Source organism: Trematomus bernacchii, unplaced genomic scaffold (assembly GCF_902827165.1).
Source record: "Trematomus bernacchii unplaced genomic scaffold, fTreBer1.1, whole genome shotgun sequence".
NCBI lineage: Eukaryota > Metazoa > Chordata > Actinopteri > Perciformes > Nototheniidae > Trematomus > Trematomus bernacchii.
The window spans coordinates 46,110-190,288 of NW_022987447.1; the positions used below are offsets into that span (position 1 = coordinate 46,110).

The following is a 144,179-nucleotide window of genomic DNA, read 5'->3' on the forward strand; positions in this document are numbered from 1 at the left end:
CACTTCACACCTTTGAGTCTTGCTCGCCAAAAACCCTTCTCCATTTTGTTAAACAGCCAAACGTTCATGTCTTGTTCTGTTGTTTTCTTTGTTGCAGTATATAAAGTTGTCACATTTACAGGTGCTACACCGCAGGACTCTCAGTCTTTTCCTACTGAGGGCTTTTCAAAGACCAATTTCCATTCCTGTGCCTTTTTCTACGCGTTTGTTCAGGATATGGAAGTGTTGTTTGTGTTGTTCAGCGGATCAGTGTACGAGCGGTGTGCTGCTGCCACACATTACAATCAGGATTTGGAGCACTCCATTAGATGGTTACATTCCTTTAGTTATGGTCAGTGTTTGCATCAAGAATGCACCTGTCAGTCCTTCCAAGACCTCTGTCTGCCAGATCTGTCTTTGCTCAGTTAACTATTCCAGCGCTTAGCTGGTTCCAGAAGCAGGACAGAATCTTTCTCATGCACATGTTCATGTCTTGAGGTGTTCTGGAAACTAAGGCATGTCTTTGTTTTAAAAACAGCAGAGGTGTTTTCCTCATACCTGTAATAAATACTTTTTTTTTTTATGGTGAAATGGGTTACTTTTTTTCATTTAAATGGTAAATAAAGATTCATGTGAATTGATTTGTCTACCCCTTGTCAACATATCTGTACTATCTGTCCTTGGTCTTAAACATCCTATGCCACCAGTCATTAGTTATGACGGGTTGCAAAATTCCGGGAATTTTCAAAGATGGAAACTTTCCATGGGAATTTAAGGGAATAAACTGGGAATGTTCTAAATTGAAGGTTGGCTCTTCATAGGGAACTTAAATATAGTTGGGGAAAGTATATTTTAGCATAATCTTGACTAAAACAAATAGATGCCTTTCAAGTACACTTGAATATCCATGCCATTCCTCAATCACATGCACATAGCACACTGCTTACTGCATGTCTATTGAGACCACACCCTCTACAGCAGGGATGGGCAACTTGGATGGTGCTGGGGGCCACATAATTTATGTACTGGCCACCAGGGGGCCGCAGATTCACTTGGAACACACAAACACACAAATTAGTAGTGGCGGCTCAAGTTGCTTACTTTCATTACAGCAACGGTCTGCAAACATACTCAACATTGTGGTTTAGCTCTGAATTCAGTGAAAAGATATTCTTTCTCCCACTTTTCTTGGAAAACACGATTTTCCTCATACCTTTCTCTTGCTCATGCTGACCTCCACAGAGGGCTGTGCTCATGTTACCCGCTCTATCGAAATCAGTCGGAAGTCGCAACGGCTCATTTCAAAATAAAATGATACAATTCGATTACCTTTGCAACCCTAGTTATGACAGTCGTCTGACAGTCCCACTGGAGAATTATATATTTAATTGATCAGTTTCTAGTATAGCACAGAAGTTGAATTTGGTGTCCCCAAATGGTCACTTTTTATCACTGCTTTACAGTAGAGCGCCAAAACAATTCTAGCTGTACTGCTTTTTATTTGACCTAACTCACTTGGTACTCTTAATGTCTAAGCAGTTTATGAAACAAGACAGCAGAAGAGACTAGTAAAAGTGAATTCAGTTAAATCTAAAGTTGTTTCTCTACAATTTAAGATTACTAACATGCAAGCCAGGTTTTCTTTTAACTTTCCTGTGAGGAAAGACATTTCAAGACAATGGGACACGCCTTCTGTACTGTAAACCACATTTATTTAAATGTACAAAAACTGATTTATTGTATATTTAATCTTCATCTTCCTCCTCCTCTTCATCCTGGTTGATCTGGAAGTAGCGCAGCTCGTAGCTCTCCTTGGTGTTAGCCACAACACGCAGCCAGTCGCGAAGATTGTTCTTCTTCAGGTACTTCTTGGTCAAATACTTTAGGTATCTGCAGAACAGTCAGACAGTGTGTTACATTCACTTTGATAACCCGTGGGACAAATTACTTGTATTAATCTTTCAAAAATAAGTACACAGACAAGTGTAGCATCATTTTTCCTCCTGTTATTCAATTTCATATATACACTTTCATTTCTGAGGATTGATAATGTTTTTCACTAAATATTTGTATTTTTGGTTATTGCTAATAGACAGTGTTCAACGTGATCTTAAAGCAGTAGCTTAACCTCTGACCATTCAGTCCTTTTTTCAAAAGGAAGGGGCTGTTTGGGATGTATGAGATAAAGTGAATAAGATCTTAAAGGTCCCATGTCATGCTTTTCCGGTTATTACCCGTCCCCTTGTGTGTTATGAAGGTTTTTATGCATGTAAACGGTCTGCAGAGTCACAAACCCTCAAAGTACACCCTGTAGGGAGTAAAACTCTAACACAGAAAAGACCTGTCTATGCTGCCCCAGAACGCCTCGTTGGACATTTTCTTTTTCCATTCATGTGTAATAAGCCCACTTTCAAATCAATTGTCAATTCAAGTTGAAAACATTTTCTAACAAATCTTATGGCGCAGTTCCACTACAGCGCGGAGCTCGCTTTAAGCGTGCCGTGTCGTGCCGAGCCCGTTTTTGGTTGCGCTTCCACTAGGCCTAGTTCCGGCCCGGGGCCACTTTTTCACGTCTTTTCTGACCCGAGAAAATTGTGGTTCTATCGAGGCCAACAAACAGGGCTGAGTCGGGCTGAGTATGCTAAACTAGAGAGAGGAGCGCTGGCAAGGGGCTACAACTACAACAAGATGGACATATTTGACCGTGATTTAATTGTAATACACGTTTCAAAATGATGCCGAAGTAACAACATACTGATACCGGTTAGTAAAAACCATGAATTAATGCTTTGACAAGTCTGCAGACAGACGGCAGGCGAAAAACCTTTTAAAATGCGTGTTTTTCTTGATGGAGATTGGCTAAGCTAACGCAGTATATGCCCCGACCGTCCACACTCACAACAACGGCCTATACAGACATAAATAAAGCAGCGACTGTATTCACCATGACACAGGCAGTCTGTGGTTTGTACTTGTTTAACTTTTGTCGAGTTTCTGAACAGATATGAGGAGCTGTGAGCTCTGAGTGCTAACAGCTAACGGCTGTGTTGTGTTTCTGGAGTTCTCTGAAGATGACGTCACGGCTCCGCCTACACTGCGTTACTATAGTAACTACCCCAGTTCCTAAACTGTAATGGAAGCGCAGCATGAAGTGAGTCGGCCCTGTTAAGGCCAAGCCGTACCGAGCCGTACCCGAGGCCGACCGTGTAGTGGAACTGCGGCATTAGTTGATAAAAAAAGGCCCAATAACTTATTTGCATAACAAGCTTGAAACACAAAGTACTTTTTGAGTTAATTTAGGCCTTGCAACTAATTCACAGAAACTTACTATGGTATGATCTTGCTTGAAGTGAGTATATCTGCACTTTCCTTGTTGTTCGGAGTTTGATTATTTATGGTTTTTGCACTTATTGTAAGTCGCTTTGGATAAAAGCGTCAGCTAAATGATATGCAATGTAAAAATATAAGCAATCTATGGCTTCCGTTTTAAGGAATGAGCTGCCAACACTTTTTGTAACAAAATAAATGAAATCCTATGGAGAGCTGTGAAGGAGGCAGTTTTTTTTTTTCTTCAAGTATCAAGCATAATTGACCTACATTTCATTGAAAAAGGCATCTCATCAAAAGGTAGCAGAACCAACAGAGTAATGTCAACTTTGGTAACTCTCTGAAGTTTGAGGCAATGAAAGTGAAAAACAGGAAATTCTTTATTTGACCTACATCAAGTATTAAAAATGACTCCCTTCTTACCATTAGAGAATTGGAGAATGAAACCCTCTTTATTTGTCACACACATGTACATGCACACAGCACAGCCAGTGAAATTGGACCTCTGCATTTAACCCATCGTAGTACTAGGAGCAGTGACATCTCTTAATGTCTTCCTGCTACTTGTTGGAGAATCTATGGGCGTGTATAATATAGAATGATTCAGTGCTGACGTGTTTCTGTAGGCTGTTCATGTTTCCATTGGATCGGAATATTGTCAGGCTAAGCTAAGGTTGTGGTCATATTATCAGTTCATCTTAGGAACCTTCCTTACCGAGTGAAATTACCCAGAAGTACCTCAGTGGCAGCCATGATAAGAGCTGTTCAGATTCTCTAGATCAGTGGATCGCGAGTGTGGTGCAGGTAGATTGCGCACCGTAAAAGAAAAATCCTCTGGAGCAGAGGAGCTGTGGATTATTGTTATTGATTAATTCATCAGTGTTTCTTAGGGTCAAAAACACTAAACTCACAACTTAAAAGTCAAGTCAGATAATGAAACATGCACATAAATTGGATAAATAACATAAGCGTTTAGTTTATTTAATAAAAGAGCACATGTTCAATGTGAAAAGTGACCGCAGATAGATTACTCCAGTTGCAATTTGGTGCTATATATATATAAATATATTATTAAAAAAACACCTTGAATTTCAGGGGGGGGGGGGGGGGGGCTCCGTTGGCGGGGCGCAGCGCCAAGACAATGGTAGGGGAAACACTGAAATATGTATATTTATCCTTTTTGACATGTTAGTTATGTTGTGTTCTTGGTTTAATCAAATTGTAAGTTGCACCAAATGATTTGATGTAATTCAGATGCAATTAGCCGACATAAAAGGCCTCAAATTGGAAGTACTGTCTAGGCTGTCTTTTTCACTCAATTCTGCGATAGGTAGATCTCACCTTTCACCAAGGCCGAGGATCTTGGGCTTAAAAAGGTTGGTGACCACTGGTCTAGATGAAAGGAAAGGAGGTTTGAAACGTCCTTTATAACCTCCCTTAGCTTAGGAAACACTGGACTAGGGATGGGTACCGAGCCCCGGTATTAAACGGGCCCCGGGGCTGAATTATTGAAGACCGTGGTACCGTTAAGCTCCGACGTTATTGGTCTTTTTATCGGTACTGGAGACATCTAAAAAATATATGTCTTATGTATTATTGCTACACAAACATTATATTGCAGTTTTAGTGTCGCCAACTCCGTTTCTAATACGCAAAAAGACTGCAAAACGCGTCTATGATTATTTTTAGTATTTTCGATCTTTCCAATCCAGGCGAGAGATCTCTCCCCCGTCTGTGTGCGAGGGGGCGGGGCAGTACACACACACACACACACACACACACACACACACACACACACACACACACACACACACACACACACACACACACACACACACACACACACACACACCACACACACACACACACACACACACACACACACACACACACACACACACACACACACACACACACACACACACACACACACACACACACACACACACACACACACACACACACACACACACACACACACACACACACACACACACACACACACACACACACACACACCACACACACACACACACACACACACACACACACACACACACACACCACACACACACACACACCACAGTCTTTACTGAGCTGTGTGGGTTTTCTGAAAATGTTTGAATGGTGATATACATAGTGATAGGTTAAGGCCTAACAAGTTTATAATAAATACAATTGTATTTATTAAAAAATATTTTCATACAATCATACTTATAGGGATTCATGTGGATTCATACGTATTTACCAGAGGGGGAGAGTGACAATAATAAGTTTCACTTTACTTTTTTATTTAAATTCAGATCAACAATTTCCCAATTTGGGATCAATAAAGTACTATCTATCTATAAAGAGTATATTTGTCACTGTTGTCCACGTTCATGAAGTGTGTTTTGTTCCGCTCACCGCTGCAGGTGATCATGCAGAGCTGCGTGTCGACTAGTCAGCAGCAGCTGATCTCTTGCTCCCGTCAGATTAGACTTCACTCGCGTTTATGTCCATATCGATCAGATCTAGCTAGTTCTAGCTAATGATATGACTACCTGCTTATTAAAAGACACCTAAACAATAAGCGTCGCTATGCAACCGGGTGAGGCCGCAAAGTATAGCGCAGCATTATGCATTTGTTTACATGCCCACCGGAACCCCGAGGCATTACCAACAGATCAACGCACAATCAACCCATACAGGACATCTCTTTCTCCACATTAAGTGTTAGACATTAGAATTGACTATTCTTGTCTGTCACATACTATTCTTGTCTGTCACATAAATGGCGCAACTGATGCGGTATTGCGCTAAGGGGAAATGATTTTGACCGGAGAGATTTAGATTTGCCGGTCTTCAGCATATTTTACCGGTCATAGTCCGGTAATTACCGGCTAACGGGAATTCTGAAGTCCGATAGTGTCAGTGCAGTCGGATTCTCTTGAAGCCTGGTCATATTTTCCTAAGACCTTTAGAATTCTCCTATCCACTATTCCTTAACCCTGTGACCCAGAAGTCAAGGAATAGTGGATAGGAAAAGACGAGAGGAGCTGATTTTTGTGGGTTGTATATACTGACATGCTTATGTTGTAGGACAAAATGTGTTCTCTCCAGCTTGATTTAACCACAGGTCTTATTTCCATATTATTATTTCATTTCCTTTTTTTTCAGTTTATAAAATGTCCACAAAGCAGTACACCATATAACTAGGTAATAGAGTGCCTGATTACCTTTTGGAGAAGGGCACCTCAGAGGACACTGTGATCTTGCTCTTGCTCCTCTCGATGGAGACCACACCGTTACCCAGGTTACCGGCTTTCCCATTCACTTTGATACGCTCCTGAAGAAACTGCTCCTGTGAACAACACATTAGAGAAAACCTCACATCACTGAGCGGCTGTACACTATTCTGAGATTTCAATGCTTCGGCTATACATCAGCAATGTTTTGGCAAATATCACATGTTCACAGGGACGATTAATAATCACATTTTAAGACGTTCATATTGAAGTTTAATTTCTTCCTGTCTGGGGCGAGTCAGCAGACATCTTATTAGTGGTATAAAGACTGCTACACATCACAGCTGCACATTGAGAACATCTAAAGAGGGTGTCTTACAAAGTTGGCTGCGTCCATGATACCATCTTCCACAGGGTGGGTGCAGTCCAGGGTGAACTTCAGGACCTGCTTTTTCTTCTTACCACCTTTGCCGGTGATCTGCTTTTTCTGCTTAATAAACACAAAACACTCAACTTGACGTGGCAGAATGTTTAGTCTAAACAACGCAACTCAACTTTTCACAATGTATTTTTCTCTTCCTCATCACACAACCCTACTTATGTTTTGTAAGAGAACCATACACAAGGGCACACATTCAAGTAAAACAAGTAGTTTGACGTTTCAAGGTATGGTGCATATCATATGATGCATGACTAGAGATTTTATATTTTACCAACCTTTCAAGCCCTTCATTTAAAAATACTTTAAAAAACATAGAAAACACCACACAAGTGTTTTAATATTTTCAGCACCCGTAGGCACCCTGCAAATAAAGATGATGTTTATGACTTCTATGGCTGTGCCATGTAGGCCTGCTGTTGACTTCAACATATTTAACATAATTACTTCTGATTATTACATTTCAAGACTTCCGCACGGCCACACCACCAGCTTTAGCGTTCAGGTGACCAAGCAACAACACAACTATTAACTCGCTAGCGTGAAATACAAGTCTCTTCTACAACTACACCATTTGTTCAAGTTGTTAAACTAAATATGTGTCACAGTGCTCCGGACGGCCACACTGACAAAACAACGTGGTGAGCTAGTCCTTCCGAAGCTATGAAGCTAACGTTAGCTAACCCGCATATATAGGCCACCTATGTGCTAATAAAACACTTTAGAGGAACGCACAAAGCCTTTCTTCGGACCATGGGTGTTATACAAAAGATCCCATCTCGTCCCGACTGTTTAATCTGGCTTTCACAACCGAAATTACACAATTTGGGTGGATTAATTAACACGCGACTTTACTTACAATAGGCGCCATGGCGGAGAAGCTAGCGGAAAGGAAGGGCAGGTTGTGCGCATGCGTTAACTCTAGAAATCGAACGTCAAACTACCGATTGATCCGTGACTCTGAGATTGATTAAAAAAACTCAATGTGCTATAAATATGACAGTCATCCATCACTGAACCTGGGAACCAAACTGTTAAATGTGTATCCCAGACATTCCCCCTACGTACTTACGTGAGACAACGATTTTTTAATGTTTTTGCAAATCAATCAATACCTTATGTCAAACAAGCCTGTTCCACTGAAGAAAAAGGAGAATCAGAAGAAGAGTTTTTTGACTTTGCTAAAAACACTTTATTTACATATTCAACAATTGTACATATACTTCAAATAAAGTGCTTAATTGTGCAAAGACTCGATTTACTTAAAATAATTAATAAAAAACGATCTAATTAAAACTTGTGCAAAGTGCCGTTCATCATTTAAAACAGAACATACAATGTATTTGTAGCACCAACGCTGTTTAGAAGGGTCTAGATCCCCAATGTGTTTATAAAACCTCTGCTCCAGCCAGAGTCTGGCTCTGATGTTATGTTACACAGCCAGAGTCTGGCTCTGATGTTACACAGCCAGAGTCTGGCTCTGATGTTACACAGCCTGATGTTACACAGCCAGATTGCTTTTGCCTCTTGCCCTTCTCCGTTTTCCACTCTGGTTAAACTCTGTTTTTTCTGCCTAAATAAATTGCCATTTTTGCTAAACCTGAGAGGAAGTTTAGGAGCTGCCACTTTTCCTTGCTTGTTTTTTTGTAGGGAGCCCCAATGATAAACACACTCTAGGTAAAAACTACACTAAAAGACTAAAAACCAATGTTAAAAGAGAGAAGAAACCCGTGAGTCTCTTGCACTCTGTAAAAACATGGGAAACAGTCTCTCTAAAATCACAAAGACATTTGTTGAGAACAGCAGGATTCATAACAGAAATAAAAGAATTGGAGGCTATCGCACCTTGTCAAATTCTCCACTGGACGTTGGCAGTACATTTTTTGAGGGAAGGTTTATATAGAATCCTCCACTGGGCCTGGTCTGTTTCCTGCATCAGTCTGGTGCTCCACACAGTGGAGGCCCTGTCCTTCAGTCCATTTTTATTTATGCTTTTCAAAATGTTCATGTTAAGTATTTTTTTGTCAGCTCTGTGTATTGTCATTTGAACGAGGTTTGTGACCTTGAGCAGGGGGCCGGTCAGCTCTCCGAGCCCTGGGCTCAGGTAGATCTCTGGGTCTGCTGGGTCTGGATTGCCTTTTCTGTGGCCATAACATGTTAAAATTATTTTCTCTCATGTGCAAAGGCTCTGGCTCCAGAGTTGAAGGATCCTCTGGGCCACCTGCAAGGCCGCATTAACTATATGGGGCACACTGGGCATGTGCCCAGGGGCCCTTGAGCAAGAGAGGGCCCTCAGTGACAAGAAAACATTTTTTTTTTGGCACAACCTCACTCATACATTGTATTAGCGAACAAGAAAGAAAAGGAAGAGAGAGTAGCGGCTGCATTAAAACATTTCCCAACAATAAATAGCTTCTTTTTTTTTTTAAAGCTAAAAGTGATGAATTAGGCCAGCAGTGACGGTCACGGAGCCTGAGGATGTTGTTGAGCTAGCGAGCAATGTTAGGATTTTGACGACAACTTATCACAGACTTTGCAACGAAAAGGGCAAGGAAGAAACACTTCTAAAAAGGGGGTCTCGGTGCCCAGGGGCCCCAGGTACTAATCCGGCCTTGGCCACCCGGACAGTTTAGACCCAGCAGAGCCCAGGGCCCGGGCATCGCTCAGCTGCGGCCCCACTGCATCCACCAGCTGCACAGCGTCCTGGATCGGCACAGCGCCACCATCAGGCCGGGTGTTTCGCTGCTGCTGACGTCCAGCCTGGCTTTGTGGATTAAAGGCTCCTTTAACAACCAGTGCAGAGAGTCAGTCTTTGGACACCTTTTATGGTTAAAAAGGGCCCAAGACTTAAAAACACTCTGATAAAAGCCCACTTAACTTTAAAATGTTGAAATCAGTTAAAAAAAGAGCAGCATCCAGCCCCAGGTTACTCACGCGTCTGAGAATGCAGCTGATCTCTCCACACTAAACCAGCCGGGCAGATATTTTTGTAAAAACTGTATTCTAAAAGTGGCTGTTCGGCTGGCCAGGTGGACAAGGCCCTGTCCCCCCTCCTCTCTGGATAAAAAAGCGCACCCCCTGTGGCATTAAAACCAGGTAAAAACAGACCTTGAAAATGTTGCTCAGGAGGGGTTCCAGGGAGAGTGCATAGAGCATCCCTGACAGAGCACAGCCCTGCCGGACCCCTCTACACACTCTAAAAGGAGCACACAGACTGCCTGTTTGTGCAGAGGACCCGGTGCTCTCTGATTTGATCAGAGGTCTCTGACTCGTTCAGGGAGAGTGCTGTTTGTACAAACAAGAGGTGCTCCTGAGCAAAGCATCGACCCCTACACTGCCTCCCGGGCAGAGGGCCGGGTCAAATGCAGAGTCTTGGGGAAGCACCATCTCTGACTTTTTCAGCACTATTTGTACATTTTCTAGTAATCAGACTACAAATGTCCACTTGGACTGTTTAACTCATTTTACATTACTAAACATTAAAGAACAGCAAGTTAGTGAATCCTGTCTTAATGACATAAAGACACAGCCTTAAAAAAATTAAGTGATTTTTTTAATGCTGTTTGAGAACCACAGAGTAAAGTAACGAAGTACACTTACTCAAGTACTGTTCTTAATTTTGAGGAACTTGTAAAGTACAAGTTCCTCAAACAGAACAGTACTATTTTGCTAATTGATAACACTTTAATGATCAATCATTATAAAACATATATATATATATATATATTATTCTGCGATGGACCAATCTGCACAATGACTACTTTTACTACTTTAAGTATATACTGATGCTAATACTTTTCTACTTTTACCTGAGTAACATTTTGATTGCAGGACTTTTACTTGTAACAGAGTATTGCTACAGAGGGTACTTCTACTTTTACTCAAGGACAAGATGTGAGTACTTCCTCTTCTCTGTTGAGAAGCAATGCACAGTAATCAGTCAACAGGTTTCAGTCGGGTACAATGTCTTTAATACAGGCCCATGATAAAGTGTTGTGCAGCCCTATCATTACGTCAGCCTCCACAGTGGCTTCACAGATGTGCTACAGATGTGCTACAGGTGTGTCACTTTCAACTCAGGGTGCACACACACACACACACATCACTTGCTTACACACATGTATCTTTAACTGAATGTGTGTGTATAGACAGCATTATGTGTGTGTATGTCCAATGGGACCACTGCGGTGGGTACCCAATATTCCTCCGGTGGTGGGCATTATGGGGGAGCCTGAGAGGACCCCTAAGCCCCAACCCCCCCTGCCCCTTCCAAACAAACCATATGTAGGTCCCAAAAACCAGAGAGAAACATATACTGTTCCACATTTTCTTAATTTAATCATTGTTAAATAATACTTTTGAAGATAAATTCTTAAATACAAAATCAAATGTCACCTATTGTCCCTTTACTTCTATTTGGATGCACTGGTGATAAAGAGCTACTGACTCTGAAGAACTCTAACATCTCAGGTTTCAGTGGAAAATCTATTCTGTTGGAGAGGCTTATCCACCCTTAAAAAGTACATATTATTAGGGACACTACTGGAAATATGTAGCTTAAATCTGCTGTGGAGTCAGAGAGCCCTAGTAGACCTGACACCTCTAAACGTCACTGTGACCCCCCCTCAGGGATGGCTCCAGATACTAGACGTGGAGTGGATCTGTGAAGAGCTCTTCTGAAGGGCGTCACTGACTGACGATATCTATTCTTTAAGCTTTATACGTTAACAATGCAAACAGTGAATAGAGACAGTGAAATGTTGACTAAAGGACAGTGGTGGTGACTTCTTGAAAATATTTGGTGGATTACCTGTGAAACATTTGGTCATTTCTCCCTGTGTGATGATATGTGATGGCACAGAGGCCAGTGCAGAATCAGTCTTCATCAGTGAGAGCACTAAGCATGGTGGAAGCATGCAAACAGAAACAGAGTCAAACAAGTGGAGTCAAACATATAGTACAGTGGAGGTTGTCTGGTCTTTAACTGGATTTTAAAAGTTGGTAGAAAACAGCAGCCCAGCTGCCTGCCCCCCCCTGCTGTCACTCAGTCTGTGAGCTGCAGGGCCGTCTGGAGGGCGAAGCCATGGTAGAGCTGCACCCCCCAGGTCTGACTTGCCCTGATGCTTAAGTCTACATCCAGCATCCAGCTGCTGGGACTAGTTGACGCGGATGCCTGAGATGAAGGGCAGCCCGGTGGGAACCCTCTTCTTGTACTCCACGTAATCCTCGGTGAAGAAGTGGATGAGGGAGAGCTCCTCCTCCTCGATGCGCTCCCGGAAGAACCGCCAGCTGGCTATCGTGTAGCCCAGTATACACACCGGGTTACACAGCATGACCTGCAACAGTCACCAGTACACACAACATGTCAACCCCCAACTATCACTACATCATTTCACTTAAGTGTGAGACTCCGAGCATCAAGTGTTGGAACTATGCTGAAATCTAAATCCCAGATTGGCATTCTGCAATCATCAAATGGCCGGAGTCGCACTATTTGTTAAAATAATACGAAGATTTTAATATCGTAGAAATAAAAAGTACACCATTTGATGAAAAAAACCAAAAAGGTTAACAGTTTGTACTTTAGTATTTGGACACATTTGTGACATTCATGAATATCATGGTGATGAAAGGGTGTCTGAATAACCCAAACGAGGTATGAGTCTGAGGTGCAGCATTATTTCAGAGAAACAGAGGGCATTCAAAGTTGCTACAGTAACATTGTTGTTGGACAACGCGCCACTCACCTGCGTGCCTGTGCTCCAGTAGAACCAGCCCACATAGGAGGGGTGTCTGAAGTATGCATAGACCCCGCTGGTAACCAGCACGTGGCTCTGGGCCTTCTCATTCTGCACAATGTGGTTGAAGTTGGAGCCGGCCGTCAACATGGCTGCCTTACGCAGAGCCTCCCCACACAGCACCAGCAGCAGACCCACAACGCTCAGCCAGTTCAGCTGCTTCAGCTCTGAGAGAGGGGACAGCCTCATTAAACTCTGGGACACATGTGATGCTCATGTCCTAGTTCTATTCCACTCGACAAGTGTGAAAATGCAGTCCATAAAAAGAACTGAGTAATAGAGAACAAAACAACACAAAACGTTCTCATGGTTTCAAACACAATGGCTCCTTATGCACCAAGCTAATCTTCAACATGATCTCTCTGCACCAAGCTCAGGTAAAAGAGGTTTGATTAAGACCGAAGATAAAAATACATCTGGACATTAGATTATTTAACTTTTTTTATTGATGTTTGTTAACATTTTTTCTTCAAATGTTTTAACATGTTTTGTAATTATAGAGGTTACTCAGTGTTATCAAGTGAAAATAAAGTATGACTTCATTGTTTTTCTACAGCAAAGCACCTGATGCTCCTTATGCTTGACTTGCTGACCTGAGGTCAGTTTGAGGACATCAGTTGGACTCGTCTCTATTTGCTGCTGTCCATGGTGCTGAACTCAGACCTAGCATTTAATAATGCAACAAAGAAGTGTTGACAATGCTACAGTGTACAATTCTACAATGCTGTCTACTGAGTGAAGTACTGCTGTGTGAGTCACATAGGGAGTAAGGAGTAACAAGCACATCCAAACTGCTATTCTTACATTTCACAGCACTGTTTATCTAGAACACTGAATATTCAGAGAAAGATAGAAAGATGTGCTGGGTTCAGATCTGATATGTACCATCAAACCCAAAGCCTACTGACAACAAACAACCACAGCATCATCCTCACATTTTAATTCTCAAACTTCTTAAATCTTAAATGTGATATCGGAGAGCAGAGATCACTGATAGAGTGGATATGACTGGATTGATAGTCAAACCTCTTCTGTGGTATCAACAAAAGTACACACACCAGTTCTGAGAGACTGTGAGCAGTGAGCAGGACACTGAAGACACACCAACCTGGAAAGGTGAGCTTCTCCACTGTGAACTCCACCCATGATGAGACGGCAGCCAGGCTGTACTCCACACTGTGGTTGAGCAGGAAGGAGTCCAGGGTCAGGCTGTGGGGGTTGATGATGGCTGTCACCAGGTACTCAGAGTAATGGAAGAAGGACAAGCAGCACAGGTACCTGCAGAGCAGTATTATTACTAACATGTTGACCTGCAGCAGGCCTGGACCACAAACACACGTTAGACATGAGACAGGTTCACTGCATCTCTGTAGAAAACTAAGCAAGGAATTATCATATGGTTTCAGTGTGTTAAAGGGCAGGCAGTAGCTCAGCCCATACATGAGAGCCCCGGCCCTTTTTGGGTGAAAACACTCGCAGTCATTTGAATGGCGGTAAATACAGGTTCTGAAGTTTTTCGGCAATCACATCAAAAAATGAAAAACTATTTTTGTATCTACAATGAGCCCAATTATGATGGTCAGACAGGCAAACAATTAAATATTGTTATTGGAGATTGATGGTCACCATCGATTTATGGTTTGATTTAAATCAATAGGGGATAGATGTCCTTTTACCTAGGTAGAGGTATGGAACATCTGATCTTTTGTTTGACATGCAATAAACGACTCCGCAGCTTCTAGGGATGATAGAACTATTTTTTCCACTTGGTGCTGATGCTTGGGTTGCAGTCGAATAGTCAAAAAATCAGCTCCTATCCTCTATCCCTATCGTCTATTCTTTGACCTCTGAGTGAAACGTCACAGGGTTAAGGGATAGTGGATAGGAGAATTCAAAAGGACTTAGGAGAAGAGACTGCGGTACTTTAGAGAATCGACTGCACTTTCACTATCCGACGTGTTTATGATGCGCCAGCGGAGGTCATAAATGTGCGCCTGCTGCTGTGGGGAAACTATGGAAACTACAGTTTTCTATACAGCGGACTACAACATGGATGTTTAATAAGAACGAGGGACTACTGTAAACTCATCTAGAGACTCTGCACCGTGCTCTGATGCTGTTGCTTTATGCTTTATGAACGGGGACAACAGAGAAACATATTCTTCATGACCAAAGTTGGAATTGAAATAAAAAAGGAAAGTGAAACTTATGCTCGTCACCCTCTCCCTCCGGTCCACATTAATACAAATGATCCCAATACGTATGATTGTATGAAAAGATCTTAAAATCAATACAAATGTATTTATTATAAACGTTAGTCCTTAACATCTATCACTGTGTATATCACCATTCAAACATCTTTTAAAAGTTGAACAAACCCCACACAGCTCAGTAAAGACTGTGAAATGTTGACTTGATTTGATCATTTCAGTAAAAACTAACGTTCATATTTCTCTTTTTGATTATAATACTGATGAACGTTCAAAACAAAGCACTTTGGCAACTTACCACATAAGTTTTAAAATGCTTAATAGGCACCGTAACTTTCATGATATCATTTCTCGTTCATAATCGGTTGTTTCCGTGAACGGCCGACTGTTGTGTGACGGCAAATGCCGCGGCCGCAAGGCATTGTGGGGCAGCATTTTCTCCTCTCCTTTAGGTTAGGGAGGTCCAGTGGTTCTTAAGCTAAAGGAGGTTATAAAGGAAGTTTCAAACCTCCTTTCCTTTCATCTAGAGCAGGGCTTTTCAAAGTGTGGGAAGGTGAGCCTCCCCTCAGAGAACATAAGAACAGCTGCGCCCCCCCTCCCAATTATTATTGCTATTATTATTATTATTGTTGTTGTTGTTGCTATAATGCAGGGTATTATTATCCAGTGGAATACCCTTACCTACTGGCCTAGTTAAATCAAAGTACTTTTTTTTGGCTGGGCAGTGTAGTTTTACACACCGTCTTATTTGACTTTCTCAGGACTTAAAACAGTTTTTTGGGGGCACAAAGAAAAAAATATATTTACACACGTAAGGTCATCATCTTAACAGTTTTATATGCTCATCGAGTCATCCGTGAGCAGAGCATCAAGTTGGCATGCCTATAACAGCTGAATGCGGCGATTACCATGTTGTTCAGCAAAACGCCTCACAAACTTATTAAGATCAACAGCTTTAGTGCGTTTTGATTCAATGCTGAGCACAGCCAAACTTGACAGTCTCTTCTCTGTCATTGTAGACCGCAAATACCTCATTCCTTCAGTACTTGGGTCCGAATGCTTCTCGTTTTGCGCCGTCCCGTTCAAATGAAATCGCCGTCAATCACATTTCATCGCTGGCGCCAGGGACGGGGGAGGGGTTACAAGGCTCGCGTCTTGTGCTGCATTCACTTGCACTCGGACATTAGGGATTTTCTCTCATAAATGTCCGATGAGCCACAACTTTTATTTCAAAACAAAGCTGCCAACTGGGGTGGCAAGGCTATTTTTAGGGTGGCAGTTGCCACCCCATGCAACCCCGGTAGATCCGCCCCTGCTTGTGCAAGTGACGTTTTTTGCCAGACGCTGTCTCCTCTTTCACTTTAGGTAAGTTCACTAAAAGTCGATCCATGTTGCCGCTCGCATAAAGTTAACTAGCTAGATTTCACTGATTTCCCCAGGGGAGGCGCGCCTCACACTTTGAAAACCGCTGATCTAGAGAATTCAAAACAGCTCTTATCATGGCTGCGACTGAGGTTTTTCCGGGTCATTTCAAACCGTTAGGAAGGTTCCTAAGATAAACTGACAATTCGACCGCAACCTTTGTTTTCACCGGAAAGTGGGCGGGCCGTAAATTTGCCAGGAAGTGACGTAGCGCTACTCTATAGGGGCTTGGCCTGGGATCTGGAAGGTCATTAGGTCAAGTCCCCGCACGGGATACATCAGCTGCAAGTTCAACTCCTGGGCACTGCAAAAGGGTCCTTGAGCAGGACAAAACATGGCAGCTGCTCTGACACCTCTCCATCAATGCATGTGTTTGTCAGTCCTAGTGTCCATAAATCCTGTTTGTGCATGTGTGTATTTGAAATTATATTAATTTCCTCAAGGGGATTAATAAAGTATGCCTCCCCGTTCAAAACATTAGAACATAAAACAACAAGTCGACAGGGTAGCGTTTATTAACACCGGCACTACGTTTAAACCTAAAATAAATATTAAACCTAAAATGAATTTGATAAGAAAACTCAAAAATGAAATGCATACAGCAGCGTAATACTACTTTAAATAGTAAATTGAGCATGAAGAGAGATTGAGTACCAGCCGAAGTGTGTCCACGTGGTCTCAGAGCAGCTGATTATCAGTCCACAGCCGAAGATCACTCCCAGGAAGCAGGCTCTCACTGCGACCTGCACACATCCACACACTGACCATCACCATTTCATCATTTATTACAAGTTAACAAACTACACAATTAGTCTTTTTCTGTTTGTTTTACACACCATCTCCAAACAACAATTTGGAGTAGCAAATTAACTCTAAAAGTGTAGCTAGATTTCATGCTGTATACTAGTCAGTACATGCACTGCATTTTGCTGATTGTGTAGCAGGAGTTGGGTTATTTGTAAAATACTTCAATTAGTGTTATCAGAAGTAATTACATTTGCCACAAACCCAAAACACCTCTAGATTGGGTTCTGTCACATATAGGCAGTGGTGTAAAGTAACCGAGTACATTTACTCAAGTACTGTACTTAAGTAAAGTACAGGTACCTCAAAATTGTACTTGAGTATTTCAATGTTTTGCCATTTTGTACTTCTACTCCACTACCATTCAGAGGTGAATGGTGTACTTTTTCTCCACTACATGTATAATACCTTTAGTTACTTTACAGATGTGGATGAATGATGTGAAATATAATCAAGTGTTAAATCAGACTTTAGTTCCACCTGGAGTAAATTCACAAGCTACCCTGCAGTATTCAAAGTCATTCAAACTAGCTGCACCTTTACCAGCTTTGAGAACACTTTCATGATCAATCATTATAAAACATATCATATCTATTATTCTGAAATTGATCAATCTGCACAATGACTACTTTTGACTTTTGCTACTTTAACTATATTTTGATGATAATACTTTTTCTACTTTTACTTTAGTAACATTTTGATTGCAGGACTTTTAATTGTAACAGAGTATTCCTACACTCTGGTACTTCTACTCAAGTACAAGATCCGAGTACTTCTTCCAGCTATGCATATAGAACCTATCAACTTAATTTATAAAGCTAAATGTTACATTTGAGGTGGCTTATGGACTGATCCACTGCAGCTTTAGCTGGCACAGCTTGTGTTCACCTGAGCGCCAGCTGTCTCATTCCTCTTTAGCTAATGAGATTAGTCAAGTTGACTAAATAGGGAGCTAATGCTAGCTAACATAGCATTGCAACACTAAAGTTGACACGGGCGCAGTAAGCTGTCCGACAAGTGTCTCTACGTTAGCCTGGAGGAGGTGGAATACTTCAGTGCTGGACAGCCACAGGGCATGTCACTGTAGCTCAGTTCAGACCAGGAACAAGCCGAGCAGCCGGCTACCGTCAGAGCTTACCTTGTACAGCGGTCCTCTGTAAGCGACCAGCAAGAGGCCGTTGATAACTGCAACGTGGATGCAAATCACTATCTTCCCGGGAGTTTCCGTCAGATAGTCAAAGACCCAGTCAACATGTCCGTAACACGTCCTGATCAATGGGATTACAAGCACGCTGAGCCCTAAAAGAAACGCTTTTATACTTACTCTTCCTTCTAGCACTAACTTCCTGCCTGCCATGATGGAAGTACTGTGCCGTGTGCCCAACTAAATATCGCGAGACGCGAGTGAAAACCTCGCGATGTCTCTTTACGGTTTACAGTTTACAGAGGATCATCCCAACTGCTTATTTGGCCCGCTCGCGTCGCTCCCCCTCCTTTTACTGTGGAAAGCCCAAAGTGCCATAATTCGCCCGTATATTGCGCCCGTTTTTTCTAAAAACGGCCGAATATACACGCGAATATACGCAAATATTCGCGCGGTTTTTGTATATGATAATGAGCCCCTCCTTCTGATTTCCATAGCCACTAAATTCAAAGTTTCTGTAACCAATCAATGAAGAGTAAAGCCAGACTAAAGCAATCTGTAGATGCCATTGTGAGGCTTTGCTGTGAATTGTCCATTATTCCAGATTCAGGGGACTAAGTATTAATTTGCCTTTGAATATAATCAATATATCAATCAAAATATCAATATAACCTGCCTTCATTGTCTTTTAAAATAAAATTGCCTTATCCTTTTCCTTAACCCTCTGGAGTGTGAAGTGAAGGGTATTTTCTCAATTTTTAGATGTCTCCTTAAATCCCCTTTTAAATGTACTTCTTATAACATGTGTTACATAACAAAATGTTCAGGACAGTCTCTGGTCTTGCTAGAAATGCAAGTCACTCACCTTAGAGCACCGGCTTATGAGATACTTAGCTGAAAATGAGAAATCCGATTTTTGGAAAACTTCAAAACTCTTGTGAAAACACATTTACTCATGTCATCCATTTTTTTTGGTGTTTCAGATTTGGTTTACCAAATTCTTTGGTTCACAAAAGTAGTGAAATATATGAATTACACGATAGGCCTATATAAATGTGTTATTCATGTCTAAAATGAAAATGTGTAAATTAGAATTTTGAGTAAAATAGTTCTATCACTCTACTTTCACCACAGAAAAGTTACATCAGGACTGATTCATGACTTCATATTCCATACCAAGGTTCATGTGATGTGTAAAAATACAAATTGAGCATTAGAACTTTATTTTTCAACCAACTATTTATAAGAAACTGTAAAATCTCAATATTTACAATAACAGAACTTTTTCAACCAACTATTCATTATAAACGTAAAGGCAGGGGGAGCAGTGGCATGGTCTTTGTCTGTCTTCCAAGACAGTGGGTCTGGCTGCTGTGTAGGTGCAGCTGATGGTGCATGGGCTGCTGGTGGCTGTGTCGGAGGGAGGTAGGTGGGATTGTCCCGGGTTGATGCTGGTGGCTGTGCGGGAGGTACGTGTGATAGGCGAGACTTCTTTGCTGGCTGGGTTGATCGTGATGGCTGTGGTGGAGGCCTTTGTACCGAGGGGTATCTTAATCTTGTGGCAGGCACAGATGGAGATGGAGGCCGCTGTAGTGATGCTGGTCCTCTGGTCCTTGATGGTGTTGGCTCTGGTGAAGGCCCTTGAGCCACGGTAGATCTTGACCTGGGGGCAGGCACAGATGGAGGTGGAGTCAGCTGGATAAACGCCGCCTGTGGGCCACTAGGCCCAGGCAGCTGTGAAATCTGAAAAAATGTAGGACAATAATTACTACTAAGTTCTCTCTCTCTTTCTCTGGTATTTCCAGTTATGTTACATTCAGTATAAAATCACAGACACAAATGTAAATACATCTGTATGTGTGGGACGAATAAACGTTTGTTATTCATCTACACGTTACCTCAATTTTACACACAGAAATAACTTTTACACAGAGTAAACGTTTACTAACGGAGAGTCTATTTTGTCACAAGAGAAAGTTCATGACTATCGATAACAAAAAATTGATCAATAAACCTGTTGTTAATTTTCGCGGTATTCCCCATGTAACCCCTATGTTATGTCTTCTCTTTTTGATGGATCACTCTGAGACTGTCAGGCTTTTGATAACAGCTGCTTTATTCCATCTCCAATTCCATGGCAGAGGACAAACAAATAAAAAGGACACTGTTGTGTTTTGTATCACGTAATACGTAAAATATGCGCACTTCGACGCTGCACTGCGTGGGTGGACTCCAGAGATATATTATTTAAAGGGGACCTATCATGCAAAATGCACTTTTGTACGTCTTTTATACATGAATATGTGTCCCCGGTGTTCCAGGGAACTCACCAAGTGTCAGAAAACACAACCCTCTCTATTTTCCTCCATACCCAAATCTCTAAAAAAAGGGGCTGCAACGGATCTGATAAAAACTGATCCAGATTTGAACATTATCCTGACGTCAGGACGGTGGCGCTACGGCTATTGGGCCAACTCTCCACCTATCAGGGGAATGTGGGGTTGGGCCACGGCCGGCCATTGCCGCTCGAAAGCGCTGGAGACGCTGTAGTACATATGCCAGGCCTGTAAGTGGCGCTGTAGTCTGCCACAAAAGCAGCGAAGAAGACTTCCCGCCCATAGTTACCATGGTTACCCTTCTGTTTATTCTCCGCTGTGGCTTTTTTTCTCCCTCCCCGAGGCAAGCGTTTGCTCCCGCTGCTGTAATTCAATGCAATCCCTCCCCGTCGAGGCAAGCACTGTAATTCTCTCCGGTTAGTCCACCAGCAGATGACAAACACCCACCTCTCCGCCTCTTCCAAGGAACGAGGGGACCGTGCGGCAGAGTTTCAGTTTCAGTTTCTTTTGCCGGTCAAGATGTCGGTTAAAGTTTAAATCTTCCGGACAAAATTAGAAAAGTGCCGGTCAAAGGTCTTTGTTATTTATTAAACAATTATTTTAAAACAAATGAATAACGACTCTATATAATAAAACACGGAGGACGGAGATCTCTTTTTCTCCCCCTCTTCTGACAGCCCAGCAGCTGATCAGAGCACGTCTCCCCTCTCCTGCAGGGGGGCGTGGTCAGCAGAATCAGACCCGTAGACAGCAAACAGCACATAGAGCGAAATGAGGCATGGCTAAAATGCATGATCTGTTTGGTATTTTGAAAACAGAAACGTATAAATATACCTTATATAGGTATGGCCCTACAATATATCATTTAAATATAGCATAGGTCCACTTTAAACTAACTTCTATCCATTCATATCCTGCTTGTAGAGAAACGGTCTAAGTGTGGGTCAAAATATCCGTGAGGGCTGGGTTCGAGTCTCGGAGAGGAACTGTTTTCTCTCCAGCTTTTTTTATTATATCTTTTCAATCACTTACAATCTTTGTATTTAATGCAACTTATTGCAAGGTCTGCTTCACCTTAATTGTCCCCACTGCTTGGGAATTCATCAGCCTCAGATGTATTAGTATTGCTCCAGCTGAAAAGTATATCCAACCATATCAAATAATAGAACCACAAAGTGGTTCTCAGATTTATTCAGAAATGTATACAAAGTGTCATCGCAAACACTGCAGCATTTTCTGCTTGTATTTCATTGTATGCTTCAGAATAGTATTATATATGAATATATAGTGCTTGTGAAGGAAGAGGGGACACATATATAAATATATATATAAAAACAAGAGGGACATAATATCACAAAACAATTAATGATGATGATTATTTAAGTATATTATATAGCAGCCATATATAATAGTGTTAATATCTATGAGATTTAAAGTAATAATAATAATAATTCCCTGCAAAAGCACTAATAATAATAAAATAATGGCAATAATAGCAATTCGATATATAGTACAAATCAATCAGTGTCAAACAAGGAGTGGTTGGACCCAAATGCAGAGACTGGAGACAGCAGAAAACTTTCCAAAAATGTGTATTTTACAGGCAGAACCGGAACTCAAGCAACAACAATCAACATGGAAAATACAGAACTTCATGATATAGACAAACAAGGAACCGACAAGAACAGGACAGAAAACCAGGACTTATATACAAACAGGGTGACGAGGGGATGAAGTGCAAGTGGAGCTAGGAACAGGTTAAACTAATCAGGGCGGGGGAGACGATTAAAACTGGAGGGAAAACACACAGAGCAGGAAGTGAACACAGGGAAGACACAAGGAGAGTAAACTTTCAATTAAAACAGGAAACAGAAAACTAAAGTCATAATAAATAATAATAGTCAGCATAATACTAATAACATTTTGTAGCTAAGCTAGACCAAATTGCCCAGCCCAGCTTATGCCATTTTCCATTGCATCTTTAAAAAGCTGGTATTGCGTGCAGACTGGCAGCCTCACGTGCAGACTGGCAGCCTCACATACCTCCCACACAGCCACCAGCATCAACCCGGGACTATCACACCTACCTCCCTCCAACACAGCCACCAGCAGCCCATGCACCATCACCCCCACAGCAGTCAGACCCACTGTCTTGGAAGACAGTGGGTCTTTACATTTGTGTCTGTGATTTTATACTGAATGTAACATAACTGGAAATACCAGAGAGAGAGAGAGAGAGAGAGACTCTCCTGTCCCACCTCCCCATTTTATTGTTAGGTGTGCATTGTTATTTGTGCTTGAGTAACATTCCACTTGAACTTCATTTTAATGAACTTGGTAATAATTATTGTCCTACATTTTTTTCAGATTTCACAGCTGCCTGGGCCCAGTGGCTCACAGGCGGCGTTTATCCAGCTGCCTCCATCTCCATCTGTGCCTGCCACAAGATTAAGATACCCCTCGGCACAAAGGCCTCCACCACAGCAATCACGATCAACCCAGCCAGCAAAGAAGTCTCGCCTATCACACGTACCTCCCGCACAGCCACCAGCATCAACCCGGGACAATCCCACCTACCTCCCACCTACACAGCAGCCAGACCCACTGTCTTGGAAGACAGACAAAGACCATGCCACTGCTCCCCCTGCCTTTACATTTATAATGAATAGTTGGTTGAAAAAGTTCTGATATTGTAAAAATTAAGATTTTACAGTTTCTTATGTTAACATAAGTTATAATGCTCAATTTGTATTTGTACACATCACATGAACCTTGGTATGGAATATGAAGTCATGAATCAGTCCTGATGTAACTTTTCTGTGGTGAAAGTAGAGGGATGGAACTATTTTACTCAAAATTCTAATTTACACATTTTCATTTTAGACATGAATAACACATTTATATAGGCCTATCGTGTAATTCATATATTTCACTACTTTTGTGAACCAAAGACTTTGGTAAACCAAATCTGAAACACCAAAAAAAATGGATGACATGAGTAAATCTGTCTGACATCTGAAAATCGAGAAAATACCCTTCACTTCACACTCCAGAGGGTTAAGGAAAAGGATAAGGCGATTTTATTTTAAAAGACAATGAAGGCAGGTTATATTGATATTTTGATTATATTCAAAGGCAAATTAATACTTAGTCCCCTGAATCTGGAATAATGTACAATTCACAGCACAGCCTCACAATGTCAGGAACCTTTCATCTACAGGTTGCTTTGGTCTGGCTTTACTCTTCACTGATTGGTTACAGAAACCTGTGGCTATGGAAATCAGAAGGAGTGTCAGGATTCGGGAAAAGGTAGGACCCAAATGCAGAATAAAAAAGACAAAAAGGTCAAGGAACAAAAGGCGAGCTTTACAGTATTTTATAAAGCTGATGACTGAAAAAACATGACATAAAATAAACAGGTAGCACGAGGTAGCATCAAAACAAAAACTGACCGTGACCAACATGGAGGGAGACAGGAAAGAAAATGAACCGACATGGAGCACAGGGGAAGACAAGACTAAATACAAAGAAGGGTAATCACAGGATAAGACACAGCTGGGCAGGGGAGGCAGAAACACAAGGGCAACAGGTGAACACAATCAGACAATCAGACACAGGAGGGCAAACACAGGAAGGAAGACAAGACACAGGGGCCCTTTCTCATTTCATCAAATCCCCCTCCTCGACTCCTCGGTCCTCCGGTAGTGACCCGGAAATGAATTTTAGCGCGCCATGTTGAAGGACATCTCATTTCTCTAAATGCACTTCGAGGACCGAGGATCGAGCGTCGAGGAGGCTCTCTGGAGGAGCTATAACCGAGGATACACTGATGGGTCCTCCACGGTCCTCCACGGCTCCTTCGTGGATGCAGCTCTGCATGCTCTGCATGCATCCCCTGGATATTATTTTATTAACTGCTTTCATCGCGACGCGATGTTTACAGTGAGAACAGTTGTGAGGTCCGTGCAGAAAGCAGAGCAGTGTGTATAATATATATCACTCAGTATAACAGGCCTACTCTCTTTATTTGCTTTAGTTTAGTAGATATCTACAAACAAAGTCGATATTTTTCTAAAACCATTTAGTGCTTCACATAATAAAATACACAACGGCTGTATCCTGATGATATGCTTTAGGAGCTGTAGGTGCGTGTATGTGGTACAGTGTGTGCGTAGATGCAGCGGACAGACAGGTCTCAGTTGGTTTGGTGTCCTCTGCTTACTTGTAATACTTGTAAATAAAACTTTTGGCCCGTTATTTATTTCCCTCATTGTAGCGACCAGAGAGGGGGGGGGGATATATCCAGTCTCTGATAGTGTTACGTTATTATGAGAGTGCTCTGTTTGATTCTGAAATTGTATATATTTATATAAATATATATATAAATATATGTGTGTGTGTATGTCCGCATCTGTAGCCTGTTATTGTCTCATTATACCGCACTGTGAATGAATCAAAGTAAATATATAAGTCGTCATGAACACATCTGTCCATCAGACAGAGGGCTGCTGTGCCTCCTGTCATCATTAATGGACGTCTCTTTAAAATGACCGCTCAGAGGAGAGGAGTTCTCATTTCTCTAACCGCCTGCTGCTTCCCCTCCTCTCTCCTCGGCTCCCCTCCTCGGCTCCTCCGCTCGCATCTCCCGTGGGCGGGACTACGTCTCGAGGATAGGAGTCGAGGAGGGGAATTAGTGAAATGAGAAAGGGCCAGGGAGAACAGAATTGCAAAATAAAACCCCAGACAAAACTAAAATCGTGACATAAAACTAAGATCGTGACAAGGAGGGGCTCATTATCATATAAAAATATTCGCACGAGGATGGATCGACTCAGGGCCGGTTCTGACCAATTTGCTGCCCTAGGCAAGATTTTTGCTGGCGACCCCCCCCTCCCCCAGCCTGAAAATCATACATAAATAAAAAACTCTACAAAAGACCAATACACTACAAAACAGAAACTTATTGACATAGGTAATATACATAAAAAAGGCTTCATATGTATTCAGTATTGTATGAACATGTTTGAATTGGGGGGTGGACGTCACATCCTCTAGGGGGGTCCGGGGGTATGCCCCCCCGGGAAGAAATGTTTAAACATTTTAAAGTAAAATGCTTCAATCTGGTGCACTTTGAGCACACAATTACTAGAGACCTGATCTAGGGGGTACAACTCTAAAACACCCATATGAAAAATATCGGTTTACATTTTAATAATCAAATAAGTATATGAACATAACCAATAACCTACTAAACTTTATTTTTGTTGTTCATTTATGTCTTATGTGACATAGTTAACATTTATTTATGCTTTTTTTTTAATCTCTCCAGTTTTAAACAATAGTTTTGGTTTACTGTCCTATAGTATATACTGGAATTATTTCAAACCTGTTTTTATTTATCCTAATAATTATAAAGGTGTGCCTTGGAAATATTTGTTTACATAAATTGTGATCAAAACGTTTGAGACCCACTGAGATTACTTAGACTAAAGTGAACTATCTAAACACTGAGAGTCACTTACCTCACTGAGCCTCTCAGTCTGACAGGAGAGGACTCTCCCTCCACTTTCTTGTAGAAACATCTTCTTATATCCGTTAGCGCAGCTAGCACCAGACGCTAACAACAACAATCACCGGTGTGGTGCGCCCTCTCTCTCTCTCGCTCGCTCCCACGCTCGCTCGCACTTTGGTTGTGAGCAGCGGGCGCCTGATAAGTGAACATCCCCCACTTTCATCACTTACAGCGCCCATCGTACAGGGCAAATGAAACTTGTAACCGGGGTGAAAAGGGTGTTACCTTTACTTAATTATGAATGTTGTTACATCAAGGCCGAAAATTAGGATGAGCGCCAAAGGTCAAAAATATTTGTTTCCCTCCCAGAGCTACCAGCTACCCCCCCCCCCCCACATCACGGGTAGATTGTATTGAGCAGGCTTCATTGCAGCACTGCTGTTACAGAGTACCCTTGAGGCTCCTGTAATTTCATGAATTTTATTATCTTATAAAACAACAAATATAAAAAGAAAACAAATACTACATTTTCTTGACATTATTCTAATATCAAACAGTCTGTTCAGCTTTACAGATGTGTACACATTCACATGAGAAGGCCACAGCCAGATCAGCCCACAGCAAGGCCTAGCCATGTTATCAGTGGTCTGCTTTTTCGGCCAGTTTGAAATACATACACAATGTTCCTGTGACTCACATTCTACTTTCTTTGGCTGCTGGAGAAAAAACTGGAAATCTTGCTTTGGGTCTTGAGAGGTGGGGAAGATGAAGCTGAAAAAAAAAGTAAAAGGTGTAAGTCTTATGTAATGTATTTTATTATATTTTAAACTGTCTAATATTCATGTCGACACTTCTATTCCTGTAAATGATAACACCATTGTTGTGTCTCTGGGAAGTGAACTGAGAAAAACCATCAAGATCACCTGAGGAGTTGGCCGTCAACATTTCTAACTTACAGTGATGTTGTAAAAGAGGCGATGCAGGCGGAGGGCGTACCCAGAGCAACACTTCAGAGCCAGGCTCACTGACACACTGCACACCATCTGCACTGATCCACCATCAGATCACTCAATCCCAAATCATTCTACTTTGTGTCTTCAAAGTACAGCTTATTAACCGACAGGTCCCCAAAAATTCATCCTGACCTCTTTTTGTTTTTTAAATATACAAATGGCTTACATCTTTGGATTTCCTTATGTAAATTACACTATTCTTTTTAAAGTGTAATCATTATTTAAAATAATTCAAAACAAATTGCAACCTCAGAGGATAAGGGCACAGTGAAGACCTGCACATCTGTATTCTCTCTGTTACCCAGGCTCCGCCTGCATGAGACAAGTGTGCAGACAACCAAAGAGCTGAAAGAACACTACTCCTCATGAGTCACCAGTTTACTTGTTGAAGGAAAAGGAAGGAGAAAACTTGGAAACCATCGCTTTAAATAATACAGTTAGTCTTGGATTATTATATATTTATCTTTTCGTGAATACAAATAATATGAAAAAAACCAAAGAGATAAATAAAGATGTAGAAAATATGGACGAAAACTTGACAACGAATGTAGAGAGGGTGTAGCAGCAGGTGGAGATGGCGTCAGGAGAACCTTTCTTTTTTTTGTCATTGTTCAAGGTTGTTTGGCTATTACTGACACAAAATCTGTCCACAGACACTCAGGCGGTCTATAGCCTGATGTATCTTCTTCCTCTGGGCCATAGAACTCCATTGTTGTCACCAAACTATTAAAACACACCACTGAGCCACACTGTTGTTGTGCACATGCTGTGTGACATGTATCTTTATTTCCACGACACACACTGTAGCTTAGGTCTTGGTGAACCCTAGGCTAATGAATTGTTATTACTATAATTGTTGCTAAAGAGAACACAAGCGAGTAAAATGTCTTAGATCATATAGTATGCTAGTATCCATACCAGCTTCTGGTTTGAAGAGCTCTGTCATTGTTCTAGGTGTGATGAAGACAGTGGAATCTCAATGGTGTCAGTGTTTCCCCTAGGTTTGAAACACAAAAATGTTTCAAACTGTGAATCAAGCCCAAATAGTGTGGGATCCTCGGTGCAAGCCGAAGGGACTATTCAGTGGACATTTACATTTCCGCAGCATCTGTAATAAACATGAACAGTTAGAACATCTCCTCCTTGAGTCCAATATTGACTGTTTGGGAATATCTGAATCTTGGCTAAAACAGTCGTCACCATCTTCTATTGTATCTATGTCAGGATATAATGTGTTTAGGAAGGACAGACTGAAGGGAAAAGGAGGGGGTGTGTTGCTTTATGTGAGGGATACCATTACTTGTAGGGAGATTGCACTCCCAGCTAATGTTGAGTTTGATTGTGTTGGTGTGGAAATCACACTTTCCCTCACCATGATTTGCCTGCATCGACAACCCACCGCTAAGGTGGATTTCTATGACCAGGTAAAACTCCTGCTGAATTCCTGTGACTCCAACAAAGAGCTAATCATTCTAGGAGACTTTAATATCAACTGGAATGATAAACAAATAGAAAGAGCTTAAAACGGATCACGGATAAACACAACTTAATACAACTAATGGATCAACCGACTAGAATAACTAAAACCTCCAAGACTATGATAGATTTATTATTTACAAACAAAGCTGACACAATAGTTAAAACCTACTGGTTAAAACCTGACTGGTCTTTCTGACCATAATCTTGTTCTTTTTGCCAGGAAACTCACAAAAAAAAGGTTCATGGCCACACCTAAAACCCCTGCCTTGGGTTCTCGCTTCATCCCCAAAAACCTGCAACAACGTTTTATGGAGGCAGTGAAAATGATTATTGGGGGGACACGCTCTCCTCTGAAGATATTGGTGAGAACAGTAATCTGTTTATATCTAAAATTAATGATGCTATGTCTTCCTTCTCAAGGAGAGGGTGCCTTAGGGACAGGAAGGACATCATCTTCCCTGGCTGAATCTACAGTGCAGGAATCTAATGCAATCTAGAGACCAACTATTAAAGCAGAGCATGAAATCCGGACTATTCACTGACAGACAGAAATTCACTCATGCTCGTAACAAGGTAACACAAACAATAAGACAGGCCAAAGCAAACTTCTTCATCAATATAATTGAAGGTGCGAAAGGTAACGGTAAAAAGGTTTGGCAAATCTTAAATAAACTATTGGGTAAACATACAAAACAGGAAAATAATGTTCTAGAATTAATAATCAATGATGCCCTGATAAAAGACCCTGCAGTGTTGGCCAACTCTCTAAATTAGTATTTCTTAAATAGTGCTCTGGACATTACAAAGCTCTTCCCATCTGAGGTCTCACCTAGCCCGACTGTGGATACACATCCAGTTTTTGACCTGGAGGAAATCACAGAGGAGGTGGTAAAAAATATAATCTTAGGGTTAAAAGGTTCTAAGGCTAGGGATGCAGATGATTTAGACACCAACTTTATAAAACACATATCGACGGTCTAATAAAACCAATTACTATGCTTGTGAATCAATCTATCAGCACGAGGGAAGTTCCATCGTCCTGAAAAGTGGCCACGGTGACACCGATCTTTAAATTTGGGGATAAGGCAATGATGTCACCTTACAGACCAATCAGCATCCTCCCCTGTGTCTCTAAGATAGCTGAGAAATGGGTGTCAAAACTAATCACCAAACATTTAGACAAAGGTTATATCTCTCACAGGCTCCGCCCTCTACTGGACTCTATAGAGTGGCGAAGTCACGCCCATCTACTTCCGGTCCATGGGACCTTATTTCGGAAAGATTATGTATTGAAGTCAATGGAGAGAGAAAACGTATCTTTCGATCCCGTTTGAATTGTGCCATGAATTACACATATGATGTTTGTCAATCTTAAAAAATAATTTCCATGTCAAAAAAGTCACAGTTTGTCATAAAACTGTTGAAATATAAGACTATGAAAAATATGCAACTAGAAAGACTACAAATTCCAGAGTCGCGTAAGTGATGTCACTCATAACTGATGTCACAATTGTTTTCCTCCACTAAAATAGAGATAGCTAAGATAAGATAACTTTAACAAGATGCCTGTGTGCTTAGTACCAGGTTGTTATCATACCAGCAATGGGTCTTGCTCGTTCTTTCGCTTCCCGTCTGATGAAAGGACCAGGAGTGGCTGGATCAAGTTAGCTACCTAGCTAGTAGCAAGCACGTTAGTTAGCATTACAGCAGGCTTAGCCTTGTCATTTTTATTAGCCTTAACATGAAGTAACATTAAGTAAGCCAAAATGTTAAACAGTAAGAGTAGTAGTCATATTTCGTGAACCCTTTGAAGAGTACTGTCACACCGGTGTGATCATTCTATAATACACCATTTAAGCCCAGGGGAGAAATGCTAACGCTAACGCTATATTAGCATCGGCGATCTTTAAACATTAAAAAGATCAGGCAGTTCAGAGAGAATCAAAGGAAGGCAGGCAGGCAGCTTTGCATGACATTCTTCAGGACGTGTTTCATTGTGGTGATAGTGAGGGTAGTCAATCCCTTTTTTGACAAGACAGTAGTGACGGCCATCTTGGTGACGTGTGTTGTTGTGCATGAGATGTAGTTCATTGAGCGTTTCACACAAAAAAATGAGACACATATCTTTTAAATTGACAAACATCATATGTGTAATTCGTGGCACAATTCAAACGGGATCGAAAGATAATCTTTCTCTCTCCATTGACTTCAATACATATTTTTTCCGAAATAAGGTCCCATGGAGGTCCACCGGAAGGGGAGGGACTTCGCCACTCTATGGGTACTACCCTCTATGCAAGCATTCACCTACTGAGATTTCTATAGACGTAGCCGGCCCCGGGGCGGGCCTACCTGAATGCGGCTGTGAGGCCTCGCACCAGGATCCTGCTGCTGTGCGCATAACCTGCTGTCAGTGCTTCAATCTTGCGCTTTTGTGCCTCTGTCTTGGGTGGAAAGGCCACTTTGAAGGTGTCATGCTTCGTCTCGTGGTGCCGCTTAATATTGTATTCTTTGCAAGCAGCCACAACTTCATTGCAGATAAGACACAAGGGCTTTGCATTGATGAAACCAGGTAGGATGAATGTATAGTTCGCTGTCCAGTCCTCTTTAAATGCCCTGTTTTCACCGTCAACTTTCCTCTTTAGACCTTTGGAGAGTGACATTACTGCTTTGGATTACTGGTCTGGGGGAAGCTCGCGAGTGTGTATGTGTTTGTGTAATTTTGCGTTTGTGTGTATTGTGTTTGTTTCCCGGGGAAAACACTCACGAGAAACACCGGCTGTTGTTATGCCTGCTGTGACGTTAAGTTACTCCGTTCTCCGCTTGTAATTATGCCGTTACAAGCTTCAAAGTTGTATTTATCATCTGAATTTGCAGAAACAAGTTTAATATTCTGAAAGCCAAGACTTTGTTTAATTGAAATCAGATGAAAACAAACTGTAACGGCCCTGCCGTGTTATCTATGATTACTATACGCTTACATTTATAATTTCAGCCGGAGGGAGGGGAAGCAGCGATGAGGAACAGCAGAGCGCGAGTGAGAGGTGTCATCGTCCCTTTACAAGCTTCAAACATGTATTTATCGTGTGATTTTGGAAATAAAAGTGTCATATTCTGAAAGCCAAGACTTTGTTACGCAAATCCACGTTTATTTTTAAATTAGCCGTTGCGACTTCCGACTGATTTCGATAGAGCGGGTCACATATGGCAAATGTGTGGTTGTGGGGAACCAGGTCAATTAAAGTACTTATTTAACTATTAAATACATTGAGTTTGAGTAAAATACTTGGTTACTGATTAATTTAGGTTATAATATATTAAATAAATTGCAAAGCAAAACATGCTGTAATTGATTTATTTTGTCCTTTGGTATTTTTTAAAGGTTTTCAACCTGAAAGAATCCTAATGTGTCCTTGAAAAGTTGAGGATTCTAGTTGTCCATGCGTCCTCTGTTGCCCCTCAAGCCTCTCAAATGTGGGCAAACACTCAAATAAATGCCAAAAACCCAGAGAACTTGACAATACTTATCAGAATAAAAGTATGTTAAATAACACTGCTACCTAGTTAATAACTCTACTTTACTCAGTGGAGGCGCGCCCATTGAGGAAAGGGAGGACCATCCTCCCTAAAATTTCAGAGAAAAATAAACTTTGAAGAGAACAATAAATACACCTCAATTTAAAAGATAAGTCTGTTAAAATACAGATAATAGCCCTGGCTTTTAACATGGGACTGAAATGGGGCTAGAGAGGACGAGCCTCCCTTTGGGCGGGTCTAGCCAGAGGCTCTGGATTGGGCGTCTATATCATCAGTGAACCAATCAGCGGATCTGACTGCGCATCAGAGTGTTGATGGGGAGGGTTATCAGCGATATCAGAGTTTTTTCTGAACCGGGGAACAGGGGCGCTGCGCCCTCTTACCAAAATCAATTCCTTGAATTAGGCATTGATTATGTTCTGGCCCGCCATCTAGTGGCTCAGAAAAAAATTGGCCCAAGGCCAAACTTACTTGCCTACCCCTGCCTTAAACCCATAGAACAGCTGTACAAGAGAGCTATCAAGGTGTTTGACAGAAAGCCAAATTCATACCATCCTTGAGAAACACCATTTCTTGAGTTTTGACCATTTTAAAAGGGCCCATGTCATGGCCATTTCCACTGATCATAATTACATTGTTGAGGTATACTAAAATAGATTTATACTGTGCAATTTTCCAAACTCACATTGGTTTCGCATACAGCATCTCTGTCAAGCATGTGTATTCAGCAGTATTCACTCTCTCCACTAAACGACTCGTTGGAGCTCTTGCCCCCCCCTCCCTGTGAGCCTAGTGTGCTCCGATTGGTCAGCTCGGCCACTCTGTTCTGATTAGTCAACCACCAGAGAGGCTGCGCCCATGTCTAACAGTGCTTTTCCCGGCTGCTCTCAGCGGAACATCAGTCTTATCATGGCGTCGGTACAGCCGTATATTTTATATACATATATATTTTTAACTGTTGTTATAGAAGAGTGTGACGGCCCCAGGGCCTTTGTCTTACGATGGGGTGGAGCTGAAGAGGCTAATCAGCGCGATCACGGACACCTCCGGAGCCGAGGTGCTATTAAGCCCAGCTGCCCGGAGTCACACGGCGGCCCCTGTCTCTCTCCAAAGCGGCTGCAGGAAGACGAACTCTGCGATCCTCTCAACCACGTATCTCTGCATTTACCACAATAAATGTGCCGTGGTTTTGTAAACTCGTGTATGTCTCCTTGTCTTTCCGTTGTGGCCTACGAGCCGGTCATAACAAAGAGTAAGTTATTTTTACCCGTTATAAACTACTACTGTTTGATGAGAAATCAAATCATGGTTTGCTATATATGAATGATATGTTATAGGAGCAAATAATTCAGGGAAGAAAGGATAGGCCTACTAAGTATTTCCATTAAACTTTATTTTTAGAAATGTACAAAATGAACGTAAATATACATATATACGGTATATCGTCAATTACTCCCCGTTGTCGGCATCTTGCCTATAGCAGCCGGGGCTTTTTGAGACGATGCCTCAGTGTGGTCGTCCAGTCATGTATTGTCCGGCAGGATCTGTCTGGACGAAATAAAATGCAAATCACAAAATATTAGAGAAACTTAGTTGTTTTAGATTCGTTAGTAGTAGTTGTGGTAGGAGTGTGGATATATCTAATGAACAGCTTGCCTGCTAATATGCTAACCTAGCTTTGTTTACCTTGGTAGCTAACACGATATGAACGTTAGCTTGGAGGAACGGAGTGTAATAAAACTACTATGAACAAAAGTTAGTGGTTCATATTAGGCTAGCAATAACGTGTTTATAATTGCATTATTCTACGGGTAGTCTGCTACGTTCGGTCATACAATGTTTCCCGCTAGCATGTATAGCTAGCCTCGTTAGCTATACATGCATAGCTAGCCTCGTTAGCTATACATGTACTGTCACAATGTACGGTAAATCACCCGGAGTATACTGTATGAGTATTCCGTGTGTGTGACTGCAGACATTCTCCTGCCATGACAAACATGTAAGGCCATCTGCTGACATTGTAGTTGATATATTTAAACTCTAGCAACTTAGTTAGCACTGGCTTAGCAGTCCGAAACATGTTTACACATTTAAACAGTCGTGGTAGCTACCTTGTTTGATAAATACACAAATAACAATGCAAACTCACAGGTTGTGTACCCGAATCTTCCCCTGCTCCAAACGGTCCAAACAAGCTGTGCATATCCGGCCTCAAACTGGGCAATGTTTTGGAAGCTTTCGTCTGTGAAATGCCGGTTCTTCGAACCTCTGGAGGAACACGCCGTTGCTGGTGTGGCCATAGCTCTTCGGGATTGGTCCATTTCGTTCCGGGTACCGCATGACATCAGGCGGTACCCGGAAGAATCAAATGGGCAGTGACGTATCTCCAACGAGGCGTTTTGGGGAGGTATTTTCTGTGTTAGAGTTTTACTCGCTACAGGGTGTACTTTGAGGTTTTTGACTCTGCAGACCGTTTACATGCATAAAAACCTTCATAACACACAAGGGGACGGGTAATAACCGGAAAAGCATGACATGGGAGCTTTAAGTCTTTTAAAAGTATGAGCTTTATTTATAAATGTTTACATGGACTGCCCCCCCCCCCCCCACCCACCCCCTAGGGGAATTCATCCACAGAAATCACACTGGACGCTGCACTAGGTCAGAAACCAGAGGAGACTGTGAGGTCCACCGTAGAAGGACCACTTTTGGACAAAATGTCCTCTCCATTAAAGGCAGCTCTTTGTGGAACAGCCTCCTTACTGAGATACGGGATTGTCCCACTCTCAATAGCTTCAAAGGTCAACTCAGAGAATGGTTGAGAAACAACCAGACGTGCAATCACCGCTAAATGCACTTTAACACAGGGGTATCTCCTCTTGCCCTTTAACACAGGGGTATCTCCTCTTGCCCTTTAACACAGGGGTATCTCCTCTTGCCCTTTAACACAGGGGTATCTCCTCTCCTTTAACACAGGGGTATTTCCTCTTGCACTTTAACACAGGGGTATCTCCTCTCCTTTAACACAGGGGTATCTCCTCTCCTTTAACACAGGGGTATCTCCTCTTGCCCTTTAACACAGGGGTATCTCCTCTTGCCCTTTAACACAGGGGTATCTCCTCTTGCCCTTTAACACAGGGGTATCTCCTCTTGCACTTTAACACAGGGGTATCTCCTCTCCTTTAACACAGGGGTATCTCCTCTCCTTTAACACAGGGGTAACTCCTCTCCTTTAACACAGGGGTATCTCCTCTCCTTTAACACAGGGGTATCTCCTCTCCTTCAACACAGGGGTAACTCCTCTCCTTTAACACAGGGGTATCTCCTCTCCTTCAACACAGGGGTATCTCCTCTCCTTTAACACAGGGGTATCTCCTCTCCTTCAACACAGGGGTAACTCCTCTCCTTTAACACAGGGGTATCTCCTCTCCTTTAACACAGGGGTATCTCCTCTCCTTTAACACAGGGGTAACTCCTCTCCTTTAACACAGGGGTATCTCCTCTCCTTCAACACAGGGGTATCTCCTCTCCTTTAACACAGGGGTAACTCCTCTCCTTTAACACAGGGGTATCTCCTCTTGCCCTTTAACACAGGGGTATATCCTCTTGCCCTTTAACACAGGGGTATATCCTCTTGCCCTTTAACACAGGGGTATCTCCTCTTGCCCTTTAACACAGGGGTATCTCCTCTCCTTTAACACAGGGGTATCTCCTCTCCTTTAACACAGGGGTATCTCCTCTCCTTTAACACAGGGGGTATCTCCTCTCCTTTAACACAGGGGTATCTCCTCTCCTTTAACTCAGGGGTATCTCCTCTCCTTTAACACAGGGGTATCTCCTCTTGCCCTTTAACACAGGGGTATCTCCTCTCCTTTAACACAGGGGTATCTCCTCTTGCACTTTAACACAGGGGTATCTCCTCTCCTTTAACTCAGGGGTATCTCCTCTCCTTTAACACAGGGGTATCTCCTCTTGCCCTTTAACACAGGGGTATCTCATCTTGCCCTTTAACACAGGGGTATCTCCTCTCCTTTAACACAGGGGTATCTCCTCTCCTTTAACTCAGGGGTATCTCCTCTCCTTTAACACAGGGGTATCTCCTCTCCTTTAACACAGGGGTATCTCCTCTCCTTTAACTCAGGGGTATCTCCTCTCCTTTAACACAGGGGTATCTCCTCTCCTTTAACACAGGGGTATCTCCTCTCCTTTAACTCAGGGGTATCTCCTCTTGCCCTTTAGGTATCTCTTGTATCCTCTCACTTTAGAAGTCGTAGCTGCTACATTGTGTTACCATGTCATAAATACTTGTGTATGCTGCTCTTGCTCTTTTGCACTTTTTGCACATCATGTATTTTGTTTTTACAATGTTTGTAAATGTAATCTTCTTAAATGTTTTATGTGAGGGACTGCGGATGGAAACGAGCTCAAAGCTAAATCTGGCACGTGTGCGCACGTGTGTGTGGGGAGCGGAGACCCGCCCTTCGGAAAACAGAGCAGAGGAGAAAATGTGAATGCGCAAAGCAACGCAGTGGACACTGAAACGTGCACATACATTTGATCAATAACGTCAGCGTTTGGTTTAGTTAATAAAAGAGCACCTGTTCAATATTAAATATGACCGTAGTATTACTTCAGTTGTGATTTGGCGCTTTATATATATATGAAAAAAAAACATCTTCAATTTCAGGGGTGGCGTGGGGTTCCGTTGGGGGGGTGCAGCGCCCCTCCAAGACAATGGTAGGGGAAACACTGGGTGTTTTTAGCTAAACTGTCATTTTATCTTCTCATGTAAACCTTGATAAGATATCCCTTTATCCATTTTCTCTTTAGTTGGAAGACAGGTCCAACAGTGTGGCGCAGGGCAACTACCAACAACTATCAACCATTGACTTCTGCTAGACTGCTGAACGGTTTGCTTCCGATGTAAACATCCTCCATGAAGAGGATTCTCATGGATTTCAGTGACTTCTGAGCTTTTCTCTAACATTAAAGGAAAGTACAACAAGTCTCAGGAAGGAAGTAATACAAACACATAAACACTGATTCTAGTGCTAGATTGGGTTTTTCTTCACCGTGTCTTTGCTCGTCTTCAGTCACAGCAGGAACCTCAGCAGAGGAGGACTGGCCCGTCAGAGCCTGCAACATCTCTTTGTACTGCTTCTTATGGCGGGGGGGAATAAACGTGCCAAATCCTTCAGAAAAGAAAGATCAAAGTGAGTGTAAAGTGACGTCTCATAGGAAATGTCTTGTTCAAACTTCAAAATGTATTGAGCTTATGCCGTGATTTAGATTTCAGTATGCATTACATGAATGCACACTATGCAAACAATATATCGTTTTTACTTAAGTATTGTTCTGCACAACCCTCCGAATATTTTGCACATTTGTACACAAGCTACCTCTATTAGCATGTACACAGCTTTCCACTTACCATAACAATACATACAGCACATATTTTTATTTTATTATTCTTAGTACTATTCTTAGTATACTGTGAGTAGTTTTTTGGTTTATCGAGATTTCATGTAAATAATTTTCGATATCTTAACGTATAATAGTTTAAAACTAAATAGTGTTTTATAATTGTTTGGTTGTTTTTCTTACTCTGTATCTTCTTTAACTGTGTTTATGTTTGCACCATACACTACAAGACACATTTCTCGTATGTGTAAACCTACTTGCCAATAAACCTGTTCTGATCCTGGTTTGAAGGGACTTACGGACTAGCAGCTGGAAGTCCTGGTCCCTCTCTGTGAACAGGCTCACGGCGGTGCCCACCAGGGCCTCGTAGCAGTCGCTCCTCTTGTAGCTCTGGATGGCCTGCAGCAGCAGCGCCGTCTTCTCTGCTCCGATGGCCTTCTTCACATCAGCCTGAAAGGAAGCGTGGGCCTCACTCTTCAGAGCAGGACCTGAGCAAAACCACCAAAAATACATTCTTTACCCAAATCCACTCAAACATACTAGTTTATGAACTTTATATAGACTTTGTTCTGTGTGCTATGCAGATGATATGCTGTTTTACAGACTAGTTGTCTTCCAAGAATGTATGATATTGTTTTAACACAAAGGTAGTGGCTAATAGTGTACTATGTTAATGGACATAAACTGACTGCGGTGGCTGCATTGGAAATAGGCACATAGTTACCATAATGGTAAACAGAGATATGATAAGATAAGACTTTATTCATCCTGAAGGGAATTCTTGTGCCAGAGTTACAAAAGATACAATACATAATAATAATACTACTAACGATACAGTAAAAAGAGCAAATCAAGCAACAAATTAAAAGAAACAAAGATGGACAAATAATGTAAAAACTGTAGTGGCAGATACATCATTGCACATATTATTATTGCACATGATATAACACAGCAGCCCCACGTGCACTGAACACTACTGAACTCACATTTAAGACTGCTAAACTCCTGAGCTCTGTGCCTTCATACCATTCATCTGTTTGCATCTCACATATTTATCTTTTTCTTTTCTTGTTACTGTCTTGCTTTTTGTACTACTGTATATGTTAGATGGTTCATGTCAAGGGGTATATCCTAAATTAATAAATGTCATTTATTATTACAATATGCAGGATTTTATTTCACTTACAGCATTTCATTTTAAATTCTATTTTTAGCTCATCTTATTCTATTTTGCATAAATATATATATAACTTCTCCTGCATTACTTGCACATTAGTCTTGCAAAAATAATCTTGCACTATTTTATTTCTGCATTTATATATTCATATGTTGCATTGTTTGAAGAGCCTGGGACTTAAGCTTTCATTGCATATTTACACTGTAGCTGTGCATATGACAATAAAGTCTTTGCATCTTGAACTTTGAACTCTACAGGTAGAGGGTGTGATGTCATACCAGTGTGAGGCCTCTGGCTCAGGTGGAGTCCTCCCTTGTTGAGCTGCTCTGTGTTCAGCTGACTGCAGGTGGAGGGGGGGGGGGGTCACACCCACAGCATGCCGTCTGACTGCAGCTGTGAGAACACACAAACACAGATAGAGTTTTGGTCTTTCTTTCCTCTTGATCAAACAAACACAACAACACATTGCCTCCACCAACCAGTACAGGTGCCTCCCTGTCATCACTTCAGCTTTTTCATCCATTAGACATTTGAGTGAAATGGTCATAATTATAGTATACATTTGTGTGGATATAAAAAAAGGCATTGCAAAGGGACATTAACAACATGGTGAGCCCCAACTTCACAAACAATCAAGAACCAAATACGATACGATACCAAAAAGCTGTTGTTGGAGTAGAATTTCCCTTAACAAAGTGCTCTGTTTTAGAAAATAATAGAGTACAATTAGTATTTAGTATTTGCAGGTCTCCCTTGAAAAAGAGATCTATGATCTCAAGGGACCAATCTGGTGTGTGTGTGTGTGTGTGTGTGTGTGTGTGTGTGTGTGAGTGAACGAACATGTGTTTTACTTAAAAACCTGAATAGATGATTCTACACAGTGTTTTTGGACTTTAGAGACGCGTTTGGTAATCTCTCCCATGAGGTGATGCTAAAAGCATTAGAGGAAATACACCTGCCAGGTTATCTGTGGGCAGCAGCTCACAGAGCCGATTGCACTGAAGGTGGGAATAAAAACTGTCTGTCTCTGGAGTGCCGTGAATTTCATCCTAGCACTCAACCAATGGATGAAGTGGATTTACCAGTGCGCTCCTCTGCATGTCCAACTCCCAAATCCTGTTCAGGGATACGCCGACGACGTGCAGGTGTCATCATTAACATTCTGGCACGCACTGATGAGTTCCTCCAATGGTCAGGGCTGGAGGTGAAGCAAGCTAAGTGTGCCGTACTCCATGAGCGCCGCAGTGGAGGCAACCGCTGGTATAAGGCCAAGAACGACTAGCCCCCCTCCTTTCTTGTAATGGGCCAACCTATTAAGGTGTATTCCCGTAATGAGACCTACCCATACCTTGGCCACAGGTTTAACATCGCTGGCGAGTGGGGGGAGCAGGTCGAGGAGCTCACTACAAAGTTTCTCCATCGTCTCCACCTGATTGACCTGTCCCCCCTCCCCGTCCTCATGAAGTTCCAGGCTGTGAGAGAGGTGGCTTTGGCTAAAATTCAACATCTCTTTGCCAATGTACACATCCCTCTCAAGGCACTGAGAGAAATGACAAACAAAACTGTCCAGCTGGTCAGAAAGTGGGTGGGCCTCAACACACACTCCACACAGGGCATCATCTTTCTCCCATGTGGAGAGGGGGGGCTGGGAGTCCCCCAATGTTGAGTGGACCTACATAGCCACCAGGCTAGCCCACCTGCTCTACATGCTTAACAATGATGATGTCACTCTCTCCTGCTGGATCTACACAGAAGGAAGATCCCCCTGGCCAGCGCAGACCAGAACAACTTCCTCGGCTTCAGGAGGAAAGACTCTGGGAAACTGGACTCTCAGGCCAAGGGCTTCGGGGTCTGGAGTTCAGCTGAAATGAACAAGACTCAACACACAGACTGAAGTCCCCGTCTCTGATGAACTGATCACAGACCCCAGTGTGGTTGTGAAGGCCGACATCACAACACCTCAGGAAGAGACTGTCGAACTGCACAGAGACTCTGCAAGGAGGGTTCTGCTCAGCATGAAGCAGTCTGAGATCAAGCAGCACTGGTGTGGGCTCAGATTACAGGGAAAGCTAGCCTGTGTGGGGTTTGCTGACCACTCAGTCTCACACTCAGTGTTTAAAAACGCCGCCGTTGGTGAGGATGTTTTGACATTTACCATCAAAGCAAGACTGCAGGTATTACCTACTAAGTACAATCTGTCCACCTGGTACCCTCACATTCACACCCCATTCTGTTAAAGTTTCAGGATTCACAACAACACCTAGAATCCATTGCACACATAACAAATGGATGTAATGCATAAAAAACGCCTGTACATAGCTCATCATGACCGTATTGTGGACATTGTGTCTGATGCGGTACAAAACATCTTACCATCTAGTGCAGCAATGTACAAGCACACTAGAGTGCTACCAGAATGGTTTGGTTTTACCAATGATGTCTTTGCTAACATCCCAAATACACCTGATGTAGTTTTTGTTGACACCAACCACAAGGAGGTGCTAATCTTAGAAGTAGGCTGTGCCTTTGACCTGTACATGGACCAGGCTTTCCAGGACAAGTATATCAAATACCAACCACTGCTCGATGTGATAACCAGCTTTGGGTACAAGTGTAGATATAGTATACTCATATTCGGAAGTCTTGGCTATGTATATAAATGCACCATGATTGGTCTGAGAATTGCTGGAATGTCAAAGAGAAAAGCGAAACAAATTGCCAAATATTCCTCTGTCTCAGCTATTATTGGCAGCTTGGCCGTGTGGAGAAGGAGGTGCTATGTGTTCCCTTAAAGGGCCCATGTCATGGCCATTTCCACTGATCATAATTACATTGTTGAGGTATACTAAAATAGATTTATACTGTGCAATTTTCCAAACTCACATTGGTTTCGCATACAGCATCTCTGTCAAGCATGTGTATTCAGCAGTATTCACTTTCTCCACTAAACGACTCATTGGAGCTCTTGCCCCCCCCTCCCTGTGAGCCGAGTGTGCTCCGATTGGTCAGCTCGGCCACTCGTTCTGATTAGTCAACCACCAGAGAGGCTGCGCCCATGTCAGTGCTTTTCCCGGCTGCTCTCAGCGTAACATCAGTCTTATCATGGCGTCAGCACAGCCGTATATTTTATATACATATATATTTTTAACTGTTGTTATAGAAGAGTGTGACGGCCCCAGGGCCTTTGTCTTACGATGGGGTGGAGCTGAAGAGGCTAATCAGCACGATCACGGACACCTCCGGACACTACGGCCCCAGTCTCTCTCCAAAGCGGCTGCAGGAAGACTAACTCTGCGATCCTCTCAACCACCTATCTGCATTTACCACAATAAATGTGCCGTGGTTTTGTAAACTCGTGTATGTCTCCTTGTCTTTGTGGCCTACGAGCCGCTCATAACAAAGAGTAAGTTATTTTTACCCGTTATAAACTACTACTGTTTGATGAGAAATCAAATCATGGTTTGCTATATATGAATTCAGGGAAGAAAGGATAGGCCTAATAAGTATTTCCATTAAACTTTATTTTTAGAAATGTACAAAATGAACATAAATATACATATATACACGGTATATCATCCATTCCTCCTCCTTGCATCTTGCCTGCGCACAGTCGGTGCGGTGCCTTTTAGCACGACGCCTCAGTAGTAGTAGAAGTGCCTTTTAGCACGTCATGGATTGTCCGCCAGGATCTGGCTGGACGAAATCAAATGCAAATCACAAAATATTAGAGAAACTTAGTTGTTTTACATTCGTTAGTAGTAGTTGTGTAATGAACAGCTTGCCTGCTAATATGCTAACCTAGCTTTGTTTACCTTGGTAGCTAACACGATATGAACGTTAGCTTGGAGGAAAGGCAACTATAATGCAGTGTAATAAAACTACTATGAACAAAAGCTAGTGGTTCATATTAGGCTAGCAATAACGTGTTTATAATTGCAATCGTATACGGGTATTCTGCTACCATACAATGTAACTTGCATGAATACATTGTTTTGCGCTAGCATACAGCTAGCCTCGTTAGCTACATGCAGTATATGTACGGTCACAATGTACGGTAAATCACAGTACAGTATACTGTATGAGTATTCCGTGTGTGTGAATGCAGACATTCTCCTGCTATGAGATACATGTATGCAAGGCCATCTGCTGATATTAGAGTTGATATATGGAAACTCTAGCAACTTAGTTAGCACAGTTAGCACTGTGTCAATGGCTTAGCAGTCCAACACAGTTTACACATTTAAACAGTCTTGTTTGATAAATACACAAATAACAATGCAAACTTACAGGTTGTATACCCAGATCTTCCCCTGCTCCAAACGGTCCAAACAAGCTGTGCATATCCGGCCTCAAACTGGGCAATGTTTTTGGAAGCTTTCGTCTGTGAAATGCCGGTTCTTCGAACCTCTGGAGGAGGAACACGCCGCTGCTGGTGTGGCCATAGCTCTTCGGGATTGGTCCATTTCGTTCCGGGTACCGCATGACATCAGGCGGTACCCGGAACTAAATGGAAGACTCAAATGGGCAGTGACGTATCTCCAACGAGGCGTTTTGGGGAGGTATTTTCTGTGTTAGAGTTTTACTCGCTACAGGGTGTACTTTGAGGGTTTTGACTCTGCACACCGTTAACATGCATAAAAACCTTCATAACACACAAGGGGACGGGTAATAACCGGAAAAGCATGACATGGGAGCTTTAAGTGTTCTGTGCTGCTTAGCCCTGATATATTTGATTCCCTGTCTATGTAATATAATTTGTGGAACCAAATAAAGTATTCAAATGTGTGTGTGTGTGTGTGTGTGTGTGTGTGTGTGTGTGTGTGTGTGTGTGTGGGAGGGGTCATGCAAGGACAGAAGGCGCATGGTTGAAGGCTGTTAACTGAATGGAAAGGGGGTCCCGAAACAAAAAATGGTAGGAGTAGTTGTAGAGCGTTCGCCCAAGTATTAGACAAAAACAACAAAGGGGTAGGAGCAGCTGGAGGGCATTCAGCCCTTGTTAGAAAACACTGAAGTCAGTAGAAAAGTTGTCAAAAAATTGGGATTAGAGTTTGAAGATAGAACAGCAGGGGTTAGGACTGTTTCACTATAAAAGGAGAAAGCACATTCACATCTTTGGTCAGGTCGTCCAGACACTGGCTCTGTTTTTTTAAATAATTATTTTAAGAATAAAACTCTATGCATAAAACTCTGAATGTCTGCAGTGCATTTAGTGAACCTGATGAGACTCTAATGCAGGGGTGGGGAACCTCCCGGGCCGTACTGTATACGGCCCGCGAGGTAATTTATAAACACACGCAAAAAATAAAAAAATGTAAGAAATCTAGACCGCAAAAGAATTAAACAAGCGAGTGCCTGTTTTTCCTGGCCTTGGCCAGGGTAAACAAAAAAGGTCAGGGTCCTTGAACACAACACGAGCCTAACGTGTCATCACGTGGTATATGTCTCGTCTGACAGGGGTGCAGTTCTGACGGAGAGCACCAGAACGTCGCTCCGGCACTTCCACAAATTGCAGTACCCATAAGGAGCCGTACACATGCCGCAGTTTTTGCGTGGCTGTGTCTTTAGTTGAAAGCCCAGTGGCGATCTGTTCATCTGTCATACTGATCAGACAGTCAATAACTTTGTTGTTATTAGCATCTGGTTAGCTAGCTATGCTAACGAATATAAGAAGCTTTTTCTACAACCAGTGAGGTAAAGGCACATCTTTATATGATCATTATAGTTATAATAAAAATAAGAGAATAAAGTAAACAGGTATAAAATACTATATGACAGTAAAGAAAAGTTGTTATTAATAAACAAGAATAAAGTTTAAAAGGAGAGTGATTTGTAAAATATCCATAGAGGAAAAGAAAATCTGTTTACAGTTCTGTTTCATATGGATGTTGAGAGATGTATCCATAGATCTCTTAATGTTGCTCTCAAAGTGCACCAGATTGATGCTTTTAACTTCAACATTTTAAAAAAATCTTTCCGGACGAGCATGCACCCCGGACCCCCCTAGAGGAGGATAGGTCCCCCCCCCCCCCACTTAAATCATGTCCACATGAATAGGAAACTAAATACATTTGCACACATCGTGTGTCCATATCTTTCTGTTTTGGTGGTCATGCCACAACCGTGCACGTGCATGCATGCGCGAGTCATGGTAAGATATCTGGATTATGAGGTTGCTTTTTCTTTGCACAGCATGAAAGAAAGGCCAAATTAATGGGCTGTGATTTTAGTATTTTTAAGGCTTTGCCACTCCACAGTGGCAAAGCCCCGGGGGTGGATGAGATCCGCCCAGAAATGTTGAAGGCTCTGGGTGTTGAGGGACTGTCATGGTTGACACGTCTCATCAACTTTGCGTGGAAGTCGGAAACAGTACCGAAGGAGTGGCAGACCGGGGTGGTGGTTCCCCTTTTCAAAAAAGGGGATCAGAGGGTGTGTGCCAATCACAGAGGCATCACACTACTCAGCCTCCCCGGGAAAGTTTACTTTAAGGAACTCGAAAGGAGGGTCAGGCCGATTGTCGAACCTCAGATTGAGGAGGAACAATGCGGATTCCGTCCTGGTCGTGGAACGACGGATCAGCTTTTTACTCTCGCAAGGATCCTGGAGGGGGCCTGGAAGTATGCTTCTCCGGTCTACATGTGTTTTGTAGACTTGGAGAAGGCGTATGACCGGGTTCCCAGGGAGTTACTGTGGGAGGTGCTGCAGGAGTATGGGGTGAGGGGGTCTCTACTCAGGGCCATCCAATCTCTGTACTCCCAAAGCGAGAGCTGTGTCCGGGTCCTCGGCAGTAAGTCGGACCCATATCCGGTGAGGGTTGGCCTCCGCCAGGGCTGTGCTTTGTCCCCAATCCGGTTTGTAATATTCATCGATGAATTTCGAGGTGTAGTCGTGGGGGAGGGGGTCTGCAGTTCGGTGGACTAAGGATTGCACCACTGCTTTTTGCAGATGATGTGGTTCCAATGGCTTCATCGGTCTGCGACCTTCAGCTCTCACTGGATCGGTTCGCAACCGAGTGTGAAGCGGCTGGAATGAGGATCAGCACCTCCATATCTGAGGCCATGGTTCTCAGCAGGAAACCGATGGACTGTCCACTCCAAGTACGGAATGAGTCCTTACCCCAAGTGAAGGAGTTCAAGTATCTCGGGGTCTTGTTCTCGAGTGAGGGAACAATGGAGCGTGAGATGGGCCGGAGAATCGGAGCAGCGGGAGCGGTACTGCAGTCGCTTTACCGCACCGTTGTGACGAAAAGAGAGCTGAGCCAGAAGGCAAAGCTCTCTGTCTTCCGGGCCATTTTCGTTCCTACCCTCACCTATGGTCATGAAGGATGGCTCATGACCGAAAGAACGAGATCGCGGATACAAGCGGCCGAGATGGGTTTTCTCCGCAGGGTGGCTGGCGTCTCCCTTAGGGATAAGGTGAGAAGTTCAGTCATCCGGGAGGGACTCGGAGTTGAACCGCTCCTCCTTCGCGTCGAAAGGAGCCAGTTGAGGTGGTTCGGGCACCTAGTAAGGATGCCACCTGGGCGCCTCCCTAGGGAGGTGTTCCAGGCACGTCCAGCTGGGAAGAGACCGAGGGGTAGACCTAGGACCAGGTGGAGGGATTATATCTCTTCGCTGGCCTGGGAGCGCCTTGGGATCCCCCAGTCAGAGCTGGTTGATGTGGCCAGGGCAAGGAACGTTTGGGGCTCTCTGCTGGAACTGCTACCTCCGTGACCCGACCACGGATAAGCGGGAGAAGATGGATGGATGGATGGTTCTGTTTCATATGGGTGTTGAGATGTATCCATAGATCTCCTAATGTTGCTCTCAAAGTGCACCAGATTGATGCTTTTAACTTCAACATTTAAAGCATGCTCCCGGACCCCCCTAGAGGAGGTTAGGTCCCCCCCCCACTTAAATCATGTTCACATGGATAGGAAACTAAATACATTTGCACACATCTTGTGTCCATATCTTTCTGTTTGGGTGGCCATGCCACAACCGTGCACGTGCATGCATGCGCGAGTCATGGAAAGATATCTGGATTAAGAGGTTGCTTTTTCTTTGCACAGCATGAAAGAAAGGTGAAATGAATGGGCTGTGATTTCAGTATTTTTAAGCAGAGGTCAATCATTTGTACGGCACTCGGAGGATGTTGAAAAAATTGAAATGGCCCTTGAGAGGAAAAAGGTTCCCCACCCCCGATCTAATGCTACAGAACAGCTGAAGATTCAGGCGCCGTTTACACGAGGAGAAAACTGCTTGTATCTGCATAGTTTCGCGTGCGTATAGCCCTATTATTTACACAAGGCCGATAGAAACTGACCCCACAAACGATAACGGGTCCCAAGGTGGATAGATTTGCAAACGAAACGCTCTGGGGGGTCAACCGAGTCCGTGTAATCACCTCTATACGAATATTTCCTGAAAAAATAGCGATAGCCCCACCTCTCCTGCTCACTGCTGTAGCAACTATCAAAAATAGCTGTGTTAATTAAACGCACAAGGGGTTCTTGAATGAAATAATATTATAAAAGGCAAACCAGAATTGTTAACGCCCAATATACTCCTTAAACAAAATAAACAGAGTCAGATTTCATGCATTGATCCATTATATTGACAAAGGAGGATCTCACCCGGTGTTTGTAGAGAATATCTCTCTTTCTGAGCGCGTCCTCTCCACGGAGACGTGCTTCTTGGTCGGTCGATGCAATATCCACAGATTCGGTTTCTTTCAGTTAACTTCCCCGTTGCATTTATCCATATATTTACATGCTGAGGAAATGACTATATCCCGCTGAATACCAGCAATCGCCACACACACTTCCTCCTGTCAGTAGCTACTGCTAGTGCTACTGCTACTGACCATGCTACAGATATTAGTGCAAAATCTACAGCTCCTCTACCACAACCATCAGCAACAAGTGGACATGGAGAATTACATGAACTACATGTTGCTAAATACACCGCAGGGCTTAAACAGAAGGGTAGCCATGGCAACATTGCGGCGGGGCTGCTCGGGCTGCTCTTCTTCGCGGCTTTTGGTGTATTTTGGCGGAAGTTACAGCGCCACTTACAGCCCCGGCATATGTACTACAGCGTTTCCAGCGGCCTCGTTTGAACAGACACGTTAAATGAAACGAATGCATGTGAACGGAAGACTTTTTTGAATACGCATACTGTGCATAAACGCAAACGGTCCCGTGTGGCCTAAAAATGTTCTTCAAGAGGTCCGTGGTCAGATTGTAGCCTGAGCGTGGACCTTTTCTTTGACACAACACTGTACAGACCTGTTGAAGCTGCAGGATGAACAGTATTATCCTTCAGTGCTATTGTTCAGTTTTTCATCAATAACCGTCCATAGATATTTATATCATTTACATTAAAACTTCAATACATTTACATTAAAACTTCAATACAGTCACCATTTAAAGCCACATGTTTGTGTGTCCTATAGCTTAGTATTAGCACTGATAGTAATGATTAAATACGACTGGACAGTTAGCACCCCCTCGGGGGGCCACAATGTGTCTAACTATAGGACAGAAGCTGCACCACCTTCTCTGTCAGTCAAGAAGAACTTGTAAATACAATCAGTAAAACATGCAACATAGAGGCTTACTATACTGGAAATGCTAATAAAAAACAATGCAACAAAACATACATATTAAATAGCAAGAAGATTTTCAGTGTTGACAGAGCTGATTGCTCACTAACCATGTTTTTAAATGGGATTTCAATAAACCGAATGTGTTTTGTTCTAAATGTTTACCTGGGATTGAGTTCCATTGTTGTGCAGCTGAAAATGCAGACTGACTTAAATAACTTTTCCGGAGTGGAATAATGCACCTCCTCTCGCTGCACCTCTTGTTAACCTATCTGCAGTCTGAGTGGAGGTGAAGTCAGTGTATACACTTGTACAGAAGGTAAGCATTTGCATGTTTAATAATGTTTTCCCAGCTAAACAAGTTGTCTTTTTTAGCTATTGAAAATAAAATATTCTCCCAGAACATGGAGTGAATCTCTTTGCCCTTGTTTAAATGGAGCACATTAGTCAGTGTTACCATGGAGCTGATTCCTCTCTTCCACAAACACCACAAATATTTACTCTACATAAACTCATGATAACTCATGCTCCGTTTGTCTTTTGAGTAATGACTATAACATGCTGGCCTTGTGAACTTTGAGAGCAAAAATAAGGCAATGTGAACTTGAAGAACTTAATAATGTGGTGTTAAATTCACTGCACACCCACACTCGCCTAGTGAACTCTACAGGTAGAGGGTGTGATGTCATACCAGTGTGAGGCCTCTGGCTCAGGTGGAGTCCTCCCTTGTTGAGCTGCTCTGTGTTCAGCTGACTGCAGGTGGAGGTGGAGGGGGAGGGGGGGGGTTTCACACCCACAGCAGGCCGTCTGATTGCAGCTGTGAGAACACACAAACACAGATAAGCCCTCCTTTCCTACTGCCAGTGTACTCTTCTGTCATGAAAAGACCAAATGGAATATATCTGCAAAAGGACAAAACAAATCATTTATTTTCTCCTGCGCCTTAGGTCTTTCTGGTCTTATTAGACAAACTCTTGTTGTTCTTTACATCTGTGATTGTGAGTGTTCTACAGCACTGCAATACTAGCTGGTACAAGTGTTTGTCTCCCGCTTTAAAGTCCAAACTGCTCCACCAGTTAATCTGCTCAAAGATTGTAGGTCAACCCTGTGAGAGATTTTAATAACCAGCCCACCATAACAACATATTAACATCATCTCTGACCCAACCATGTCCTGTACAGTGAGTATGAATTGTTACCATCACATCCGAGTCCCACATTTGAATAAGGTCAGACTGAAGCTCTCTTTTGTGCACCAGTCATCCTAAAATCAATCACAGAGGTAATCCCAGATCTAATGTGCGTCAGAGGGTCTTGAACATGTTCTCTTCAGTGATCGTGATGTTTGGTTAAATGTCTGTATCTGTGTATCTTGTCTTAGTATGTGTCCTTGTTGATGTTGCAAATGGATACAAGGAAAATGTCCGACTCGATCTGACAATAAAGTATTATGGTATCGCTCTGTCTACAAGAATCATTCATAATTTAGCCATCTATATATGAATTATTGCAGAAACGTTTTTAATTTGATTTACATTTGAAAGCAAAAATACCCAAAACATTTTAAAACTTTGTTGACTAAAACATGAATAAAAAAAAGACATTTAATGTTCATGAAATGTGAGAATATGTCAAACACATTTAGTAAATATGCAGCGTGCAGTGTTGTACCGCTGTTCAGCAGGGCCTTCTTCTCCTCCACAGACAGAGAGTGGCTGGGCTCGTAGCCGCAGCCCCCCGCCGTCAGTTCCCTGCACCGCTCGTCAAACCTCTGCTTGTGATGGGGCCGGATGAACTGGTACAGGCCTGAGAGACACACATCAACATGGCAGACACTCCATATATTCATATTATTCTGTGCAATAGGGAATGGGAATGTGTTAACTCTGCCATCTTTGGAGGATACTAGCAACCACAATCTTTCCACTTAACCTGGACAGCGGAGAAGCCGCAACTTTTTCACTTTAAAACGTTTTAAACATTCGGTAGGCCCTGTTATGTAGCTGGCACTGCCACGCCTTTCACCAAAAAACAAACGTAAAATGACAATGGGATTTCATTTTATTCTTTTAAACTAACAGGGAGACGAGGAAGACGTAACAAACATCAGCAAGAGACGCTGAATGTGTTTACTACAGGAACATAAAGCACTACACTGGGAACACTGCTAACTTCAAACACCAGAGAGGACCGGCATCAGTAACCGTTATCAGGTAGATGTCAATAATTAATTTTTCTTTTTGAATAACACTCCTCTGTTCCTGCATACAGCTTCTCTGAGTAAGGGCATTTATATTTCACACATTCTTTATTCATTTCGGATGGAAACCGCTGATATATTTGACGCTGCTGCTGTATTTATAGACGCTATCCTCCTCAGATGGCCGCGACGCCCCAGAATGCACCACGGTTCCCATTCCCTATAATAGATCTTGATGTTTTTGTGTCACTTGATGACATAATTAAGGGTTAGGGTTTATCCAATTTGAGGCTTTACTCTTGAATAAGATTAACATTAGTCTGAAATGCAGTGCATGCAGTATCAGAAGTGTTACCGCGGAGCAGGCTGTAGGTGTTGGCGTCCTCCGTCAGCACCGCTGTGTCCGTCAGCAGCACATCCAGGTCGTCAGTCTTCTTGTAGGTCTGCAGAGTCTGAACGATCTGCTCAAAGTTGCACTGGCTCAGAGACTTCTTCATCTCTGCCAGGAAACCCTTCACCCTGCTGGAGGTCCCCTCCCCAGAGACCACCTCCGACACCTGCGACTTCTTCTACAAGAGGGAGAAAAACTCACTGTTCACACCTGCAATGTTCACTGAAAATCCTTTTTAATATAGTAATACAAATCGAGCCAAATATCTCTCCAGCATATTTATAATGAGCTTATGTCCTGAACACTACCAGGTACTATAAAATATAACATTTCATTTTAGATTAAATACACTGAAACCAAATTCCAAAATAATAATATAGAATTCATAATTCATAATTCATAAATGTGTAGTGTCAAGCTAGCCATTTTTGCTAAGGTATTTTCCAATGTACAATAAGTGAAGTTGTGGTTAAATGTGTTTGCCCAAGGTTTGATCAACACCTTGGGGGACAGTTGAAGTTCAGAATGGCCGGACACAGACGTCTTCATTTGAAAGGCAGCTCACCTTTTTGGCCCTTGGGGCAACCTGCCCTGTTGGTTGAGGATAAACGTGTAACGTGACCCCCACACAGACACACTCTCATTTCCATTAACGCTAACATAATGGCAGAGAGAAGTGTTCTACTTTGTGAAAGAAAAGGCACAGAGACGCCCCGTAGTGGCTGTCAGGGATGCTGTTGGCTGGAGTTTGATGCATGTCTATTTCCCATTTAGGTCAGATTGTCATGGAAGTGTAACGGTCCCCCTCTGGTTTATTAAGTATGCTCTGTCAGTGTTGATTCAAGTAATATTAACACTTTTATTGTAAAATACATTTTTTTAATTCAATTTATAACCCCTAGTCTACAAAAGGCGCACCGCAGCTACTGTAGTTGTGCTTTTCTCAGACTGTCCTGCTTTTTGAATTAGCACTACATGTCATTGGTGATAAAAAGTCAAAATAAATAATAACATATATATACAATGTTTCAGTGGTGAAGCAACAAAATGCCCTTTAACTACCCTTGTCTACAACAGATGTAATATTAACGTGTAGACTGTTAGTTTTACAAAGTGCAACTGTCTGTACCAGTGACTTCACCGTGCTGTATGTGTGTTACTGCATCCCAAAGGACATGGCTGTGTACTGGGTGTGGATCTCTGAGTGCACAGCAACACTGTGGCCCTACAGATCCAACAGAGATCATGATGAGTGGTGTGAAGCATGGAGAAAGGAGCACCTGAAACCGATGCCTTTGAAATGTACTCCACCTGTTGCTGGACAAGTTTGATTTTACGTTTTCCTCCCCGCATTTCATCGTCCATCCTCTTGTCACACTGCAGAGACAGTGTGGACAAATGGTTTGCCTTAAAAGGAAAAAAAGATAATTTCAACAAATGAGTATATTCCTCCGAAAAATGGGATCCATTTCACACACGTGCTATTTTAGACAGTAGAATGGAATTGTACCCAGTGTTGGGGTAGTTATCAAAAAAAGTAATGCATTACACATTACTAGTTACTTAAAAAAAAAAAGTACTTTACCTTACTTTACTAAATTACTCACTGCTGAAGTAATTAGTTACACTACTAGTAACATTACTTTTGTCTACTCTGTAGCATCACCTGAGAGGCACTATAAATCATAGACAAATAACAATATAAAGTTAAACCTCATTTATGCCAGATCAGCACAAACCCTAATCTAATCAGGACAATACTGAACACAGACCTCTGTTTCTGCTCTTTGTCTGAACACCAGCCATGTTTTCTGTAGCTCAGTGTCATCATAACACTGGTCCAGGTATTTGAAGGTAGATATGGTGCAAAATGCGAGAGCTTGTAAAACCTGATGTGAGCACTTGCAGAAAAAGAAATATGAGCTTGTGTGCATACATTTACACTTGTATAAAATATCCACGTATCTGTGAACCAAATTTGAAGTCACAGAAGAAAAAAAAAAGTTTTGTAGCTTGTAGAAAAAAAATGAACTTATTGATGAAATGTTCACTTGCAGAAAAATATATATTTTTAAAATATATTTTCCATTACAACTGCAACTTGGTTATTACAACCTCTCAAATCAGTCATTACAACTTCACTAATCTGCTCTGTGGCAGTATAAATCGACGAATCTGCGAGAGGGGTCTGCCTGCAGGCCTCCACTCTCAGGACAGTTCCGGTGTAGGCTCCACTCTCAGGACACCTCCACTCTCAGTACAGGAAGTGACGATTCTGACGAACACGTTTTTTTCCCCGCCCCCCGAAGGACTCGTCTGATGGAAGTTTTCAAATCACAATGGAGACTCCGATGAGTCCGCTCACCATGCACTTTGGGTCGGCCTTGGTCAAGCCCTTTTGACCCCCCCAGCCTGGTTCTCGTAAAAGTTGACTTAGCCATTTTTCGCTCAAATGGAGGAATGTAACGGGAGTTGACAGGGGACTCTGCCTGCCTCACGAGTGCCTATTTTTTTTCACTTTTCCCCGGTTTTATTCATTTTTATTTTTTTGGCTATTTCACCCGGTTCCTTCTACCGGTCTCGGGTGTCCCCCCACGGCCTGTGTCCAGCCGTTTCCCCACCCCACTCATCCATATATTAACGGATTTTGACAATTTTTGTTGCATTTTTCTCCTCTCCTCTCACTGATCGAATGGCAAACGCGACCCACCATCGGAGGGCCTCCACCGGCCCGGCCTCCACAGGCCCGGCCTAGTGCCGGTGCTCTGGCGGTCGGTTCCTCCGAACTGCGGGTTCGACTCTGATGGCTGGGAGGGTGTGCTGTGTTGGGGTGGGGGACTTCCCCCACTCTGCGTGTCTCTTCCTTCCCAGGCCGGCCGATATGAAGCGTGACTCAGGGGTCCCACCACGGGTCCCGCAGCGGGGTGGAGGTTCCCGGCTGGAACCTCCCCACCTCCGCCGCGGTGCACCCGGCAAACACGGTTGTTTCTCGAACCCTCCACTGTTGTGTAGCGGGTGTAACTAAAATACAAGATGTCGTTATTTATATATATACATATCTATATATATAGATATAATAAGCGATTTTATTTTGTATTAGCGTGCATTTCCTGTTCGGAAAGTGGTGCTGTACTGAGAGTGTCCCTATTTATATATTTATATATATTTATATACATATATATATATAAATATATATGTTATAAGTGTCAGTACGATTTTATTTTGTATTTGCGTGCATTCACTTCCTGTCCTGAGAGTGGAGGTGTCCTGAGACTGGCGCCTGCAGGCAGGCTCCCATGGAATCTGCGGCCTTGACTTTTGCTACACTTCTTGCGATGAATGTGTCACTAAAGTAATTTTCACCTGTAGATGTGGGGGGGCGGAAGGGGCGGAGCTATCAGAACGACGAGGCGCAAGCTCGGGTCAGTCACACAGCCATAGTCAGGTCGAACCGGATGACTGCGGGGCCTGTTGCCCCTTCCACACCAACGCGGTTCCAGGGCCGGTTTGGAGCTTCAGCCTGATAAGCACCGGGTTTTCCTGTTCACGCCGCAGCGGAAACGGCTCTTTTCCCCGAAAACCGGTTCTTACCAAGCTCGAAAAAATGTGAGATTAACCTGAGCTAACAGTTTATGGAAAGTAGGCTTACGGCAAATACAAGTTGAAACAAGCAGTAGCGCTGAGCAAAGTGACTAGAACGCAACCACACACTTTAGCGACACATTCATCGCAAGAGTAGCAAAAATCAAGGCCGCAGATTCGTCGATTTATACTGCCACAGAGCAGATTCGTGAAGTTGTAATGACTGATTTGAGAGGTTGTAATAACCAAGTTGCAGTTGTAATGGAAAATATATTTTAAAAATATATATTTTTCTGCAAGTAAACATTTCATCACTAAGTTCATTTTTTTTCTACAAGCTACAAAACTTTTTTTTTTCTTCTGTGACTTCAAATGTGGTTCACAGATACGTGGATATTTTATACAAGTGTAAATGTATGCACTCAAGCTCTCGCATTTTGCACCATATCTACCTTCATACAGGTAGCTTCAAGTCTTCCTGTCTGATGGCGCCCGCCAGTTACCTGTATCTTACTCAACATGTTTTGGAAAGATGGCGATTCCACCGTGGAAACAGGCAACATTTCCTCCCCGATGCTTATTAACACATGAATACTGTGTAATATATGTTTAGATATATATTTAAGAGGTACATTATAACTCAAGCACAAGTTTCATGTGTGGGTCATATTCCATTATACTTTTAGAATTAGCTGAGGGCCAATTAAAATGGACCCAGGGCCACAGTTTGGACACACCTGCCTTAAAGTAACGCGAGCAACGAGATCATTTCGTGCTAAGTAACTGTAATGTGATTACTGCTGTTGTCAACAGGACCATGTTACATTAAAATGTTACAGACAAAAATGTAATCTGCATTACTTGTAGCACATTACCCCCAACACTGATTGTACCACACATGAATTATATCTGGCTTTCATCAGGTCTTGATTTTTGCACAAAGCGTCTCTCTGTAAATGCACAGAGCAGTACAGTACCTTCTCTTCTCCCACAGCAGCACCCTCGTCCTCCCCACTGTGGTGGTCCCCCCGCTCCAGAGCATCCAGCAGGTTGGCGGGCCTCCTCTGACTCTCCTGCAGCTCACACTCATACTCCACACAGATCCTGGCCATCCCAGCGGCTCCAGAGTGGTCATCTGATCAGAGAGCAGACGCCAGAGGAGTATCAGCTCAGTGAAGGACTCACCCTTCCACTGGGGGTTTAAAGCAGCTCTGCCTTTATCTCTGTACTCACTCAGTCTCCTCCTCTTCAGGCTGGGGAGGTGGGCGTCCAGCACCTTGGCCTTCTGGGTGATGGAGCTTTGGGATGGTGAGCAGGAAGTGGAGCAGGAGGACAGAGGGGCTGATAGACACACTGCCTCACAGCTCTCTGCTGCACCCTTCTTCTCTGCCACAGGCCTCTGGCACAGTCAAACACAGACAGTCAATATAAGCTGACAAACTGCATTGGACTCCACTCAGAGTGCGTATATACATGTGCTGTGATATCACACAGTGGCAGTGGGGTAGAGTCTATCTACGTGGAATGATTATTAATAATAATAATAATAATAATAATACATTTGATTTATATAGCACACTTTAAAGACAACGTCATCTCAAGGTGCTTCACAAAGCTATAAGGAGAAAAGAATAAAATAAATAAAATAAAAAGATATCTAAAAGGAGCATATTGAATCAAATATGGTAATATAAAAAATAAAAATAAAAGGTTAAGAGCATAAAAGTTATGATGATGAGACATGACAGCCACACAGGTACTGCTTTCACCTTGTGACTCTGGGGTTAGTATGTTTTTGTGTGTCTGTGGACACATCTTCGAGTGTGACAGCTTTGCAACCATACAAGACGCACACAACTTTACAGCTGTATTATTGAGACCAAAATTAAGGGGGGTGGGGGGTGGATATTGTAATAATAATGTGAGTTGTCCATTAAGCTTGGGTATGAAAAGTCAACTTTGAGATTCTACTTTACGAGTAATCTCCTGTTGCAGTAGTATATAATTGATCACTACTGCGCTGATGCATTTTCGCTGTGGTTGCTATAGCAACAGAATTTAAAGAGCTGCAGTATGAAGACCTGACTCTTTTCCTACAGCAGGATTTGAGATTTGAGACACGAGTTGGACATGGATTTGTATTTGAGGATTTTACCTACAATATCATGATTTCTGGAAACACACATTGCTATTATTCTTTATGAATATATAAGTACATATTGTTTATGCTTTCACCCCCTAAATACAAACAGAAGTTAGTGAGTTACAGTGTACTGCACTCACATCAGACATCACAAAGCTTTTAAATGTAAGACCAACAAACAAAGTCAATGCAAGCAACGGTAGCATCCTTGTTAACTGAAGACTGAGAAACCTACCAGTTTCTGGGCCACCCTGAAGAACTGGGACAGGTCTCGGATCACATTCCCAAAGCTGCTGTACACACGCACGTAAGGCCTGACCCAGGAGGGAAGCTGGGCCCGTGCATTAGAGCTTTTAAACCTGTGGGGAAAGTCAAGTTATTCTATATCATGTCCCTCACACCAAACATGGGCTCGGTTACAATCCAGCTAGGATTTCTACTAAATGTCTATGAGAGGGGTCTAAACCAGGATCGTGAAAGTGAAGCAGCTGAATAGAAGTCAGCGATGATTTATTTCATTGTTTACACCTCTGTCATGAACCATGAGCGTTATAGTTATGGGGTTTGTCTCTATACTGCTTCTCACTGTAAGTGAAACATTGGTGACATCATAGTACTGTAGCATCAATAATGTATGAGACCGCAGGACTCTGTGGATCTGGCAGCTGCACCGATGGACTTCCGACAGCTGATATATCTGCTGTCTGGCCTCCTAGTGTCCACTATAATTCAATATATATCCAATTACTAGACAGTGCCTGCCATGCCAAATATTTAAAACAATATAATAAAGCAATTATTATTTTAAAAACTGTGGCTGAATTGTTGACCCTCTGTTTGGGTTAGGGTCTGACCAACAGCGGAAAACCAACATATGTAGTGTACAGGGAAAGCAGGAAACCATCACAACAGAAAAGAGCAAACTAGTTAATGTTTGGCATTTTTACAAAATATTTCTTGATCTGCAGATTTCTTTTTCTTTTGATCAATCAACTAAATTTATGTTTTAGGTGTACAGATCGGCTGTGTTAAGTGATGTGTGTCTGACCTCTGATCACACAGCAGGATGGCTCCGTAGTCGTCCTTGTGGCGAATGACTCTGCCAATGGCCTGGTTCACAGCTCTGAAAGCCTGCTGGCTGTACCACTCCTGCCCAGACAGGTACTGACACACACACACACACACACACACACACAACACACAACACACACACACACACACACACAACCACACACACACACACACACACACACACACACACACACACACACACACACACACACACACACACACACACACACACACACCACACACACACACACACACACACACACACACACACACACACACACACACACACACACACACACACACACACACACACACACACACACACACACACACACACACACACACACACACACACACACACACACACACACACACACACACACACACACACACACACACACACACACACACACACACACACACACACACACACACACACACACACACACACACACACACACACACTTCAGTGAAACTCAATGTACTCTTCTAATATCAGAGTACACATGATAACAAAGGCCCTACGTAGCTGTGTACATGACAGGATGTATGATTACCTAGAAGAGCATCAGGACTGTTTTAGGCATATGATAGCTGTGTGATTAACATGATTCAGCCTCTATGGAGATACGCATATTATGCTATAAACAACCAAATGTGTGTTTTGTGATAGCATTCTACATGAGAATGAAAAATTAAAGAAAAGAAAACTAAGTTTAATATTTAGCTATAGCTGGTAGCGTATTAGCCTGAATTGTAGCCACAAAATCACAGAGCTGCATAAAATAGATAGGTAATGTTGACTACTCAAGACACCTGTCTTATACACAGTGGCGGCGCCAGGGTATGGCTGGGGTAGGCTACAGCCATACCAAGAAATGGCTTAGCCCCACCTTAGCCCTACCATGAAAAGTGATGTTAAAGTAAGCAAATTCAATTAAATAATAAGCTAAATGCAAAATGTTGAGAACACGGATTGCGAAAATATACGGGTCGTGTCCACAACACACAAACTGATCCTGCTGTAACAACAAGTGCACGTTACTGATGCAATATGGTTGAGACCATTCGGGCTTATAGAAGAGGGGTGCAAGGAATAGTCTAAGTAGTGGGGGAGTTTTATACACTAAAGGTGTGGAAATTCTCTGGCGTTATAATATCAGCACGGCCGCGGTCAGATCAAAATTCATTCAGACAGCAATTTATTGCAAAAGTAAAGCATTTACAATTTCAAGCACTTTGTCCCAAATCCAAGCACCATTCCCAAAATCCAAGCACTTTTCAAACCTTGAAAACACCACATTCAATTTCAAGCATTTTCAAGGATTTCCAGCACCCGTACGAATATGACTGTCATGTTTATTACTTACGCAGGCCTTAGCTAATCTGAACTACACATTGTATACTTCTTTGAACCGGTATTTCTGCATCTTGTGACTGTAACACTCTCTTGTATATAAGCATGTGAAGGACACTGTTCTGGGAACTATTTGTCCCATGCAACCTCTGTATGTGATGACTACTTCCATTCTCGCAAGGATAATAAATACATGTATCCTGATATTGAAATTCAAGCCGGTGACGAGTAATATTTTTCTAACACTCACCTTCACCCCAGGAGCTTTCTTCCGACACATCTCATCCAGGAACTGCATCTTCAGGACGACTCGAGGGTCCATCCTCGGGGGGAAAGGAAGGCCGGTGATGACCACACCCCGACCAAAGGTGTCTGCAAAATCCAGACCCTCACTCGCCTGGCACAGGAACACATTTACAGACATGCGTTACAGGAGTGCGTAGGGTGACCAGGTGTCCTGCTTTGTGCTGGACTGCACAGCATTTTATCAATTCCCCCACATCCCACAAATTGAGACAATGTCCCTAATTTGATTGACAGTTGCCCTTTTAAAACTTGGCTTTTTAGTCTCATTGCCAGCACTGTGAACCCAGAAATGTTGTTGTTGACCTTGAATGTATTCAGCATTCTCAATAACAACAAAACCACTCCAAAACTGTCCAAATCATTCAAATGTTTTTTTTACTATTGGCGACATAAACTAAAATGCTAATTATAGCATAATATCCGCAAATGATGCCAATTGCCCAACAAATGCAGGTTAGCATCCGGCAGTTTCTATGTGCTGGGGAGTGGGGACCCTACTATACATTTCTATCATAACACTTTAGGGTCCTCAACCAGGTTCACAACAGGACTCCATGAGCTGGCAAACAGAGTATTTATCCAGTGGCTGTTTAGAAAGCAACAGAGGGCAATTAGCTGTGATGTCAATCAATCAACACATTTTGGAAATATATTCAACTATTGGAGGGCGATTCCCAGAGAGTTTTTAATGACGTTTTTTTCAATCACACATGCAGGTGAACACAATGTAATTCAACTCACATATTGCAAAAAAATGTATCATCAATCAAAAAAATCCATTCAAACCAGATAAATGTAAGTCTTTCACTTGCATTGTTTATGCAAACAGTCCTGTGCATCGCAGTAACATGGCCTAAATTGTCCCTCACAAACATACTCTTTGTCCCACATGTGGCCTGTTGGCACCTGGTCACCCTAGGTGTGAGAGGGAAGCGTTTGTGTATACTTACTATATGTGATATGATGAAAATGACTCTATAAATCCATGTCAATATATAGGAATCTGTGCCTGACATATGTCTTTCAGAAATGAAAGGACTAGTGTTTATTATTAAAGTGGATTTATTGTCATTAACCATAGGTTACGATTTTAAAGTTTGTAGAAGACCATGGTACATTTATGTCAATATACACTGTATTTTATGAATAATGTGAATGTATCTGAATGCTCTGTCTGACCTTTAGAAGACTAAAAGGATAAACTGTATTTTTCAAATCATTTCAGAACTTTTCCAGCTCTCCGGACTCATTGGCCTCACCTTTCCTCGACACACAGCGAAAAAGCTTCCCCCTTTGGATGATGGATCATTGACTTTGTTGTAATATCCGTCCATAACCTGAGAATAGTAGGAGAGAAGAGATCAGCCCTCAAACTGACAGACCTGTAAAGAAATCTGTCAGGACCAGCTCAGGAGAAGTTGCTGCTTCTTCAAGGTTTCTTTGAGGAACCCTAGAAATACTCCTCTGAATATTTAATTAAAGCACACTCACCTCATTAAAGGTGCCCTTTCCTCTAGGTTCAACAAACATGGGCTTTACAGTCTCAATGCGATCTGCATGTCCGTTAGCCTGGGGGGGCACACACACTGAACATGATCTCACAAGGAAACACTCATTTCAGCTCTAACAATTAAATCAACAAAAATATAATAACAGTGAGAGGATCTTCTGAATTCCCACGTACTCTCCAGAAGTCCAGGGTTGTTTCCATCACAGAGAAGGATGGAAAGAACACCAGGAGGCCATGAGGAATCACTCGGCTCAGGTTAGCTGAGGAGAGAACACATCATGTGAGGATGAGGAATCCCATACTACGGGCACGAATACAAATGATGGGATTGCTATTATTTCTTTTAAAATAATATGTACCGTTTAGAGACATGCAAACAAGGATGGTGCCTAATAAATGTTGCCTATAGTGCTTAATCTTACCAACTGTTTTGCCTAAAGATGACATGTTTTCAGGAATAAATCTGTCACGGAATAAAAAAGAATTCATTTTATTTAGGTCAACAAGAAAGTCAATTATCTGTAGAGTAAAATTAATCACAGGAGCTACAGGAATAAAAACTGGATCTTGTGTCAGATTCAAGATTCAAGGGCTTTATTGTCATATGCACCGCTACAGTGTACATATGCAATGAAAAGCTTAAGTCCAGAGCTCCTCCAACAATGCAACATAATATATATAGGACATAAAACAATAGGTAAAAGATGATTAAAATAGTGCAAGAAGAGTAGAATAGAATAGTGCAGGTTATGTTGCAGACCAATGTGCAAGTAATGCAGGTGAAGATAAAGTAAACTATATACATGTGATGTCAGGAAAGTAAATAATGACAATAAGCCAAATAATGCAGAGAGTGTTGTAAGTGACCAAGTACATGCAGGAGTCCATACACATGTAAATAGAATAAGATATGGAGACCCGCCATGGCTGCCTGCTGCTGTCCTACCTGAGAGACGCAGGAGGAAGACAAAGCGAGGGTCCCGGGCCGGGCTGCTAGTAAGGCTGAGGAAACGTGAAAACCGACCCCCTCTTCAGAGTATTCTTCTGGCTAATGTTCAATCGATGGAAAATAAGCTAGATGAACTCAGAAGCAGGATTGCTTTTCAACGGGACATTAAGAACTGTAACATGTTAATTTTCACGGAGACTTGGCTCAACTCTGCTATCCCGGACTCCGCTATTGTTCCAGACGGATTCTCTATATTTCGCCAGGATCAGACTGCTAATTCAGAGAGAAGCAAGGGAGGTGGTGTGTGTGTCATGATAAACAATGACTGGTGCACAGATGTGGAGATTATTTCTTCGGACTGTTCCGCTCATTTAGAGCACCTCATGATCACATGCCGGGCTTTTCATTTGCCAAGAGAATTTTCATCCGTTGTGATTACAGCAGTGTACATTCCGCCACACGCTGACAACAACAGCACTGGGCGAACTGTTTGGAGTGATTGACAGGACGGAGACTTCACGGCCAGAGGCGGCGTTCGTTGTGGCCGGGGATGTTAACACCGCCAATATGAAGAAAGTTCTGCCGAGATACTTTCAACACATGAGCTGCCCGCGCGGCGGAAATACAGTGGACCATGTTTATTCCCCTTTTCGACATGGATATAAGGCTCTCCCTCGCCCTCCCTTCGGCAAATCAGACCACATCTCACTGCTGCTGCTGCCTGCTTACAAGCAGAAACTGAAACGGGACAGACCGGTGACACGGACTGTACAGCGCTGGAGTGAGGAGTCAGACTCAGCTCTGCAGCACTGCTTTGAATCTATGGAGTGGAGTGTGTTTGAGGATAACAATATCAACACTGACACGGACACAGTCATTTGCTACATTGGGAAATGCATCGATGACGTGGTACCGAAGGTTACTGTACGAACAGTCCCGAATCAAAAGCCCTGGATAAACAGCGAGGTGCGTACCAAGCTGGAAAAGCGCACTATCGCGCACAGAGGTGGAGATTTGGAGGAGTACAGGAAATCTAGGTATGATCTCCGGAGAGCAATCAGCAATGCAAAGAGACAGTACAGAGACAAGGTGGAGTCTGACTTCAAAGGCTGTAACACCCGGAACATGTGGGCGGGACTAAGAACAATGACAGACTACAAAGGAGCAGCGGGGGGTGCTGCGGGAGTGTCTGCGTGCGCATCTCTCCCAGATGAGCTGAACAGTTTTTTTGCACGATTCGAGAGCAGCCAGGCTGTGGAGGCAGAGAAGGATCAGGAGCCCTGCCCTTTTGTTTGAGACAGGGCAGATGTGTGTAAATCCTTTAAAAGGGTTAACCCACACAACCCACATTTTAGTCCTTTTTATCCTTCATAATTTTAGTCTAGTTTTAGTTGACGAAAACTCAAAACGTTTTAGTCGATGAAAAATCATTACATTTTAGTCAACTTTTAGTCAAAATGTTTTCTCTCTTTAAACCAATTCAGTTAGGCAAATCGAGGTATCTGAAATTGGAATCAATTAGCGCGTTCACACCGGAGTACTTTTCCGACAATAGTTCATCAGAACTACGATATATTTGCGTTCACACCAAAAAGCCCCAGGAACTAAATGAGTTCATCAGAACCATTTTTACACCGTTTTCAGTCCCTGCTCGAGAGCACGTATGAAAAAGTTCATACGTGTGATTGGCTGTGCGGAATGCAAACCACGCCCCGTGAGTAGCCTATCTGAATTTTTTTTTAAGGCCGCCATTGTATTTGCTCATTAAAAGCTCAGCGCCGCAGCCACCAACGAAGAGATTACTTTTGTGAAAGCAGTTATTATAGCAACACTAAATAAATCCTCGGAGCGGTGGAGTGATGAGGATGTGTCGGCGCTTCTGGCGATTTACTCGGAGGACGTGATCCAGAAGCTTCTACTGCAAAATGTAGGAGTGTTGTTCAAAGTTAGCCGACCTGGGAACCGTCCACAGCGCAAAGTCATGCCGGGACGACGACAAAAGTAAAATCAACTACATGCACTGCACTGTTTTAATCTGCACAATACTGGTCTCAGATGTACTTCTGTTTGCTCAGTAGATCGAGCTAGCCATGCTAGCTGAACTGGCTATCATAGCTTCAAGCTGGCTAACAACATCTAGCTAGCTAGCTAGCTATTCTCAGCCGCGCCCGCTATGAAAAAGTTTTGACTTGTGAATAAGTGTGCAATGTTCTGTAATTTGCTTCACTAACTCATGGCACTAATCGTGTGTTTCAGGCGAGGTGTTTCTCTCTGGATTAGAAACTATAGTTAGCTTTCCCCTCCGGGATAAAACGATAATATAACGTTAGCAATTAGCATGCTAGCTGGACATAATGCTACCTCTAACAATACATTGCAGTTGCTATGATTTCATGTGTCATTTGCAACATTCATTCTACATGTTAATGGTAAAAGCTTAAACAGTTGATTACCTGCATGCCACAAAGACTGATGTTCTAATATTTTGCACATTTAAGTAAAAATGTAATTGAAATTCAATTTATTTTTCCTTTTTTTTATTGATTGTTATAATTGTACTCAGCCATGTTATGTTAGATGTCAATCCACTTACACTGTAACTACTCTGGCCTTGAAAGAAGGTTACGCATCTAACTGATGTCCACTAATCCCTATAAAACAAAGTTCAAGCATACATTAAGCACAAAACAATAAATAAGGGCACTTTGATATTTATTTTTTATTTGATATTATTTGATCCTATCTTATCTTCTACTTTACACCTGCATTTTGTACACTGTCCCTGCCTGCACCATGTCCAATGTTGTCTCTGGTGACAACCTACTAGGCGATTAAACTGATCTTGTATCTTGCTTATTTCTCCTTAGGAAAGCGGGCACGGGATGACAGCTTCCTTGACACCATCATGGCGATGGACCGCCGTGCCATGGTCAGCAAGGAGAATGAGGACCTGCGTGCCAAGGAGATGCACGACGAACGGCTGCTGCATTCACACAAGGCCCAGGAATCGGACGACCAGCTGCTCATGGTGATGCCGCGCCATGCTGACTCTGCGGCGCGCCAGGTGGAGGTGTCGGCGCGCCAGGTGGAGCAACAAAATACCTTTCAGGCTGGGCTTCTGGCAGTGCTAAGCGAGCTGATTAAATCCAACAGGCCTTCAATAAAAAAATTAAGAAAAACTTGTCGTCGTTGATAAACTGTACAATGACTTGTTGGGAGGCGTGTGGTGCAGTGGTCTGGTGCGTTGGTGTTCGGATCAGGGGAGCACAGGTTCAAACCCCACTGCAGTCAGCATGTCGTTGTGTTCCTGGGCAAGACACTTCACCCCAAATTGCCTACACCTGGGACAGTTCATTTTGTATTATTGTGATTATATATATGCCACTGTTATTAATACCGACACTTCACTTTGCACTAAGGTGTGTCTGCTGCTGAGCCTACCTTTTGTTATTATATATATATATATATATATATATATATATATATATATATATATATATATATGTTTTGATACTACTGACACTTTATTTTATATTGAAAATGTTAACTTCTATTTACATGCATACGACACACCTGGGACAGCGTGATGCTGTTATTGATATTGTCTTGAGTGTGCAATAAAAGAGAACCTACATGGCGATTAAACAGAGCCTGTATCTTACATTTTTCATTACATTTCATGTAACTAAGCTTGCTTATTTCTCCTCTGACACTTTATCTTTACAGTGACCTGTGTAGCATCCTATACATCACATGTAAGTGATTATTCTGATACCATCATGTTTCATCGGTTATAAACTGGCGAAGCTTTATTTATTGTGGCTTTCAAAAAGATCATTTCATTGTATTTCAAAATGGCGTCCATCAACACAACCACTATTTATTTATAGAAAGAGAAATGGTTAAGTTTGTTATTACCAGTGTTGTGAGTTCAATATTTTTAATTAATTATAGTAAGGGAACATCTTAGGAGTTAGTGTAGTGAGTTTCAGAGCAGTGTAATAATTATTTGACCTAAAGCTAAATGTTTTTATGAACATGACATGGGGATTTGCTAACTTTTGATTTCCCCCATTTTACACGACACAAATGGAGGCCACTATGGGCCACAACTAACACGTAGGTTTCTGTAGGGTTCATGGCAGACGGATGCAGTTGCTCTCAGGAGGATATATAATAAAGGTGTGTTAACTGCTGAGCCTATTTAGTGTGCATACGACACACCTGCCACAGTTTATTCATTTCACACAGGTTACGCAATCCATATCGCGTGCATGTCGTCGTCCAATCCTTTTGTCAATCCTTCTTAACCGCCGTCGCCTCCGAATCAGCATTGCTATTGCATTTGACTGGTCGACGATCTGTATTTGTGTTTGCTTAAATAACTCAGACGAAGCTAATGTCTGAGGTCGGAAGGTAAACAGACGCCTCATATACAGCAGGTGGGCGTGGCAGTATACGCGGGAGGTTTTTCTTCTTCTTCTTCTCTCTGTTTTTTGGCAGATTGCAACTTTAAGGTACATACCGCCACCTACTGTACTCGCCGTGAAGTTGTTTGCGGCCTGCCAGTAAACCCAAAGCAGAAGAAGAAGAAGTGACGTCAGCGGCTTCATTTGCCTAATCCACCCCCAGGAACTCATTTTGGTGTGAACGCGATCTGCTTTAGTTCATCAGAACTAAAAGAGCTCTCATGAACTAAAGTTCTCATGAACTATTGTGGGAAAAGTACTTGGTGTGAACGCGCCTAATGTGACAGTATCAAGTGTTGAAATTCGCAAAGCAACATTTCACTCTTTTAACACTTTATTTGTGTAATATCTAGGGATGGGTATCGTTAAGGTTTTTAATGGTACTACTACTCTTAAAAATCTGTGTGCATGCCGCTGCAGCGTGTCTGTTAGGCCCCTCCTCCCGCACACAGAGAGACAGGGAGATCGCTCTTCTGGAGTGAAGAGAGCGGAAATAATGATATTGCAAGTTAGAAACGTAAGATGCATTTTGACAAGACGGACAATTGGGGGAAAATATCCTGCATTTTGAATGTCCGTTAGTCCACCATTAACACCTTAGTCCCGTCTCGTCTCGTCAACGAAAACTAAATATACATTTCGTCATAGTTTTTATTATCAATAATCTATTTTTAGCTCGTCATCGTCTCGTCTTAGTCATGTAAAAAAGGTCGTTGATGAACATTTTTCGTCATAGTTTTTGTTGACGAAATTAAAACTGCCACACACAGCTCCAACACCATCGTGAAGTTTGCTGACGACACGACCTTCATCGGCCTGATCACCGACGGCGACGAGACGGCGTACAGAGAGGTCGAAAACCTGACATCTTGGTGCCAGGATAACAACCTCCATCTCAACGTCAGCAAAACCAAGGAGCTGATTGTGGATTACAGGAAGCAGCAGAGAGAGAGACACGCCCCCATCGCCATCAATGGGACTACGGTGGAGAGTCAGCAGCTTCAGGTTCCTCTGTGTCCACATCACTGAGGACCTGACATGGACTCACACTAACACTAACACCATCACCAAAACAGCTCGACAGCAGCTCTTCTTCCTCCGCAGGCTGAGGAGGTTCAACATGGACTCCAGGATACTCTGCAACTTCTACAGGTGCACCATAGAGATTATCCTGACCTTCTACAGGTGCACCATAGAGAGGATCCTGACCTTCTACAGGTGCACCATAGAGAGCATCCTGACCTTCTACAGGTGCACCATAGAGAGCATCCTGACCTTCTACAGGTGCACCATAGAGAGGATCCTGACCTTCTACAGGTGCACCATAGAGAGCATCCTGACCTTCTACAGGTGCACCATAGAGAGGATCCTGACCTTCTACAGGTGCACCATAGAGAGCATCCTGACCTTCTATAGGTGCACCATAGAGAGGATCCTGACCTTCTACAGGTGCACCATAGAGAGGATCCTGACCTTCTACAGGTGCACCATAGAGAGCATCCTGACCTTCTACAGGTGCACCATAGAGAGCATCCTGACCTTCTACAGGTGCACCATAGAGAGGATCCTGACCTTCTACAGGTGCACCATAGCGAGGATCCTGACCTTCTACAGGTGCACCATAGAGAGCATCCTGACCTTCTACAGGTGCACCATAGAGAGCATCCTGACTGGCTGAAACCACCAGACTCAGGGACAGTTTCATCCTACAGGCCAGAAGACTATTAAACACCTGAACTTTGGAAACAACATCCATAACAGTCATCTGACTGCAACTTAGAAATGATTTATCTCATATATAATATTCCAATCACTTGTATATAGACTCCTATTGCACTATTTTTCTTTTTGTATTTACTTGCACTGTTGGAGAAGTCTGTGACCTAGGATTTTCATCGACATAACTACACTGTAGCTATGTACGTATGACAAATAAAAGCCTTGAGCCTTGAGATATACAAGAACAGAATGTAAAATTAAATATTGTACAGTAAAATTAAATACTTGTTTTAAATCACTAAAGTGTGAGGCCTATCTGTAGAATACGAACCTTCTAGCAAACGCTGAGCTGAGCTGCTCTCCATCCGGGCCGCGCTCGATGACGCTCACAAAGATCTGGTCCCGCTCGATCACATGACTGTTCTCCAGACTCACAGGGAACTTTCTACACCAACAAAACACTTTGGGATCAAGACCAATGTACTATATACCTATATATTAAAACATTTCCCAATTTGAGATTAATAAAGTATATCTTATCTTATCTTTTACCTGATGATAACAACATGAACATATCCAGGGTTTGATTTAAAGTGCTTGAGAGAAACTTTCCTGATTACTTTTATGTAAGGCATTTACATTTATAATACAAACATTTAAAAGAATTGGCCAAAAAACTGAAAAAACCTTGTTAACGCGATCTCTGAAGTCAGTGGTAAGGCCCATCATGCACCACTGTTCGTAAAATGCAGAGGTGGGAAGTACTTAAGTACATTTACTCAAGAACTGTACTTAAAGGTCCCATGTCTTGGCCATTTCTACTGATCATAATTCCATTGTTGAGGTATACTAAAATAGATTTATATTGTGCAATTTTCCAAACTCACATTGGTTTCTCATACAGCATCTCTGTATAGTATGTGTATTCACTCTCTGTCCTAAACGGCTTGTTGGAGCTCCTGCCCCCCCCCTCCCTATGAGCCCAGTGGCCGTCTGCGAGACAGCGAGACACAGCGAAACCCAGCCCGAACACACACACACACACGCAGCCTGGCTGGGAGTGTGTGTGTGTGCTCACACACCGACTCACAGCCTCTCCGCGTCCCGCCGTCTCAGGGAGGAGAAATCGGCAGAGCTGCAGCTGAGAAAAGATTGAGGCCTAGGCTCCACGGGAACGAAAACGGGTTCTATCCGCATATTTCTCTTGCGTATAGCCCTTTAAGCTACACGACGCCGTAACGGAACGGTAGAAACGGACCCTGCAAACGACAACGGGTCCAAAGGTGGATAGATCTGGGAACGGAGCGCTCTGGGGGGTCCAACGGGGCCGTGTGGTAGCCTATACGGTCATCCGTTTCTGATAATGACGACGCAATAGCCCCGCCTCTCCCCGCCTCTGCTGCTCACCCCCGCAAAAGTACACTGCACACTGAATTCAGATTATTTATCTTTATCTCGATATGGACATAAACGCGTATATGTACTGCAGCTTTTCCAGCGGTTGGATGTAAACGGAGCCGTCTCGTGTAGCAAGACACAATCCGGTGTATATTGCGTGTGGACGGAAGCCTTTTGGCGTTTGCGTTTGCGTTAATCCTATGCGTTTTGCCGTATGCGTTCCCGTGGAGCCTGGGCCTGAGTGTGTGTGTGTGAGGAAGTCCGCGGATTGGTCCATTTGGACCAATCCACAGACTTAATGTAACGGCTCCACGGATTGGTCCATTTGGACCAATGGATCCATTTGGGTATGGGACGTCAATGTACCCAGGAAGAAAACAATAGAAAAAGATAAATCTCCAACGAGGCGTTCTGGGGCAGCATAGACAGGTCTTTTCTGTGTTAGAGTTTTACTCGCTACAGGGTGTACTTTGAGGGTTTGTAACTCTGCAGACCGTTTACATGCAGAAAAACCTTCATAACACACAAGGGGACGGGTAATAACCGGAAAAGCATGACATGGGACCTTTAAGTAAAATGTTGAGGTACTTGTACTTAAATTGAGTATTTCCATCTAGTGCTACTTTATACTTCTACACATTTAAAAGGGAAAACATTTAGTTTTACTCCACTATATTTATTAAACAAAAAACTAGTTAAAACATATAACTAGTGATAACTCTTTAGGTAACAAGACTCAAATTATTTAAATATTGAACAAAAAGTCAATCAGAACTGTGTTTGTCTACAACAGTAAAATGCTACTTGATGCAACAATATTATCTAGAAATGTCACATATATAAATGTAATATATAAAACACACTAAAAGACACATTTTCCTGCCCAATGATTACTTTACATTTTTATACACTAAGTATATTTTGCTGATAATACTTTTTTTAAGTACGATTTTTAATGCAGGACTTTAATGTTTTGGTACTTTACTCAAGTAAAGCATCTGAATACTTCCATCACCTCTGCTAAAATGGACTTTGAGGAGCAACGGGTACTTACATCCTCATCTCAGAGGTGAAGGAGGAGAGGGGGGAGAGGGTCCCGCTGGTCAGAATGATGCAGCGGACCCCTTGATCCACCAGGCTCTGCATGCTGTAGCCCGGAGAGAAGCACCAGTAACTCAAGATGTTGCCTACAGGGCTCAGATAAACATTTATTTAAGATTTACACAGAATATGCAGATAGGCGAGCAAAAGTAACGACAAACTAAACATGACTAAACACAAATGCATAATTTCATGGAAATTTGCTCAGGGTGTTTTATTTATTACCTTGATTCTTTGAAATTTGGAATTCATAATTCCATTATTTTAACTAAATATATCCCCACATTTAATGATATGAAATTATACAACATTTTTATAAAGTTGTGCAAACGTAAAAAAGCCTAACAATTTACATTTCTAAACAACTTAATTCCTGAGTAGCCACCCTCCGTTTTGAGCTAATGTACTGAACACTGATGTTTATGTGACTTTTTATGATGTATTGCAATAATTGTTGAATAAAGTTGAACAAATAAAAATAAAACCTTGTTTCTTTGATGATGATGATGATGAAGCCCAGACATCCGTGCTCTGGTTTTTCTTCTGATGGCTGGTGTCTTGATGGATATGAACCTGAGCCAAACACACAGATATGAGGGCTGACATCACTGTGTACATATCTAACACGTGTGAGGACATACAAATCTTTGAATGAACGCGCACCTTAAAATGAGCCGTGTTGGTCTCCATCTGCTGCTGTTTCTCCTTTTCTGATGGTTCCCCACAGAACACCAGCTACAAGAGAGATAAAATGATTGTAGCTATAGCAAAGTAATCGTGTGTTCCATCGTTTTGGTATAATGTGCAGTTTACAGCAGCTCATTTTGTGAAGTATGCTCATTTGTGCAGGTGTTCACATAGAGTCAATGAGAACAGGTTTTATATTCAGTCACAATGATACAAAACCTGACAATCTCATTATGGTGACAACACTACAGGAAGTTTCTTTGTGTACAGATCAGACAAAAACATGCTTGTCAGTGACAGTGGCGAGCCGTGACTTTTATACCTAGGCCCTCTGACCCCCACCACTTCCCTCAAAAAAAAAGAAAAAAAAAAAAAGAGTCATTACGTCACAGCGTATACTTCAGCGGAATATCAAAACAACGGCCCGGGGTGCAAAACGCATCAATGAAAGCGACCCTCTACCACACAAAACAACACCTGTAAATAACCCAATTTGTGTTCTTTGAAATTTAAAAGGATATTGCATTGTGTTTGTTACTTTCGTTGCAGTTGTATGTCTTAAGTGTAATTTGGCATGCTTTTATTTTTGAAGGCGAGTTTACGCTGTTGACAGGAAGTTGTTGTTTCTATGGAAACAAGAAAAGCTTCACAGCAGGCGGAACTTGTCATAAAGTCCGCGATAATAAAACCCACCCATTTAGAGGGAAGATATGATTGGTCAATTGTACTGTCATTTGACATTACTCTCTCCTGCAGTTACTAGAGCGCAGTGGCGAGCCGTCAGGGCCCTACAAAAATAATATTTAAAAACATTAAAAAAATATTTTTTCATTTCATTTTTTTTTTTTTTATATTTTTTTTGTTATATTTTTCATTAGTTTTACCAAAATAACTTGATTTAATTGTATTTAAAATAACATTTCCAAAGAAATAAATCCTTCGAATCTGCCTGTTCAGTTTCTGTTTGAATGTGAAGGGTTAAATGAAAGAGGCTCCTTTAGCCGTCTCTGCGAGGTGAAGATAGGAGCTGATTGGTGGTCCTGCTGTAAATTCACAGAGGGCCCGCTATAGTAACTGAACGAGTGAGTAATGTCAAATGACAGTACAATTGACCAATCATATCTTCCCTCTAAATGGGTGGGTTTTATTATCGCGGACTTTATGACAAGTTCCGCCCGCTGTGAAGCTTTGCTTGTTTCCATAGCAACAACAACTTCCTGTCAACAGCGTAAACTCGCCTTCAAAATAAAAGCATGCCAAATTACACTTAAGACATACAACTGCAACGAAAGTAACAAACACAATGCAATATCCTTTTCAATTTCAAAGAACACAAATTGGGTTATTTACAGGTGTTGTTTTGTGTGGTAGAGGGTCGCTTTCATTGATGCGTTTTGCACCCCGGGCCGTTGTTTTGATATTCCGCTGAAGTATACGCTGTGATGTAATAACTCATCTAAACTTTTTTTTGAGGAAAGGGGTGGGGGTCAGAGGGCCTAGGTATAAAAGTCACGGCTCGCCACTGCTATAGCTGGCCCTCTGTGAATTTACAGCAGGACCACCAAGCTCTCCTATCTTCACATAACTCGCAGAGACGGCTAAAGGAGCTTCTTTCATTTAACCCTTCACATTCAAACAGAAACTGAATAGGCAGTTTCGAAGGATTTATTTCTTTGGAAATGTTATTTTAAATACAATTAAATCAAGTTATTTTGGTAAAACTAATGAAAAATACTTCCCACGAAAATACTTATGGCAAACGAGCATTGCCCACATCGAGCTCTATAGATTAGATTGTCACTTTTGAACGCTATGTTCTCCACCGGCGGATCTCTGTGTGCACGTCGCTGCAGCGAGTCTGTGAGCGAGATACCCAGCCCCCCGCACACAGACGAGAGAGAGAGAGAGAGAGAGAGAGAGAGAGAGATCTCCGCACCGAACACGTTAGATGTCAAGGGAGATGTATGCCTTATCATACTTTGTTGATTTGGGCATTATATCTGAAAGGCTTGTCGTGGGCTCGTCAACTTTTCTTTTAACTGCCGGTTGTGTTAAAAATGTGTCCATTTTATTGATTTTACCAGCAAACAATGTTTGTTTACAACTTCTTCCCAAGCTTCACGCGCCCCCCCCCCTGCAATAGCGCTGCGCCCCCCAGGTTGGGAACCACTGAGCTAGGCTAACCTTAAACATTAGCCTAGCATCTCAGGAACATCTCGCTCTCAGGAATACAGAGTGTGAAAAGTCTATTCTAGAAACTTTTACTAAAACTTCACCATGTAGCACACCTGTATGATATTAGTCAGCTGCTGCAGTCCACTTGTGTTCACAAACACCCCCGGCTCTGAGGATAAAACATGTCACAACTCTTTGTTAGTGATACAAATGAATACACACATTATTTTGCATTGTAACAGAAACGGGGTGTGTGTGATATATACAGCTGAAGGCCTATAATTCCTACTTCTGTGTGAATGGAAATGAAACAACATGTCCATCACATGGTGGACAGCAGAAAACGGAAGGTAAATCAAGTGACATGTGTTCAACAATAGAAAGTGATGAAGCCGTACTGACGTCCTGCGAGGTATCCAGTGATCTGCTCCAGAGCCTCCTGCACAGCCGTCTTGGAGCTGTAGGTCAGATGGGCTCTCTCCAGCAGCTCATAGATGAAGCTGGACAGAGAACACTTCATTACAATCCAGAAACTGAGATAACTGAAGACATTTTACATTTTATCAGAGGTGGGAGAAGTACTCAGATCTTGTACTTAGGTAAAAGTAAAAGTCCTGCATAAAAGTAGAAAAGTATTCTCATCAAAATATAGTGAAAGTAGCGACAGTAAAAGTAATCATTGTGCAGATTGGTCCATTTCAGAATAATATATATGATATGTTTTATAATGATTGATCATGAAAGTGTTCTCAAAGCTGGTAAAGGTGCAGCTAGTTTGAATGACTTTGTATACTGCAGGGTAGCTTGTGAATTTACTCCAGGTGGAACTAAAGTCTGATTTAAAGGTCACCTATCATGCATTTTTTAGGCAATAGCATAGGTCTCAGATATATACAAAAATATAAAAAAACATGTCTATGAAGTGTTTTGGTCAACAACAAAAAAACAGATCACCCATTCTAGCCATGCCTCATATCCCTCTATTTCTCTTCCTGTTCCAAAAGTGCTGATTCTGGGTATAAACAGGTCTCTCTTGAGAATGAGACCCTGTGTCTCAATGAGATTTTCACCTGTATAAATAAAGGCTAAATAAAAAAATTAAGCTTTTTAAAAATAAGAGGGCGCGGAGCCTTTAGCGGCTCATGCGGGACCTGGCAGATACTGTCTAAAATGCTGCGGTGATGAAACGCAAGGATTATTAGATCAATGATTATTAGATCAAGGATTATTTATGAAACAGTATGGAGCTGAAATAATAATAAAGGCTTTCTCTCTTGCCGGTTATACCACAAGGTGAGTTCCTGCTTCTTCACACACATGCTCTGTGCAGTACAGGTTAGCTCTGAGTGTTAGCGATGCTAATGTAAACACCGACCATATTACGTCCAAAACAGTCAGGCATTGTTTCTGATAGTGCTGTGGGTCCACATTTCCGATATTAAGTCATATCGGGGGCAAATCTGGATCAGCTCCGTTGTACCGCCGTTTTTAGAGATTTGGGTACGGAGGAAAAGAGATAGGGTTTTTTTTTCTGACGCTGCGTGAGTTCCCTGACACACCGGGGATACATATTTATGTATAAAAGACATACAAAAGTGCATTTAGCAAGATAGGTCCCCTTTAAGACTTGATTATATTTCACCTCATTAATCCAGATCTGTAAAGTAACTAAAGGTATTAAATACATGTAGTGGAGAGAAAGTACACCATTTACCTCTGAATTGTGGTGAAATAGAAGTACAAAGTAGCAACAAATTGTACTCAAGTACAGTAGCTGAGTAAATATACTTAGTTACTTAACACCACTAGATTTTATACAAATGTAATAATAACAATGAATTTCTTTTCTAGTTAAGAGATTTAAAATATATCATTTTTAACTTAATGTGCTATTTGACATCATAACTGATGACCTGTTAGCAGCAAGCTGCACCATCAGGACGGAGAATCTAAGCCGTAAACAGGTTTTGTTTTGGAAGACGGAGAACACAGAAGGACTGATCCACTGACAGACAGTGCTGATTCTTACTCTCTCCTTTCATACTTTCACTTACATTCCAGGTTTTGTGATGCCTACTTCATTTGGAACATCATAGGAATCGATGACGGTTTCCAGATCCAGCAGTATCTCTGTCAGAGCAGACAGAAACCGTTGGTAACAATCCCACAGCACTGACTAAGCAATAGCCAAATCTAGTGCATGAGATGATTGTGGTAACTTAACTTACGTTTAATTTTAGCAATGGTAGCTAATTCCAATTTTAAACCTGAAACAAAAAGATATCCCTCTGTAAGTACATGTACTGCAGGGATGGATTTGTTAACATTTGAAAGTGTGCATCCTCAGTGGGTGGGACAAATGAAACGGACCAGAGTTGAGGGACTCCACGTTGAAGTCACTGACAGTGTCTCCATGGCTGGCCTCTTTCGCCTGCTCCGCCAGCAGCCGGTCCACAGCAGTGATGGCGGAGGCCACATCATATGGAGTCAGGTCAAAGGATGTGGATTCTTCACACGTCTTCTCCTGCAACACAGACACAATGTGGTGACTCTCTGCCCCAGGGACTGACCTCCAGCAGGACCACGTTGTTCATCATCCTAGATCAAGTCTGCAACCCTCAGTAAAATAAAACCAAAACATATTTTATGTTTTAAAATAAAGCATCAGATGGTTATGTTGTGTACTTCCACAGTGGTGTGCCATATACCAAAATGCACTTTTTGATGTCTTTTATACATAAATATGTGTCCCCGGTGTGTAAGGAGATTCACAAAGTTTCAGAAAATACAACCCTCTCTCGTTTCCTCCTTACCCACATCTCTAAAAAAAAAAAAACGGGGGTGCAAACGAGCAGATCCAGGATTTGGACATCATTGGTCAAATGTGGCACACGTGACATGTCCCAACCTATCGTCTCCATATACAGTCGTCTAGCTGAATCCCCTCTCGCAGCTGTGTGTCTGTGTATTCAGCAGGATGTCTGCAGGAGGCACTTAGAGTTAAGTTGTTATATATAATGGCACTGTTCTATCAGTAAACACTTAAGAAAGAACATGTCAAGCTATGTGCTGTATCAGAAACAATGTGCGGCGTGTTTTGGGAGTAATCTGTGTTTACATTAGCAAGCATGCTAACACTCAGAGCTAACGCTGTACTGGAGAGAATATGTGTAACGTAATGTCCTTGTGGTAAACCCTGCGAGAGAGAAAAGCGTTTGAGCTCCATACTGTTTCAGAAATAATGCTTGAAGTGGTTAAGAACATAATATGGCATTTAATCACGGCAGCGTTTAGCTGAGATCTCCCGGTAGAAAACTCTCTTAGCAGGGGAAAGCTGTGTGACGCTACAAAGGGGCGTGGCTAGCAGCAGCTGTTCCATTTAAAGCTACGGTCACAGAATCAGCCTTTTTGGAACAGGGCTGGAATAGAGGGGTATAAGGCATGGCTACAATGGGTGATCTGTTTGGTATTGTAAGCAAAAAACTTCAGAGACACGTTTTGTATAGGTATGGCCCTACAATATATTTTTCAAATATAGCATAATAGGTCCCCTTTAAATTAGAGGAGTAGACTGGCTGGGAATGTGCAGCTGTGCTTGTGAGTTTAACAGTTTCTGAAAAAATTGAAGTCACAAGTATTTTGTAACTTTTCCAAACAAACAACTTGACACTCAGTGATTGGTAATTATTATCAAGTAGAACAAGTAGACAGGGTAACGTTTTTTACAACTCTCGTCTCTATCTGTATGCACAACAAGAGCGTCTGAGCCATTATCTGCATTGGTAGTTTACAGAGTTGACAGAGATGTTGGAGAGGGATCGGGGTTCTAGTGTTTTAAATACAGGGCCAGACATGTCTCTGGAACAGGCGGGGGTGCTCCGACAGCAGGCTCCACACACACAGTGCATCCCTTCAGAACAACTGAATGTGGAGAAAGAGTCTCACCACATTGTGAGCTTCATCGAAGATGACCACCGCTCCGTTCAGCTCGATGTTGTGCGCTCTGCGGCTCTGTGGAACAAAGTGAAAGAACAAAACACCAGCATTTCAATGATTTCACTGAATAATACGAGTGGCTACAAAGCAGTAAATGACAGGATGATTAAATAGATAGAAAAGAAGGTATATGGTATATTCTGCCCAACAACTGTTTTGTATGTATGAAGCAGGTATATAAAGGGTACCCTTGCTAATGTACAGTACTAAAGGCTCAATGTGGCTAAGGGTTTCTGTTCCATTATTTCAGGCCCTGCTTCAGAATTGTATAATTACATGATTGACACAAAGTCATCTCTGTCCCTCCATCTACAGCCATCTGATGTGTGTTCTGTGACTGCTCACCTTTGGATCCAGCAGGTAGTTGTACGGCGTGAAAACAATGTCTGCCTGCTGCTTCAGGGACCGGGACAGGTAGTAAGGACAGACCCTGCACAAACATATTCTACGTTCAACTGAAATGTACACACTGCATGCAATACCTAGGACTTTGTCTACATTACAGGGGACATGATAACTCAGCAGAATCAGCAATATCACTGTTACTCAATCGCCCTTGAAAAAATGAAAAGTCTAAAAATCCAGAGTAATATTATTTAAATTAAACACTGAGTGAATTCAAATATAACCAAGCAGGGAGAAATAATTCAGTGTTTCTGATTCAGATGTTATGATGGATCCTGTCATCCTCTCTCTTACTGCTGATGTGATTCACTGCACGACAGGAAGGAGACATGTTCTTCATTTAACTTCTCAAATTACCTTTTATATCGAGTCCTTTTATTTTAAGCTTATTGATAACTAGCCAGAAAAGACTGTTACCCCAAATCTACTTTTTGAACATGTATTTAAAGTGAATCATTTGGGCTTTTTATTCTGTGTCTCCTCCATGGCCTCTCAAAACGTTCCACAGTGTGTGTAGAAGCAAACACTGGGCTGCAGCTGGGACCATAGATAGCATAAAACGGTGTTTACTTATTGTTGATGTCACCGCCTGGTTTCTTCAAACATGACATGGGTTTATATGGCGCCTTTCTAGTCCACCAACAATGCTTTTTTACATTCCATGCTAAAATGTCCTCACCAAGACGTTGATGTTAGAGCTGCCATACAAGGCAGCATCATTTATCTTATTCCCACACGATGGCTGTGCCTTCTGGAAGCAATGCACGGTTCAGTACGTTGTCCAAAGACACTGAAAGGCTGACTGGAAGAGGATTCAACTGCTGACCTTCCAATAAATTGAGGACCTGCTCTATCTCTCTGCAACCGCAGCCAATAAAAATAAAACAACATATATGAGACTGGTTTTCACATCACATCGCCTGAACCAGTGATATCATTTGCCTCAGAATTTTTTTTTTTTTTAAAGTGAATTTGTGAGTGAAAGTGTGCATAAGTTTCTAACAGAGGACTTTCAGCAGGACAGGGGGAGATAAAAGAACACGGAAAGCATCAGAAATCAAAAAGCTGTAAGGCGTTAACAAAGCTAAACTGTTTTTACAAAGATTCTAACCTTTTGACAGAGATGAAAATAATTACAATACTTGATTTTCTAATTATTTAAGGTCTAATATATCGGATGACTAATTCATAATATTTCAAAATTATATGTTGCTGTCCTACAATTCAAGAACAACTAAAAACCATGCATCAGTTGTTTGATTGGACTCCTTATAAAGCACAAATGTATTAGCCAAACACACGAGCAGTGTGTGAGACACACCTCTGTTTGTTGCCAAATTTGACCAAGTCTTCCACGTCGAGGACTGAATTCACCAACTCTTTGTCAGTGCTCTTCTCTAAAGGCAAAAGAAAAGAAAAGGAGGCCATAAAGGTGTTATGCAATTGCCATGATAAACCCATCACTGCTTGCCAACAGCTGGAAAATAGCCAGATGTAACAATGCTTAAACTATATGGTCAACCTACTGGTAGCTTCCAGAAGCATCAGTCACAGACGCACTTTACCTCTACCAAATGTACCAATCCACACTGAGTGAAACAAATGTGAGACAGCGCTCACCAAGTGTTTTATGCTTCTACAGGCAGGATATCTCACTTGCTACTGTGGGTGGGGATATAACATCAATGAATGGATACGTTTAATACTGTTGATATCTTGACATGGAGCCAACATGAAATCTATTCTGGCTCAGTAAGTGACCGCTGTCAGTCCCTCTGGTGAAGGCACGTTAGCATGCAGCTTCCCAGAGACCGGGGCTTTAAGACGTCTACAGAAGACAAATCAGTGTGGATTGGAAGACAGAATGCTTACACGCCACTCAGACCTTGCTTTCAGTTGGGGTTCCTAGTAAGTGTAGTGCATGTAGCCTGTACTAGCAGCCTGCAGGGTTCCATTGTTGTGTCACTGATCTCTACTGCATGTAAGCTAGCTCTACCAAGTATGAATATTGAACATTACCTTCCACGTTATTGTAGTAGACACATGATCTTGTGGAAACTTTGGCTCTGCACGAATGGACCTGAAAAACAAAGCAAAGCAAAAAGTATAGTGAAATCTGTAGAAGTGGTTTGTGCCATAACCACCACTTTTTGTTAAGATATTAGCAACATGGACTCAAGGACAAGGACTGCTGCATCAGCTCATTCATATAAATGACCCAGCAGTTACTTTTTTAGGATGCTTCCTTCTGATTTTATTAGACAAAGATATTCTCCCCGCTCACTGTTGGTGCTTAGAATTAACACGAATGAGTTTGAAAATATCGACAAGGAGCCGGGAGAAGTTTGGGGTCGTGCCTGCATCCTTCAGACACTTCAGCTGACTCAGCACTAACAGTACGCCCCTGACAATTTGAATGTTATCTAACAACATGATGTTATGGTTTTCATACCTTAACATGGTTGCTCTGCTGTTTCATGACTTCAGGGTTGATACACAGCTGCTCTCTCGATCCCAGAACACACACCTTTGGCCTGAAGCAGCAGAAACACACACACATAATGGTGACATTGATGAATGGATTTAACAGGAACACACTCAGCTCATCTGTGCTGTACATCAGAAAAAGACATACTATGAACATTCAGCTGTATGAGCAGTGACACTTTAGGTCACTGTCACATATTTAAAATGTGTTTAAAATAATAGTAGATCATCCAAATAACTACAGTAGTGGTGTTAGGGTTCATTTTAAACTGGCTCTCAGCGAATTCTAAAAGCATAAAGGAATATGACCCACACCTGAAACCTGTGCTTTTCTCATATTGTTCTTTGTAAATATATGTACAAATACATGACAGGGTATTCATTTGTTAATAAGCCCAATTTTCCCAAAGTTGAAAACATTTCTAACAAATCTTATTTGATAAAAAAAAGCCCAATAACTTATTTAAATAACCAGCTTGAAATATACCCTTCATATTTCCCCTTATAAGCAATACGAGGCCCTGTTTAAAGAACGAGTTGCAACACTTTCTGTACCGATTGTAGTTGCTAACTTATAACTTCACTTATGAGGCATGCTATCATTCAGGAATGTTTCAAAGAATTACTCTCTGTAAAAAGTCTGGGGCAACAATATTAAGGCATCATGCTCCATTCAACATTATTATCTTATCTTTAATATCAAAATCATATCCAAAACCTCATTTGCCCTCTAAATGTTGTTTCTGAAGTGAGCTGACCCCGACAAAAGAAGCATTCCACACATGTTGCATTAATCATGCATAAACAATATATTTCTAACATCTACTACTGTAGACAAATGGAATAGTTTACTTGTAGGAAGTATTCTTTAACTCCTTGATAACCTGAGCCAGCTGAGAGTGTGTCCTGGATGCGTAAATGATCTTGGGAACATCAGTGTAGTAGGCTGAGAAACAATAAAAACACAAATCCATTATATTTCAGAGAGTCGTGTCAGCTGCTGTATCTCTACATCAGTAACATGGAATGAGCTGCAGGGGAGAGTATTTAGCACTCATCATATCCCCCAACCCTTTTGTATGATATACGATTTCAATGATTAGAACTAGTGCAGTGCCCGTTTGGAACATGCTAGAGTGGGCGGGTTTAAAGTGAGTCTACGCAGCGTCTAGGGAGCAGTGTACAATAACTAACATCAAGTCCCATTACATTTGAACAACAGCTGAAGAAACATGTATTTAGATTAGACACCCCTTTTAAATTGGTCTTTTATTCGTTATTACTCTTATTATTTATTTTAATAAGGTTAATAATAATTGACATGGATTTTATAGGTTTTTTAGCGACCTTAAATTGGCCTTTTAATCTTGATATTTCTCTTTTTTCATTATTCTTTTACTATTTGTATAATTCTTTTATTTATTTTATAGGTTTTCATATTTTATTGTATTTAATAATGATGTCTTATCTCTCCATTTATTTTACCGAGAGGGATCATTATTTGTTGTATTTTCATTTTCTTATCCCATGTTTTACGCCCTTGGGTCCCTTGAACTGTAATATTGTGTTTTTATGCTGCATGTGTGCAAAAATGTTTTAACGTTTAACCTGAAGTGAATTTCTTGTTTTTTGTTAGTTTGTGATGTGTGCCATGTTGTGAAAGCACTCTGAGCTGCACCTGCTGTATGAAAAGTGCTATACAAATAAAGCTTTCTTATTTAATATCATTAAAGAAGAACACAGGCAGTGGAACACTTGAACTGCTTGATGTGATGGTGCCATGATCTGAACGTACTTGGTGTGTCTCCGTCTGTGGCAGCCGTCCCCCAGGAGGACAGCGGGGTGTTGGAGAACATCTCCTCTCCTTTCAGCTTCTCTGTGATCTTGCGAGCAGAGATGGTGTCCTTGAAGCGCTCCCTCCAGGCCAGGGTGGCACAGAGCAGGCACAGAGTTTTACCGGTACCTGTCGGACTCTCCAGAACCCCATTGGCCTTCTGAGAGAGAGAAACATGTGTGCACTGGTTTTATCTCTGCCAAACATCTCCCTTCAAACAGATGTTACCTCAGTCTGAACAAGGGAGATGTTTCACAAACCAGAGGATTTGACTTCAGCAACATCATGTCAATCCACCAGGCAGCAAATCTCAAACTTCGCATATGGCGTATTAATTATTGGATTATTTTATATAGAGTAACAACACTATTTTAAGGGTTAAGACAGAGATGGGAGAAGTACTTGTACTTGAGTAAAAGTAGACGTACCAGAGTGTAGGACTACTCCGTTACAAGTACAAGTCCTGCATTCAAATTGTTACTGAAGTAAAAGTAGAAAAGTATTAATCAAAATATAGTGAAAGTAGCGACAGTAAAAGTAGTCATTGTGCAGATTGGCCCATTTCAGAATAATAGATATGATATGTTTTATAATGATTGATCATGAAAGTGTTCTCAAAGCTGGTAAAGGTGCAGCTAGTTTGAATGACTTTGTATACTGCAGGGTGGCTTGTGAATTTACTCCAGGTGGAACTAAAGTCTGATTTAACACTTGATTATATTTCACATCATTCATCCACATCTGTAAAGTAACTAAAGGTATTAAATACATGTGGAGTTAAAGTACACCATTTACCTTTGAATCGTAGTTGCGTAGAAGTACAAAGTATCAACAACTGTAAACACTAAAGTAAAGCACAAGTATCTCAAAATGGTACTTAAGTGCAGTACTTGAGTCGATGTTACTTTCCACCAGTGGTTAACGATCAGCCAGTGTAGATGAACAGGCAGCAGCATTAAAGACATTTGGACACACTAACCATACAGAGGACCAGATGAAGCTCTCTCCATATTAAGAAAGAAGGACCTTTTGTAAACTACAACATGACCAGTACATGAATGTATGGATGATTCCTGTCCAGCTGAGAAAAATATCCCATCACAGTTCTTTCATTACCTCCTGGAGACACTCTATCACTTTGCTCATGTAGTCCTTCTGACAGTCATATGGAACAAATGGGAAGTTCACTGTCACTCCTTTCAGAGTGAGTGAAGTCATGGTCTCCTAGCAGCAGCAGCAGCAGCAGCAGAACCCGTAGTCAGAAGTCTCAGTACTCAATAATTCGACCTGCTTTAACCGCAGTGAGTAGTTGCTGCAGGAACGACTGTTTACTTTCAATGAGGTGCTGTGCGCGAACATGGCGCCAGATTTCCGCTTTCAGTCCAGCGCGCATGCGCACTGTAGCAATTTACCTCTGCTGCGTTCAAAGACTCACTGAAAAACCAACATTAACGATGTCACCCATGAACAATCTACAATACTGCTAACAGTTTCACCGTGGGAACTCTCTAAAGGGCGTAGATGCTTTGTAAATAAATCATATTTGAATTCGGATCTAGTTTTGGCTATAAATGCTTGGAAAACATAATTATAAGACGTTTCCAAGAATTTCGTGTCCAGGTGCAACTCTTTGTATCAATGTGCCCTGCTTTTTGTTGTGCTGGAGCAGTATAGGTTAAAGGTTGCCATTATAATAATTACAGGTTGTTTCAGTGGCTAGATATGTATAGCTTAAATAATGCAATTCATTAAGCTATTGATCAGATTACTTTTAAAGAGAACGTAATCAAAATGTGTTTCCATTCAAATATTACTTGGAAATATAACGTATCCAAAGTACCGGTACATTTGTGAAACATTGTGATGATGGTTACCTCAATACGGTACGGTCTGGAGGTATTTTGTATCATTTTCAAACTAGTCAATGTTGAACAATCAATTCAATCGTTTGTTAGTTATATTAAAGGCTGGATTTCAAACCTCAGACCTATTTTTAGTTCTGACCACAAACGGCTTGTAGCACCGAGCCAACGGCAAACACAGAGCTTACGTTCCAATCATTGAAGATTAACCTTTCATTCATTTTTTCAAAACATTTAAATGCTGTTTAAGAAGTAATTTTCAAACATGATGATAACACAGTTCAACAGTTACATACAGAATCATTTATTCTCTCAGTGAAATACATTAATCATGAAATACAGAAGGAGGATGTTTGATCCTACTGCTCTCCAGAGCTGGGGAGAACAATCTTTTCTGGGTCGAAGTAGTACTCGCTTAACAGAGGAACACCCTCCTGCTCTCTCTGCAGGATCACACGCTCCGCCTCCCTCCTGGCCCACTCCCGCATGCTACACACACAAACACAAGAGAATACAACTTGAATAATTCTATACATTCATAACAATAATCCCCAGCTTGACTGCTGGGTGGCAGCTTTGGACTGAAGGCCACCAAAACATCTTAATAGCCTGAGTAATTAAGAAACAATGAGTGAGCTTTTATAATGTGTAACATTACCCATGGTCTGGTAAATAGTGGATAAATGCTCCTCCAATAACAAGAGCCACTGAGATGCCGAAGAAGAAGCCCACTCTCATGTTCCACTCATCCACCACGGGGTCCAGGGAGAAGCCATGGTAGTCTGGATTCTGACAATTACATAAGAGAGGCATCACACACAGTACAGACATTCAGAATACATTATTCAACACCGTCTGTAAATATAAATAACACTTTTTTAAATATACCCTTGTGCAATTCACGCTTAATTTTATCCTCAATGTATTTACAACAGGGTGTTGTTTTTTGACTGAGTGTGTATTATTATGGATAAAGTGTGCATACTTAATATTGTAATATTTAGGTCTATTCTCCTCACTTGATCTCAGACTTGTTGGAGTGCAGACTTTAAGTGGGAATATTACACATAATCCATTGTAACATCATTGTGACAATGTAAAGTAAATTATTAATATTACAAGTAAAAACACCACATTTATTTATTAGACATCTTTCTTTCTACATTCCTGATGATTACGTTTAAAGGTGTAGTGACGTTTAATATTCCACACGTGCAAACACTAATTTACATTTACCAACCAGTTTAAAGTATTTGGTGCCTAAAATGGCCATTCTGCATAAAGAGCAGTGTTTCCCATACATTGATTTATTTGTGGCGGGCCGCCACAAATAAATATCGTCCGCCACAAATAAATATCGTCCGCCACAAATGGATCTCATAAAACAAAAACAAAAATAATATGTTTTTTTTATTTTTTTATTTCGGTGGTCTAATCATGGATAAATGGTCTAAATTGTAAATTATATTTTAGGGAGAATAAACCCCACAGATCCTCAACTCCGGTGTGTCTCACTCATTAACAACGCAACACAGAGCAACAAGAACGTTGTCTACAGTAGCCATGAACTCGCATGTATTTTCTTATTTGAGGGGGGGGGCGGGTGGATGCGTGGGCCACCCGAATAGGTTAAGGGGGGGCGGTGCGGTGTGGTGCCCCCACAAATAGAATCAAATTCTGTGGTAAACACTGAAGAGCACTTTTTCTTTTGGTATTTAAAGTAGTTTCTAATGCTAAGACTTTTAAACTTTTACTAAAGAAAGGAAAATAACATTTTGAATGCAGGACTTTTACTTGTAACAAAGTACTTACTACAAAATGTAGTATTGCTACTTTCACTTGAGTAAATAATCAGAATATTCTTACACCTCTGTATAGACAAGATAATGTGCTACATTTATATAAAACCATTAGTATATAATAGCACTTTCAGTTTCTTATGCACTTCATCAATCTCAAAAATACATCCACTGTCTGTCAGAAACTAAAAGCAACATAGCTGAAGCCAGTGTAAAGTAACTGAGTACATTTACTCAAGTACTTTACTTTGTACTTCTACTCCACTACAATTCAGAGGTAAATGGTTTACTTTTTCTCCACTACATGTATTTAATCCCTTTAGTTACTTTACAGATGTGGATGAATGATGTGGAATATAATCAAGTGTTAAATCAGACTTTAGTTCCACCTGGAGTAAATTCACAAGCTACCCTGCAGTATACAAAGTCATTCAAACTAGCTGCACCTTTACCAGCTTTGAGAACACTTTCATGATCAATCATTATAAAACATATCATATATATTATTCTGAAATGGACCAATCTGCACAATGACTACTTTTACTGTCGCTACTTTAACTATATTTTGATGCTAATACTTTTCTACTTATACTTCAGTAACATTTTGAGTGCACGACTAACACTTAATACAGAGTATTCCTACACTCTAGTACTTCTACTTTGACTCAAGTACAAGATGTGTACTTTTTCACCTCTGGCTGAAGCTGTCAGTGTGCGTGATCAACAGTGTGTGTAGCTCTGCTAGCTAATGTTGCTAGCTGCAGCTCGCTGTGGTTCTCCTACGGAGCAGTACCGTGAGTACTGGTGTGTTTCAGACTGACATCAGAACAGTAAGTGTCTGTGTCCGTGTGTCTGATGACCTGAGCCCGGCTCGGTCACTGGGTCTCAGTGAGCTCCGGTACTGTCGGTACCACTGGGAGAACTCACCTTGACATACGGGCTGACCTCCCCGTGTCCGCTCTTCAACTCCGGGGGGTGCAGCTCCGTCACTGAGGCCGCCCCAGCAGCACCACTGGGTTTCGACTGGGAGACGAACCGAGCCGGGGGATTACACAGTAACCGGGGAAAAGAGAGCCCAAGCCGAGGCAGTCGGGTCAACATTTCACTTGTTTGTGAAGGATATCGTTGACCCGGAAACGGAAACAAAAGCTTTGACCCCGCTTCTTCTAAAGATCCTCCAGTTTGGCCGTTTACCACCACCTAGAGGGAGTCGACGGTAATGCACCGTGAGGAGTTTTGTTGGAACTAGGTGTGATACAAAGTTTTAACAAGACTGCAGACTTAAAGGTGGGGTAGGTAAGTTTGAGAAACCGGCTCGAGATACACTTTTTGTTATATTCCATGGAATGCTCTTAACATCCCGATAGCAATGAATATGCTTTGACAAAAAATCCATAAAAAAATGTCATCTGTGGAAGCCGTAGTACTGTAAAAAGCACGACCAATCATTTTAGCCGGCCCGGCTAAAATAACTGGATGGCCTACCTGCCTGTCAGCCTTCCATCTGTGCACAGACTTATCTCGTGCCCTCATTGGTCATGTGCGCGTTCGTGTGTTGGAGGAGGGGCTCTATAAGGAAGTGGCAGATTTTTTCCGGTTGTGTATTTTCAAATTCTAGCACACTCGAGCTGGTTTCTCCAAAATTACCTACCCCACCTTTAAGTAAAAAAGCTGTGTCCAGGGGCCTCATTTATAACGCCTTGCGTAGGATTGACGTAGGAAGGTTGCTTACGTAGTACAAAGCACAAAAATAGGTACATAAATGTTCCGCCATTTTCCGATTCACAAAACATTGCGTACCGGCGAGGGAAATGCGTACGGCACTCCCTACGCCTGTTTCCCTTTATAAATCACAATCGACTCGTAACGCCCATATTTGCCTATACTTGTCAAAGAAACGCCCATTCATTCATTCATTCTGACTGACTGCATGAAGAAGATCGCAGGAAATTACGATAGAACAGCTAAAAAAGACATCTCGCACCGTGTCAGATTTTGGTTATTTTGGGGAGGTGGAGATAAATCATATTGTTTGGTGGATGCAGTTTGAACCAGAGTAGCAGCATGGAGGTCGGATCGTCACCAAAATAAATAAATAAGTGGTCCGAAAAAAGTTAATGACAAAAAAAATACACATAACCTTCCTCAGGCAGTGTGTTTGTACCGGGGACAGGAGACCCCCCCTTGATGAGAAACTAAGAAATGATCGGGGAATCCCTCCGGAGTGGAGTCATGACGACTGGATCTGAATTATTTTTGTTGTATTTGGTGGTTTGTGTTCCAGCTGTCGATCAGCAACTATATATCCATAATCCACCAGTTAAAGGAAATACAATGTGTTGTGTTATATTAGCTGTACAATTTACCACGGTGTTCTTAGTTTCCATACCTCCTGTGTTTTACGAGCGACTTATCAAGTCTTGGCAAACGGCATAAAACACGATTAAACGTGATAGTATATAAAACCATGCTCGTATCTACAACCTATAGAAATGCAAAACGGCGTCAGTTTAGACGTAATTCTGTCCTCCTGCTTACCGCATCATGTATGAGAAAACATTTCATAACATTAACACAACATATTCGAGGTGGTTTTAAATAGCATATCCGTATTTATTTATTTCTCCAAGTTATGTTTTTGTGTGCACTGAGGAGTCTCAAACAGGCGTTTGTTTAATCATTTTAAGATTGGCTTTAATCAATGTTTGAAAATGAATTCTTCATATTTGATAAATGAGAGGTAACATTTTATTTATGGTATTATTTCCACATATTTCTCTCCATTCTTCCTTCTGCCAACGGTGTCGCAGTTTCTCGTCTCTCCCGTTTGTGTGCTTAGTGCGTACGCATGGGTTAGAGTTTGCGTGGAGGACAGCACATTTTCCCGTCAAGTTAGTATTTTATAAATCGCAAACATTGCGTAGAAACTGGCGTACGCCATTTTTTGAGCGTATATCCCTTTATAAATGAGGCCCCTGACAAGATGTCCCTAGTAATACTTATTCTGTCCCCCCCCCCCCCCCCCCCCCCTTTATATCAGTCTTTGTATTTTTTTTAATAGTTTTTGCATGGGCTAAAGTTCATGCTGGTAACCTGTCCTTTATGTGTACATGTCTCTATAGTCTTCCTCTCTTGGAAGTTAATAAATACAAAATAATTTGGAATAATTTGGAATTTCACCTTCTGTTTGGTTGCATCGCTCATTCTCGTGATCCTCCACAAAGAGCGCCCTTGTCCTTGTTCTCCCTTGTTCTCCCACATTCATTATTTGTAAATCTTTGTTTCTTGAACCACTTAAATTGACATTACATTTATTGTATCTTTAGTAACTCCGGCAGACTAATTTCCTTTAGGATAAATAACGTCTTATCCAAGCGGCAAACTCTGGGGAAGAGCCGGGACGCCAATGCGGAAGTGCCACAAACTGCAGTTCATATATTGGCCGATAGGCGATGACTGCAGAAAGGAGCAATTTCCATAGACCCCCATGTTAAAATGCCCAATTTTACAGCAGAAAAAAACATGTTTCTACCCAAGGGATGCAATAAATATTATTATGGATATAGTTAGATTCCACCTTCATGATTATGAATCTGTGAGTGAATTGTTTTCTAACGCGACCCTTTTATTTATATTAGGTCTTAACGTTTTTGCATAAATTAGGGCGTGGTCACTTTGATGGACAGGTACGTGCCTCACTGTCAGCTAACAGCAATTTGTCCACTCTGCTAGGCTACAACGTTAGTTAGTTGTAGTTACTATACTTGACCCTTTAGCCGTGTTCGTGGTGATTGTGCCTTTTAGGGAATATTGTTACAAATGCCAGACAATTAAAATGTCGTGCTGTGCGCTTCAATGTAGTAACAGAACTTCCAAGAAGTCTAAAATGATAATATTATACATGTTAACCCCGTTAACATGTTTGTGTGCTTGTTAGCTTAGCTCAGCGTTTCTCAAAGTGATAGATGTGATAGGTGGGTCGCGAATGGATGTGATGAACGGGAGATTAAAACATTTTTTTAATTTTTATTAATTCTTTGGACCTCACAGCCGGAATCGAACCTGGGTCCTCGCGGGCGGTAGTGGACTGTTACAGCCGGAGACTCGCAATGGCTGTGGACCGGAGCCACAACGGCGGGTGTTTGCGGCGGGTGTTTGCGGCGGCGGGTGCGGTACCGGCGCAGCGGCGCTGTGAAAGTCCACGGCCCACCTATGCCAGAGCCAGCGGCCCACCGAAGGTAGCAGCCCACTGGGAAAAGTCCAGAATCTCCCGATGGCCAATCCGAGCCTGCTCACACACACACAACTGAAACCAAAATCATTTACAGACATAGGCCTATGTAAAAATCTCTCATACACACATGTGAATCGCTCTCACACACACACAACAGCGTCACGTCACGTCAGTGTCCGTCATTCACGCGAGGCAGTCGCAATTTTTACAGGCTCCCACTACCTGTTAGCATCTGGCATCTGTTAGCATCTAGCTCTCCTGCTTACAAACATTTAGCCATCCCTGCTTATACAAGTAGTAGTTTTAGTTGTCTGCGGTCTGCGGAGGCCTACTCCCACCTGTCGAGTACGGCTGTGCTGAGGTGGTTTTCCCCCGGAGACGTCGCCAAGAGACGGAGCGGCTCCACCTGTTGCTGCCTGCTTTCCACCTGTCTGGTGTCTGCGATCTGCGGAGGCCCGGAAATGAATTTACTCTATATTAGAGTTTTGTAACATAGTTCATCATTCAAATGATTACATCATTTGAATTATCTCATCATTTGGACATTCTTTATAGTATAAAGAATGTCCAAATGATGAGATAATTCAAACGAGCAGGAGGAAATGGAAGAAGCATCTGCAAACACTGCTGAAGCCTCAATTCAGACAGGTGGCCTTACTGGGGCCGGTGAAGATGGTTGCAAACTCTCCATAGTACCAGTCCAAGTTAAAGCCAAAAAGGGGAACACAACAGTGCATACCTATGCATTTCTTGACCCAGGCAGCACTGCTTCGTTTTGCACATTAGGCCTTATGAACAAACTTAACCTCCAAGGAAGAAGGTCAAACATTCTGCTGAGAACTATGGGTCAAAGGAAGATCATTGAAACCAGCATTGTGTCAGGCCTAGAGGTTGCTGGACTGTATAACAGCAACTTTTGTGATCTCCCCGGCATATACACTCAGAAGACTATGCCCGTGCACAAAGGAAACATTCCACGTCAAACCGACATCAATCAATGGTTGCATTTGAGGGATGTTTGTCTACCTGAAATTGACGCTGAAATTGAGTTGCTGATTGGTTCAGATGTTCCAAAAGCCCTTGAACCAATTGATGTAATCAGGAGTGTGGGGGATGGACCTTATGCCGTGAAAACCATGCTCGGATGGACAGTTAGTGGACCATTAGGAGGATGTCCTGATGATACTCGGGACAAAACTTCATTAAGTGTAAACATGGCCGAAGCGCTGGTCTTATCTGCTTTCAGCGGAGAGGAGATGGACACTGAAAAGGCAGAAAAGAAGGGTGATAGGAAAGAGAAAGGGGCCCAGAAGAGCAAGAGAATTATCCGTGCTCCCATTGACAGTGAAGACAGTGAGCCTGAGCAAGAGAAAGGTGGAGAAATAGAGGAGGAACAAAAGAATGAGGTGAGGAAGGAAGCTAAATCGATGAAGGAACATAAGAAGAGAAGGAAGAGGGAAGCTAAAGAGAGAGGGCAGCTGAAGGTACACGGATTAATGAGCCAAATGTCAAACCTGAAATGTGAACTTTCACAAGAAGAAGAAGCGTATAAGGCTCTTGAAATCCAGATTAACACTCAAAAAGCACCAGGAATGGAAGCAGAAAAATATGTTGTCAAAGAGGAACTACAAGATATTAAATTGCAAGCGAAACCAACGAGGAAGAAGAATAAGACAAGTTTACACTTCCGGCTGCCATCTTAGTTTGGAACAAGTCAAATTGAGAGACGTTTGAAACTCCTCCTTTTCTCTTTTTTCCAGCTTAATGAAATGTTGGTGTGAATATGGAAATAGTGTCAATATATAGAAGCCAACGATTAAAGAGTCTAAAAAGCCACAGAGGAAAAGATGATTGAGATCCCTCGGATGGAGAACATGGTGGCAAACAAGAAGAAAAGGGACTCGTACGTATGCTTCGGATGAAGACCAAGACTGGTTTCTTGAGCAGACCAATTAACGAAGTTAGCCTTCTTCAGGACGCAGAGGACTTTTTCCAAGTCTAAACGGACTATTTTTTGTCTTTTTTATTTAATTTTTGTCTCCTGCCCCCTGCCCCCTGCACACACACAAACCACACTAAGTATTTTTACTGATACTGATTAGTGAGTAAAAATCACTTTTCCAAAAAGACTGCAATATATGAACTCTGAACAAAAATAATTCAAGAAAGAGATCTGGACGTATATTGTGTGTATTGTCATTTATTATAGTGTAATTATAATTTTGTGAAATGATAATTAGGGGCCGGTATTGTAGGTGCCATAATGCTACTTAGCCCAAGTTCATTATTTGTATTATTATTTGTTAACGTCACTTTTATTTGTTTGTTGAGCACTTCCGGTAATTGTCACATGGGTGTGGTTTGTCTATTTAAGTCACCTGTTTCATGTCGAGTGCGGATGACAGAGGGTGAGCTTGTGCTGTCATTTTTTCTGTTGACCGTTTTGTCCATGTTATGATTTTGTTTATTAAATATCCCAAAAACTATCTTGCTTCACTATGGACTTCCTCTTCCAAAACGCGTCACAGTTTATAGCCAAGTTTAGCCTCTCGGCGACTCAAACGCAACTGGGGATTGAGCCGCCACAGTAGGCAATGGTGAAGCCATTTCATCCTCATCTCCATCACTATGAAAACAAATGTGGAAAAACAAAGAGATTAGATTAATTCCTGTAATTCCTGTTTCCTTGGCAGTAAACATGCCATTTTGAGTGTGTGAATACAATACATTTAGTGACTATAGATGAACACTGGCCTATACTTTTAGTAAATGTAACAGACAAGAAACACTATTTTTGTAAATAATCCCTCTAATTCCTGCCAAACATTGTTTGTTTGTTTGTAGCCTTTATTTAACCAGGTTAAAAAATCCCATTGAGATCAACGATCTCTTTTACAAGGGAGACCTGCGGTACATATAAAAACAAACAGAAAACAAAAGGACATCACAACATAATTACAGGGGTATACATTAGCAACCTATTCACAGTGACAGGTATCCAATAACATTTCATCCAGCCGTGCTTTAAAACGATGCAAGGGAATCAAAATACTCAGTTTCAATATTTTTTGCATGGTGTTCCAAGCCAGAGGAGCAGCGCACATAAAAGCTTTAGTACCTAAAACAGTCCTAGCACTTGGCACATGTAATAAAAACACATCCTGGGATCTCAGGCAATAGCTACTTGCCACTCTCCGTGAGATCAAAGAGCAGATATAAGAAGGTAGTTTACCCAGCATGGCTTTGTAGATGAACATGTACCAATGACTGAGCCTCCGACCAGTAAGTGAAGGCAGACCTGCCTTGGCATACAGGGTACAGTGATGAGTAAGTGCTTTACAGTTAGTAACAAATCTCAGAGCACTGTGATAGGCGGCATCTAACCTTTCCAGGCAATGGGCAGGTGCTTTCATATAGATCAAATCACCATAGTCTAGCACAGGTAAAAAGGTCACAGTGACTAGCCTTTTCCTGGCTTCAAAAGAGAAACAGGACTTGTTTCTGAAAAAGAAACCTAGTCTAACCCTCAGCTTTTTAAGCAGATTAGTGACCTGAAGTTTAAAAGTAAGACAATCATCAAGCCAGATACCAAGGTATTTATAACAGCTAACCACTTGGAGTACTTGTCCTTGCATAGTCACAATATCCAAAGCAGTCTCTGGCGTCTTTTTAGCTTTAGAAAAGAGCATTACCTTGGTTTTCTCAACATTTAAAAGAAGCTTTAGTTCAGAGAGCTGAGTCTGAATAATGTTAAAAACAGCCTGTAATTTAACAACCGCCTCCTTAATGGAGGGACCTGCACAGTACATCACGGTGTCATCCGCATAAAAATGCAAAGTAGCTTCATCCACATTTTCACCTAAACTATTGATGTAGATGGAGAATAAAAGTGGACCTAAAACAGAACCTTGAGGAACACCATTAGCAATGTTCAACCACTCAGAAGACAGCCCATCAAAGTGAACACATTGGGACCTTTCAGAGAGGTAGTTCACAAACCACCCCACTGCATGGCTGGATAAGCCAATACTGAGTAGCCTCTGCTTTAAGATGCGATGATCGACGGTATCAAACGCTTTGGAAAGGTCAATAAATAGAGCTGCACAACTCTGCTTTTTATCTAAAATACTTGTAATCCACTTTCACTTCCACTTTCATTGTGGCAGTGATGGTGCTATGTTGCTTTCTGAAACCTGACTGATGTTTAGACAGGATGTCATTGTTACATAAAAACTCCTTTACCTGTTCACTCACTAGGCGTTCAAGAACCTTAGCCAGAACTGACAATTTCGAGATTGGCCTATAGTTATTTAAAACAGTTGCCTCCCCTCCTTTTAGTAGTGGCAGGACATACGCTGACTTCCATACTTTAGGAATTGTGTTTGTGCTGAGGGAGAGGTTAAAAAGAGTAGTGAGAGGTGGAGCAATAAAATCTGCAGCTATCTTTAAAAAGAAAGGTTCTACGTTGTCCGGGCCAGCCGGTTTCTTAGGATCTAACTTAGATAATGCTTCATGAACAACATTTACAGTAAAAGGAGTAAAACTGAAAGGGTTTTCCAGACCACATTGTTCAGAGTCACCGACTGTGGTGTTCACAGTAGCAGAGTTAGTCACAGAATCAAACATAGAACCGCAGGACACAAAATGCTCATTAAAACAATTTAACATAGTAGCCCTGTCCGATATAGAGCCAGATGTTGTGGTAATGCACGGAGGTAGCTCATTACGGATCTCACCGGTGGATAGCGATTTTATGGCTTTCCAAAATTTCCTAGGATTATTTAGGTTTTCTGTAGTAACTGACAAATAGTACTTCGACTTAGCACTTTTGACCTGTGAAGTGAAGCTATTTCTTAGCTGCCTAAAACGCAGCCATTCTACCTCTGAGCCTGATTTCCTAGCCTTTGCCCAGGCCTTGTTTCTCTCATGTAGGAGACTGGACAGTTCAGCAGAAAACCAAGGATTGTCTCGTCCCTTTACTCTAAAAGTACGTAGGGGTGCATGTCTATCTATAATTTCCATAAAACCAAGATAAAAATAAGACCATGCAGTTTCAACATCAGCACACAGATCGATTTTTCCCCAATCAAACCCAAACAGATCATGAACAAAACCCTGCTCCACAAAATGTTTTATGTGTCTCTTAATAATAATACGGGGTTTAACCTTTTGGACCTTAGTGTCCCTAATTGTGTGGCTACAACACAGTGGTCACTCACATCATTTGCAAATACTCCCACAGATGGGTATTTATAGGGAACATTAGTTAGAATGAGATCAATTAGGGAGGATTTATTAGGGGACTTAACGTTAGGGCGAGTAGGACTGTCAACAATCTGAGTAACATTCAGAGAGATACAAAGGTTTTTTAAATCCTCTGATACTGCAGTTAACCAGTCCCAGTTAAAATCTCCAAGTAGCACTATTTCCTTGTAGTCTAGTTGCGATAAAAGTTTTGCTAGTGAAGACAAGGAGTCCTTGACAGCTGAGGGGGGTCTGTAACACCCCACCACCATGACTTGTTGCCCCTTTGCCACTTCTATATTTAAGGCTAAAAATTCGAATTGCTTACTGACAGATTTGGAAATCAATGTGGTTACACTGAACCAGTGGCGGCCGGTCCATAGGGGCGCTAGGGGCGCCGCCCCACCTCTTCCCATATTAAAAAAAATAAATAAAAATAAAAATAAAAATAAAAATAAAAATAAAAATAAAAAATATATTTTAAAAAATATATTTTTTTATTTTTTTATTTTTAATGAACAAGGTAAATATTATATAATTGGTATCAGTAAAATGTATAATCTACAATAAAATCTCGTTTAAAATTGTGTTACGATGTCTAAAGTTACTGATAAGTCACATGTTTCCTGCCTGGCCTTGCCCGTGTACCTTCTCTCTCTGGGCGCTAAGAGAGGAGCCCTCAACCAGTGCAGCAGCAGCCACTAGCAGCTGACTGTTGCTATCTGTAACGTGTAAACTATGCCGCGAAAACATAATTTCAGCCAATCAGCGTCGTCAAATATGATGGTCACAGGGCTCCTACGTGAGCGCCCGGTGCAGTCTGTGAGTTGTTTGGACTCGTATCCAAGGAGACAAAACAGGAAGCTGTCATACACTCTGGAAGCTACCATTTAGCAGCTAATGAAAACTCAGTTTTTGACATAAAAATGGAATTATGGATCATCAATCATTTTTCAAAGTGACAGACACATTGGATTAATTTATGGATTAACCTTCAGCTGCGTTTTTCTCGTTTTTGATCAGAATTGTTATTCTGCAAAAGGTGAGCATATCTCCATGTTTTGCTACCTAAAGCTACGTCGTGTGATGTCTGTATTTGCTTCCCCTGTCACGAGTTCTGATCGCTCAGTGATGATACTTATATTTCTAGAATATGTGGAATCTCAGTTTGTAAGCTTGTTTGTGCATATCCGATAAGTATATCGATTGATTTATACCTAGAGTGCGTTAGCATTTTTTCGCTCAGGGCTCATTTAGACGCTTCTTGTGAGACTTGTGTTTTGTTTCGGTAAACATGGTTCATATCATCAGTTAGATGCGTTTCCTCTGAGTAGGACACATGAATAGTTTATTACATTTTAAGAAGCCCTGAGACACAGTTTCATGAGAAAAAAAACGGGGGAAAAAAGCCCCTTAACAGGTTAAATGGGAATTAAATCAGTGTTCCCAAAGCCCCGGTGTTCTGCAGTTTGTGTGGGCCTACTGTACTGTTGCACAGTTTATGCTGTAGAAACTATGTCCAGGACAAGGTGTTTGGAAGTTTTGGAAGATTCATAGCTAACCACACTGAAGTTATGGATCAGTCTTCTCATATTTTTAAGCCTCAAATTGTCCTTCTCCCCCCCTCTAACATCACCAGAAGTCATGATTTAAGGGGTCTTTTCTCAAAAAAAATTACCGGGGGAGCATCCCCCCGGACCCCTCTAGTATTGTTTGATCACCATTTCCACAGCCCCACCTAAAATATTTTCCACCAGCCGCCACTGCACTGAACTTATTCTTAACATAAATGGCAACTCCACCACCTTTATTAGGCCGGTCGGTACGATACACATTATAACCATTTAAGGATATGTCAGAGGCCAAAATAGTTTTATTTAGCCATGTTTCTGATAACACAATGACGTCAGCGTCAGTCGAGCTTGCCCAAATGCGGACAAAATCTAGTTTACCTAACAGACTGCGCACATTCAAGTGGATGAAACCCAACCCAGATCTAGCTTTAAAATCAGCAGGAGTAGCGATCTGACTACTACTACTGGGCGGACCAGGGTTAGGTTGAACATTTCCTGACAGTAATAACAACAAAAAAAACAGGCATCTTTTCCTCTTAATCGACACACACACATTGTCATCTACTTTAGAATCACCGGAAAAGTCTGCGAGAGTTTGATTAGAGTTTAAGAAGCAGTCCTGAAGTACCATCATCGCAGGCAAACAAAAAAACAAAAAAAACATGCCATTTTGAGCGTACATTACATTACATTACATTTAGCAGACGCTTTTATTTACTATATGAATAATCGTACACCAAATAAATAAGTAATAGATAAAAACAGAGAGATTACATACCTTTCCCGTGGTGGAATTTCATCATCAGAGTCACAACGCTCCGGGTTCCGTTCTGGCTGCAGGAGATCCTCGTCGTCTGACTCAGAATCAACGGGTTGTAGTGATCACTGATTCATACACTGGGGTGACATAATCCAATCATGGAACTACAGGTTGGGGGCAGTGGCGGCCGGTGGTCTTTTTTTTTGGTGGGGCTCTTGACGTACCGCAAGTGACCTACCCGGGGGGTTTCCCCCCGAATTTTTTTTTCGAGAAATGACCCCTTAAATGATGACTTCTGGTGATGTTAGAGGGGGGGGAAAGGAGAAATCGAGGCTTAAAAATATGAGAAGACTGATCAATACCTCCATAATCTTCAGTGTGGAAAATATTATTTATCAACCTGAACATCTACTACTTTACCAGGAATTTGTGTTCTCAGAACTGGTCTGTTTTTTTCTTTCTTAAAACTGTTCATGTTTTATGAACCAACACCTTCACCAAGTAGCTTTACAGTGAACTGCATGTGAGATATAAAATTAATAGCATCTTTTCAGTAGCATTAATTATAAATATTTAAGTGGTTCAATACAAGTCACTACAGCATTTCAAACTGAACTGTGAATAAATGCAATTTAAAAAAAATAACCACAGCACAAAATGTCATAAATTGTGTTTTTTCTTTGTTTCTCTGAGGATTATTTACAAACAGGCTTATTTACATATATCAATAACTCAGAAATGAAAAAGCTACATCGTCTAACACGAACAACCAGTTAGCATAATGATAATATATGTGTTATGTACAATGTATCTGGCAAGGCTAGAGCAAGAAAGAACATAAAGTTTGCAAAAGGTTTAAATAACTTCAAGTATCTGTCTTCAGATTACGTGGAGGTTTTAGTCCGATGGGAAGCAGATTTTAAGCGACACCGAAGATAAACCAAAAATGTGGTGGAGCTGCAAACCGTGTAGTGTTGCTGGGACAGAACAGGAGCTATAACCGTTGGAAAATACATCACAGACAATGCAACAAACGTGGAGACAGAACAATCACTTCTGTGATAAATGCCCACTTATTAATAAACTTCTAACAACCATGGGAAACCTCCTCTCTACATATAAAGTGATATCCAAGCATGGGAAACAAAAGACAGCATTTACCTGTTTGCATCCAGCTAGCCAAGCCTTTCTTGTGTACCAGCTACTTGTGAAGCCTCGTGTATAAATGTTGTCTTTTTCACGAGATTGCTGCGATATATTCAAATCGGGTTGGTCCGGTGCAAGGTCTTTAAGCAACAATTTATCTGCCAAACTTCTCCTTTCGAAAGGATTGGAGATTAGCTCTTGAACAGAATTAGGCGCGGACCGAGGTCCGGAGACTCCACCTGCACACGAAGCCATCCTCATCAACTACTGCGTCAACCGGATACGAGTCACTGTCCAAACTACTCACAGACTGCACTGGGCGCTGACATTGGCGCCCGGTGACCGTCATCTTTGACGACGCTAATTGGCTGAAATTATATTTTCGCGGCATAGTTTACACGTTACAGATAGCAACAGTCAGCTGCTGGTGGCTGCTGCTGCACTGGTTGAAGGCTCCTCTCTTAGCGCCCAGACGAGAGAAGGTGCATGGGCAAGGCCAGGCAGGAAACATGTGACTTATCAGTAACTTTAGACATCGTAACACAATTTTAAACGAGATTTTATTGTAGATTATACATTTTACTGATACCAATTATATAATATTTACCTTGTTCATTAAAAATAAAAATAAAAACATATATATTTTTTTAAACATATTTTTTTTTTTTTATTTTAATTTTAATTATTATTTATTTTTATCAATATGGGAAGAGGTGGGGCGGCGCCCCTAGCGCCCCTATGGACCGGCCGCCACTGGTTGGGGGTATTGTTTCCGCACGGACACATGTGTTGACGGTACCTACTGTGTACCTACTGTGTGTTCCCCCTTTCACTTTCTCTTCTCTTCTGCGGCTTCGACCCGACAGCACGTCAGTTTCTGCTCCCCAATAAAGAGAGATTTGCACCTCCGATGCACCGCCTCCGTCTCCCTTCTCTCGGCACTACAGGGTAACATATCTGCATCGCTGTCAACATTAGTCACAATTTCCATTGCCTGTAAAGTAGTAAGCATCTCTTTCCTGCAATCCATTATTTGACAAAAGTCAAAGTATAGAAAAAGTCCTAAACGCCAATCTTGTAATCTGCTCCGTTATCTGCTGTCCGCTCCGTGCGCTCTGGGTCCTGCTGCAATTCCTGTTGTTTACGTACTAAACACGGCGTAGAGTCTGCTGCGTAATGGGTCTGCCGCTGGCATTCATACTTTATACTTTACGCAGGACCATATCTATGGAACCCATTGGTCGATTTGAGTGATTTATACCTTTTCTTAACCATTAGATCCAATAGAATCCGATGGGCTGTTCCCAAATCCACGTAAACATTTTCATTGCGGACGTAATAGAGAAGCAAACGAAGCATATCTGAAAGTACAAGCCTTGACTGCAAAACTTTATACCCAGTTTATTGCCATAAATATGATGATGGATTATCAGTAAAAAATTCTACGTGACACAGACACATTGGATTAACCTTGAGCGGCGTTTTTATTCCGTTGAACACAACTTTTGATCACAAATCAAAAAAGGTAAGATGTAATTATTGTAATATTTTTGAAACCGGATGTTGTTTACTTTCTCTTTTCTGGCTGAAAGCTCCGCAAATTCGGGGTCGTACAGTGATGACACTACATGTATGGAATCTGTGGAGTCTCAGCTTTAATCGGATATCTTGTTTGTGCAGTTACGATAAGTAATAAGGGCATTTTGAGAGTGAGTGCTGTGCAAAAGTCCGTTAGCATTAGTTAGCATTTTTTTGCAAAATGCTAATTCAAAGGCTTGGTATCTTGTGTTTCTTTTAGCTAAAAATGGTTCATATCTTCAGTTAGCTGAGATTCTTCCCTTTAATCTGGTGCTACACATTAATAGTTTCATAAATGTTAAGAAGCCCTGAGACATTGTCTAAAAAAAAAACAGTGGGAGGGGTCCAATGGGGGGACCATCGTGCTTAAAGGCCCAGACACACCAGGCCGAAATCGGCCGTCTTCGTTAGTCAGACGACGAAGCTTGCCCTGTCGCCCAAACTCAATTTGGTGTGTCCCGAACCGTCGGCCGTGACACGCCTTATTTGGCCTTTCACGGCCGAGGCATGGCCGATTCAACATGTTGAATCGGCCATGCGTCGGAGACAGGCAGTCGGACCAAGAAACCACTCTGATTGCCTGTTCAGCTAGCGAAACGGAAGTGAGGGACGTAAACAAACAATTTAAGAAGGCACAGGACAGCAGCTAAACCCCAGCAGGTGATACTTAAAGACATCAAACATAGCCCTTAAATGTCCTCTCTTACCTCCCACACATAGCAGGGACATCTCTGATATCGGCGGGAGCGTCCCCGGCTGTCCTCTGCTGAGAGCTCCGTGATTTGTTTGGTCAAGTCCGGTTTTTCATCTCATCGGTTTATTTGTCAGTATAAAGTTGCAGGATTAGTCTCAAGTACCTCAACATTGTCATTAAGTACAGTGTCTAAGTAAATGAGATACTGTCTACTGCTGTTCATTTACCTATTGTGAGTCGCCTCGGATAAAAGCATCATATGGAAATGTAAATTTAGCAAGAAGTGGCCATTATTACATTACATACATTACTACATTGCTGACTCAATAAACTACACACCCGCCAGAACACTGCGATCATCAGATGCAGGTCTATTAACTGTGATTTTATAGTATGTCTGCACTTTATGTGCTCATTTCATCATTCATGTATTTTATATTCTACTAAAACTGAATCTAACCATAAACAAGGTGGCCTGTTGGGATATATATATATATATAATATATCTGCATTATTTTATCCCACTTTATGCTTTGCTCTTGCTGCTTGTTTTACACTGATGTTATGTCTTATTTCTTACTGATGTAAAGCACTTTGAACTGCAATCCCCTGTATGAAAGGTGCTATACAAATAAAGTTATTATTTATTATTACTGTTCATTCTCCCATTATCCTCCTCAATCTGCCTAGAAGTATTTTAATGTTGTAGCTGTTACTATAACTGGGGTTACGTATTGTAACCCAGCTTCTATGAGTATAGGCGCAGCCCTCTAAGGCTATCGCTATTGGGTAATCCCACTGCACGTGTGCAGCACTGACAGACTTAATCCACGCCCACCTATGACGTGGGCCCCACCTACGGCCTCACTTCCGTATAAATAGGAAGTAGGCCCGACCATCTGCTCCCACGCCAACAGCTTTTCTTCAGCTATTCACGGAGCCAGTGGGGCCCGAACATCAGGCCTGGTCCTCCTCGCTGAGGAAAGACCCTCAGTCTTCTCCAAACCAACAAACAGGACGTCCATCACACGGAGGTTTCTCTCTGAAGTCTCTGCAGCTCTCTGGACACCACGCTGTCTCAATCCATCCACACTCCACACTGAATATGAGAGGGGAAAAATGAATATAATAAATGCTTTAGACAATAGCCGCGTTCACACCAAGTACTTTCCTGTACTTAGTTCCGGCACTAAGAGCCCCGGCGCTTTTAACCCCAGGGCACTTAGTACAGATCGCGTTCACACCGGAGTACTTTTCCCTGAGGGAAGATTACGCAAATGAGCCGCTGACGTCACTTCTTCTTCTTCTGCGTTGGCTTTACTGGCAGGCCACAAACCACTTCACGGCGAGTACAGTAGGTGGCGGTAAGCACCTTAAAGTTGTTTGCAATCCGCTACAAAACAAGAGAAGAAGAAGAAGAAAAACTTCCCGCGTATACTGTCTGTTGTTTACCTTCCGACCTCAGACATGATGGAGATGGAGTCGACTGAAGTTGTGCTGTTTGTGCTCATGTTATACAGCTTTGTAACTTCGTTAATGCGGCCTGAGCCTATTCGGATCCGGAGCCGCCACACGTCAAATGCTATGGCAAAGTTTCTTCAGCAACAAAGGCAGTTTAAAAGCCTTAGGAAAAGGATTGGCCGACGGAAAGCACACATGACTGCCATGTTTCACCGTAGGATGGCTGATGACGATGAGCGTTTTCACGCCGTAAGAACAGCAATGGTAAGTTCAGTAAATTATTAATACTATCTAATGTAGGATTTGTGGAGTTATGTAGAGCTAATTTGCGCCTTTGTATGTGTTCCAAATATGCAAATACTACGGGACGCGTCGTGTCCCGCGCTCTCTCTGGGTGAACAATAGAACCTCAGCCTGGTGGGAGAAGGTGGTGCCGACGTACACCGATGTGCAGTGGATCCAAGATTTCAGAATGTCCAAGCACTCTTTCCAATACCTCTGTAGTCGCCTGGAAGCAACGTTGGGGAGAAGCGACACCAACTTCCGGGAGTGTGTCCCTGTGGCTAAAAAAATCGCCATTGCACTGTGGAAACTTGCGACCAACTCTGAGTACAGGACCATCTCTCATTTGTTTGGAGTCGGCAGATCTACAGTGTGTTACTGTGTGCACAAGTTCTGCTCCTCTGTTGTGAGCATACTCCTTTGTGAGTTCATGCCATGGCCGAACGCTGAGAAGTTAGAGGAGATGGCGTTATTTTTTGAGCGCAGATGGGGTGTGCCACAGTGTGTAGGTGCAGTAGATGGATCACACATCCCCATTCTGAGACCAGAGGAATACCACAACGAGTATTTCAACCGCAAAGGCTGGCACTCGCTCGTCCTGCAGGGTGTTGTGGATGGTAGAGGCCTCTTTTGGAATGTTTTTGTTGGCTTACCAGGTAGCATGCATGATAGCAGAGTGTTTGGCATGTCATCACTGTGTAGTTTTGCGGATAAGGGTGGTCTACTTCCTCATGTAACAAAGAATATTGGTGGACATGATGTGGGTTACTATATCCTTGGTGACTCAGCCTACACCCTGCAAAGATGGCTGATGAAACCTTTCCAAGGAAGGCTCACACCCGAGCAACTTGTGTACAATCACAAAACAAGCCGAGCACGAGTGGTGGTGGAGAACGCTTTTGGCAGATTGAAGGGCAGGTGGCGGTGCTTGATGAAAAGAAACGACTGCAAGATGGACAAGATAAAAATCCAGGTGGCAGCATGTTGCGTGTTACATAACCTTTGTGAAAGTAATGATGATGAGTACAGGGACGAATGGACTGCCTTACCGGCGACCCAGCTTGATGGGCCAGCGCCAGCCATTGCCGAGGCTGGGGGGCAAGACACACGCACAGCCCTTATGAGGCATCTGAACAGCGTGTAAATTGTACATTCTAAACAATAAATGTAAACATTATTGACAATAAAGCTGATCATTTCTACGGTGCTTTTGTTTCTCTCTTTCATTTTGCAGTCAAGACAGGCAACATTACAATAGTGTAATAGTAGCCAAAACAAACATACATGTTAGTAACTAAAGTGTCAGTTGTACATGTCACTAAACATTGTCAATATAAAATAAAGTGTCAGTTGTACTATATAATAACAGTAATAACAATATAAAATAAGGATCTGTTTAATCGCCATGTCGGTTTTCTTTATTGCACTCTCAAGACATAACATGAAATAGAACAATTTTTATGTCGTAACTCTTCTATTATACGGCTCTGCTGTCAACAAATCTTGAAAACGGAGACGAGGGGAATGTAGAAATCGGTAAATCACTTCAGAAATGTATTGATAATTGTTCTGCTTTTTAATGTAAACTTGAATTCATAGTAAACTAGCTGCTTTTGAGCACTTTACTTTTTACATGGGCCATTTTGAACGTGACGTGACTGTATTCAAACTAAGTCACCATCTACCCCTAGTTTCATTTGGTGCATCAGTCTTTATTTTGCCCTATGATGATACTAACCTAGCATTCACAACCCTAGTTTTTTTATGGTGTCATTTTGGAAATAAAAACATAAAAAATGGAAACTTTCATGTCATTTTTGGCCCATAGTGGACTCCATGTTGTGTTGTGTGAAATGTGGGGGAATTAAAAGTTTAGGTCTTTTAAAATGATATAAATTATCATATTTGTGTATGTGCTGCTGCCATTCCTCCACAAGGTTGCAACATTGATGATAAATAAATGACAAATAAAGCTTTGCCAGTTTATAACCGATGAAACATGATGGTATCAGAATACTCACTTACATGTGATGTATAGGATGCTACACAGGTCACTAAAGATAAAGTGTCAGAAATAAGCAAGATGATTTAATCGCCATGTTGGTTGTCTTTATTGCAGCATATGACATAACATGAAATGAGAACAATTTTTTAATGTAAATAAAGTGACAAAGTGTCAGTTGGACATGTCAGTATAAAATAAAGTGATAACAGTAATAATATAAAATAAAAACTCAGCAGCATACACACCTTGGTGCAAAGTTGTGTGTCGTGTAACAGTATTTACAAAAACCAAATAAACTCAACTTAACTAAACTATGCCTAAACTAGGCATAGGCTCAGCAGCAGACATTAACAGGGGCCACTATTTGGAGGAAGACCTGTTGGCTTTCACTAGCTGGGAAAGCACTTCCAGAAACCTAGTGTTAAATGCCGCTTGTTGCTCATCCTGCCGCTCCTGGCGCAGCTCCTGGCGCAGCGCCAACACTTCATCCTGGTGCCGCTGGCGCTCCATCTGCTGCAGCGCCAGTTCTGACTGGCGCTCCATCGAGGTGATCATTCTGGCCTCCGCTTCCTGGGTCTGGCTGAACTGCACCATCTGATCTACGCGCAGCGACTCATTCGCCACAGCACGCTGGTCCTCCAACGCCTGGACGGTCTCGAGGAAAAGTGCATCCTGTGTCCGCTTTCCTAAGAGGGGAAAATAAGCAAGATACAAGATCAACAACCAGAGACATACATCATGTATTTTTTAGCTGCCTGGATTATAACAGACAAAGACTCATTCTGATAACTGCACTGGAACAACTCAACATCAAGGACATGGATTTCAAGTCAATATCAATATATGAAAGTAAATCAAGAAATGAAGCAAACAAGCTGATCTTCAAATTCTTCAAAAGCACTGGTCTGAGGACAAGGATTTAATAAATCAACAGTAGGTGGCGATATATGCTCCAAGTGGAAGCGATTTCTTACCGGAAGTCATGTGACCTCTAGCCCGGATGTTTACAATGTTTGTAAGAGAGTAAAAAGGCGCGAAATTTTCTCTTTCACGCTGTTTCATAATTGTACCAAGAAGGAAATAAACATGATTGTGAACATCTGTTCCATGCGTAACGTTCTTTCAAGACAAAGTTACAGTGTGTTTACCTTTGCGTTTGGTTGCCGGTAAGGGGGATGAGCAAGCGAGCAAGCTCTGATCTCCAACGCCAAGAACCTCGCTTGTTTCCAATACCGAGTGTTGTTGCTGATTTTCCTCACCTGAAACACATGATTAGTTCCATGAGTTAGTGAAGCAAATTACAGAAACACTGCACAGTTATTCACTAGTCAAAACGTTTTAATAGCTAGATGTTATTAGCCAGCTCAGGGCCAGTGTTAGCTAGTTTAGCCTAGCTTGATCTACTGAGCAAATAAAAGTACATCTGAGACCATTATTGTGCAGATTAAAACCCCAGTGCATGTAGTTGCTTTTACCTTCGTCGTTGTCGACCTCTAAATTCGCCGTTGGAGCGGCCTCCGATGCCATAGTGCCCGAATCAAGGCTCGATGCTGGACCCTTGAATGATGGTCTGCTCCCAAGCAAAGCATCCAAGCGGTCAAACCATTTCGTGGTCCTCCGGTCGTTACCACTTTTATTGTTCCAGTCTTTAGTTTTCTTGTAGTCCTGGCGGAGTTTCTTGATTTTCAGCCGGCATGCCATGGCGCTGTGCAAGATTCCCATCTCAAGCAACAACTTCGAACAACGATCGAAGATCTTGGAATTGGGTCCTGGCTTCAACAGCATTCCCTGCGTCGTGTCGTCGGCGTAGATGTAGAGAAGCGCTGATACCTCCTCATCAGTCCATCGCTCGGATTTCTTCATGTTTGTCATTATTTCACTGCGTTAAAAAAACAAACTACTCTTCTTGGTGCGCTGAGTTGTTGTAGCGAGGCAAAACAATGGCGGCTCTACACAACATTTCCACAGTTCTACGGGGCGTGGTTTGCAATTCGCCCAGCCAATCAGCACTGGGGCACTTTTGGAGCACTTTTCACCCACAGAAAAGTACGCTCTCTGAGCTGGCTCTAAAAATGGGGGTAAAAGTACCCGAGATTAAGTACGATTTTTGGTGTGAACGCGACATAAGGGGTACTCACGGAACTAAAACGCGAAAAGTACGGTGAAAGTACTCCGGTGTGAACGCGGCTAATAAGAAATATAAAGTTGACTGTTGAGTTGCTCAGTTTTTTTAGATTGTCAATACTATTACTGTATAACTAATATCTCAGGTTAAGAGGCACCTTCAAATAAAGATTGGTCTTTAAATACATTTTGTCTTTTGAATTGTTTGTCTAAAGTCAAGGATCTAGAACTGGTACTTGTAGTTTTAATGATACAGTCTGGTTATAATGCTGTTTGGAGGAGGCCTCACAGGTAAGAGCACTAACTAGCTATCATCACATGTACCTTAGCTTAATTTAAATGTATTAAACGTATAATTAAGTGATGGCAAAATATAAATAACTTATGTCATGCAAACATATTAATATTTTTGCTTGATTCCAGTGTTTAATTTAGCACATTGCATACAAACGTTAAGGGATTTTAAGATTCTGAAGTATTATGCTAAAAACTCAACTTAGATTATTATTTATAGTTTTGCTGAATAGTCTCATGTCCGCTTACCTTAGAAACGTAAAATGCGACGGCAGTGTGCAGATGGTGAGCATATTAGCTTAGCTTGGTAGCTTCAGCTAGCTCTGGAACTTCCAGCTCGGAGGCAGCAGGTCCCGCCTCGGCTCCGCCTCTTTGCCCTTATAGAGTGGCGAAGTCCCTCCCACTTACTTCCGGGGTATGGGACCTTATTCCGGAAAAGTTATGCATTGAAGTCAATGGGGAGAGAAAACTTATCTTTCGATCCCGTTTGAATTGTGCCATGAATTACACATATGATGTTTGTCAATCTTAAAAAATCATTTCCATGTCAAAAAAAGTCACAGTTTGTCGTAAAACTGTTGAAATATAAGACTATGAAAAATACGTAACTAGAAAGACTACAAATCCCAGAGTCGCGTAAGTGATGTCACAATTGTTTACCTCCACCATTCAGATACCTAAGATCAGCGCAATATAGATATAATCTATCTATATGGCGCTGGCTAAGATAAGATAACTTTAACAAGATGCCTGTGTGCTTAGTACCAGGTTGTTATTATACCAGCAATGGGTCTTGCTCGTTCTTTTGCTTCCCGTCTGATGAAACGACCAGGAGTGGCTTGATCAAGTTAGCTACCTAGCTAGTAGCTAGCACGTTAGTTAGCATTACAGCCTTGTCATTTTTATTAGCCTTAACATGAAGTAACATTAAGTAACCCAAAATGTTAAACAGTAAGAGTAGTAGTCATATTTCGTGAACCCTTTGAATAGTACTGTCACCGGTGTGATCATTCTATAATACACCATTTAATTCCGGGGGAGAAATGCTAACGCTAACGTTAGCATCGGCGATCTTTTCTACTTCATGCTATCTGCACAAATGGTTGACATTAAACATTAAAACGACCAGGCAGTTCAGAGAGAATCAAAGGAAGGCAGGCTTTGCATGACATTCTTCAGGACGTGTTTCATTGTGGTGATAGTCAATCGTTTGTTGACAAGACAGTAGTGACGGCCATCTTGGTGACGTGTGTGGTTGACCAGAGATGTAGTTCATTGAGCCTTTCACACAAACAAATGTGTTACTTCACAGTTTTACGACACATTTTAATTTTTTTGACTTGCAAAATTATCTTTTAAATTGACAAACATCATATGTGTAATTCGTGGCACAATTCAAACGGGATCGAAAGATAATCTTTCTCTCTCCATTGACTTCAATGCATAACTTTTCCGAAATAAGGTCCCATGGGGCTCAACCGGAAGGGGAGGGACTTCGCCACTCTATTTGGAGCAGGCTGGAGCAGGCGGGAGTGGAACTCTGACGCCACTGTCGAGCCGTTAGTGGCCGACTCCGCCTACTAAGGGCTTCTCGGCAACTCTGCAGAATCCTATGGGTGACGTCACGGACCCTACGTCCATTTATATATACAGTCTATGGTCATGACTCTTTGAAACATCTCTGTTCCCGGAAATGCATCCACGAAGGAGCCGTGGAGGACCCATCAGTGTATCCTCGGTTATAGCTCCTCCAGAGAGCCTCCTCGACACTCGGGCTGCGTTTCACTTCTCTTATTTTTCATTTCCTCGCTCCTCGGTCTCGGTCTCACGGGAAGTTGATTTGTCTGCGCCATCTTGAGTAGCGTCCCAATGGCCTTATTTTTGCCGGAGGAGCGAGGAGCGAGGAGCGATAATGGAGGAGCTATAATCGAGGAACTACCAGACCATCCTTCGATGAAATCCTCAGACACTCGCCCCGCCCCCTTACTGTGTATCGCTCACTGATTGGACGATGCAGCGCATGCACTGATCTGATGCTTGAGAGCAGAGTTTCCCAGCGGAGTGAAGAAAACACATGAAACTCACGGGACTCACTCCTCAGTTCATACTGTGTTTTGTTTCAATTCATGCATCATTCAGTTACAAATATGTGATATATCTGAACAACAAAGTGGTCAAAAATTATTTTATTCATTTATTGGAAACATTTTCATGATCACTTTTTCCGTTTTACATGTTCATTTATTGTCATTTCCATTCAGTCAGTCATTAAGTGCTATTTAACATGTTAATTTGCTACATATCCACACAAACAGACAAAGTGTGCAATCCAATGAATGTTAACTCTTTTTCTTCTTCTTCTTCTTTTATTTCTATTGTGCACTCTAATCAATATTAATCTAACTATTGTTCGTTTATACATTTTAAGAATGGCGTTTATCTTTTTTGAGAATGAGTTCTTATTTGATTTGATTTATTTGGGTCTACAACAGATGATACAAATGTTTGTGTCAGTAAATGTGTACTAACAGAGGCGGGGGTGTTTGTGAAAATAACGGGGACAGAGCTGGCTGCTGTCAGACGATCAGCTGTGCAGCGTCATCACAAACGGACGTCGCTTCACGTGACGCTCCGGAGGAAAGGACGTCCCATTGCTCTTAAAACTCATTTCCCTGCTTCTCGTGGTTTCCTTGCGTCTCTCCATGCTTCCCTGGTGGGAGGGACTAGTCGCAGGGAAACGACGCAAGTGAGGGACGCAAGGAATCCATTTAACCGAAGTGTTCACCTATGTTATCTATCAAAACCCAGTTAGATTAACATTCATTGGATTGCACACTTTGTTTGTTTGTGTGGATATGTAGCAAATTAACATTTTAAATAGCACTTAATGACTGACTGAATGGAAATGACAATAAATGAAAATGTAAAACGAAAAAAGCGATCATGAAAATGTTTCCAATAAATGAATAAAATGATTTTTGACCACTTTGTTGTTCAGATATATCACATATTTGTAACTGAATGATGCATTAATTGAAAGAAAACACGGCATAAACTGAGGAGTGAGTCCCGTGAGTTTCATGTGTTTTCTTCACTCCGCTGGGAAACTGCTCTCCTGTCAAGAAGCATCAGATCAGTGCATGCGCTGCACCGTCCAATCAGTGAGCGATACACAGTAAGGGGGCGGGGCGAGTCTCTGAGGATTTCATCGAAGGATGGTCTGGTGGTTCCTCGATTATAGCTCCTCTATTGTCGCTCCTCGCTCCTCGCTCCTCGGTCCTCCTGCAAAAATAAGGCCATTGGGACGTTACTCAAAATGGCGCAGACAAATCAACTTCCGGTGAGACCGAGACCGAGGAGCGAGGAAATGAAAAATAAGAGAAGTGAAACGCAGCCATGGTCCTCGATGTGCATTTAGAGAAATGAGATGTCCTTCAACATGGCGCGCTAAAATTCATTTCCGGGTCACTACCGGAGGACCGAGGAGTCGAGGAGTCGAGGAGGGGGATTTGATGAAATGAGAACGGCCCCCTGAACTACGGCAGGCCACCCTGCCACACACCACCAATAATCCAGCTGGAGCCAAGCAGCACAGGGATGAACTATGGCAATATTTTAACGGTGTCGGTGCAGTGCCTTTTCAGTGGGATAAGATATAGCAAATATGTCTAAAGAACTGTACAATGTCAACAATCGACTACAATACGATAAAAATAGTGTGTAATACAATAAAAAAAAGAGTTTGCCAAATATGTCTAATGCTGTGTTATCAATGGCTGTAGTATCAAGGTACGAAATAAAGTTTTGTATTGCCTATCCTGCTATTTGTGTTTATTCTTTTAATCACACAGCGTTAATAAAAAATAAAAAATGTGCCTACATAACTGCCAGGAGCATCCGCACATTATTATTGGTTTAACTACTAACAGTATATTTTTAACACATTTTAAAATGACCATCTTGAACAGCGACAACGTTAAAATACTACAGTGGTAGACAGTAGCTCATTTACTTAGGCACTGTACTTAAGGACAATCTTGAGGTACTTGAGACTAATCCTGCAACTGTAGACTTCTGCTCCACAACAGTTTGAGAATGAAGAAACCATCACGTATGAAAGGTTACATGTGAATCGAGGGGGCAGAAACAGTCTTGCAAATGTACATTTCCATGTGATGCTCACCATAGGTAAATGAACAATGATCATGCATCAGTAATTATAATCAATGATATATATATAAATAACACTGACAGGTAAATGATGTATCATGTACATATCATGATGCATCTGACTTTTATTGTAGTATAGCTAATTGTATCCTCATTCTCTAATGGCTGTAGTATGAAGGTACGAAATAAAGTTTTGCATTTTGCAGTAGCGGTAAAAAGTGGTTTATTTATTATGTACAGTGTACAGCCAATACAAAACGATAAAAATAGTAATTAGTGTGCAATACAATAAAATAAAAAGTTTGCCACAACTGTCTGTAAAAACAAATATACATTACAAATCAGTGAACTGTCTGTACAAATAATTAGCCACATATCTCCATGGGTCTGTTCCATTAAACACTTAAAATAGCTCTTTTCCACCTCATGCAGGAAGATTGGCAGCATATCACATGTCAACCGCCGGAGTCTGTTTTCGTAGACTTTTGAATGGACCGCGATTTCGTCATTAAGTTGACCCTTGCCAGTTCATTCTTCCAGGAGCGTACCTCAATCAGAGTGATTGCTTGTCCCGACTTTCCCGACGCCTGTTGAATCGGCCGCGGGAGGCGTCGGAAGGTGTGAAAAGGTGCCGTAAAGAGACGACGGTGCGGGACACACAAACCTGAGTAGGGCGCCGCGAATGCCCGACTGCCTCTGACGGCCTCTGACTCCCAAAATCGGACTGGTGTGTCCGGGCCTTAAGAGGCTAACCGCTTCACATGCACTTATCACATGCAATGATCCGACCACTGCTACAGTCATACAATAATATCTCACATTTTGACCTGAAATTGATGAAGAAGATTGGGTGTAACATTGTATCTCCAAATCATACACTTTAGTCGACCTTTCATATAACGCAGCATTTGACATTCAATTAAAAAACACAATCATCCTTTAACTGATCAGTAGCATTCATTATTTATTTGTGTCCAATAAACACTCAGTAACATTGTTGTGTGTTGTATGATTAAAAAGTTGACCTTATGCACATATGTCATTCAATAATAAACAATTGTTTACAAATATACATACTGATAGCTCAGACACCAGCCAGTCCAGTTACTTCAGTTCTTTGAAATATAATATTAAATACTGATAAAAAAAGGAAGTGAAACCAAATGTTGTATCCAGAATTATAACAAGGGCTTTTTAAAGACATGAGAGTTACTTTAGTTTCTGCTTAAAACAGAAGTAGTCGTCAAAGTCGTACCCTCTGGGAGGCGGAGCCATCACACTTCCTGTTCAGCCTTCTTCATCATAGACTGGGGAGAATATATAGAACATAGGCCACTCACGAATGAAGTCTTAAAGCTAAACAATGCAGAGAAAAACAAGAAAAACATTTTAAAGATACACCCCCCATAACCAAAACTGGTCCCACACAACAGATCTTGGAGGGTCCTAAACATCATCAACGGTGGGCAGCCAGGCTGTGGAGGCACAGGAGGATCAGGAGCCCTGCCCTTTTGTTTTAAATAGGGCAGATGTGTGCAAATCCTTTAAAAGGGTTAACCCACACAAGGCTCCTGGACCTGATGGCATCCCTGGCCGTGTTCTCAGGGTGTGTGCAGTTCAGCTGGCAGAGGTGTTCACAGACATCTTCAACAGGTCCCTGTTGCAGTCTGTAGTCCCCACATGCTTCAAACACTCCACCATCGTTCCTGTCCCCAAAAAGACAATAATCACCAGCCCCAACGACTACCGCCCAGTAGCACTCACCTCCATCATCATGAAGTGCTTTGAGCTGTTAGTCAAAACCTTCATCACCTCCTCCCTCCCTGACTCTCTGGACCCCCTGCAGTTTGCCTACAGAGCAAACAGGTCCACAGACGACGCCATAGCCCTCACCATCCACACTGCCCTCTCACACCTGGACCAGAGGAACACATAATGTGAGAATGCTGTTCATTGACTACAGTTCAGCTTTCAACACCATTGTGTCCTCCAAGCTGGTCATCAAGCTCATACCTCATTCACACCAACGGTGTTTCAGGGCCGGTTCGGAGCTGGAGCTTGAAAAGCACCGGGTGTTCCTGTTCACACCGCAGCGGAGCAGCCTCTTAGCTCCGGAATCCGGTTCGTTTCGAGCACCAAAAAATTGTCCGGCTAGAGCAAAAGCACCGCATACGTCACACTTACGTCGAGGCGGGGGCAGGGGCAGGGGTGGGATCAACTCCTGAACAACAACAAAAAGCCTGCGCTTTATCCAGTTTGTACACAACGATGGAGAAACTTAACAAGCAGCAGTGGTCCACTGAAGAGACCAGCTACCTACTGGGAATCTGGTCTTCCGAAGAGGTACAGAGGAAGCTGGAGGGGAGCAAAACCAAAACGAGTAGCGCTTCAACACAATCGGCCATTGTTGTTGTTGTCGGTGTGAGCTGTGAGGGGTTTCCGCGCGGTTTGGCTTTATGAAGCAGGCACGCAAACGGTTACGTCATGATGCAAACGATGACGCAGCACCAGTCGGACTCTGGGCGGTGTGAAAAGAGCCGGAGCTAAACCGAAGAACCAGTTCTGAACCTGAAAAGCTCTAGCACGGAGCTTGAACCGGAGTTGCGTTGGTGTGAATGAGGTATCAGAGACCTCGGGCTTAACAGCGCCCTCTGTGACTGGATCCTGAACTTCCTGAGGGGCAGACCCCAGGCAGTGCGGGTGGGAAACATCACATCCTCCACCCTGATCCTCAACACCGGATCCCTTCAAGGCTGTGTGCTCAGCCCTCTCCTCTACTCTCTGTTCACACACGACTGCGTGGCCACACACAGCTCCAACACCATCGTGAACCATAGAGAGCATCCTGACCTTCTACAGGTGCACCATAGAGAGGATCCTGACCTTCTACAGGTGCACCATAGAGAGGAGCCTGACCTTCTACAGGTGCACCATAGAGAGCATCCTGACCTTCTACAGGTGCACCATAGTGAGGATCCTGACCTTCTACAGGTGCACCATAGAGAGGATCCTGACCTTCTACAGGTGCACCATAGAGAGGATCCTGACCTTCTACAGGTGCACCATAGAGAGAATCCTGACCTTCTACAGGTGCAACATAGAGCATCCTGACCTTCTACAGGTGCACCATAGAGAGCATCCTGACCTTCTACAGGTGCACCATAGAGAGCATCCTGACCTTCTACAGGTGCACCATAGAGAGCATCCTGACCTTCTACAGGTGCACCATAGAGAGCATCCTGACCTTCTACAGGTGCACCATAGAGAGGATCCTGACCTTCTACAGGTGCACCATAGAGAGGATCCTGACCTTCTACAGGTGCACCATAGCGAGGATCCTGACCTTCTACAGGTGCACCATAGAGAGCATCCTGACTGGCTGCATCACGGCCTGGTACGGCAGCTGCACTGCCCTCAATCGTAAGGCTTTACAGAGGGTGGTGAAAACTGCACAGAACATCACCAGGACGGAGCTGCCATCCATGGAGGACCTTTACTCCCAGCGGGAAGAAAGCCCTCAGGATTATCAAAGACCCCCATCACCCCAGCCACAAACTGTTCTGTCTGCTGCCGTCTGGCAGGCGGTACCGCAGCATCCGGACAGAAACCACCAGACTCAGGGACAGTTTTATCCTACAGGCCATAAGACTATTAAACACCTGAACTTTTGAAACAACATCCATAACATTCATCTGACTGCTACTTAGAAATTATTGATCTAATATATAATATTCCAATCACTTGTATATAGACTCCTATTGCACTATCTTTTTATTTTTGTATTTACTTGCACTGTTGGAGCCTGTGACCTAAGCTTTTCATCGTCATAACTACACTGTAGCTATGTACGTATGACTAATAAAAGCCTTGAACACCTTGAGAACATGTGGAGATTTGGGGCCTTATTACAAAATGTACGTATGTTTGTATCTCTCAGGATTATCAACACATAACTCTGTGTTTAAATGATTTCCCATATTTCTCACTGCTATTACCACAAACTGTGCTTTATCTCCAATCCATTTCAAAGTGCACACTAAATAAGGCTGAGTCATGTCAACAGGTTCATATCAACAGAGACTAACAAAATAACAATAACATTGGACAGGTGGCTTTCTTGTGTTACATTTAGAATTTGTATGATTTCTTTTACAGTCGAAGATGGATCTTAGGTCAATATGTTTCAATGATGAAAATATAACATACCATCATTGTTTTAGTAACCTTTGACCCATTGTTGGACCAGATGGAATCAAAGTATCAACCATTTTGATGCATGATTTCCACTACAGTGAAAATATGATTTACATCTCGAAGAAAGCCTAACATCTTATTTAAATCAATTAAAAGGTTTTACATGTCAGCTGTTTGGAAACATATCTTTCTAAAGATCATCTTGAGGATACGTTATGTATGGAGACATTTAAGAAATGTTAAATATGTTAAATGTCGCAGATATACAGAGACATTCTAGTCTTCTGACAAAGCTCTTTAGACTGCATGCGGATTCACTCATTCACACATTCACACTGAGGGCAGGGTCTCCATACAGGGTCCCAAACTGCACACACACACACATTCACACTGAGGGCAGGGTCTCCATACAGGGTCCCAAACTGCACACACACACACATTCACACTGAGGGCAGGGTCTCCATACAGGGTCCCAAACTGCACACACACACACAAAATAAATGAATAACGCAAACATGTGTTATTTTTGACTGAGTATATCATTTAGAGTGTGTATGTTATATTTGTAAAAATGTCAAATAAAGAGGAGGATTGATAATAACTCTTTTTTTGGGACATAATGATTTAAATAAGAGCTATTTAAATGTTTCAATTCGAAAGTGGATTTACCTAAAAGGAACGATATGCGGCTTTACAGATGCTCTTTCCCAATGTAAGTCAATGATAAAAAAAATGTTGGCCAAATGGCATCACGTGATTGACACTAAAGTTGTAATTCACTCGTTTGTGTATATTTGCTCATTGACTGACTAAATAATTAATTTAGAATACTCAGAATTTGCCAAGCCACTACAGATGACTGATTGTACAAACCCAGTAGTAGAGGTGAAATACTGCCCCTGCTGCTTTAAAGCCGGGGGCTTGGAACTACACTTTGCACTTTTAACGAAGCAGAAAGTATCATTTAGAGAATATCCGCCTCATGGCAAAAAGATTACAGGTTAAAGAGGACACAATCATTTATTTTCCGATCATATACAGCATTTAACATAAATGGTATGGGAATCTATACGTGGTGTAATGAATGGGGAAAGCAACATTATTCTGGTGTGACTAATTTCTCTGGTTCTCCTTCTATTCCATCAAGACCAGATGCAACAGCACTTTGGAGTGAAGGCAAAATCCAACCCACAACACTGGTACAAACAGCTTTAGGCAACATATCTGAAATATGTGATGTAGTACTGCACTTTGATTAAATTGGCTGAAATGTGAGAGACATATTTGATCAAGAATGTTAAAAATAGAAGCAGCAGTCAAGCTCCAAAAATACACTGAATCCACCATTTTCCATATTGCATTTCAGCATCATCACATCTCTCCATGCCCGGCCTTTCACAATCAGCACCAGCAGGTTGTGATGAGGCCTTTCTCTTATAAACGTGTGGTCTCCAGCCTGTCTGTGCCAACATGAGATGGAGCTAGCAACAGACCCTGATCCTGTCTGTTGGAGGGAGCCTCTCACCTGAACCTGGAACTCAGCAGGGTCTCCGGCCCTTTCAGGCATTTCTTACCTTATGTTTCTGCCCCCATCTCTTAATAACAATGAAGTACATTTATAAATGTCAGCATTAGCATGAATGTTTCCTTAGTTCACGAAATGGCCGTTTTAGTCATCCTGCCCAAGGGGTTCTGCATCCAACTGTACCTTCTAACTTTGGAAGCAATCACGCCACTCCTAAAATGTGGCTTGAGCCGAGGCTACAATTTTGGCAACATTTTTTCTCCATCTCTGAAAAGCTTTGACAGTATCGTCTGACTCTCTATTTAATGTGTATTTAGTGTAGAGAGTTGTTGCCTATGCTTCTTTTCAGGATATTTTTCAGGCTTTCAACTATGGATGTGCACAGTCATCTAAATTCAGCCAATAGGAAGGCTATTTCTCTGAAATGACTTGTGATTGGCTTGAGTTTCTATCACTGAGAGCAGAACCAAGAGGAGGTACCGCAGTCTAGTTTTCTTTCAGTGCAATTCAATTACAATGTTATTACAGATTTTTGTAGTTTTTCATCTGTAATAATTTGAAGCCAAACATATGTTGCCTACCCCAGCCTTAATTTGTTTGTTTAAGGGTGTAGACATTATGTCCAGATAGTTGGCGCTCATTTGGCCAGAGGTCTCTTCCCCTCTTTGCTGTCAAGGTTTCAGAAAACTGCCACTATACTTCTGTTTATAGGTTGAATTGTTCAAGTATGTTATACTTCTAGCCAGATTGCAATCAGTGGTATCACTGCAGAGGTTTTAAATTGCGGTCAAATGTAAAACACACCTTGTGACATCATTAATGACCTCAGCACCCTGCGTTCCTTTATTTGGTCACATGTTACTGCTAAGTCACTCTTTAGAAGTAACCTGCTGTTGTGTATCTGTTCCATCTTGTAAATGTCAGTTATGTTCTCAGCAACAGTTACTCTATATAAATGAAATGAGGGTGTATCCTTTAAGGTTAATGGTGACAGGTTAGGTCAGGTATATATATAAGGTAAGTACAGTACGTGTCCTGGCCTTGTCTTGAATCCAAGTGTTGTCATCACTTCCCGTTGTGACAAACTGACAACCAATCAGAATCTGGATTTTCCCTTAAGTTAATAACTAATACAACTTTAGTTAAGACACTTGTGTGGCTTGTTAGACATAAAAAGATCTTGTAAACAAAGTTGATAAAAAGGGCAACTCAGGCTAAATGCACCAAGGAGAGAAACTCTTCTTTGTTCTGGGAAACCTCAGACCTGATCACATGGTTTAAAGTCTCATGCATCAGCAGCCTATCAGAAATGAGAAACTAACATGTCTTTACCACTTTTAGGACAAACAGTAACATGGCTAATAAAATGTAATATTACATGATTATAGACATAGGGAATATACAGTATGTATTCAAGCATACACAGAATACGTTTTTTCCATCCTCGATGAACCAATTCAATTTGGATGGCCGTCTAAAAAAAGATCTCTGCCTCCAATGGGCCAAAGTCTACCGAGCAGTTCACTAAGGATGGGAGGCCAGTGGTTCATGATGGACTAAGATAGCGGGGGGGAGGGCCACTTCAGCTGTTGGGGAGGGAATGGTGGTTGCGAGGTTATAGGTTGAGTTTGGTGATTGAGGAGATGCTAGGTGGCTGTAAATGGGCCTGGAGGAGAAGGTGGGGGAGAGACCTTGTGGAGCGGTAGTGGGGGAGTCCAAGCTCACCTCGTCCCCCTCCTCTGAGTCCCATACCTCGCTCTGCAGGTAGTCTGCGAACAGCGCCTTGGCCCGCTGCAGCACCCGGCTCAGGTTGTGGCGCCGCACCAGGCGGTCGAAGTGCATGGCCAGCTCGTTGTAGTCAAAGTTGTTCTTGATGATGTGGTCTCGATGCTCCAGCAAGATGGACAGGGACAGGAAGAGCATGAAGGGGTTTCCTTTGCCAAACTCCTGGGGGGGCGGCAGGGAACATGGTTTGATGCTGGTGGTCTCGGATTTTGATGAAGTGCTCATGTTAGCTGTATTGCTGGGGGATTTGTTGCCCGGTGAAGGGAGATTGTTGGAGGACGACCTGTTGGGGGAGGAGCCTCTCCCAAAGAACAGAGTGGGCGAAGAGAGCAGAAAGCGGTTGTGAGCGTGGGATGGAGACGCGTTTTTTACAGTGGGCGTGGAGGGGGACATAACCCCTGTGCTGCTGAGCACCTGGGCGGAGGAGGTCAGTACTTTAGTGAGAGTTCTAGTTAAACTCTGACTCCCATTCGTTGTGGAGTTTGGAGCAGAGTCTGGAGAAGCACCTGGCCAACTGGAGGGAGAAACTGGAGACGTGAGAGGGGCTGAGGGGCCGCTTTTCCACATTTGTAGGCCACTAGGAAAGAGAGGGGGTGATGATGCTGGAGAGGAACAGTTTTTTATGAGAGGAGTTTTCTCTCCTGGGTCGTCCTCACTCTCCACTGTGGACTGGCGCCTTGGGTTGCTTGTTACTGAGTCTGAAGACCCCAAACCCTGCTCACCATCCTCCATATGAAAGCTATCTTCATTTCGGGCAGTATAGTATTTAAACTCCCCGAAGCTAGTTTGCCTTTCCAGAGCTGGAGCCTGCAAATCTGCTTTTTCCTTTATCACTGGAGAAATATCACACTCATTGTCCTTGCTTCCCTTTCCTTTTTGACTTTCCTGTTCTGCTATGACAGCATCTCTGCTCACATCTTCTTCTCGTGAAGGCCTCAGCATATGCCGTCTACGTTGCTTCTCTTTTCGTTCCCCATCATCTCCCAGGCAGATCTGCACCCTCTTCTCCTTGTCTCTGCAGGACATCTCTACATTGACATTGGTTTCCACAGGCGGTCCAATAAGCTCCACTTCGGTTTCAGGAGGATCCGGGGGCAGGGAACTCCAGGTCACCTCCAGCATCCTCAAAGCGTCCTCAAATGCAAACTCTCGCTTGAGCTCCAGGAGCAGCCAGCGGTAACAGAAGAACAGGTCGTCGGCCCCCCTGGAAACCAGGTACGAGTAGAACTCAGGATCCGAGTACTGAAGGAGCAGTTTGAGGTGCTGGAACTTCACAGACATGAGCTGCCCATCAGGCCGGAAGTTTCCCTCCAAGCGTTTCATGATGCCACAGAAGCAAATGAACGCATGTGCCTCATTGTCCATCACCGCAAGTATAGGGGAGGCAATATCACTCATGCCTTGACAGTATGATATCTGAAAAACAACACAGGCACAACGTTACAGAATGTCTACAATTCTATCATATACAATTCTGCATGATTGTATTCATAAAAACTTTCATTAAAACTAAGAAACAAAGTTAAAAAGTATTTTTAACTCAAAGATAGACACCTTCCTATGCTTGAAAATATGTATACATTTAAAACCACCTCTGAAAACGACGACAATCAAACCTCTATGATCCATTAATGTGTGTGGGAGAGAAACTCCCTCTGGAGGGAACACAGGGATTTTAGCCTTTGCAGACCATTTACATGCACAAAAACCTATAGAACACACTACAGGAGAGGGAAAACCCCAAAAAGGACAATAGGGCTGTCAAATACGTATTAACGATAGCTTTTATACTGATTTTCCTTAATACGTAATTTACATTTTATTTGGGAAACAAGGTAGCCGTGTCCTTCAGAGTCAATGACACCATGCCTTGTTTTTGTATTTTTCCTCCTGTTACTGCAGCACTGCACGTAATGAGGTTCAGTTGACAACAATCTGCATTGATTGGATTTTTGTTATAATTATCATATCTCACATACTCCTGTATTAATATAATAATTTAATGGAAACTTATATAGAGCTTTTATTGATGTAATCCAATCTAATCTAGTAATTTCCACTACACGGCCCATCTTGGTTTTATTAACTTCTTCTATTACTAAATTTATTTTTCCGTGTACTGTAGTGAAGCGAGACATGACATGGCTTAATACTTTGGGTGACGTTACAGGATTCACATGGCAGGGTAAAACACACAAAAAAACAAATAAGAAGTGTTATATTTATGTGTGGGGCTTTCTGAGTGTCAGTTATGACTCAGCGATGTGGAATGTGTGTTACAGCTCAAACTGCTGACCATAGGCCTGTACTACGAAGCCGGATTTTGGCTTAGCGAGCTAACTTCAGGGAAAACTCTGGGTTTCCGGTCCTACGACACTGGTTCACTTCTTACCGGGCTAGATCTCCATGGTAACTTATGCTGAACGGCTAACCTGCTCCGGAGCAAGTTAGGTTCAAGGATAAGAGATCAACTCAGTGAAAGCACCGCCTGCTGACCAATCAGAGCTCAGTGTGCGGAGTTTAAAGCTATCAAGTCATATTACAGGAGAAAGGAAATACAGAAAAACGATAGTTACGTCTGTAACTACGGTTCTATGAGTCCCGGATGACCGCCAGAGGCGGTGCTTTAGCACTGGATATGTCCATCGTGCGCATGCGCAGCTCGAGTACCAATAACAACAAAGTTACCTGTGACCCACGTGACACCGGCTATATCAGCTGGTGTCATCAGAGGATCTGTTCCCAGAATCTCTGGGATACTCTGGCGGTCATCCGGGACTCATAGAACAGACGTTACAGACGTAACTATCGTTCTATTTCGTCCCTACTGACCGCCAGAGGCGGTGCTTTAGCACTGGATGACTTCTATCAACAATGTCATGAAGAATCCAAGCCCTTACTTACCTAGCTGGAAGCAGCGGAGCTCGGCCACAAGACCACGCCCAAAGGATGGGGAGTGGCGACATTGACCCGGTAAAACCTGGAGAATATGCCGGAAGACGCCCATGACGCCGCGGCGCAGATGGTCTTCAGGGGCACCCCTCTCAGGGCAGCCCAAGATGTTGAGATGCTCCTCGTAGAGTGGCATCTCATCCCTGATGGCGGGGGGCGGCCACTGGCCCCATAGGCATGCGAGATGGCATCGACAACCCAGTGGGACAGCCGCTGCTTAGAGAGAGCACGACCCTTCCTAGTGGCAAACGAAGAGCTGCTCTGACTGCAGTATACAGGCCGTAGCATCAATATACGCCCTTAGGGCACAGCAACTCAGGCGTGCCGGTCTCCTGTGGAATGTTAAAACGTGCCAGCTGGATAGGCTGATTGGAGTGGGCTAGTGGAAGCACCTTGGGCAGGAACGCCACATTCGGCCAGAGGGCAACACCCGAGCCATCGGAGTTCCACCTCAGGCATGTCCCGCTCACGGAGAGGGCATGTAGCTCTCCAACTCGCTTCCCTGAGGTTATGGCAAGCAGAAATGCTGCCTTCAGGGACAGCCACTTAAGCCCTACCTGGGCCAGGGGCTCGAAGGGAGGAGATGATAGGGCATCCAGCACTAGGGGCAGGTCCCAAGCCGGAGCCCTCGGGGTGCTAGGGGGACGCTGCCGTAAAGCCCTTCTCAGGACGCCCCGCCATGGCACCGTCGACTCCAACATGTCGGGCAGAGATAGCAGCCATATAAGCCTTCAAAGTGGAGTGAGAACGTCCACTATCCAGAAAGGACTGCAAGAACTCTAAAATGGTGGCCACAGAGCAATGCCCCGGATTCTCAGCCTTACCCAAACACCAGTGGGAGAAGAGCTTCCATTCGCACTCGTACTGTGCTCGAGTGGATGGTGCTCTGGCATTCAGGATAGTTTCCCTGACAGATGCCGTGAAAATGCTCAACAGCGGGTTGGGCCCCGCAGAGGCCAAGCCCAGAGCTGAAGGCGGTAAGGGTCGGGATGGCAGATCTGAACCCTGAGCTGTGACAGGAGGTCCTTCCTGTCGGGGAGACGCCACGGTGGGCTGCAGCAGAGACTGCGCAGCAGTGGGAACCAAACTCTCCCTGGCCAGCGGGGGGCGACCAGAAGGAGGCTGTGCCCCTGAGTAAGGACCCTCTGAAGCGTCTGTAGTATCAGAGGCAGTGGCGGGAAGGCATACAGGAGACTGTCTGGCCAGTCGTGCGCCAGAGCGTCCTGACCCATCGGGCTGGTCACCTCTGTCCAGGAGAACCAGAGGGGGCAGTGCCTCGACTCTTCCGAGGCAAAGAGGTCCACCTCGGCCCTGCCGAAAAGGCTCCAAATGGTCTCCACCACCTCTGGATGAAGCCTCCACTCCCCTGGTGGAGGCTTGTGCCGAGAGAGGAAATCTGCGACCTGATTCTGGACCCCTGGCAGAAAGACTGCCCGCATACTGGCCAGGTCGGGGGAACGCCCAAGACAAGAGGCTCTGTGAAACCCGGAGCAGTTGTGCAGACCTGGTGCCCCCCTGGTGGTTGATTTGGGAAACAGCGGACATGTTGTCCGACCGCACGAGCACATGCTTTCCCGCCAGTTGGGGTAAAAAGTGCATGAGTGCCAGCAGCACAGCCCGAAGCTCTAGCACATTGATATGGCGTGCACCTTCCTGGGCAGACCACTGACCCTGAACAGTCCCGCCCTGCCACACTGCACCCCACCCTGAGAGACATGCATCCACAGTGACAGTCTCCCGGCGGGATGGGATGGCGCCCATGGGCACACCCATCAGAAGATGGGCCCTGTCTCTCCAGCGGGACAGAGAGTGGAGGTACCGCTGAGACACCCTGACTCTTCTGTGCCTGTGCCACTTGGCGTCCAAGTGAAGGCTGTTCAGCCACATCTGCATGGGGCGCAGCGAGAAAACGCAGCTAAAGCCGGAAACTCAAAATGCTAATGATAGCTTGGCACAATGCCACGGTCAGAAAAAGTCTACAAAAGAGCACGAGAAGGGCAACTCCTGGGAGAGGGAGCGGGAACGCTGCCGTCACCAAAATCTGACTAATATAACATTAGCGTTAAGAAAGCTTACTTAAATATCTGCCACAACACAAGTAACCGGATCATAGTAACATTACGTACAGTCCTGTGAGTGCAGACGTCAATGTGCCCCATTATCATTCATATCACATCATAATGTATCATATTTCCTTATCTGAGTCAGCTGAGCCGTATCTGGCCGTGCAACACTCACAGTGTCACATACTGTATGCAGAAGTATTATTTTAAGCAACACATTAAGTTGACGAAACACTCGAGTCAAATGTAATTAAAGTCAGATCCACTCGTGTCTTAGACCGGCAGTGATATCATAAACCTGTTAATGTACGCATTCAAACACTTTTTCTGTTACCAGCTGTATTCACCTTGCAGGTGCAGCTATGTGGCTTTTATCCTGGATAAAGTGTTTAAGTCATGGATGTTTAAAGTTTAACTTCTTCATATTTGTCTAATATTATAGTTCACTTTTCATTCAGGAAGTATGACGCTGCGCTGTCAGTGCGCTTCTCCATGTTTGAGATTGGTCGAATGCTCCAAATACCACCCCTTTCATGTGAACGCGCACTCAGCCGGACAGAGAAACCCTGGCTTGAGTTACCGAGTTGACCGCTTAGCGAGAGCGCGTTTGTTTTGGATTAGGTAAGCCGGGTAACTCAAACATATCCAGGGTATGTTGAACTGGATTCGTAGTACAGGCCTCAGGTCGATGAGCAGTGTTGATGTTGTTTTTAGAACACCTGTATGCATACTTCAAATCCAACCTGCTCTCTGGTTATCTCCCACTCTTTGAAAACCTCTACATTAAGAGATTGAAAATTATGATTTAATAAGCCACATTTGATGTATAACCTCAGCTATGGAACACATGATATGATTTGGCTTCTGTGTTTTGCTTTGTTCTGTGTCTTGTATTAGTATTTGTTAAATAAAATAAAGAGTATTCACATTTATTCTTGCTATCTAACCCCTGATTGATGTGCACCCACCTGTGGATGTGTGATGGCGAAGGTGGTGAGCAGGTCGGTGAGGGCGGTGAGATGGGGGCTGTCCTCTGAGCCGGCATAGTAGGGGTGAGCACGGTCCGTCCTCAGCACGTCCTTCAGAACGTTCCCTCGGATGAACTCCAGGTCCTCGTAGCTGACCCGCGCGGTCCACTCCCTCTTCAGCTGGTCGTACTCCCTCGTCTTCCTCTTCATGTAGTCCATCCTCTCCTGTCCGCTCAGCCCGTCAGGGTAGACGTTCAGCAGGTACCGCCAGACCACCTGGCACAGACATTAAGTACAAATGATGTTTTGATTTGTTCATATTTTTTCAATTTTGTTGGTATTAGACACAGGCGGAGAATATGTCTGGGGTTATCTCTTTGGGGGAAAAAAAGTGTCAATATTTAGAGATTTTATCCTCATTTATGACAAACAACATGTAAAGCAACCTTAATCTACCAAATGAAAGGTGGTTTCTGCCCAACACATGGTTGTTTCTTGTCTTACTGATATACAATGCCAAGAATAAGTTCTAGCATCGAATAAGAACCGTATTTGACAGGCAGAATCAAAATAAATACACCTTATATGAATATAATTGAACACCCAACCCTGTTTATTTAGGACATGAGATTTTAAACATGTGTACTCCACCTTGCGCAGGGAAGGCTCCACCCCCCCGTGGTAGATGCGCAGCCGCAGCTCCTCGGGGCGGCTCAGCTGGCCCTGCCCGTTCAGGTAACCGTGAAACTCTGCGTCGCTCAGGGGGGGCTTGAAAGGCTTGATCTCCTCCCCGTACGCCCAGCTGAACGCCTGCTGTACCTTCGACAGGGTGCGGCCCACCTGAACACACAGAAACAAGCATCAGAGAAAAGACCCTGACAGAGGAGGGAAGGTGAAAGAGAGCTTGTGGTTGTGCTCAAACCACAAAAAAAGCAATGGCAATTCTAAAGCGTGGTGGTTACAAAATGAGTTCCTCTATGGAATATGTGTGTAACAGTGGATTTACATTTAGATTAAGAAACCCGGATCCAGTGAACGAATGACGAGGAACTTGTCAAATTTAAACTATTCAACATTAACTACACATACCCCCATGGAAGCTGTGGCCCCTCCTGATTCTCTGCAGCTGCTCACCAGTGAACCCTCTGTGTGAGCTCTGTAACAGGGCTCTGTGTCTGACCTCAGGTGAGCAGGTGACGTAGCAACAGTAATATTAGAATAGAACATTTCCAAACATCTATATCTTCTATGGCATACTCATATTTATTCTTAGTATTTAAAAAGGACAAAAACGGTCCACAATATATTCATATTTATTCTGTATTAGGTATTATTTATACCATATCTATAGTGTATTCATTTTCTACATTGCGGTTTGTAATGTTTACAGTGCCTTAAACTGTACGTAATGTAAATAATGTCAGATGTATATATTTACACTATACTAAAGATCACTCTGCACTAAGCTAATGTTTTGCTCTTCTGGTTGGATGTAAACCGCAATTCGGTGTCCCAGAACTTGTACTCCGTGTAATGACAATCAAGTTCAATCTGATCTGATAACAAACCGGTGAATGCACACACACAACATATAGCACACATTCAGACGGACTACAACAGACTGTATAGGAAGGCTGAGAAGCTGGACCTGGGTCAGCAGAGACTGGGTGAGGGGGAGGGCTGCAGACGCCAGTGTGCGGGTCCTCTCTGGGAGGAGCTGCTCTGAGCCAATCACGTCTTTGGGGCTGATGATGTCCCAGTCCTCCATCACTGGACCTGCAGGTGAACACAAAGTAGAACACATTCTCTATTCTGGCTCCAACTCTATGTTATATTCCTAATTTTAAGAATAGGTTCCCAATTCAAGCCTATTTAAGACATGTTTCCTAATGAACTTTTAGTGTAAGCATTGAAAGTGCATTATGAAAGAACCAATAGTGAACAACAGATCAGGTTAAGTAAGTCTTATGCCATGTCTTGATTAAGTGCTTATATGTTTGAACTTTCAACACTATGTTAAACCAAAAGGAGGACCATGAACCTTAGGCTAATTACTGTGAAACGACATAACATTAAATAAAGTCAGCATTTCACAGTGTGATACACAGTAGTAGATGTGTAGGCCTAACAAGTTATGCATGTATTGCATGAAGTATTATTCATTCAGATATTATTCAATCTTTAACTTTCCTTTTTTAATTTCAATTCCAACCTAAGTAATGACGAATCAATTCTTCATGATCAGTACACAAGGGCTGAGTATCTAGATCAGCTTTTAGTAGTCCAACAGAAAATTGTAGTGTTCCCACAGCGGACTTGCTTATGCTTAAATACATGGCCCAGTGTGATAAACGCAAATTCTCCTTCACATCTTTCCTTAACCCCGTGATGTTTTTCACTGAGGTTAAGGAAGTGTCTGGCTGTACCAGACAGTCAGACCGAGACACTGGGTCTGCGTCAGTCAGATAGTTATACAGAACCTCTTCTTCCTCTCCACTGAGGGCAGAGCGGCTCTACATCCAGTCACTATCCCCTCCAGAGGAACACGTGGTAAAACAAGACGGGAGGGACGGGGGCTCGTCAGTTAGCATGCTGATTTCAGTAGATATCTCTACACACAATATACAGTATATATAAATGCAGTGCACTTCTTTGACATACCGTCAACACTGTAATCTCCTCACATTCTGTTGATCATTGTAGTCACTTTAAATAATATTGTACATTTAAATTCTGCCATATCTTACACAGTCTAACTTTAAATGTGAATTAATTGAGAAAAATGTGACTTCATTCTTAAAAGGAAAGTCTTCATTTTAGATTCATTCACAGGGTGCATGAGGACAGATGCAACATTTAAACACACTCCGTTATCTGTTGTATTTTATAGTTTATCTTTTTGTCCTTGAGGCCTGCTTTGGGGACACACTGGACGTCTTACTTTCTTCTGAAGGCTTGATGTCCATCTTGAGCTGCAGAACTGGTTTGGCTGAACTGACGAACGCAGCATCCAGGTCCCCATCAGACAGCAGAGACAGATACATTTCAGCCCCGCTCCAGTCCCGGGACAGGTAACTGATCCCAAAGTTCCGCTTCCTAGTTTGGAAGACAAACAAGAAGAAAATGCTGACACGTGTAATGTGTCTATGTAGCAGCTGAGGCAGGGGGAGGACTCTTACCCGTTCAAATCAAAGGCTCTGATCAGAATGTGCTGAAGGACCTCCAGTGATGTAATCTGAGGATCTACAGCAAAGGAGCGGAATTCCACAGGAAGCACCTGATCACATTTCTGAAAGCATAACATCAAAAACATCATGATACTTTGGGAGTGAGGTGAGAACAAAATATACCATGTTCTGCAGTTAGGAAACAAGAATAGTGTCCATCAACAACAAGGAGCCTTTTGCTGATATCTAAAGTATTTTTCTATTACCCCCGTGTCCTGTTCCAATGCAATACAGAATCAATGTGTGCTGACTGTTTATTGTAGAGTGGGCTGATGGGGTAAAGGATATCTGACGAGGGGGCTGGGCAATGTTGTCTAATTCTTTATAGAAAACTTTGACAACAATATAGTAGGGCTGTGCGATTATGGCAAAAATCATAATCACGATTATTTGGGTCAATAATTGATATCACGATTATTAAATACGATTATTCATTGACTTTGAAAACTTTAAAACAAATTAAAATAATAATTTGAACAGTATCTGTTTAACTGTTGATTACCCTGAACGTATAATTCAACTGAAAAACCAATAAATTAAATAAATGATACATTTATATTTACATTTAAATAAATGATATCAAAATAATAAATACCAATAAAAAAGATCAACAAATATTTTGGAGCGCACTTCAACAAGCTACTAAACATATATAAATGAGATCAAATATGTTGCAGTGCTGTCACAACCTAGCAAAGCAAAATAATCGTTTTTTTCGATTATGTTGTTTTTGTAATTGTGGCAGGCCAAAATCGTAATTGCGATTAAAAAACGATTAATTGCACAGCCCTACAATATAGCTTGTTTTCTGGTCATTCAATTCATAATTAGTGTATGTGAAATAAATGGAACTGGATTGCATTTATACGGTGCCTTTCTAGTCTTTGCAACCACTCAAAGTGCCTTTATAACACAAGTCACACGTCAGGAGCTATTTAGGGTTCAGTATGTCGGCCACACAAACACTGGGTTTGTAAACTCCTGTGTGAACTAAATACTTGACAATTCAAAGTACTCAATATGTTTTATTATTAAGAAGTGCAAAATGAACCTACCAGTTGGGTGAAATCATAGAGAAAAGATATATATATGTCCAGCTACACACTGACTATAAGATATTGCATGGTAACAAACACAAAGCAGTCTGATTAAGAATATAGTTTGATATAACTGAAGACCTTGTTAAAAGCATTGAACTGAGCAGGGATGTTAAAACAATACTGCAATCTTTAAGTTATATTACATCAAATGATATCCTAAATTGCCCAGTCCTATGTTAAACTAATACCGGATACTATTTAATTATTGTCCAGCTGTAGTAAGAAGTATACAAAACACATAGCTATCGAGAGAGCAGTGTATTCCTACTCCATGATAATAACAAAACAACAGATTTGACACAACTTAACAATTTTGACACATATAATAAAGCAATGAAACAACAAATATGAGTTTAGCAGAGTTGGGAAGTAACTAAGTACATTACTCAAGTGCTGTACTTAAGTACAATTTTGAGATACTTGTACTTTACCATTTTATGCTACTTCTTATTTCTACTCCACAACAATTCAGAGGTAAATGGTGTACTTTGTCTCCACTACATGTATAATACCTTTAGTTACTTTACAGATGTGGATGAATGATGTGAAATATAACCAAGTGTTAAATCAGACTTTAGTTCCACCTGGAGTAAATTCACAAGCTACCCTGCAGTATACAAAGTCATTCAAACTAGCTGCACCTTTACCAGCTTTGAGAACACTTTCATGATCAATCATTATAAAACATATCATATATATTATTCTGAAATGGGCCAATCTGTACAATGATTACTTTGACTTTTGCTGCTTTAAGTATTTAGATGCCAACATGTTTTCTACTTGAGTAACATTTTGAAACAGGAGCTGCCACAGAAGGCTCCAGGTGACGTCAGGTAGTGCTGAGCAGGCAGTGACGTCAGTGTTACGTTCACTGCTGTGAGGAGCATTAGTCCTTTATACTGAGTTCTAATAGATAACTGTCAGCGTGTCAATCATCACTCGGCTGTTACAGTCATATAACAGCCAGAATGAGCGGATGGAAAGAATATTTGGTAACAGCGGCTGTCATAGAGAGCAGAGCGGCCACCGGAGAGAAGCTGAGCCCCAGCGGTACACAAAGCCTGTCCGGAAGCTGCTCCAGCACCAGGTCCATCTCTACGTTCAGCACGACAAAGAACTGCAGCACAGCCAGCCGACATTAATCAGTATTTTATTAAACTAGTAGTAATTAAACAGGGTGACGTGGTGCTAGCTAACTAGCGGACGTTGGCAGAATATTTGTTCCTCTTTCTGAATCCTCCTACCTTGACTTTGACCCGGACCACCCCCCTCTCCTCCTCTCCCGCCATCGTGCAGACTCCGTCTCTGATCAGGATGGTTGTTCTGGGTTTAGTTCTCCTTCTACACCGACATGATGAGCAATAACATGATAGCCGCTGTGCTGCTGTTATTCCGAGCTCTTCTTCTGCTTTGATTTCCAGCCGCTCTGCAGCGGTCTCAGCGCCCACTAGCGGACACAGCCTGCCTGCAGGCCCGGCCTGCACCCTGTCCTGTCCTCACCTCAGGACCATGGATTTATAATAAGGACAGGCTGCACTGGGCAGGGGTGCAAAGTAACGATATACTGAAGTGCTGTACTTAGGTACACATTTGAGGTACCTGTACTTTAACAAAGTGTTTTAATTTGTTACTACTTTATAGTTCTACTCTTCAACATCTTGGAACCCAATGTTGTACTTTCACTACATCTACAGTATGACTATTTTACAGATATATTTCTTACTTGCTATACAAAATCTGATTTTGACACACAATAGGAAAGCCTTTGAATTATGATTATTTGTTATAGATTAAACCATACAACATTATATGTAAGTAACTTAAACCACCAGTGGGTTCACAGAAAACTAATTCGTTTTTTGTTCAAAAATATTTGACAGTCTCAGCCAGGACATTTTCAGTGGGGTGGCCAGGATGGAACCAGTGATCATTTTGGGGTGGCATTGAAATCACTATTATATGAACATAAAAATACATCTCACTAGAAAATAAGGGGTTATTTAAGGCACCTCCAACACACCTCTACATTATTTGGGATTAAGTGGTGGAATAGATCAAATAATATTCAGTATATCTCTATTTTTTTCGTATTCCCACAGGCAAAGTATCAACGAAGCTTACATTATACAAATGTAATGCAATATACAGACTGTTTAGCTTATATAGAAATGTATGTATTGGGATAAACCCCTTGAGATGCACCATCTCGTTTTCAAGGGGGTCCCGACAATAGCAACAACTTGCAGACATACATAAACAAAAAGACAAAAAGCAAGCTTATGATGATCAGCAGCACTATGAGCTCATTCTCTCAGTGTATCACCAGGAATACAGAGACACACACACATCATTTAAATAAGAGTCTTTTAATTAAATGATTGGTTAAGAATAAACATCTTAAAGTAAATAACAATAAACAATAGCCCTTAACCCTGTAAGGCCCCAGGTTGTAATTTTACAACATTACTTTAAGCTATCCTAAAAAAGTCAGTAAATGTTTTGTTTTTTTAAAAGACTACATTTACATAGTCAAAAGGTCCTGTTGTTCAGCCTCACAATGCTCTTGGGTAGTAAATGTGTTTATAGGTCCTGGCCTCTGGCCATACACGCCAGGGATTTTGGGCCCCATGAAAAGATATCACATTGGGCCCCACCACCAGGCCCAGGCCATGCCAACCAAGCACAATTGCTGTAGCCACACCTCCAGAACCCAACCGACTCATTTATGCTTTAAATAACTCTACCTGTACAGGCTTGCATCTATCTCGTAGTCCAATACTAACCGCACAATATTTACTGACACTGAGCTGTGAAAATATAACACTGTGCAGACGTGCAACATTCTGCTGCAGTAGAATTCACTATTTGATATAAGACTAACATTCCTGACAATAGATCTCAATAGTCATCTTTTATGGTGTACATGCCTTTTTAATAATACAATTTTTTAATGGAACATTCTCAACATGAATGCATAAATCCAAATAAATATAACTTAAAGGGGACCTATCATGCAAAATGCACTTTTGTACGTCTTTTATACATGAATATGTGTCCCCGGTGTTCCAGGGAACTCACCAAGTGTCAGAAAACACAACCCTCTCTATTTTCCTCCATACCAAAATCTCTAAAAAAGGGGCTGCAACGGATCTGATCAAAACTGATCCAGATTTGAACACGTTACTGACGTCAGGACGGTGGCGCTACGGCTATTGGGCCAACTCTCCACCTATCAGGGGAATGTGGGGTTGGGCCACGGCCGGCCATTGCCGCTCGAAAGCGCTGGAGACGCTGTAGTACATATGCCAGGCCTGTAAGTGGCGCTGTAGTCTGCCACAAAAGCAGCGAAGAAGACTTCGGTAAGACCATGGTTAACCTTCTGTTTATTCTCTGCTGTGGCTTTCTTTCTCCCTCCCCGAGGCAAGCGTTTGCTCCCGCTGCAATGCAATCCCTCCCCGTCGAGGCAAGCACTGTAATTCTCTCCGGTTAGTCCACCAGCAGATGACAAACACCCACCTCTCCACCTCTTCCAAGGACCGAGGGGACCGTGCGGCAGAGTTTCAGTTTCAGTTTGTTTCGCCGGTCAAGATGTCCGTTAAAGTTTAAATCTTCCGGACAAAATTAGAAAAGTGCCGGTCAAAGGTCTGTTATGTATTGAGCTTTAAAACAAATGAATAACGACTCTATATAATAAAACACGGAGGACGGAGATCTATTTTTCTCCCCCTCTTCTGACAGCCCAGCAGCTGATCAGAGCACGTCTCCCCTCTCCTGCAGGGGGGCGTGGTCAGCAGAATCAGACCCGTAGACAGCAAACAGCACATAGAGCGAAATGAGGCATGGCTAAAATGCATGATCTGTTTGGTATTTTGAAAACAGAAACGTATAAATATACCTTATATAGGTATGGCCCTACAATATATCATTTAAATATAGCATGATAGGTCCACTTTAAATATGTGGAAAAATACTGTGTTTGAAATGTGTAATTGAAATTAGATGTTAGCTTTTTGTTTTGATATATATATATATGTTGTATTCAGTGGCGAGCCGTGACTTTTATACCTAGGCCCTCTGACCCCCACCCCTCCCCCCCCTTCCCTCGAAAAAAAAGAAGAGTTATTACGTCTCAGCGTATACTTCAGCGGAATATCAAACCAACGGCCCCGGGGGCAAAACGCATCAATGACAGCGACCCTCTACCACACAAAACAACACCATTTATATAAACACCTATCATGACAGGGCACCCACAGCCAAGTAACAATTACAAATGAATTAAGTCGGCACGGTGGCCCACATTGAAAATGACTTAGGCCTACCTTTGATGATCAAATGACTTAAACACAAAGTCCATCCTCCTGTCCTTTTGGATGAAGCACTTGATGGCGGGTCATGCAGCTGATCCTTTGCCACTCCAGTTTATCATTGTAACTCAATCTTGAAAATGACTCGGTTAATAATTTCGCAACGATGTCATCACTATCACTGAAATGAGCCAACTTATGCTAATCATAAATCTATCGATCATAAATCTATTGATTAGATTTAGGATTAGAAAATAATAAAAGTAGGGTAGACATGTGGATATTATCCAGCTGAACAAAACGTGCATTTATCTAACAGGTTCGTTTTCCACAAACCTTATTTCGAGCTATTACATCCATGAGAAATCCCATTGCTTTTCTGTCGAGGGAACCCGAGCGCAGCTTACTTCCAGGTTTTAGGACGCGTCACTGCACCACTTGCATAGAGTGGCGAAGTCACGCCCATCTACTTCCGCCCCATGAGACCTTATTTCGGAAAAATAATGTATTGAAGTCAATGGAGAGAGAAAACTTATCTTTCGATCCCGTGTGAATTGTGCCATGAATTACACATATGATGTTTGTCAATCTTAAAAAATAATTTCCATGTCAAAAAAGTCACAGTTTGTCGTAAAACTGTTGAAATATAAGACTATGAAAAATACGTAACTAGAAAGACTACAAATCCCAGAGTCGCGTAAGTGATGTTACAATTGTTTTCCTCCACTAAGAGATAGCTAAGATCAGCGCCATATAGATATAATCTATCTATATGGCGCTGGCTAAGATAAGATAACTTTAACAAGATGCCTGTGTGCTTAGTACCAGGTTGTTATTATACCAGCAATGGGTCTTGCTCGTTCTTTTGCTTCCCGTCTGATGAAAGGACCAGGAGTGGCTTGATCAAGTTAGCTACCTAGCTAGTAGCTAGCGTGTTAGTTAGCATTACAGCCTTGTCATTTGTATTAGCCTTAACATGAAGTAACATTAAGTAACCCAAAATGTTAAACAGTAAGAGTAGTAGTCATATTTCGTGAACCCTTTGAAGAGTACTGTCACCGGTGTGATCATTCTATAATACACAATTTAAGCCCGGGGGAGAAATGCTAACGCTAACGCTAGCATCGACGATCTTCTCTACTTCATGCTATCTGCACAAATGGTTGACATTAAACATTAAAACGACCAGGCAGTTCAGAGAGAATCAAAGGAAGGCAGGCAGGCAGCTTTGCATGACATTCTTCAGGACGTGTTTCATTGTGGTGATAGTGAGGGTAGTCAATCGTTTTGTTGACAAGACAGTAGTGACGGCCATCTTGGTGACGTGTGTTGTTGACCAGAGATGTAGTTCATTGAGCGTTTCACACAAACAAATGTGTTACTTCACAGTTTTACGGAAAAAAAAAATTTTGACTTGCAAAATTATCTTTTAAATTGACAAACATCATGTGTAATTCGTGGCACAATTCAAACGGGATCGAAAGATAATCTTTCTCTCTCCATTGACTTCAATACATAATTTTTCCGAAATAAGGTCCCATGGAGGTCCACCGGAAGGGGAGGGACTTCGCCACTCTATAAACCTCACAGCGGGCGGAACTTGTCATAAAGTCCGCGAAAATAAAGCCCACCCATTTAGAGGGAGGATATGATTGGTCAATTGTACTGTCATTTGACATTACTCTCTCATTGAGTTACTATAGCTGGCCCTCTGTGAATGTACAGAGGGACCAACAAGCTCTCCCGTCTTCACAGTACCGCAGAGACGGCATTTAACCCTTCACATTCCAACAGAAACTGAACAGGCAGATTCGAAGGATTTATTTCATTGGAAATGTTATTTTAAATACAATTAAATCAAATTATTTTGGTAAAACTAATGAAAAATGTAACAAAAAAAAATGTTTTTTTAAAAAACAATTCAAATATTATTTTTTAGAATATCTTAGGCCCTCACAGAGGGCCTAGAGGGCCCTGACGGCTCGCCACTGGTTGTATTCCAGTATCCCTTCAGATATGTTAAGTGGCATGGCATTCAACACAATGCTGCTCACCTCCTTCAGTTGGGAGAAAAGCTGGTTCAGGTTCAGCCTTATGGGGGGACACGGCTGCTGAGCCTAGAGATGGATCTGTTGGTCCTGGCACCAGGGGGAGGGACAACTGATTTAGTATGAATAGCTCCTAAAAATGTACCTGCATTTATTAAATGTCAGCTAAAAGAGCAGTGAAATTAAAAACCTGTATAGATATTAACAGTACTTAAAGGTAGGTAGTAAGTTTGAGAAACCGGCTCGAGATACACTTTTTGTTATATTCCATGGAATGCTCTTAACATCCCGATAGCAATGAATATCTTAAGTGCTTTGACAAAAAATCCATAAAAAAATGTCATCTGTGGAAGCCGTAATACTGTAAAAAGCACGACCAATCATTTTAGCCGGCCCGGCTAAAATAACTGGATGGCCTACCTGCCTGTCAGCCTTCCATCTGTGCACACACTTATCTCGTGCCCTCATTGGTCATGTGCGCGTTCGTGTGTGTTGGAGGAGGTGCTCTATAAGGAAGTGGCAGATTTTCTCCGGTTGTGTATTTTCAAATTCTAGCGATCTCGAGCCGGTTTCTCAAACTTACCTACCCTACCTTTAATGTCAGCTTAGTAAAAAAAAAACATAACAATTATTATTTAAATGGACTACGCTTAGCTAACAGACACATTTCCACCACTCATAGACCACACCCACCTTTTCTTTTGAAAAACTGGGTGACATACCGTTGCCCTCTCTTGTCTTTCTCTCCTTTCTTTTCTCTTTTGAAAGCCTGACTTTGTTAGTCGTTGAGACATCGTACACACGTAAGTACTAGCATCCCTCCTCACATGCTCTCACTCTCTGCTAGAAAGTGCCGGCGGTGCTGCACCGCGTTTGGAGGCAGGACCAAACCATTACATGTAAATAGAAGGGGGTGTACAGAGGCTTTGGATAATTAACTTTTGGAAGAAAATAAGTTAAATGAATTGTAAGTTTAGTGAGTACATTATCGATATAACGTCCTATTAATGTTAATTCTTGATGAATGATGAAAGGTTACTTAAACATTTTGTTCTTAATGTTCTGAAATTGTTTGGGCGCCCGTGGTGAGGGTGTTTGGGGTGGCCAATAGGGTGGCCAGGATTCGACTGAATTCAGCTGAATCGACTGAATCGACTGACAGCCAAGGTGCCTGCGTCTTTATATTATAGTGTTCTATTTTCTTCGTCTATCTCTATACTTTGCTGTCACAACGTAAATGTCCCCTTTGTGGGACAAATAAAGGAATTCTGATTCTGATTCCATCAAAATCCTCCGAACGCAAAGGTGTAGGATTTGAGGAGAGGCAAGATTATCAAGATATCTTAAGCCCCGAGACTAGGATAAAATGAAAAGAGTACAAGGAAGCTTACAAAAGTTAACAGCATTTAATTAAACAAATGATGCGGCGATATACAATGACATTTGCGAGTTGGTGGCTCTCCCCCTCCCAGCTGTTGGTCCCGTTCGCGTTGGGGCAGCGGAGGGTGAAGAAGAGATCAGGCTTGTTTGAGATGAGCTGCGTCTCGCCTCGAAAGTAGACGAGAATAGCCGATTGCAGCCGGGGGAGGTCTCAAAAAGCTCGTCTGAAGTCGGACAGCTCGGAGTCGGCTTGACTCGGTTTGCAAAGGCGGAAATTGCGCTGGCGTTCTTCGTTGCAGATGAAGCGGATGCAATATAAATCCCACAATTATTATATCACTACAAACGAATGACTCAAGTGTCTGTTCATTTCTAAACAAATCAATACAAGGGGGGTTGAATCCTGTAAAAGACAGAACCACTTATTACTTTTCAAAACTACTTCCGTCAGTGGTCTTGACCAGTTTGCATTTATAAAGAATGCACATGTGTTTAATCGTTAATGTCAGATATGTAGGCTACTAAGTAAATACATTTGTTCCTGCTCAAGATTAGATTCAACTTTATTGTTATTGCACAGATTACAGGTACTGAGACAACAAAATGCAGTTTAGCTTCTAACCAGGAGTGCAAAAAGCAGTAAAGTGAAAAGTAATGTACACAATCTACAGAATAAAATATAGAATGAATTGAATGATGAATAAACAGGGGTATGAATACACTAGATATACAATGGCGTTAGCAACCAGAAAATGACACCAGTAATGACAAACAGATGAGAATGCTGCGTGGGGTCTGGGTGCCGTGTTGGCTGGACGTTGCGCGGCTCGCTGCTGCGAGGAGCGGACAGTGTGAGCTGGGTTCATTTCCTGCTTGCTGCGTGGGGCCTGTGATACTAGCACCCGCACCCCCAAACGCTGCGCACCTACAGTGTAACGGCCCGTCCACACAGCGGCGTGCGATGAAGCTTCAACGCTTCTGCGTTCGGTGACGTCAAGCTTCGCCGAACTGCATTGTGGGAGCGAAGCATAGCTTTGCTCCCCGCAAAAAGTTGAGCAATGTTCAACTTTTGAAGCTTTTGAAGCTTCGGTGGAAGCGTCAGCCAATCAAATCCCGTTTATGCAAATCTGCCAGTACAAGCGCTAGCCAATCAAACCGCGTGTATGCTGGGAGAGACATACCGCAGGTCATTTCCTCATATTCCAAAAAATGGAGGAGAAATTAATTATAACGGTAGGGAATCACCCGGTGCTTTACGACCAGTCCCTATTTACCTACCGGGATACAAACCGGAGGAGCCAGGCATGGAGGGAGGTGGCAGAGACAGTGGGTGAAACTGGTAGGTTTTCGCCTGTTTGGGGAGTTTATATCCAGCTTACTTCGTAAACTGTATGTCGGGGGCGGGAGATTCATGTGATTGGTTGTTGGTCGCGTTGCTCGCGAGAACTCCCCAAGCTTCAGACACGCCCACCGCCAAGCTTAAATGCACGCCGCTGTGTGGACGGGCCGTAAGTGCGCCACAGTTTCGCCGCTGCGAGGCTCCACTAGCACTAGCCCCCCCCCCCCCAGTGCGTCACAGTTTTGCCGCTGAGAGAGTGTGTGTGTGTGTGATGAGCTCCACGGATTGGTCCAATGGGTCCATTTGGGTATGGGCACGTCGCCATACCCAGGAAGAAAAAAATGGAAAAAGAAAAATCTCCAACGACGCGTTCTGGGGCAGCATAGACAGGTATTTTCTGTGTCACGGCCCCTACACACGGCGGCGTGCGTTGAAGCTTCAACGCTTCTGCCCATTCACTTTGAATGAGGTGACGTCGCGCTTCGCCGAACTACATTGTGGGAGCAAAGCGTAGCTCAAAAGTAGAGCAATGTTCTACTTTTGAAGCTTCGACAGAAGCGTCAGCCAATCGAATCATATGCCAGTACAAGCTCTAACCAATCAAACTAGAGATGGCAAATCCGGATCCTTTTACGGACTCAGGGTCTTCTGAGTCAGTCATTGAAGAGATCCGGATCATACGAGTCATTTGAGTCATATGAGTCAGCATCACCAAGACCGTAGAAATCCTATCGGTGAAACCGAAAAGTTGTTGCATTTCACGAGCATATTAAACTGACGTTATATTAACCTCCGCTACACAGTGTCTTTTGCTTTAATAAAAAATGTTGATCACAACATGCTGCTGTGTTTTGCACAGTGAGTCAGGATTTGCGAATCTGAGTCTGCTGTTGACTCGTGCATGACGACGAGTCTGCTGGATCTCTGGATCTGCTGCTATATGGTTACGGCTCTGAGTCCGCACGAGTCTGCTGTGTTTTGCACAGTGAGTTAGGATTTGCGAATCTGAGTCTGTGAAGTTCCGCTGACTAACTCGTAGGCTACTGGTCTCTCTTGATCATTGACCTGGATTCACGGATCCCGCGATTTTGATTAAGTCCATTATGTTTCCGGCTCTAAATGAAGTTTCAGTGTAGACTTCTAACAAAATTGTCATGTTGTGCAACAGTCTCCTGCGTGTAATAGCTGCATTTCCAATAAGGATCTTACTTGGCAAAACGTTTATTTTGAACATAGCACACAAAAAGAAACAAACAATGACAAATGATAGAAAATTGCAAAACAGTTAGAATATATAAAATGTCTTAATTATACAATTATTATTATTATTAAACATATAATTATATCTAATCATATGCCCCCCATATTTTCTCATGGACTGCGTAATCATTGCAATACTGGTGTTTGTATGTGTTAAATGTGTGTAAAGTGGTGTCTTTTGCTTTAATAAAACATATTGATCACAAAAAAAGAGGTCATTTTGCGATTTAGCGAATCTGAGTCTGCTGTTGAATCGTGCATGATGACGAGTCTGCTGGATCTCTGGATCTGCTGCTATACGGTTACGGCTCTGAGTCCGCACGAGTCTGCAATGTTTTGCACAGTGAGTCAGGATTTGCGAATCTCTGAGTCTGCTGTTGACTCGTGCATAATATAGCCGCGGGTGCTGGAGGAGGGGCTATGCTCGTGCACATGACGAGTATGGATCTCTGGATCTGCTATGCTATTACGGTTAGGAGCCGTCGGCTCCTCTGAGTCCCCACGAGTCTGCAGGAAGTTTCACTGATCCGCGTCCCCTCCCCTGAGCCAAACGATCACTTCTGGCAGCTATCCTACTTGCTAAAGGGTAGGCAGATGGACTGGGGTACGTTGTAATGTGATTTTACATGTTATAAAGAGAGTAGCGAGCAGAGGTGGGACCAAGTCATTGTTTTGCAAGTCCGAGTCAAGTCTCAAGTCTTTGCGCTCAAGTCCGAGTCAAGTCTCAAGTCTTTGCGCTCAAGTCCAAGTCAAGTCTCAAGTCAGGATGGGCAAGTTCAAGTCAAGTCCAAGTCCTAAACTTTGACAAAACGAGTCTTAAACAAGTCCTTATGTGCTTTTCACCAAATGTAATGACATCGATCAACAGAATAATACTTAATAATCAAACTGCTCTTTATTAGTCACATTAATCATTTAATAATCCATTTTCTCTCTGCTGATAAAGTAACGTGTTTTCTTCTATTTTAAGAGGGATAAGTAAGGTAAGGCTACCGTGACGGTTTGATTCAGAAGGAGTTTAATGTATAAGATCCCTGATGTTAGGGTAACCAGAATGTTTATTTCCACTGTGTACAACATGTTATAAGGGACCCACGATCTATCTTTATGCAAGGGATAATGTGCAGCGAGGCGGTCTTTATGCGGAAAACCTGAATCTACATCCCTCTGCAGGTGGTACTTTAACTATATTTTGATGATAATACTTTTCTACTTTTACTTGAGTAACATTTTGAATGCAGGACTTTTTATTGTAACCGAGTATTCCTACACTCTGGTACTTTTACTCAAGTACAAGATCTGAACTTCTTGCTTTCTCCAATATCATTGAAATGCAGCCAGATGCTGCTTCTTTTTTCGGTTTTCGCAAATTTCTTGACTTTTTCCGACGCGCTTGCATTTAAATCCGGCTCCCCGTCTCCCCGTGGCTCTGTAGCTGGCCTGTACCACTACACCTGCTGTCTTTGGAGCGTCTGCCCCCCCACCCTTCTTTCACATAATGGTATGATCCTAGTGTGTCCTCGCATTTGATTGGCCGCATGGTGGCTCAGCAAAATAAAGTCCCGCCCCTGCCTGCATGGATTCTCAGCAAGAGTTGCAGCGGCTGAAGATTCTTCTCTCCCCGACGGGAGTCTGCTCTTCTAGCGGCATCTCACGATCGGCGTGTTGGAGACCCCTGAATTAAATGATCAAGTCACCTCAAGTCAGAAGGCTCAAGTCCAAGTCAAGTCCCGAGTCATTGGTGTTCAAGTCCAAGTCGAGTCGCAAGTGTTTTGTGATTTTGTCAAGTCGAGTCCAAAGTCATCAAATTGGTGACTCGAGTCTGACTCGAGTCTGACTCGAGTCCAAGTCATGTGACTCGAGTCCACACCTCTCGTAGCGAGTGACGCAATTTATAGTTTTAATTTGTACGTCAGACCAAGTGTGGGACTCAAAGGACTCAGGTTAATGGAGAGGGGAGACTCGTCACGACCAGCTCATTTCTAGGATCCGGGTTAATGATCCGGATGAATCAGGACTCGCCCATCTCTAAATCAAACCGCTGCTTGTGTGTCCGGGGCGGGAGATTCATGTGATTGGTTGTTGGTTGAGCGTCAGACATGCCCGCCGGCAAGCTTCAACGCACGCCGCCGTGTGTAGGCTCCGTTAGAGTTTTACTCGCTACAGGGTGTACTTTGAGGGTTTGTGACTCTGCAGACCATTTACATGCATAAAAACCTTCATAACACACAAGGGGATGGGTAATAACCAGAAAAGCATGACATGGGACTTTTAACATCTATCACTGTGTATATCACCATTCAAACATATTTTAAAAGTTGAACAAACCCCACACAGCTCAGTAAAGACTGTGAAATGTTGACTTTATTTGATCATTTCAGTAAAAACTAACGTTCATATTTCTCTTTTTGATTATAATACTGATGAACGTTCAAAACAAAGCACTTTGGCAAGTTACCACATACTAGGGGTTTCACCAACTAATCGACTAGTCGACTACCTTTACCACTAGTCGGCGCTGTAGGCCCTAGTCAACTAGTCGTGAAAAAAATGGAGGTAAACAAGGTGCTGCAAAATGCTCCAAAACACGTCCGACATTCTTATGTATGGCAGTACTTCAACGAAGATGTAACCAACTCCACAGTGAAGTGTCAGTTGTGTACAGCTGTACTGAAGTACAACAAAAATACATCTGCTATGCGCAACCATCTGAAGATGAAACACCCGCTGCCGACAGCTAGCACTAGCAGTAATGCTAGCACCAGTGAGCAACGGACCGGCGTCAGCACTGGACAGAGGCAGACGAGCAGCAAGAAAAAACGGGTCAACAGCAGTGGCGAGCCGTGAGCTTTATACCTAGGCCCTTTGACCCCCACCAATTCCCTCGAAAAAAAGAAAAAAAATAGTTATTACGTCACAGCGTATACTTCAGCGGAATATCAAAACAACGGCCCAGGGTGCAAAACGCATCAATGACAGCGACCCTCTACCACACAAAACAACACCTGTAAACCCAATTTGTGTTCTTTGACATTGAAAATGATATTGCATTGTGTTTGTTACTTTCGTTGCAGTTGTATGTCTTAAGTGTAATTTGGCATGCTTTTATTTTGAAGGCGAGTTCACGCTGTTGACAGGAAGTTGTTGTTGCTATGGAAACAAGAAAAGTTTCACAGCGGGCGGAACTTGTCATAAAGTCCGCGATAATAAAACCCACCCATTTAGAGGGAAGATATGATTGGTCAATTGTACTGTCATTTGACATTACTCTCTCGTTCAGTTACTATATAGCCCTCTGTGAATCGCAGAGAGGGCCAGACGAGCTTCTTTCATGTAACTCTTCACATTCCAACCCTGTCTCCTAGAAATTACGTTCCCACAAAACTAAACTGCATTCTCAAATACGTTTCGCAAGAAACGTATTTCCTTCCACGTTACGTTTGTTATGAACATATCTTAAATATTAATATTATTTTCTACATATCTTCTAGAAACCTATTTTCTCTCATATGACGTTTGTTATGAACGTATCTTAAATACGTTTGCTTTCTACCTATATTTGCCATTTCTTTTCTAGCTTATAATAATGATAATAGTCATTTATTAATATCATTTTAGAGCAAACTTATTTTCGCGCTGGCTGGCGGCTGACTTTTCAGTTGACCAAATCCGTTATTATGCTGGTTAATGCTAATAATCACAATATTGTTTGTAGTCGTTTCATACAGCATTCTCAATTACGTTTAACAAGAAACGTCTTTTGTCCCACGTTACGTTTGTTCTGAACAATATCTTAAATACGTTTGCTTTCTACCTATCTTTGACATTTCTTTTCTAGCTTATAATAATGATAATAGTCATTTATTAATATCATTTTAGAGCACACATTTGAAATCGACGATCGGGCTTGATATCCTATGGTTAAATTAAAATCAGTAGGCGAGGCTGTAATTTCGCCAGCTGCGAGGCAGAGTTTTAACATGCCAAAAAGCTGCTGTGTCGTTTATTGCACATCAAACACCTCAAACTTCCTCTAAGGACAGCAGATAGTGATGTGTCGGTCGCGAACGAGCCGGCTCAAAGAGCCGGCTCTTTTAAGTGAACGACGGGAGCCGGCTCGCGCCCGCGAACGAGCCGTTTTTTGTTGTTGTTATTTTGTTGTTGTTAAGTAATACAAGACAGAATGATATGATGATCTCCGCGCTACAGCTGCTCCGTGCATGCATGCAGTGACATGTAATATCCAAGGATTAGAGACTGTTGGATGCTGCTGTACTGAGCATTGCAATATATTTATTTTCACTATGTTATTTATTTATGATTATCCTTGGGCTCAGCAAAGATTTGATGTCAGCTGTTGCTGTCTTTTTTTCTATAGTTAATACTGAAATAGAGCCCTGCTGTTTAGTCAGGGCCTTTTCTTTAAATATAATTTTAAAATGTCGATACAGTAGCCCCTTTTTTAAAATGTCTATGCTTAAGTTTTTATCTCAATCTCAATCTTTATTTATTTATATAGCACATTTAAAACAACCTTCAGTTGACCAAAGTGCTGTACAGGCAATAAATATTAAATAACACAATGGGAGTACAATAATAAAACAATAATTAAAAACAT

General features: G+C 42.4%; 6 protein-coding genes across 11 annotated transcripts in view; 1 reads left to right on the forward strand and 5 right to left on the reverse strand.

Moving 5' to 3' along the window:
• rcc2 (regulator of chromosome condensation 2) overlaps positions 1 to 620 on the forward strand; it is a 17,334-nt gene extending 16,714 nt beyond the window's left edge. The window contains 1 exon segment of the mRNA XM_034142716.1: positions 1 to 620. This exon segment is cut by the window's left edge and continues 375 nt beyond it. The gene's annotated coding sequence lies outside the window, so the exon portion shown is untranslated.
• A 1,048-nt stretch (positions 621 to 1,668) lies between these two features.
• LOC117492611 (60S ribosomal protein L22) lies at positions 1,669 to 7,925 on the reverse strand. Of its 2 annotated transcripts, none has more exons than XM_034142979.1 (4): positions 7,832 to 7,925; positions 6,913 to 7,020; positions 6,525 to 6,649; positions 1,669 to 1,869 (listed from the first exon to the last, which is right to left on the reverse strand). In XM_034142979.1, the coding sequence occupies exons 1-4, from the start codon at positions 7,841 to 7,843 to the stop codon at positions 1,725 to 1,727; spliced, it is 390 nt and encodes a 129-aa protein (XP_033998870.1). In that variant the 5' UTR covers positions 7,844 to 7,925; the 3' UTR covers positions 1,669 to 1,724. The 2 variants fall into 2 exon arrangements, with proteins under 2 accessions (XP_033998870.1, XP_033998862.1); XM_034142971.1 differs by having other exon boundaries at positions 1,670 to 1,869; positions 6,913 to 7,023; positions 7,832 to 7,893.
• A 3,001-nt stretch (positions 7,926 to 10,926) lies between these two features.
• On the reverse strand, positions 10,927 to 18,620 carry icmt (isoprenylcysteine carboxyl methyltransferase). Its single transcript, XM_034142798.1, has 5 exons — positions 18,345 to 18,620; positions 17,057 to 17,145; positions 13,879 to 14,048; positions 12,720 to 12,937; positions 10,927 to 12,308 (listed from the first exon to the last, which is right to left on the reverse strand). Exons 1-5 carry the CDS (start codon positions 18,561 to 18,563, stop codon positions 12,129 to 12,131), a joined length of 876 nt encoding a protein of 291 aa, XP_033998689.1. The 5' UTR covers positions 18,564 to 18,620; the 3' UTR covers positions 10,927 to 12,128.
• Positions 18,621 to 19,556: 936 nt separating this feature from the next.
• On the reverse strand, positions 19,557 to 83,547 carry rtel1 (regulator of telomere elongation helicase 1). 5 transcript variants are annotated; one of them, XR_004556863.1, is made up of 36 exons: positions 83,303 to 83,547; positions 82,148 to 82,346; positions 81,205 to 81,298; positions 80,318 to 80,399; positions 79,885 to 79,945; positions 79,187 to 79,262; positions 77,806 to 77,890; positions 77,410 to 77,475; positions 75,835 to 75,988; positions 75,693 to 75,731; positions 75,519 to 75,594; positions 73,867 to 73,964; positions 73,578 to 73,633; positions 71,266 to 71,337; positions 71,088 to 71,175; positions 70,556 to 70,688; positions 68,435 to 68,548; positions 61,389 to 61,429; positions 61,141 to 61,226; positions 60,948 to 61,025; positions 60,716 to 60,793; positions 59,401 to 59,547; positions 57,771 to 57,886; positions 56,958 to 57,081; positions 55,813 to 55,978; positions 55,557 to 55,714; positions 52,309 to 52,404; positions 50,962 to 51,175; positions 50,078 to 50,212; positions 49,099 to 49,224; positions 39,104 to 39,218; positions 37,948 to 38,136; positions 37,300 to 37,419; positions 28,130 to 28,208; positions 26,896 to 26,969; positions 19,557 to 20,013 (listed from the first exon to the last, which is right to left on the reverse strand). XR_004556863.1 is itself a non-coding variant. In XM_034142854.1 (33 exons), exons 1-33 carry the CDS (start codon positions 83,402 to 83,404, stop codon positions 26,899 to 26,901), a joined length of 3,537 nt encoding a protein of 1,178 aa, XP_033998745.1. In that variant the 5' UTR covers positions 83,405 to 83,547; the 3' UTR covers positions 26,660 to 26,898. The 5 variants fall into 5 exon arrangements, 1 of the variants encoding a protein (XP_033998745.1); XR_004556861.1 differs by having other exon boundaries at positions 19,557 to 20,093; XR_004556864.1 differs by lacking the exon at positions 19,557 to 20,013 and having other exon boundaries at positions 26,755 to 26,969; positions 50,962 to 51,172.
• A 781-nt stretch (positions 83,548 to 84,328) lies between these two features.
• ndufb11 (NADH:ubiquinone oxidoreductase subunit B11) lies at positions 84,329 to 89,066 on the reverse strand. Its single transcript, XM_034142717.1, has 4 exons — positions 89,028 to 89,066; positions 86,775 to 87,047; positions 84,707 to 84,837; positions 84,329 to 84,537 (listed from the first exon to the last, which is right to left on the reverse strand). The coding sequence occupies exons 1-4, from the start codon at positions 89,049 to 89,051 to the stop codon at positions 84,408 to 84,410; spliced, it is 558 nt and encodes a 185-aa protein (XP_033998608.1). The 5' UTR covers positions 89,052 to 89,066; the 3' UTR covers positions 84,329 to 84,407.
• Positions 89,067 to 116,608: 27,542 nt separating this feature from the next.
• On the reverse strand, positions 116,609 to 130,650 carry tbc1d25 (TBC1 domain family, member 25). Its single transcript, XM_034142614.1, has 7 exons — positions 130,472 to 130,650; positions 128,080 to 128,189; positions 127,842 to 127,996; positions 126,549 to 126,676; positions 125,552 to 125,740; positions 124,901 to 125,176; positions 116,609 to 120,333 (listed from the first exon to the last, which is right to left on the reverse strand). The coding sequence occupies exons 1-7, from the start codon at positions 130,514 to 130,516 to the stop codon at positions 118,657 to 118,659; spliced, it is 2,580 nt and encodes an 859-aa protein (XP_033998505.1). The 5' UTR covers positions 130,517 to 130,650; the 3' UTR covers positions 116,609 to 118,656.
• Positions 130,651 to 144,179: the final 13,529 nt, after the last annotated feature.

What these genes read in the sequence shown, in the direction of transcription:
- LOC117492611 (XM_034142971.1), bottom strand. An exon ending in TCATGGACGCAGCCAACTTT is followed by an intron (nt 6,650 to 6,912) that starts GTAAGACACCCT and finishes TGTTGTTCACAG; the next exon opens with GAGCAGTTTCTTCAGGAGCG. An exon ending in GAGGTGCCCTTCTCCAAAAG is followed by an intron (nt 1,870 to 6,524) that starts GTAATCAGGCAC and finishes ACTGTTCTGCAG; the next exon opens with ATACCTAAAGTATTTGACCA.
- ndufb11 (XM_034142717.1), bottom strand. Translation starts at nt 89,051, where the DNA reads ATGAGCGATGCAACCAAACAGAAG. An exon ending in AGGTCAGCCCGTATGTCAAG is followed by an intron (nt 84,838 to 86,774) that starts GTGAGTTCTCCC and finishes TGTAATTGTCAG; the next exon opens with AATCCAGACTACCATGGCTT. An exon ending in CACTATTTACCAGACCATGG is followed by an intron (nt 84,538 to 84,706) that starts GTAATGTTACAC and finishes TTGTGTGTGTAG; the next exon opens with CATGCGGGAGTGGGCCAGGA.
- rtel1 (XM_034142854.1), bottom strand. Translation starts at nt 83,404, where the DNA reads ATGACTTCACTCACTCTGAAAGGAGTGACAGTGAACTTCCCATTTGTT. An exon ending in AGAAAGCTCCTGGGGTGAAG is followed by an intron (nt 57,887 to 59,400) that starts GTGAGTGTTAGA and finishes TGTGTGTGTCAG; the next exon opens with TACCTGTCTGGGCAGGAGTG. An exon ending in CACCTACAGCCTGCTCCGCG is followed by an intron (nt 50,213 to 50,961) that starts GTAACACTTCTG and finishes TGTGTCTCTCAG; the next exon opens with GCCTGTACCAGTTCATCCGG.
- icmt (XM_034142798.1), bottom strand. Translation starts at nt 18,563, where the DNA reads ATGGCAGGCAGGAAGTTAGTGCTAGAAGGAAGAGTAAGTATAAAAGCG. An exon ending in ACAGAGGACCGCTGTACAAG is followed by an intron (nt 17,146 to 18,344) that starts GTAAGCTCTGAC and finishes GGATGTGTGCAG; the next exon opens with GTCGCAGTGAGAGCCTGCTT. An exon ending in GGAGAAGCTCACCTTTCCAG is followed by an intron (nt 12,938 to 13,878) that starts GTTGGTGTGTCT and finishes CCCCTCTCTCAG; the next exon opens with AGCTGAAGCAGCTGAACTGG.
- tbc1d25 (XM_034142614.1), bottom strand. Translation starts at nt 130,516, where the DNA reads ATGGCGGGAGAGGAGGAGAGGGGGGTGGTCCGGGTCAAAGTCAAG. An exon ending in TGGTCCGGGTCAAAGTCAAG is followed by an intron (nt 128,190 to 130,471) that starts GTAGGAGGATTC and finishes TTATGCTTTCAG; the next exon opens with AAATGTGATCAGGTGCTTCC. An exon ending in AGAGCCTTTGATTTGAACGG is followed by an intron (nt 127,997 to 128,079) that starts GTAAGAGTCCTC and finishes CTTCCAAACTAG; the next exon opens with GAAGCGGAACTTTGGGATCA.